At 34.1% G+C, this 144179-nt stretch overlaps 3 protein-coding genes across 4 annotated transcripts; 2 read left to right on the forward strand and 1 right to left on the reverse strand.

Moving 5' to 3' along the window:
- Positions 1–267: 267 nt before the first annotated feature.
- MS3_00002958 (uncharacterized protein) lies at positions 268–52333 on the forward strand (the record flags this gene model as incomplete). Of its 2 annotated transcripts, XM_012936973.3 has the most annotated exons (17): positions 373–448; positions 486–976; positions 1891–2356; positions 4898–5252; positions 7030–7227; positions 8257–8510; positions 11934–12352; positions 13221–13442; positions 21914–22138; positions 25209–25466; positions 39769–40044; positions 42120–42395; positions 46023–46436; positions 46747–47190; positions 49196–49375; positions 50474–50680; positions 51991–52333. In XM_012936973.3, 17 exons carry the CDS (start codon positions 373–375, stop codon positions 52078–52080), a joined length of 4851 nt encoding a protein of 1616 aa, XP_012792427.2. In that variant the 3' UTR covers positions 52081–52333. The 2 variants fall into 2 exon arrangements, with proteins under 2 accessions (XP_051070642.1, XP_012792427.2); XM_051210630.1 differs by having other exon boundaries at positions 268–448; positions 1891–5252; positions 25209–29967; positions 42120–46436.
- Positions 52334–55809: 3476 nt separating this feature from the next.
- Positions 55810–58528, reverse strand: PABPN1 (Polyadenylate-binding protein 2; the record flags this gene model as incomplete). The annotated part of the gene is made up of 5 exons (XM_051218684.1): positions 55810–56138; positions 56218–56552; positions 56586–56656; positions 58260–58356; positions 58391–58528. Coding segments are annotated over 5 exons (675 nt in total), but the record flags the coding sequence as incomplete, so codon positions are not given.
- Positions 58529–67148: 8620 nt separating this feature from the next.
- Positions 67149–87774, forward strand: PPP3CA_1 (Serine/threonine-protein phosphatase 2B catalytic subunit alpha). Its single transcript, XM_035730614.2, has 4 exons — positions 67149–67336; positions 74283–74483; positions 77109–77233; positions 85675–87774. The coding sequence occupies exons 1-4, from the start codon at positions 67282–67284 to the stop codon at positions 85768–85770; spliced, it is 477 nt and encodes a 158-aa protein (XP_035586792.2). The 5' UTR covers positions 67149–67281; the 3' UTR covers positions 85771–87774.
- The last annotated feature ends 56405 nt before the right edge of the window (positions 87775–144179 follow it).

Here is a 144179-nt window from a genome sequence, read left to right on the forward strand (position 1 = left end):
TTATAATATGATAAATGATGGTTCCAGAAATCATTTTGCCTCGAGAGAAACACACTCGCTCAAATTACGATATATGCAAACCTACAAATAACTATAAAACTGACTAGAAATTGTGCAGTGTAGTAGACAGACTGCCGTCAATTAAAGATTATCAAGGACATGGAACTGTTCTGACACAACATAAAGGAGAAACAAAAATTTAATCGATTTAGGCAAGCTCATCACAGAGATATTGACTTGTTTTACTGGATCTCTTAATTCCAAACTCTCAAGGTTGCAAAAAGCGAACACTTGATCGCCGATTTGTTTACTCGGTATTATTAAACTACGGGGCAGGGTCTGTAGTGCCACTTGATATTCCTGCTACCAAATATGAAGCAAAACGTACTTCAATATTTGTTGTATGATGGAATGAATACGGAAGGCCAGTTATTCAGGATTAAAAAAAGTGATTCTAATATTCACACTACTTTTATTTCGGATAGATGATGTGGTTCATTTCGTTTTGGACGTGTCTCTGATTGGTTGCAATGTCCGGTTTTTTATTAATTATCCTGATTCCGGAGTTCCATTCCAGCGGTTGCAATATCGAGAGCTGCCTTTGAATAACCCAACTCTTACTGGCAAACAATCGGATTGTTTTGATAATTTTTTCGAGTTAAAGAAAATAAGTGTCTGCGGATCTTTTCACTTTTACTTTTCAAAAGATGGATCTTCTCCTAGCACCCCATCAACCGCAACATGTCTGAACGGGAATATAGCTGGCTCAGGATATATTATCGTTGATCCAGATTTCACTGGTAAAAAGGTTGCCACGGAGCCCTCCAAAAATAGCTGTGGGAAAAATTGGGATTTAAGTGGCGTGGTCCTTCAGTCTTATTTGTCCAAGAATCTTGGAATATTCCCTGAATGGGAATCAAGACTTTATACAGCCAGGAATGGTGGTTATAATATGATTCATTTTACTCCTCTTCAAGTTAGTAGTTTTCCTTCTGATTGTTTGTTTTACGTTTTATCTTAATGGCGAATTTCGCTGTTTACATTTTGTTGGTCCCAGTTTTGTACTGTCATGTAAGGTAAGCTGAACGGTATCTTTCTAAGCGAGCAAACTAAACAGTTTTGAAATCAGCCGAGATGAATAAAATGGTTTATAATCATATACTAAGAACAAAATATCATCACTGTATATCTTTTATTAAGTACGTCTGAGGTTGTTTTTAATGAATTTGTTAATGAGAAGTCTTCAGTTTTAACTATTTTATTGAGAGCACAAAGTGATGCAAGTTAGGCAACTATCAAAAAATTGAATGATTAAACTGCTGCTACCTTTTGACATGGGACTCCTCAGCAATATACAGTCACAACTCTCGTCATTGGAGATCAAACCTAACATCTTCCGTCTAGTACTTAAACGCTTAACCTCCGGATTACTGGACCAATATCCAATGGTGTACAAACGTAGCTTAAATCATTCCGCAATGTCACACGACCATCTTCTATCGTCTTTCGGGGGTACCTTCCTCACGTTTGAGACAGTTAAAACAAACTAGTCGCGACTTCTCACTAGAACTCCATAAACGTCTTCCCTAAGCTAGCCACCAGTAAATAAATGACAAGTACCAGTATGGTGGGTTAGGGAGATTGTTTCTTCGGCAGAAAAGAGAGCCCCTTGGCTTGTAAACTGTCAATTTCAGAAAGCAAGTATTAATTACAGTGCCTAAAAATATTGACAAATAAAATATGTTTAATGAAAGTGGGGTGAGTTGGATCCTTTAAATTAAATCAGAAAGTCTAGATTTTGGCATGTGTATAGAGGTAATACATGAAACAAGACCTTTTGATCATTAGCTTAGTGTACGTGAATGTTCTGAATTTCTATTTACGTTACAGGAACTTGGCTATTCTCGTTCTGCTTACTCTCTCAAAGATCAACTCACAGTCAATCCTAGCTTTACTCCACCTGGGGCAACGAAGAAGGTGGACTGGACAGATATTGAATGCTTTATCAAACATTTGGAAAATAATTGGGCAGTACTTAGTATGACCGACTTAGTTTTCAATCATACTTCAAATGATAGCCCCTGGGTTCACGAACATCCTGAATGCGCTTACAACGTTGTTAATTCTCCTCATTTAGCTCCAGCGTATATTCTGGATCATATTGTCTGGCGTTTAACAGTAGAAGCCAGTACTGGATCACTTGCAAGTTATGGTATCCCAGCAATCTTAAACAATCCAGATAGTGAGCTTCCAGCTATAGAAGTTTGGTTGACCCAGAAGATAGAAGCAGCGAAGTTATATGAGTTTTTCTTAGCAGATGTTGATATAGTATCAAAAGAATTCATTTCTTGGTTAAGTAAGTTTCTAAAGTATTCTACCCACTTTGTTTCCGTCTTTCAGTACTTATAACAAATGGTTTTAGCTGAAAATCTTAATGAGAAACAAAAATAGATGACTTCCGGCAGCACCATTGACGTCAATTATTTAAAGCATAAATAATGTTTACATACCAACATATTTTGGCATTATAAATGATACTTCGAATTACATTTTCCGTAATTTCTTGCGAATAAGGCAAAAATATGTTCTTGTCTCATTATTTACCTCAAAAACGATAATTTAATCATACTGTGGATGTCAGTCAGCCATCTCATTGTCAACGTAGAGCCGGTCCAATTTGTCATACCAACGTGACACATGGTGAATAGCTTAGGAGTCACACTAATGTACTAGTAATGATAAAATGAGAAGCTACCCACCTCAATCAATGAAGACTCATAATCTTATCAATCGACTCTGGTGAATGTAAGTGAATGTGAGCAATGTAGTGTTAGATAATGATTCAATTTTTATATTTACGTGTAGCATAGATTTATTTAGATTGTATTTTGTGATAATCTAAGTCTACGGTCCATATTGTTGAGGTAGCATAACCATTTTTTGTCAAGTGAAGCGGAGTTTAATGTTACCCTAAATCTTTCCGCTATTCCTTCAGCCTTGAAGTTTGAAAACCTTTTCGGACATATAGATAAGCAAACAAGGACCTCAAACGAGTACATATTGACACAAGCTACCGTAATTTACATTAAAAAATGGATTTTATCACGTTTAGTACCATTTCACGACTACTTTAATTATTCTTAGTCTTGGATAGACCAGTTAATTTATTCTTTTTGGGTCATTATCTACACATACATTTGCTTTTGTCAAATATTCGCTTATAACATTGATTATTATTATATGAGCGCATGTGTGTGCGAAAGACAACTAGGAAGGGATCACGGAAGCAATACACCGTACCACAAAGTGCTAGACCACAAGAAGTTCCATCGTAAAAAATAGATCTCTATCGATATCCTGTGCATGACTCAAAAAAGCAAGAAGACAGTAATTAACAACAGCCGAACGAGAGCAGATAATGCCAAGGTGCAGGCCAAATACACAGAAGAAGACAAACGCGTGAAAAGACTCATTAGAGCCGACAGAGGGAAATATGGCCTAGCAACGAAAGCAGGAGGGCTGCAAGCAAAGAAAATATCAGACAATTATATAATACGACGAAGAAAGTTGCAAGGAAATATAGCAACCTAGAGCGACCGTGTAGAACACTTTGAAAAGCTCTTGAGTAGAAAAGCCCCACTGAACCCAAACAACTTTGAGGCAACACACAGACCTTCCCATAGATGTTACCACACCAACAATCAAGTAAGTATGCATTTCCATAAAACATTCAATAGTGATAAGGCAGCAGGACCAAACAGCATACCAACATAAGCACTAAAGTCAGACATGGAAGTAATTGCAATGATGCTTCACATTCTCTTCAGAAAGATTTGATAGAAAGAGCAAGTACTAACAGGGGTAACAGGCTTAAGTAAATGATTGTGGGTCTACCACTCACTCTCTTCGTCAAATAGATTTAGTCGGTTTTTCTGTCTGACTATAAATATTGAGTCACGCCTCATTAAATTGATATGCCACGTTTGCCTTCTTCGATCAGTTTCTCTCTTATCTGTCTGTCTGCGTTTACAGATGAATGAGATATATGTATTGAAAACTCATTCTCGTATTTGGCCTACTTTATTTCGTCATGCACTGACGAAAATATGTACGAGGCCAAGCGGGATGTGTATTTTATTAACGTCATCATTCAATAATAATCGAGTCAGACAACAGGCCTATAGGATTAAGTCGATAGATTGAACAGAAAAAGGAGTGGAAATGGTATACATTACAGTGAGAAATTCGATATCGGAGTGATTGTTGAAAAGAATCTAATGGGGTCGAGGAATGACAAGTATGAATAGCTTGGATATTCTTACCATTGTTATAATGATAAGTATTCGAGAAAGCATGATAACTACAGCGAATTTGATTTATGGGTTTTAAAATTCTTCAACAGTGACAGGGAGTTTCTCTTGTAGCTTACATGAGTCAGAAATATACGATAGGATTTTTCAGCGTAAAATATATTACAGGCTGATATTTACACAATTCGTTCATTTTGTTCACGGAACAGAGTCCTATCTTCCATGCCAAGTGCGGTGTTTAATAAGTTTTTAATTACGTTTGATGTCGGTTCAAAACTCTATGTATTTCGCTTATACATAAAAGTTCCTTTGTTTGGTTTTTGAAGATAGGTATCTATGTTTTAGAAGCTTTTCAATGGCTAGTGATAGGTAATTATTCAACATATATGACACTCATATTCTTTCGTTGGTTTTACTCTTCCCTGGTGAGCTTTTTTGCCTTCCTAAAAACACCTTCAACAATGATTTTGTGACTTTTTATGGGGATATTTAAGTCAATTTAAAACAAAAACAGACAAGTATATTCTGGTATTTACAAATATTGTGTTGTTGCTTTAAAGTTGCTCATTTACTTGTTCAACTTTTAGGAAAACATGCAACATTTCCTTCATTAATTTCCCCGAATGAACCTAACTTGTCGCTGAAAATTGACGGGGCCAGAAAAGGAAGACGATTTGGGGCTACTGTTGATTTTTCAATAGCATGTCATGAAATTGTCGGTAAAAATGAGAATGAACTCCCCCTTTCTGAAAGTGAGGCTGAAGCTGCTGGTGAAAAGTTACGAGTCAGGTTAATATCTCTAAATTATGACCAAGTTAATGAAACTAAGCATCATTTGCAAGCTGCCGTAGGAAATGTTTTGGCAAATGCTCGCTATCGATTTTACGATCCTCATGGACTTAAGCTTAAGCAAGTTACGTTAGATACACCTATTATGTGGGCGTAAGTACATTCAATATCTTTTTGTAATTTTGCATACATTTATTTGTGTATAAATTAAAATATATTATATGCATTTTTATATATCATAATGGTATAATATAATATAGACAGATATTGTTTGTTAATTTGCCCTATTCTTATTAATTTCTTTATTTTATCCCATTATTCAACCTTGTTATCTTTAAATGATACAATGTTACTAAATAATTACTCATAATCTGGTTACTTAATTTCCTTCAGTGTCTTATCTATTTTCATCGTATTTTATCCTAGTTTCTCGTATTCCATCAATATTTTCCGACTGCTTGGAACCAAATTTATGAAGTGTTTCTGATTTATTAGTTTTCATTAACTTGTGTGATAGAAGACTTATTTCATTCTACTAGTCGAACTTTAAGTTTGATATAAACCACTTTGTTTTACTAAAAAGTGTTTATCTAAAAGATGAAATGTTTAGTGGTGATACATTTACTGTCATAATAAAATTCACTTGAACATCAATTTGATATTTGACAAAGGATAATACTGTATAATTGTTTCATCTCCAACAATTAATTAACTGTTCCTATTAACGAAATGTCAGATTTATAGATAATTAAAGTACAGTTTCGTTAAAAAATGGTTTCTCTCTGTCGATTTCTTTACTGACAATGGTATGTGTGATAGTTGATTCTAATCCAGCGTCCATTTAAATTTCTACGTTAAATATACCTTCCGTTTGATTGCTTATTTAGTGTGCATCGAAAGTCTACCCCTCAAACATATTCATTTTGTAATCCACCCAATATGCGGTAAATTGCAATACTTTTTTTCATGTATGTTTAACAATTGTTTTTATATGAATTCTAGCCATGACTTTCGGGAGTACAATTCTTTATAAAGAACATCAGTAAACTATTTCAAGGCCTACTACATAATAGTTGGGATTTTAGTTAATTGTTTCTTCACTTCGCATACTTCTTCCACTTTCCTATATGTTACATATTTCAATACGATATTTTCAAAGCCATTCTAGTATGTATCACCATATACTTTCAGATAATTTTTCTAATCACTGTTTACATCATCTATGGATAGTTGGTGTTTTTGAAGTATTTAACAATTTCAAAGGATTGGTAGATTTTCGAGAGAAGTCTGGAGAAAACATGTCATTTTTGTCTCAGTAAAGAGGTCTCGAGAAAAGAACATTAAGTATGCATGTTACACTAAGAATATAGTCAATGTATTTCTACATGACTAGAATCTTTAGTCATAACAATTACTGAATAATCAACTAGCTTTTTGTTTTTATGTGTAAAAACAATATCGTAATGTCAAGATAAGCCATTTCAATATTGCTACAGGAACTATATATTTGATTGGTTATAAAATTTGGCAACCTATTATATGTTAACATAAAAGGCTTTCATACTTATATTGTCTTAACATTAATAATATTGTTTTCATGTCAACAAAATTTAGACCCTATAATTGCGTGTCTGAGTCATATTCCTAAAAGACTGATCCACAATTCTGACAAGTGTAGTGTTTCCCAATTATTCGGTATATGTTTAATACTTGTCGGTGAAACTGATAATGGCACGTTGATGACTTGAAGTTAAATTTATGTGGTAACGCTACACTATTTCACTGTTGAGTGGTGTTTTTTATCTGTCTGACTGCAATAAAAAGTTAATTGTTTACGAAACCCATGTATTGTTACAGTGAGTGGGATTAGATAGCACTCACAATTTTTGAATATATCGTTATCATAAGAATTTTATCGCTTTCTTAATAGATACTTTTATCATCCAGTCCCTGACGTAGAAACCATTGAAGAAGCTGAAGCAATTTTGGAAACCAAAGATGCCGCAAAAATTATGGCTTTTAATGGATGGGTGATGAATGATGATCCTTTGAAAAACTTTGCAGAACCTAGCTCATTTGTATACTTACGCCGTGAACTTATAGTCTGGGGTGACTCAGTAAAGTTACGGTAATTTTTGTCCCATTTAAATTTTCACTGCATAAATTTGTACATATATATGTTTTCAAAACTACTAGTTTTCATATGGTCTTTTTCATAATAACTAATTTGCAACCCGATTCAGTGTTTTGTGTAAATAACTATATATATTCTTGTATTAGTTAACACTTGGAGTTATTAATTCAGCTGGAATTATATGATACACTGTATATATATCGATTTGGTTGGGATGGTTTATGCTTCATCACATCTTAAGTTTCGATATTATTTTAGGCAGTTTGTTCCATTATTTAACTTTTTTTAAATCATATTCTCTGTGTTTTTTGTTTGTTACTATCATTGATACCTTTACTGCTTCGGCTGACCTGCTACTAATCTTGCCAATTTTCTTTATCTGTGTTTATAAAGTGTGGTGATTCGAACCGATGGAAATTCGTGTTAGACCCTACATTGATTAAGACTGACAACTTATCATCAACCCTCACAAAATAAAGATACTCAAAACAGATAGCTCGAAGATGTGCTTGGTTATTTATGTATTGGTGTAGGTGGGAAATTTCTGTTATATGAATGCAATAAATAGTACCGTCTTGGCGGTTGTTTGTAAATTTTACTCAGTTTTATTCACTTAACAGTATCTGTGATTCTTCAAGACCCTAGTTATGGCTTCTGATTTTTGCGACAGAAATCGATCTTAATTTTTTACATCTAAAATCCATCGTTGTGCTGATATGATCATACTAATTGTCAAGTCAACAACACGTTAAACATGAAAAATAAAGATAACTGGTTACTGTACGATAATCATATCATGGAGATATATTTCATTGATCAAAATTAACTGATCAAGATAGTTTGTCCAGTTCACTTATCTTAACGCAGTAGGTAATGTCAGAAGTGACCAGTGATTTCACAAAAATCCCATTCTAAACTATTTTACTTTAACTTGAATTTATTTATCTATTTTCGTATCTATCTGTTTAGTTTTTTGGTTACAGCAACCTAATTTTATTTTTTGGCAATTTTTAAAAACTTCAGTTATGGTGACAAACCGGAAGACAGTCCATATCTTTGGGATAGAATGACTAAATATACGGAACTAACTGCAAAAATATTTCATGCAGTACGATTGGATAACTGTCATAGTACACCTCTTCACGTAGCACAATATATGATTGATAAGGCTAGAGCTATACGACCTAATTTGTATGTGGTTGCAGAATTATTCACTGGAGGCGAATATGTTGATAACATTTTCATCAATAAATTAGGTCTTAGTTCTTTAATACGAGGTAAAGTTTGTTGGATGATAATGATAGTATTTTGTTTTATTTCGTATTTCTTTATTGTATTCGATTATATTTGTTGCATACTGAGTTACTATCACTGTATGTAATTGTCATAAAGACCATATATGCTTCTTAAAATGGCACGAATCAGTTACCAGAAATAAATAATGTGAACAATTTATTCAACACTTATCGGTTTTAATCATCAAGGAATGGAATATAATTGCCAATTCAGGTAAAAAACAGAATAGTGGATGTTTTAGATTACCCAACAAGATACATCCTAAACATTAGTTTTCTATTCGTTGGCCATCACTGTTTTCAAGTACTGACTAAATTAGCATTCTTACTGAATGTTATCAATCCTTTGTACAGAATGGTAATTAAACATATAATCACCGAACATTCTCAATTCGTAGAGGTTGGGTTTCACAGGAACAAAACGGAACTGCTCCCACCAAAACTTTTTAAACCCGACCTCTCATAGCCAGACTAACATCATGAAGGCGCCACAGATGGACCAACCTGGCATTAGCCTCTCTGGCTTCCACTAAACGTATATTAATCTCATCTGAAACGCCAACACCTATACTTTCACAACTACTCAGTTCCACAAACTGTTCGATTGTCAGCGGCTCATCACAAAGAGTGGGTGCCTGCATACGCTCCTGCCTGTCTTGCAAAAGTACTTTATATTTAGAAGGTGCAAAGTGCGTACCATACCTACGAATATTGATTGCCAACTGATTACTTGCAGGTTGCACGGCTTGAGCATCATTACACAGTAAGACAATATCATTTACATGCTGAAAACCAAAACGTTTTTTCTCAAGTGACAAACACATCACCATTTACCTTCACCAGTATTGTTTCCAGAATGTCATTGATGGCATAATTAAAGAGGAATAGTGAGATTGTGTAACCGTTCCTGGAATAGAGCAGTGGAGAGAGGTGGTTTTCTGCCAACACTCTAGTTAAGATGTTTGCATATGGAGCCCTTTAGCTGTTAATAAGCTCCTCAGGCACATCTTTAATAGAGAATCTCAGAGTACAATCCTGTCAAACGCATACAAGGCTTTACTAATATTAGGAAAAATAACATTTGGAGGAGGGTGAATGTATAGACGGTACCTTTGCGACCAAAAGGAAAACACGTCTGTTCTTCCTGAGTCGATCTTTCACGGATTTTGTACAACCTGCATAGTATAACAGAAGCCAATAGTTTGGATGCGCTCAGAAGTGGACTTATCCGTCTATAGTTGTTACATCGTCGGCGTCAGCCCTTTTTAAGGATCTGTGGGACGGTGGCTACATTTCAAGGTGTTAGGTCACTCACTAATTCTTAAAATTCCACAAACAACTCAGTCGGTTCAGTGATCAGGAGTTGGCTACCTTGGTTAAAATATCTGGAAATAATTCTTAAGGGCCTGGTGGTTGCGGGTGCTTGCAGGTTTCTTCCGTCTTGTTGGATCAATTAGTCAACATTATTCATGAAGGGCAGGACAGTCTGATCGATATTGTGGAGCAACAGACTAGGTGATCTGCTCAATTTGATTGTATTAATCCGTTTGGGACGAAAAGCCTGTTAGCCATCGAGATGTACGATAAGATTGGCGCAAATGAGGGCATGATCAAAGTTGAGACAAGTACCTAAAGATGAGCCGTAGTTTTGTACACAACAACGCCAGCGGTAGCTGATCGCGATGTATTCAGTTTGAGTTCAGAATTTGAATGTAGAGTGAGGGCGTCGGGTAGCACATTGATGATGACTACCAATAGTAAGTTTTAGCTGGAAACAAGTTGTTGTTTATACAGAGCTGTGGCAGACGTTCACCGTTATCTGACCTGCGACCAATTAGTCCCCATTGGCCATCGAAGCGACTTTCCTCTGCTTAGATTTTCGACTTGTGCATTAAAGTCTATGGCTAACATTACAATATTTATCGAACACGTTTTCTTGAGATCGATTAATGCTGCTTCTGATCTGGCTCTCAGTGTGACAACAGTGCCAGCAGAATCGGACGGAGATGCCACAGGGTCTCCAGATGAACGCACGTGAAGCAAGCTTTTCTAATCTACAGATGCGAAGCGAACGTGTGATACTTCACTAGAGTCTTGGATGTGGGCTTCTAAAAAAATAAAAATGTCGATGTCAAGAATTTCTAAAGCCAACCAAACCTGTCTGTTATCCGTTTCCCATTTGTATGCAAACGTTGATGGAGATCAGTTTAATGGTGCATGTTCTTTCAAGAAAGCTGATTCAGTTTACGTATTCGGTGGTGGCATCTTAACTTTCGACTAGTCACTGACTTGATTTCGTCTAGATTGGACAAAACTCCCCCCAAAGATGAAGTACTGTATGAGTTGGAAAAACAACAGTGATCGCGGAATGGAAATAAAAAGAAGTAGGAAGATAAAGAAGCGTTAAATGAATTTATACGTAATTAGGTAGTTGCGGATTTCCTTTATTTAAATAACGAGAGAGAATAAAAACGTTTTCTTCATTAATAATCATGTTGATAATTATTTATGGGCCAGGAAACTTCCCGGGTACTCAGTCCAAAACAGCTGGTTTCTTTGGTAGGCACTCTTCTAGCCTTTGATTCAAAGGTACAACCTACAAGGCAGTGGAGCAACGCCAGATATAATCTCATGGTAGCTGGTGACCAAGGGTAGGCTCATATGCCATCCGACTCCTCTGGATCATGGAGCCGAAGTGCAGTATTGGTTTGGAATTAGGGTTTTCCAACTTTCCCAAATATACCCTGTGTATCCACCAGCCCGATTTAATCTCTAAGCATTCTCTTTCCACCCTTTCACTTCTGTAAAGAACACCCCCGTCACGAGATGAGTCGGACTTCCCTGGCAGTGACTATAATACGTGGCCATATGAGAGGACTCTCTCTACCCTCGACCGTATCAGGAGATTTTAGAGCTCCAAGTTTGTCGGTATGCTCTTCTGTTACAGTGTTTACAAAGAGACGTTTGTTTGCTGCAAATTTCGTGAATGATATTCAAATTTGTGAAGAAATACCCACTTCCCAGTTATCTGTATGCAATAATATTTTCGGTTAACATCTGGTCCATAAGTTTTAAATAAACGTTTCATAGGTCCGTATCTCACGTACCGGAAATCTACTACAGTTGGATACATAAACTAAGTACCTATTTTATTTTCCATGTGCTCTGGTTATTTTTCCGTGTTCAAAAGGATATAATATCGTCTTCCTTAGGAACCAAACGTTTTGTAAGTGCTTTTTATTCTATCTCCATTAAAATCATTATTTTAGACCTGATTGGTTCACTCTTATACTATAACATTCTTTAGAATAAACAAGCAAATAATAAAAATTTACTTTCACTTGTTAAAGCTTTCTCTATACATTCTTACAAGATTTACTTGTTTCAAATCAATTACAATTTTAGAATCCCTATCAGCTTGTGACTGTCATGATTTAGGTCGACAAGTTCATCGATATGGTGCATCCCGACCTGCTGGAGCATTTTTTGAACGAGCCAGTGCACGTCGTCTATATCCGAGTGTATCACATGCTGTCTTCTATGATCAAACTCATGATAATCCAAGTGTATTGGAGAAACATTCTGTTTTTAATTATCTGCCTTTATCTGCAGTTGGATCGTTTGCTTGTTGTGCAATTGGTAGTACACGTGGTTATGATGAATTAGTCCCACATTATATTGATGTAGTTAAAGAGGAACGTTTCTATTCGCGATGGCCTGATCAAGTCAATTATAATATTGGTATAATTAAGCCAAAATCTATTTTAAATGAACTGCATAGTTGGTTATCATCTGAAGGATTTTCTGAAACATTTGTAGACCAAGTATGTAATTTATTATTATTATTATTATTATTACGATTTATTTCGTTTTTTTTGTTTAAAAAATGAATTATATTGAAACATCCATTGATTATACAACGTTTTCCTTATTTAATACAACTTGTAACTGATTGATTGATTGACTGACTAATATGTCGTAAACATTTACACTGTAGTAAATAGGATAATGTTGAAACATTCGAGCTTAGTGGTTATAGTACTAAACTTTCAAAGATTCACTGAATCTATTTGTTCATTTTAAGAAAACTGAATATTATCAGTACGTCCCATGCAAAAATGGGTGTGACTGAGAACTGAGTATGTGAATCGGTACTCGAAATATAAGTAGTATTATTTTTTAGTACAGGAGATTTGTGGAGCTGATTGAATTATGTAATCCACATTATGGAAGGACCTTATGTAGAATGTTATACTGCACAGTTACACAGTGTATAGTGTTAGAAATTCTCTCATACTGGAAGCTTTTTGTTTAACATAAGTTCTGATACCACAACACAGGTAACTAGACAGATGTACGAAATTATGAATTTGAAACCTTTAATTTACCATCTTATGCCTATGAAATACCACCATAAGAAATTTAATACTGTCTTGTAGTGTTATTTTTATCATAGAAATTTTTTCACTATGCAGTATAGTGTATCATTACTTTCAATATTATTTAAATGTCATCTTTCTCATAAACATTTATTGTCTTTTGTACAAATGCTTAGTCGTTAACGGCAATTGGTAAATTTGTTTAAATCAGTTAAAAATTTCATTCGATAATTTGACTTAATATGTCAATATAATAACAATGAAAACACTTGTTATCATGTTTTTTTTAATATTTGTTCATTCTTTTTTAAAGATTACACCAAATGTATTAGGTGTGACACGTTTTTGTCCAGAAACTCGTGAAGCTGTCCTATTGATAACACATACAGCTTTTCATGATCCTGGACCTAATCCACACCATTCAGATTTTCATCCAATTCGGTTGGGTGGACGAGTGAATAGATTGTTATGTGAAATACTCTCGACATTTAAAGGGGATTATCCACCACAGAAAGATTTTAAAAAGAATCCACAGGTATGAATTGTTGTTTCCGCTGTTTATCGTTTCACTTTAATAATACATAACAATGTAATTCTTTTGCCAAATCTAAATTTATGTGTTCAGGTCTGAGCTAATTTTCTGTGTAAATTTGTGCAGTAGGCTAACTTAGCTACCTAAATCGCAGTTGGTTGAGCTGATTTTGAACCTATGACCTAATGAGTTTACTGTAAACTGATTATTCTAGATGATAATTCGCTGATTATATCGAATATGCGATTAGTGGATAAACATAATATAATATTTAATTTTTACAACTTAGTTAGTGAACAGACTACTGATCGAAAAATAATTGACCCATTAAAATAAAGGTCGCTTTTGATTGCCATAATGCCGTATACTAGATGACAATAAATGTATCTAGCATTTATCGAAGCTACATTGGTCCTGCTTAGATCTAACTTTCGATTGTGACTACAACCCGAAGAGAGCACTTACAGTGCCCATTTTGTATTCAAACATTAGTTTATTATTACTAAGTCAATTAGCAGTAGGTTTCTTTGTGCTAAATGATAAAATGATAACATTATGGCATTTTATCACATAGAGATAATTTATAGAATGTATTTTTAGTTAACTATCGTATTTATTATGCCTAATTTGTATAAATATTCGACCATTTGTTACTGACATTTTCCATTGATTTCAATAAATGATTAATTATCTAGTGCATAAATTATTTAAGGTCGTCGTTGCCTCTCAAAATGTAAACATTTATTACTTAATATATTTACTAACTTGTCAAACCACTGAGTTGAAATATTGTTAGCGTACTGAATCTAGTCCATGTATTCATTTATGTTGTAATGAGTATCAGGTTTTATACGACAAAGATGTATGGAACTCTTTGAAATTCTGGTTTTAACAGGTTATAGTAATTTAAACGCAGAAAATGGACCTGCATTTGAATAATAGCACAAGTAAACAGTATGAACGAACAGATAATTTAAAATTCCAACTAGACACAAAATGTTAGCTTTTGTTGGATTGTTTCTTGTGTATCGTACGGAGAAGTTGGATTTCAGTAATATCATTAAACCGTGGTATTTCTTGTATTGTGAAGAATCGAAAAATGCAAAATAAAAGTGTTATAATGTCACCATCTGTTTACGGTTGATGATTAATGAATTCTTGACTATAGTAATTGAGTAAATGCAACTCACTTGACTAGTAAAAGTTTATATGTTGGGCTTTGAATCATATTGTTTTATGTGGAAGCTAGCGATGATAGCTTGATACCCAGACCAAAGTAGTTAGATCCAGTTTCGGACGTGTGACCTGTTTGCTGGAAATTAAATGCTTTAATCATTAAATCAATTATAATTCCTTGTGGAATCAACCCTGCAAACTAAATGTGATATAGAAGGATTATCTGACTGATGATACTCTTTTAGCGAAGTAAACCTGTCTGTTTATCTGCAAAACTTTCACCCAGGTTGGCATGAATTGCTGTCTATGTATTGAGGTAACGAATAAGTACTCAACAAGTAAATGGAAGTCATCAAAGCTGTCATTATCAATAAGAATTATCGCAAGCAATTCCCATCAAGCATATTAATGACGCTGGATACCGCCAATCAGAGAGCAGTGACTTATCGATCGGACCAATGACGCGTAAAACACGTACGAGTAGTCTAGAGTCGTTATTGGTCCTGACTGACTGACTAGCCCAGCCAGTTAAGTCCAGAACACCAATCCGAGCCTCTGCGATATGAGTCGTTTATTTCAATCATACTGGGTTTATATACCAACCAGACAGACCACATCGTACCAATAAAATATAAAACAACATTTGTAAAAGAATTAGCCACATGTGGCTGTGAATGAGGGAGGTAGTAATTAATAGACAGGGCATAACTCAAGAATAGTAGATCGTATAATAATAGTTCATAGGTCAAAATAAAGCTCATAATAAGAGGGACATGAATATGAACAGTTTAGTTATTTAACAACTATACGATAAAAATATACTCATAGCATTGGTCCATAAATGGATCTCAAAAGTTACCATTCATTATGCTTATCGGGACCTAACAACTCTTCAGCGTGTTTGTTGGTAATGTGTCCATAACACTCAGGAATCTATGTAACCTATGTTTGTGGGAACATTTTTTCTGGATTAGAATTGACCAATCTTGTTTGTTTCAAATCATCAATCACCACACAAATCAGATAATAAATAACATGCCTAATCTGGATCATCACAATTAATTGTGCTTTGAAAACCTGTTTTATTCTCTGTCCATATTGTATTCTTCATTGTCTAAACGTATATTTAGTTGTTTAAAAGAGAGGCGCTAGTGCAGTTATATTTTTATATTCATACTATTCTTTCAAATGGAAATGTAGACATATTAAAAAACTTTTTTGAATTCAAAATGTCATGATACGAGATTTTAATAGTAAAACTTTAAAGTTAACATTCTCACCGACCATAGTATCTACACATTTTTCTTAACCAAAGAATAATTCATATCAGTCCTATTGTAGTTTGATATCATGAACCTATCGATGTTAGACCACCTTTGAAAACCCGGAACCACTGGACGGCCGTTTCGTCCTAGTGTACGACTGGTTTTCAGTAATGGTCTAACTTAGATCGAATCTTGTATTAAACTGATAATAATCATGTGCTCAACTTCGTAAAGAGTCGGAGGACCTACATTAACTTGCCATTCAGGTTGACTGGAGATCGTGGGAAACCGAAGTGTGGTTGAAGGCCAGTTGAACTGATCCCTAAAGTGTTCTGCCCATCGATCCAATCTCCTGGATTGATAATGTACAATATGTCCATCTTTCTCTGAGATTGTTTCGCTAACAGTCGGGTTCCTAATACCGGTTTCCCTAACGAGTCTGAACAATTGTCTGTTATTACCTATTGCCACTGCCTTTTCCATCTCTCTTGCTTTCGCTACCCACCACTGTTCACGATCATTGCGTAGACTTCTTGTCAGCTTGCGCTTAAGCTGATTCCGCTCTTCATGTTCAGATCCAGATGGAATGAGTTTTCGAGCATCTATCAGTGCGGTAGATGCTGCTGAGATCCAGTGTTGCTCCCTAACCTTACGGTTTACCGTACTAGCAGATATCACTGCTGTTTCCCCAGCTTTCCGGATATCATTCCATGCTGCCTCGGGGTGGGCATCACATACATGGCTGCCTAACTGTTTTTCTAGTTGTTCCTGAAATATACTTTTAGTTTGGCTATCATTAAACAGGACCCTAAGAGGTTTCCTTGGAATGTCTTTCTTACGTCCAGTAAGACCCAGGCAAATACGCGCTCGCACTAGAGCATGATCTGAATCTAAGCATGTACTCCAGAATGAGCGACAGTCTTCTATCGAGCCCCTCCGTCGGTGGCTGACAGCGATGTGATCTATTTGGGTCCAACGTTCAGACGAATTAGGGGGTCGCCATGTTAAAAGATGTTTTTCCTTATGCTTAAAGTTAGTATTTGCAAGGAACAGGCGGTTATCTGAGCATAGCTGCAACAGACGGTCGCCATTATCTGTTCTTTGAGTCACGATGCTATAAGATCCACCTGGGTGTCTTTCTCTATCGCTTAGTGTACCTACTTGAGCATTAAAGTCACCGGCCACTATTACTACATCCGAGCGCTTAGCTTTTCGGAAAAGGTCCGAAAGCTTTCTGTAAAACTCATCTTTTACATCATCCGAGCTGCAGTCAGTGGGAGAATAGGCAGAGACGACGAAGAGGCAACGACGAGTGTCCCTATCTTTCCGGATTCTTACTGTTCCGTTCAGTCGGACAGCGCACAAACGACTGTCTACTTGGATCCAGTCTAAGAGAGCTAGTTCTGCCCTACGGCTCTATGCTAAACCTACGCCGGCGAGTCCACAAGAAGCAGCGTCTGGGCTTCCAGATACACGGAGTGTGAATCGAGTTGGTTCTTTATTTTGACATGGTAATGTCAAATGAATGACGCTACTCGGATCCTGTATGCGCGTTTCGGAGACGCAGCACACATCTATGGCACGAGATTCTAAAGTCCTAGCTAAGGAAGCCTGTTGTCCTATTTGGTACAGTGTTCGTATGTTAAAAGCTCCTACATGTAGTTTAGAGCGTGGTTTCAGGAGACCAGGAATAACGTTCCGCGTACTCAAATCGTTTGTCCTAGCGGTGCAAGGTGAAAAATAGTGGTGAAAAGGGTTAGTCGGGGAGGTTAGAGTGGTATTAAGAGGTGTAGGAAGGATTTGAATGTGACCAACTTGGTCTCGTGTGCTGTTACGGGTATGAGGTCTGATCTCACTTCTCGGCTGCCCACACCGTGGAAGGGTATTTCTTGAGGAACCTAAAGAGGAAGTTGGATTAATGTTAGCCTTAACGACCTGGGAGCGTGACCGCAGAGCCCAGGGGCAACTGCTTGAGGCCGGTCGCGCACGGTTTTTTCGTGGGAGGTTTTTGACGTGTTAGTTCCATTCTTCAAAGGGCCTTACCGCCGGAGACGGAAATCCGTGAGGTGAGGTGTGAGATTCTTAGTGTCAACCTTTTCTAACCCCTTCCTTCCTTGTGAGAAGGCAGCATCGCCGCAGATGCTGGTTGTCCGTTCTCCAATCGACCTGCCTGGCATGGTAGAACCTTACTTACTTACTTACACCTGACTAAAATTGTGAGAATTTGTGCGTTTTCTCACGTGACTGACAAAAAGTGGTCATGAAGACACAATCAAGCTGTCTGCCAGTCAAACAGGCGACATGCAGTGCGAGGTTAAATATGTTGTTATTACTTACTTACTTACTTACACCTGTTACTCCTCGTGAAGGAGCATAGGTCGCTCACCAGCATTCTCCATCCAACCCTGTCCTGGGCAATCCTTTCCAGCTCCTTCCAGTTGTAATTCATCCTTTTCATATCTGCTTCTATTATCCGACGTAATGTGTTCTTTGGCCTTCCTCTTTTCCGCTTCCCTTCAGGATTCCAAGTTAGAGCTTGCCTCGTGATGCAGTTTGACGATTTGCGTAATGTATGTCCTATCCATTTCCATCGTCTTTTCCTAATTTCCTCTCCAGCTGGAAGTTGGTTTGTTCTCTCCCACAGAAGGCTATTGCTGATGGTATCCGGCCAATGGATGTTGAGTATCTTGCGTAGACAGCTATTTATAAATACTTGTACTTTCTTGATTGTGGTTGTTGTAGTTCTCCAAGTTTCAGCTCCATACAGTAGAATTGCCTTGACGTTCGTATTGAAGATTCTCACTTTGATATTGGTTGAAAGTTGTTTTGAGTTCCATATGTTCTTCAATTGTAGGAATGCGGCCCTTGCTTTGCCAATCCTCGCCTTTACGTCTGCATCTGAACCTCCATGTCTATCGACGATGCTTCCCAGATATGTGAAGGATTCTACATCTTCCAGAGTTTCGCCATCAAGGGTGGTTGGATTGCTGTTCTCCGCTTTGAATTTGAGGACCTTGGTTTTCCCTTTGTGTATGCTGAGGCCTACTGATGCAGAGACTGCTGCTACATTGGCTGTCTTTATCTGAATCTGTTCACGTGTACGTGATAGGAGGGCTAGGTCATCTGCGAAGTCCAGATCGTCTAATTGGTTCTGAGCTGTCCATTGTATTCCGTGTTTTCCTTCAGATGTCGAGGTCTTCATAATCCAGTCGACCACCAGAAGAAAGAGGAAGGGAGAGAGTAAACAGCCTTGTCTGACTCCGGTCCTTACTTGGAATGCATCTGTCAGCTGTCCTCCATGCACTACTTTGCACTGTAGTCCGTCGTATGAGTTCCGGATAATATTGACAATCTTCTCAGGAACTCCGTAGTGTCGAAGAAGTTTCCATAATGTCCTCCTATCTACACTGTCGAATGCCTTTTCATAATCAATGAAGTTGATGTATAGTGACGAGTTCCACTCAACTGATTGTTCGACGATGATCCGTAGTGTTGCAATTTGGTCTGTGCACGACCGATCCTTTCGGAATCCAGCTTGTTGATCTCGAAGTTGGGCATCTACTGCATCCTTCATCCGGTTCAGCAACACCCTGTTGAAGACTTTCCCTGGTATTGACAGTAGTGTAATGCCTCTGTAGTTTTCACATTTGCTCAGATCTCCTTTCTTTGGAATCTTGATGAGGTGTCCTTCTTTCCAGTCCATTGGCACTTGTTCCTCCTCCCAAATCTTTTTGAATAGAGGGTAAAGCATGCTTGTGGTTACTTCGACGTCTGATTTCAGTGCTTCAGCTGGTATGTTGTCGGGTCCTGCTGCTTTCCCGTTCTTGATTTGTCTGACGGCCATTCTAATTTCTTCCGTCGTTGGTGGGTTGACATCTATAGGAAGATCTGTGTGTGCTGCTTCGATGTTCGGTGGATTCATTGGAGCCGGCCTATTCAGGAGTTCCTCGAAGTATTCTACCCATCTGTTTCGCTGTTGTTGAATTTCAGTGATTGGCTTGCCTTCTTTGTCTTTGACCGGCCTCTCTGGTTTACTGTATTTCCCTGATAGTTTCTTCGTTGTGTCGTAGAGCTGTTTCATATTTCCTTCTCTAGCAGCTTTTTCTGCCGTCGTTGCTAATTCTTCCACGTATTTCTTCCTGTCGGCTCTAATGCTCCTCTTCACTTGCTTGTTTGCTTCTATGTATTCAGCTTGTGCTTGGACTTTCTCTGCTCGTGTTCGGCTGTTGTTAATTGCTGTCTTCTTGTTCTTCCTTTCTTTGATCTTGTCCAGTGTTTCTATAGAGATCCATTCCTTATGATGGTGTTTCTTTAGGCCCAGAACCTCTTGACACGTTGAAGTCAATGTTTCTTTGATGCCTTTCCAGTTGTCCTCCATGGTAGTTTCTTCTTCCTTCAGTAGATCTTGAAAGGCTTGGAATCTGTTGTTGAGAGCTATCTTGAATTCATTGAGTTTGTCAGTATCTCGAAGGAAGGCTGTATTGAACCTTTGTATTGCTGTTTGTCCACTTGTCCAGTTCTTTTTTAGCTTCAGTTTTAAATTGGCTACAACTAGGTGGTGATCTGAAGCTACGTCAGCTCCTCTCCTGGTTCTCACATCTTCCATTGTCCTTCGGAATTTTTTTTTGATGCAAATATTGTCTATCTGGTTCTCTGTAGTGTGGTCCGGTGAGATCCATGTAGCCTTGTGTATACGTTTGTGTGGAAATATTGTGCCTCCTATGACTAATTTGTTGAATGCACACAAATTTGCAAATCTTTCTCCATTTTCGTTCCTCTCTCCCAGTCCATGTCGTCCCATAATATCTTCATATCCAGTGTTGTCTATTCCGACCTTGGCATTTAGATCTCCCATCAGAATGGTGAGGTCCTTTCTTGAGCATTTCTCTATGATTGACTGCAGCCGCTCGTAGAATTGATCTTTAATGTCGTCGTTGCTATCATTGGTGGGTGCATAACATTGGATAATATTCATTAAGATCCCCTCCTTCTTTGTTTTGAATGATGCTTTGATGATTCTGGATCCGTGGGATTCCCATCCTACAAGTGCATTTCGTGCTACTTTGGACAGCATTAGAGCAACTCCCTGTGTGTGTGGAGCATTTTCCTCTTCGTGACCGGAGTATAGCAGCATCTCTCCCGTAGCTAGCCTTTTCTGTCCAGCTTGGGTCCAGTGGGTTTCGCTGATTCCCAGTACTGCCAAGTTGTATCTCCTCATTTCCGTTGCTATTTGGCTGGTCTTCCCGGTTTCCCACATTGTTCTAACGTTCCATGTACCTATAAAAATTTTTGCTCTGGTTGTTAGAAGGGGCATCGGCCTCGTGGCTTCCGAAGGAATTCGGCTTTCACCATGAAGCGTCATAATTCTTCTAAATGAAGACCTTCTAACTCTCAGGGCAGAGTTAAAATGGTTTGAATTATTTTTTCTGGTAAGCGTTTTTTTAGCGAGTTAGTTTTCTACGGGATGGGGACGCTAACCCCATGCCCAACCCTCCTCCTTTACCCGGGCTTGGGACCAGCAGTAACTCTAGAAGAGCTACAGGCGGAGTTATGGTAGAACCTACTGGAACATATATTCCAGTCAATATAGCTCAGTTGGGTCATCACGACAGGCAAGCCCGGTGTTCGTCTTGTTGTGCTAATAAGGTATGGCATCTCGGACCGATGTACATATGTGCCTGGTCCTAACGTTGTAGCTGACTGACTGAGTTACCCACCGAAGACAATGAAAGGTGGTCGCGCAATATTGTGGATTGATTGCAATTAGACATTAACACCTTTAGATACCGGCCCAGTGGTCTAGATGTTATCCGTTCGCGCGTGAGACCTATGGCCCTAGGTTCGAATTCTGCTTGTGGGATCGTGAATGCACACTACTGAGTTGTTCCGTGCTAGGTCGAAACGGCCATTCAGTGCTTCCAGGTTTTCAGTGGTGGTCCAACATTGATTGGTTTATGATCTCAATTAAAACTCAACAATCTCCACAACCCTATATTGATAATTTTTTATTTCTTTTCCCCTTTCCTTTTCCAGTATATAAATGGTTTAATGTGTATGAATTACTCAATTTTACAAAATGTACCAGCCACTGAAAGTAAAACATTTCGCGTAGAAAGTTACTCAGATGAACATGGTGTTATGGTGGATAGTTTAATATTTTACAATTTCCCACCGGGATCAGTTGTAATTGTTTCAATTAAATTAGATGATAGCCAACTACAAGCCATTGCAGATTTACATAATTTCATGTCCCAACAGGTTAGTTTAGTTTTGTACATGTGGTTGTTTACTTCATTATTATTTTTATTTCTATAACACCACTGTTGATAATAAAAGTCTACACAATTTTATTCGTAAAACTTCAAAATCAATCATTTGTAAAGAGTGTTTTAAAAATTCTACTGGCCAACTGCTTGAGTACCCTCTTATATCATAGTTATTGAGCGTTCATGCATCATTTTCGAAAATAAAGCCCATTATTGAGATATGTGACCGACGCTTAGAGGACGTATTTGAATATCTTTTCAGCGAATATTAATTAAAAGTCTTATATTTGCAACACTTTGTTATAGCCATAAATCTAGTCTCTAAACATGATGAATAGGTCATTATAACAATCACCTTATTGTGATAAAAGTTTTCAGTGAAACTGATTTCTATAGGATTTTTTGAGACTTCACATATTCGATACTGATCTTGGCAATTATCATGCATTTGTTCAGAAGATTCTCTATTTTATTAATATCTTCAAATAGTCAGTCACCGTTTAAGAGGCAGTTTTATAAAAAAAAAGTGTGAGTTAAAATAATTTGACCCCACTTGATACATCTACAATTGTGTGAAAAAAATCTAATGGATGATTCTGATTGTAAGCTTTAATTTAAACTCTTTATAAACCTTCAAATGATTGGATATTTCAATAAACCGCATCATTTACTATGATATGTTTTTACCATATTGAGATCATATTTTTTAAAATCAAAATTTAATCTGTTGTAGGAGTCTTGAAAGCACTGATTTCACTTAATACTACTGGATTGCTGAATAAGTCTGTTATCCTATCCAAAGACAAGAAATCTTAACATTAAGTCAGTTATTTTACAGGGAGCGCAATGTCATCTGATATAGGCGCAAGTCGTTGTCATCAATTTTTAAGGTCTCATTTTGTTGTTCATAAACTCTTGAAGTTGATACTGTTTCGCGATGGTTAGCAGTAGTAAAAAAAAGTGAAGAAAATAATCTTGACCATGATGAATTTGTGTATTTTGATGAAGTTCTGCCGGTTACTGGAGCTTCTCAGTTGTTCACGTTACAAACCTATACAAGTACTTGAAGAAGAAATCGGATTAATTTTTACGCAGTTGCGAAACCAAAAGCTAGTAATGATGCATGACAATTGTTGATGTAATATATTTTAACAGTTTAAACCATTTCGTAAATAATTAAACGACTGACTAAATAAAACTTTGTTTGAAAGTAAAATGTTGCAGTTTTAGGACTGGTATTTTCCGAGAATTTTTATTCATATTTTGTATCCAGTATCTATCATTGGAGAGATGTTAGTTACTCAAGGAAAACCTATTATCACATGAAATTTCTTTTCAATAGTCACTATGCACTGACGTTTTAAAAGATTTTATTCGACTTCTTTCATATAAACTTTTTGGACAAACTATCTCAACCAACTAGTATTTCAACTATTGGAATTTGACTAATTCATCAAAATATGAAATCAATAATATCACAATCATTCAAGCTATGAGCAGAGGATTTATACTGGAGTCTTGTTTTTAGATTATTCTGATACCGTTGAATTTCAACTAGATTGTAATGCGTTCATGAAATATACATCTAGTTCCTAAGTCATTTTGGAAGTAAAGTTTCAGTTAATCAGACTGATACAACATAGAACCTGCGACATATGTTCACCAGCACAAGTTGCCACATCATGTCAGCACCGTAAGATGAAATTATCAAAATAAATAAGAAATTATTAGAAGTAGTAACACTATTTCTGGTTGTAACAACATTAAGCACAAAAAATATGTTTTGAGAAGAAAGAATGAATTCGTAAAATAAAAGTTATAAGTACTCCAAGATAAAGAGTGAGTAGATCCATTGTGACCAGTTCTATCGTTCAACGTCTTCAAACATTGCTTTTGTTGATCGTTTGGACCCCAACCAGTCAGTCTGCAACTATCAACATAGCTCAATCCATCTGTGCACGGCAACAACTAATCTTTTTAATTTTTTTAATTTACATAAACTTTGCTACATAATTTATCAGAAGAAAAAAATCCTAGCTTATAAGCATACAGAGGCGTTAAGAAAAGACTCATATAAGCCTAATTCATTTGCATGCATATAGCTATTAGCAAATATTGTTTTGTTTATGTAACAGTCTCTATCTTCTTAACTGGGATATTTCTTTCACAAAGGCGTACATTAAATCAGACACTATGTAGTATTAGCCTAGTTCTTAGTCTTTGTATTCTATCTATTGTGTAACAATGTGGTCATTAAACTAAATGGTTCTATTTCGCATTGGATGTTGTTTGGATGTAAGATATCTAAGAGCAATCAATAGGTTTACAAATAACTTAATAACTAATTTGTATTTAGAGGAGATTCAGGACTAATGGTGTTCCAGAATTACTCGTCAAACTAAGTAGCGAAAATTGGTATCAAAATTACAAAATATTTCATTGGAGTTTTAATGCAACGTGACGTTACATATCAACGATTATTTGTACAGATTATATTTCATACAAAATGAAATGTAATTTCGTTGTATATTTTGTCACTTTAATGGATAAAATTGACAACTGGTTTTTCTTTTCGAAATTATTTCCTGATGAAAACAAACTAATTTCATCCAAGATGCTTGTTGACACAACCAATCATTTCAAGTTATAGAAATATTTTATTTTTACTTAACAATAACCATACAGGTTCTAAATAAAGCTATTACTCCTCCTTTTCACATATGACTTTAAGACACTGAATTGCAAATTGAAATGTTCTTCGTTTCCGTTTAGAGCAATCGAGTAGTATCGTTTGATATTTTATGATATCTTTATTTCATACGCACTGGTAATTGGTTATTAAACAATGTTTTCAATATTCCTTTTAATCGACTCTCTTTAGCCAATATACTGTCTTCATAGTATATTCTATTCTGTAAATTGTTGAACTTATTTGTTTACGTATACATCGAGTAAATAAATCGTTAACACATACTTGGCAATCATTATCTCTTGTTCTTCTATATCCAGTTATAGTTTATTGCAATCGTAAATTCTCTTAATATTGATTCTTTCATTTACAGTTTGATTGTCGTTTATATGAACCTCGAACAAGTCAAGCTATGGGTAAAGGTGAAAATGCCTATATTCCTTTAAGTTTGCCATCAGGAAACAATTCGTTACTAAAGCCGAATTCGATCAGAGTTCTTTTAGGCAATATGAATTTATTGGAACTAAACAAATTACTCTTCAGATGTTCTGCTGAAGAATTAGCTGATGGATGTAACTTTAATTCGTATCAAATACCTGATTGGGGTTGGTTGGTTTATTGTGGGTTTCAAGTGAGTACTTCCATGCTTTTGTTAAACCTTTATGTGATTTAGCATTTTTTCAGCTTCCACCCATTAGGTCTCAAGTTCAAACTCTTATCTACCTACTTCTGTCCTGACTGTCATGTAGTTATCACTAGCCCTCAAACAACTAGCATGTTTAAAGTAGTTACGTAAACTACTGGATGCCGGCCCAGTAATCTAAAGGTTAGGTGTGCGCCACGATTTAGGATTGTCTATCTATACTGCTAATGAGTCTCATTCCAGGACTATACATCTGTCCAATGCTTCTTGTTTTTTTAGTGGCCGCCTAACTCAAATCATCTCGTGATATAAACTATGAGAAGCACGTTTTGAGGTTGAATTCATAAAACTATACTTGGCAAACGAATCTCATTTCTACAGTTTTGATCTAAATTGAAAAAACTAATTTATTTAGACTGTGAAACAAGTAGAGAAATCTTCGTTGGTTTTAATTAGTCTCTGGATGACATTTAAATTATTCGAAGGTAAAGTGACATATTTCAAGAATGTATGATGAACAAATGATCATCCAATTGTTCTTCTAACATCAAAATGCATTCCACTGTTAATCACTACCCAAAATTACAAAAATACGTGTAATTAATTGACAATATTGAAGCGCTCTTTTCAAGATGTGCATACTCTAAAAAGTGGCTGATCACTTCCAGTCCTTAATGCCAACAGGAAGATGCAAACACTTATAAATTCAATTGATTCTCGTTACATTATCCAGTGCTTATTTGAAATTAGTAGCGGATAGATTGGGCATATTGGAGTGAAATTTACTGGGTTCGAGTTTCATTGTGGATATCAACACTGGAATCCAGATAGAATCTAGATAGTGAGTCTCAAGCAGGACGAAACGTGCATCCTGGATTCCACATCTAGCCGCTATCCGACTTCAATAAAATTAAAATGGATAGCTATATTTTCTCAAAAGTTATATACTGGTAATTATCACCATCAACACATAACTTTAGGTTTTCAAAGCTAGTAATTGCTTTATTCTTGTGTCCGTTAAATATTTCATTTAAGTTTACTAAGTAGTCCGATAGTAGAAGTAATAATCATGATAACACAACTAATTTTGAGGATAATTTATAACACCCTATAAGGAATTGGAATCAGATCATGTCAGTGTGTTATCCTTTGACCTCTGGATTTTCGGATCCATTTCGAACATCTGTCATTTAACGATATTGCTCAGCCGTTATTTATAGTTGTTTGTTATATTTACATTAATATCGACATAGTTTAACTCCACCAGTCACGAAATTTCATGATCTCGTTTCTTCTAGTTTACATAATGAACGTGTCTTAGGCAGACAGTAATCGAAAATCAGGAAGTACTGAACAGCCGTTTCGTCCCAGTATGTGATTTTTCAGCAGTACACATTGACAGTCCCATCAAAGATTGTAACCACCACCTTCAATCTCGCTCATATGCTCTACAATCTCTACATACTGCCTAAGGTGTCGTGGTGAGCGCTTAAACTTTAGACCACAGTGGTGGAACCCACGGGTTTACATGTCTAACTTTAATCAATTCGTGTCGTTGTGCATCTATCTTGCACTGTTATTGATCGGTAACTATCTCACACTCTATATGGTTGACCTCCACCAGTCATAGCTTTTCACTTGAGTTTGAGGAGCTAACTTTCGTACTTAGTCAATAGCAAGCACGTAATTATTATTACTATGGCAGGTTTATAAAGATTTGTTTGCAAGACTTATTTTAAAATCTCCCTGTTATATTATTTGTCTGTTTTACTATATTTTTGCATGAATACCTTACGAAATTTTTAATTGTTCGATTATCTATGCTAATAATTATTTTCAGGTAGTTCTCATAAACTAACATTAGGGTTAATCGATAAATAGTAATTTTATCTTCAATGATGCTTCAATTAATATCGCTTGATACCGTAATTTGATGTGCAACATTTGTGTCATTTGAAATGCATCTGTCTTGTTCGACTCGTTTAAAGTTATGTAGTCGGACAAGGTGAAATATATTTTTATCCTGAACAATTTAGCATAGGAGTTATTGGTGAACACTAAAAAAATCCTGTTAGTAGGTTATAAACTTTCCACACCTCAATACTATATACTATGATTAGTGGCTTTAAGTTCCTTTTTGAATAAGTATGTTTTAACTAAAATACTCTATTGTGAATCCACGAGCATTCTTATTATCTGACCTAAATGAGATAACTGAAGTTCTCAGCTGACTAGCATCGTCCCCACAGAGATTTTGCAGTTCTATATTTATCCAATAAAGGAATTGTTATTATGTACTATTAAAAACCTGTAAATTAAACAGAAAAATTTGTTTTATGAATGGAAAATATGTAGCTTGTAAATAAATGTTGTCGATATCAAGTTTAAACTCATTAAAATTTTTAAACTGTGTGAGTCTTAGAAAAACTAATTAATACATTTTTATTATTCTTTAAGACTGTTCAGTCTCTTTGCTACTGAATGTAATTGTACCACGTAGTACATGTTGAACATCAATAATAATTATTTGTAATCAGAATACATTTTTTTATACTAACATCACCGAGGGTAGTACTGTTATTTTCATGTTCTGTACGTAATTTTATAGGGCTAGAAGAAGCCCTTGTATATAATAGTTAACCGTTGAAAGCGAAGGCAGCCTACTTGAATATCTGAGCTACATGTTCCTGTCATTTAAATATTTCAGCAAGTTATCTGTTTTTTAAAACTTTTTTTAACACCTCAATATGTCTATTAATCACATAACATATTCAGGCGCGTTTATGAAAGTTCTATGACCTTTCTCTGTACAAGTTACAAGAAAGTGCGATCAGTGACATCGTGGTGGTTGGCAATATGAACTGAAGAGAATGAACATTAATCATATGTCGATACCTGAACTGCTAAATTCTAACTGCCGATCCCTAATTAGCAAGATGAACTATCTTCAATTCCTACTAAGTCAAAACATGTATCGTAATTCTGGTGTCATCACAATTCAAGGATCTTGGTTAACTGATTTACAGGACGATTGCCTAATATCACTACGTGATTTCAATATCTATCGTCAGGATCTATCAAGCAATAAAAAGAGGTTTGGCGGCGTTGTAGCCACGTTTGTAAACGTGAATGGTGTCGACCTACTTTTACATGTTTCAAATTTCCAAACGACTTTATTGGCTGTTGAACTTTAAGTTGTCGTCCAAAACACTTAAATACAAACAAATATGTTTATGTTACCAACATCTACGTGACTCCAGACTGCACATCATCTGCACTATCTGCTTTCGCTGGTGAATTCACTGAATTTGCTGTTATTGTTTTCAGTGGTTCATTTTCAATTATATGTAGTGATTTCAATACATGTGACTGTAGCTTTCTTTGATCACTAGGCCACCAAAATGTAGTACATTTTCCTGCTCTTAATGATGCTCATTTAGACTTAATTTTCAATTATGGTGTGGGTACATATGTAACTCTTAAACGTGCTCTGTTGTCTAGCTTGGACCACTGTATAATTCGTGTTCAACTTAGAGTATATGGAAAGTGTGGAATGAGAACACACTTACATCAGACCAAAAAAGTCAGACACAGGAATTACCCAGAGGAAAATATCCAAAAGTTGAAAAGCATGTTTCCTGCACCTACCGGGGATTATTTATAGATGACTCATTGAAAAACACCGTTGATGTTATCACTTGTTATCTTAAGTTCTGTTTTGATTTTTGTTGTCCCATGGAAACCATTTTTGTAAGTTTCGATCAACTTACATCTCCACAACTAAAACAACTACGAAGGGTGAAAGAAAGAAAGTACAAGGAGAAAAACTCTATTGAAGTTAGTAACCTAAATGGTCTAATAGACCTAGAGATTAGACGTCTCAACTCTATGTTTACTCAAAAACTCCTATCTTGTAAATGCTCTTCATGTATGTGGAAACTCTTTAAAGAACTTACAGTTGACAGACACATTAGAAGCGATAGCCAGCTGAATGTTTGTTACTTAAATAAGTCTTTTGTACGTCAGCTGATGTAATGCTCCCTATATCCACAAGTTTGAAGAATGGTTGTGTTCCTAGTTTTACTGAAACTCGTGTCCGAAGATATCTCCAGTCACCTAATTCATCCAGATGTTTAGGACCTGATGGTATCCCAAACCTCCTTTTTAAAAAAATGTGCTGACGTCCTATGTTATCCATTCACGACTATCTTTAACAGATCCTTCTCATCTAATCTCATACCGAAAATGTGGAGAAAGATGAAGATAATCCCTGTGCCCAAGAAAGTATCTGGTGATAAGAATGTGAAATTTAGACCTGTTGCAATAACTTCACCCTTCCTCAAAACAATGGAAAAATTATTAATACTTCCACTTCAGCCTGCGATAAAACAGCTTATTGATCCGTATCACTTTGCCTACAGATGCAAAAGAAGCACCTTAGTTGCTGTGGTTGTTCTGCATCACAATATAGTGTTCAACTTAGAAATGGGTAAGTAGTATGTTCGATGCGCTTTTCTGCACCATACTTCAGCTTTTGATTCTATACCAAGACAACATTTACTTAACAAGTTAATCAGCGTCAACACTGAAAGCTGGATAACCAACTGGCTATGTTTCTACCTCTCTGGAAAAGAACAGTACATCGTGTTTGGAGGAAAGTGTTCGACGTCTCTACTGTCTCATAAAGGCGTGCCACAAGGAGCCGTTCTTTCCCGTCTTTTTTTCTCTTTTTTCGAATGATCTGCCATCTTCCACAGAAAACAATTTTGTGAAATATGCGGACAGTTTCAATGTATGTATGCCGATTTCTACCTCTTTACATCCCATAGAAATGAATTGGATTTGTCTCGTGTTGAATGGTGGCATGTTGTTAATGGTCTCATACTTAATCCGTCTAAATGTCAAACTGTTAACTTTAACCTGAGAGGTGAACAGCACCTAAACACCGTGTTGGCAGCCCATAATGCTTGTACCATTGGAGGTTCTTTGATGAACACAATGTTGATAGTCATTTATGTTGGTGTCACATTTTACTCTGTTCTTTCTTGGTCTTCTTATGTTTTACTGCTATCGAAGAAAATTTTCCGTCTGACTTACAGTATAAAGAGGTTACATGCTTTGAGGATTACTTGACATTTACGATTTGTCAATTCTTGCATATAGCCTATTATTTGTTACTGTTCTTCATTATTCTTTCTCGGGCTTTTGAGGAAAAACTTTGCCGTATTGTAGAGAGTGCTGAAGGCAGTAAGCAGGGTGTGAGGTGAATCTTTTGAGGTCATTATTAATGTGGTTGTAGATAAACATCTAAAATCTTGCAAACTCCTGGCAGATGTTATCTTATCAGATATTAGTCACCCACTCCATTTACATCTTTCTCCTTGTATGTCTTCTAGTAGAACGAGACGTCACTACATTGGAATTCATGCACGCAAGCAAAGGTATAAAAGTTCTACAATACCTTATCTAGCACATATACTCTGTGACAAACAGGTTGTTAGAGTTAATTAGTCAATAATTTGTATGCTTGAACATGTTTCTAGTTGAACTACCTCATGTTGAGAATTCTATATTGTACCAAAATATAGTATTGAATTAAGCCATTAATAATAATAATAATAATAATAATAATAATAATAATGTCCAAATATCTGAGTAGTTGTGAGTTGTTGCTACTGGTTTGGAAGACAGGATCACAAAAGCTAAACATCCAAACTGAGCCACTTATAACTGTAACTAGTTGGTTTTACAAGGGTATGATAAATACATTGCAGGTACATGCGGGTGAAATGTGGTTTCTTCCATTTGAGAGGATTCAATAGTTATGGGTTTGTTTCTCGCTGTCTTGATATAGTGTTAAAATTATTCAATTAAAAGATTGTGTGTGCGATGCTTAGATTTCGAATTTTCCCAATTTTTTCAATATATGGATATTTGGTTTTATTTTGTGTAGTGATTGTATTGATTGATTACATATTGTTTTCTATTATTTAATTGATAAATAAGGAAACGGTTTAAAGGTAGTGGAATATTTTCTATAGACAGAATTTAATACTGCGCATATATTTTCCATCATTTAATCTTTATGAATTAGTGATTAACGTATAAAATCTACTTTTTAGAATGATGACCTAATTTTTGTTTTATTTCAATAAACAAAACTCTGACCCATAATAAAAAAAAAATCAATTTCACATACGCTTAATGTAAAACTTGGAATATTGTAGTTTTTTTCGCTGTATGTAGTTTGGCATATATACTCTTTGAGTGACAGGTTTAAATATGATATTTATCCTAATTACTTGCATATATTACGATCTATTTATTCTCTGAAGAAGTGACTTACACTAAGTCACGATTGTATCATGATTGTATCAACAAATGTAAAGATTTTTATCTAACGCCTTTCTATTTTCAACGATCATCTATGAAATTATCTGATTTTTGAGATTAAGCTTAAGTTTTGCTCGAACATTCTCTCTTTATTTAGTTATCGCATAAATGTTTTATATTTAATCTATAAATTATTCATTACCCCTTGATTTACAGTAAGTAGTTCATGTCACTTCTTAGTAGAAACAACCTTCAAATGTAATCAATAACTTGAAAAAAATTGGGAATGAATTATTGAATTTCAACTGAGAATTCTTGATTTTTGTAGTTCAGTTATATTGACTATGATATGTTGTTATTCACTGACAGCACTGAACGATTACCAAGTGATATCATAAGTTGGCTGGAGTTGATAATATGAACTAAAGAAGTTGAAGAGTGAAGTCAAGTGATTGACTGTAGAGGGGTATGGCATCAGTAAGGTATCTCCCTCAAACAACTAGCATCTAAGCGATGTTGCCTTCTCACAAGGGAAGATATGGAAGGATTGGAAAAGGTGGACACCTCAACCCACTAATTTCCATCTCCAGAGGTTACGGCTTTTTGAAGTTTGGAGCCAAAACATTCCTAAACTAGTTGGCCCCTAGGCAATGCAGTCACACTACCGGGTCACTAAAACTACCACTAACCCAACTTTCTTTCAGACCCCTCAAGAAGAAATATCCTCCCACGATGTCGGCGCTTAAAAAGTGACAGTTGCCCTCATATCTCTAACACCACCCAAGATCATCTCTACTTCACCCCTTATTAATTCTCCTAACCCACGAATAACCCTTCTAAAACACTTATATTACTATGAACCACAACTTCGAATGATTCGAATTCAACAAATGTTAATCTTGGTCCCGTAAACTACATATTGGAACTTTTAATGTTCGAACCTCGTGTCAGATAAGACGATAGGCTATCTTAGCTAGAAAGCACGAATCTCACGTTGTCGATGTGTGCTGGTTCTTCGGAACGCTCACACAGAATCAAGGTACGGTTATTTATTTGACCCAAATTGTCAATATAGAAAATTGACGTGATTTAACCTCTGTGTACTCGAAGATCCCACCTTTGCTTTCCATCGCCTTACTAATATAGGTATATCATGAGGTTCAAAAGCGGAACAGGCTCTCATAGGTTGGATAGCCCATAGATAGTCTCTTGTGCTCTGCTGTCCGACTAAACAGGACATTAAGAACTCGGAAAGATTGGGAAACACACTGTTGCCTCTTCGTTGTCCCTGCCTACGTTCCCACTGACTGCAGTTCTAATTAAGTAAACATTAATTTGATAGGAAACTTCCAAAATTCCTTCAAAAAGCTACACGCTCATATGTAGTAATGGTGACGGGTGATTCTGATTGCAAAGCAGATAGGCTAAACTAAACCGAAAGACATTTGGGTTGATCATAGGGTATTGTGGCTCAGTGATCAGAAAATTGCAACAGTCTGGTGCAACTATGCTTATATAACCCTCTATTTCTAAAAATTACCAACCGTATGCATAATGAAGGACATCATCTGGCATGTCGACACGCACAATCGACTCAACGATGGATGAAAACAAACTACATTCCCATCAGCCATTGTTATTAAGGCCCTGTCAAACATTGCCACTCATTCTGGAGCACATGTTTAGACTCAGGTCATGCTCTAGCACAAGCAAGTATATGTCTGGGTTGTACTTGACGCAGAAAAACCACAGCAAGAAAACTCCTTAGAGTTCGACGTGATGATGGAAAAGTTAATAACATATTTTCTGAACAACTAGAAAAGAACAAAGAGTTGAACAGAATAACGTGAATTCACTTAATTTCGATAGGTTCTCATCAGGTGCATGCAACTTATAATATTTAAAATCAAAATGATTGTAAAGTTTACATACTTAGAACAGTAAAAATTGAATTGAAAGTTGACGATGTTATGCGGCAATAAACAGAAGATTTAAACGTGTGCTGACCAGAACATATCTTGCGGCCAAGCTGATAATCTTTTATAAAACATTATGTTCTTTGCTTCAATCAAATATCGGTAGGTACCCCCTACATGTTATCGCCGACTGAGTTACATTAGTAGAAAAGTAAAATGGGCCTACGTTCGATTCCAGGAACATATCCTAAAACGTCTCAGGTCAATGGGATTTGAGGCTTTCTACAGTTCTATTGCAAACATCTCTATGACAAAGGGGATCACGTTGACAGATTAAAGTCTTTCACCATCACCAATCGACAGTCGAATGTCGTCCTCGAATTCGCCGAAGCCACAGCCATCAAACGACTAAAGAAGGACTTATTTATCTAAAATGACACAGTTGCGAATCTATCCTTAGCATAGTGAATTTATCTTCGTTTTAGTACGTTATTTTTGTAATTTTCTCTCGTTCAATTGCACCACCTCTTTCGAATTCACAACCTTATTATTTATTTTTTAATTGACTGGTTTCAACTCACGTTATATCTTAATTGTTATTAATTTATGTTAAACTGCTTCACTATTTAATTAATTAATTACTTGTTACTATGTCTAATGTTCCAGAATCTTCTCTCATATACTATATTTATTTACAACACATTATTTGTTTTCACTCTCACTACACTATGATGATGGATATCCATTTTTGCTGTTAGAAGTATGTAAACTTTATAATAGTTTTGCTTTTCAATATTATGCGTTGTAAGTAGCTGATGAAAATTTAACGAAACAAAATGAATTCACGTTATTCTGCTTAATGCCTCTTCTTGCTCTATTGAAGACAATAAAAAGAACTAAATGTATGAAACAACTAGATTAGCAGTTAGTTAACCATGAAAGCGATATCCACACCAAGGTAGCTTAGGATGACGTTCGAATAGCTTTAGAAATAGCAGTAATTGCTACCAGTACCGTAAACCGAAATGTTGAGAAACACCAATGAATTTCAGCAGTGTATACTGAACTGATAGATACACCGAAGCTCATCTCGTCTGGCTTCCAACACGATGAGTAGACTTAGCAGCTTAAACATAGACTGATAAGAAGCCTACATAATGATCGTGTGCATTGATGGGTTGCAGGAGCAGATGAGATGGTAAAGGAAGCGGTGGGTAGTATGATATAATGACATACCCTTTTTACGATTGGATTTTTGCTACATTCCTCGCTTCTTTTTGAAACAAGCATAACATGATGAATTATTAACGTTTTATTCTTGTATAATTTCAAATTTACAGACAGAATTATATGAATTTTAATACTTTGTGTCTCTCACCTTTTTTGTTCCATTTTTCTTATTAATTCATTCAGATTCTACTTTATCTTCAATCTACATTAGATGATGAAATAACCGGTGGGGATACCAGATGTTTTAACGATTTTTAGAAATAACCTGACAATAAGTAACTTGAATCATGCCTAAAAAGTAATCTTTTACAAATTACGTGGCTTTATTCTATATTTCTTATTTAATGTGGAAGTGAATAATACAGCAATTCCACTTGAAGACTCTGTAAAGTTAGTCCCTATTCTAATCTCGGGTAAAGGAAGATGGTTGGACAGATGGTTAGTAACTTTACTTCCTAAAGCGTAACCCTGCTGCGGAAACGATATTCAGAGGGAACCTGTTACGCTCACTTATGGAGGTTGAGAAGTATTCATGTATAAGAGTTTCGACGCGTCATGGTAAAAATCTTGAGTCTCCGAAAACCATAAAGCCGATGCTCCTCTAGACAACCTGTTGTTTTAATCCGGTCATGAATAATAACCTCCCAAAATGCACAAGGAGTTTCATTAATGCTGTCCGAAGAATCAAGAAAAGCACTTATAGTATGAAAAACTCATGCCTTCCGAACCATTAGAGCATCCTTCAAAGCAAAGAAGGAAAAGATTACGATGAATGTCATCCAGTGATATACACCTATCAATGACAGCGAAGATGATAAATATCACTTTTATAAGAGGCTGCAGTTCGACATAGATAAACAGTCAGAAAAGGATCTGAATATCCTCATAGTGATCCTAAACGTCTAGGTTGGATGGACAATATCGAGTATGACTGCATTATGAGGTGACATAAAGTGGGATCAAGAAATGAGAATGGTGAGGAGCTGGTAAATCTTTAAAAAAGTCATCGAAGACAGCATTTTCTCCCATAAACTCATACACAAAAGTACATGAGTTTTTACCGAACCAGATTATAACAAGCTCATTCAGTCCAAGATAGATCTCGGCAACAAGTTACAAGCCTTACGTGATCAATCAAAAAACAAAGGAATCTACTGTAGAGGACAACTAGAAAGGAATTAACAAAGCAATAACTTCAAAATGTCAGGAGTGCTATGCCTCAAGAAACACGATGGATCTCCGTAAACAACCTGTCCATGATTCTGGGAAGCAAACAAGGAGATAGTTGTGGTTGAGAGCCGCGCAACCTTATCAACAGAGTATTTTTAAACCGAATGAAAGATTTAGTTGACGCACGAATTCGAAATGAAGAGGCTGGATTCCGAAGGAATCGGTCGTGTACAGACCAAACCACGGCACTATGGATCATTGTTAAGCAGTCATTTGAATGGAACTAGCCACTATACATCAGCTTACTTGACTACGAGGAAGCATTTGACAGCATGGATATAAGGACCTTATAGAACCGTCTTCGATAGTATGAAGTGCCTAGAAAGAATGTTATTATCATACAAAATCAGTACAGTAGACTACATTGCAAAGAAGTGCATGGAGGCCAACTCATAGACAGATGAATTCCAAGTAGAGACTGGTATCAGATAAGGTTATCTATTGTAATATTTTCTCTTTCTGCTAGCTGACGGCTGAATTACGAAGACCTCCACACTTTACAAGAAGCACGGGACATGGTGGATATCTTTAATTCAGCTGCATCATTTCGACATGGAGATCACAGCGCTCAGCTGTCGCATACAAACTAATAACATTATATGCATTTTTAACAGCTTTCGACACAAGAATTACCACATCCATTGGCAAAACATTATAAGCCATAACCACCTCAGGTAGAGGACAAATGAACTACCAATTGAAGAGGAAATTAAGATAAGACACTGGCGATAGATAGTACATACTATATATCACAGAACGAGCCCTAACTTGGAATCTTCAGTTCACAAGGATAAGATTCAGACCAAAGAACACAGCTCCGTGAATCAGATCTGGACATGATTATCAATTGAAATCAACTGAAAAGGAATGCCCAGGATACAGTTATTCGAAAATACATAGTCGGTGGTCTTTGTTCCATGATGGGTACCAGGCTCATATAATAGTAGTAAAATAATATAGCAGTCAAACATGTTTGTTATTATAATAACTGTTGTTACTGCTGTTATTTAAGTTTCAAATAAGCAGAGTGATATGATATATACATAATGCCTTCATCTGTCCCTTTTTCATCCACCAGACTAGTGACTACCTTCACTAAATTCACATACAAAGATCGTTGCGGCAAGGCAAATAATAGTAGCGATTATACAAGTAGACCGCAGACTGATTGGGATGCTAATATAAACACTCAATAATCATATGAACGTCAGTCAATTGAACCTTAGCGAAGAGCTTTCAAAATTTGTACTCCAATCGATATTTAAGGAGATATTTCATGTGGTCAACGCGCTTATGTCTTTTTAAAAGAGTTTTTACTTCTTTTGGAATACCTTTCTGAAGCTGACTCACACTGTGATGTGTTATCAGCAACCTCATTTTCTTAAGCTGATTGATGCAGTATCTTATCATGGCCTTCTTTTTAACTAAATCTTATTCCACTTTCATGGAGCCGTTTTCTGCTTTGAAAATTTTTAAAAAAAAATAAACTGATGATCATGATGAGATAATCGAAAATTGAATATTATTGTACCATTTAAATGATTGACCTAAAGTTACGGATGCTTATAGTCATTACTATGATGAAAGTTTCAAATCGATCGGGAAAATAACTGAACTTACCTTTACATTGGACCACTTGATAGTAGACACTAACAACAATTAATTAATAAAGTTCAGTGTATTTTACATTATGTCAATGCACAAATAAGCAGCACAAAATGTTGAACGCAAATTAAAATACAAACTAGCAATCAATAATACACAGTATGCATGTGAACAAAAGAACCAATGCAAACAACTAAGTTACAAAGTCATATACAGTCAAGTTGCTTACATAACAAATTTCATTTGGTTAAATTTAACAGCTGTAAACTATAAATAAAGCTAAACAACTGAGACAAGAGTTCGAAACTAGACAGTATAAAATGTGATTTGTAACACTATATATTTTCGATTATGACTGATTAGTATTAATATGTGGAAAAACTAGCCATATAAAATAAATGATTAAATGAAGTGAATAAAGTACGCTTAAATTCATTAACCAGTCAGTTTATATGAGAGGTGGAGTAGTTCCAGGCCACATCCAGTTTTATCACGTTTCTATGGTTTAGGTCATAGACATTTGATGATGATAACCTGTGCAAACCCAAGTGACTACGATAATCATTGGTTTTTTAAGATAATTATCTAAAAATAAAGGACTTTTTCCATTTTTATTCAGTTTGTTTGTGCTTATAAAAATAATATTAGTCAGTAAAAAACTTTAAGGTAAATGCTTCTTATGTTTCAGACACATCACTTGGTGATTAAATTATGTTTCGACCAGTAATCACATACCCAGCTAATCAGAAAAGGATAAATTTCCAAGGCGAAGAAACCCTTTTTTATCTGGGTTACAGATGAGTTACAGCTTACAACAATTAATTATTTAGACTATCCTATTATTGTCAGTTGACTTGGCTGCATTGACAAAGTTGGAAACTCAAGAATTTCAACTCAGTGTGAACATGATGTATAATCGACGCGATAAAAATCGTTCGAAAAGGCTTTTGTTCTTATGGCTAATAAGTGACAGCCGAAGTTGTGGGTACATGGGGGAAATCAATCTTCATGTATGATATAAACTACAAGTGGCTGTACCATGGCGATTATTGGTCACTAATTTATTATGATCCAGTACTCTTTATTCATCTAATGTTTTGTGGACAAAAGCGAACTAGATTCATTTGTTTCAGTCAGTTACCATATTTGAACATACCTTGAATAACCGATTTGCTTAGCACAGTAATAAAAATATATTTATTTTTAGGAGAACAGAATTGTGGAGTTAGTTGAATTTTATATTTTACATTACCGACTGACCTTAGTTAATTAAATTTTGAAAACCAGGAAGTATTGGACGGCTGTTTCGTCATACTATAGGACTCCTCGGCAGTGTACATTGACAACACCGAAGATTAAACCCATGAACCTTAAGTCCTCAGATAGCGCTTAGATCACACAATCGGCTTCCAGCAGTTTATGTATGTTACTTCCAGTGATTTGTGATACCACATATCCATCTTTTAACCCCATTGATGGGTCTTCAATTGTTTTTTACGGACAGTCTATAATGTAATCTAAAAAATAAGTGTATTGATTTATTCTCATTCCGTGAATGCTCGGACAAGTTTAATGTGTAGCTATAAGACAGACTAATTTATTCTTACCATTGCCTAGGGATTTTCCACATCAGACCTACATACACATTTCACACCAAATGGCATATTCACAGTAAAAATTCCATATTCATGGTTTTAACATGATTGGACAATCTTTTTTTACATAGTTGTATTCTGAAGCTTATTTATACTCGATATTTTGATTTTTTTTACTATTTCTCTGAAAGAGGTCAAATCAGTCTGTCGAGCTAAACGTTGGAGTTATTTTTAACCCAAATCGCTGAAATCTTTTATATATAGTTTTCTTTTAAAGTATTTTGTTGCAAAGATGTAAATATACATCCTACATGTCATCCAAATGTAATGTTACATTTTTTTTATTTTCGTCACCCATCTTTTTCGCCTTTTAAAAAAAAGAACATTTCAAATGTATTACAAGGAATTCGTGATCGAAACGATTTAGGTCATCCAATTTGTTCACATCTTCGTCAAGGTGATTGGTTAGCCCATTATTTAACTGAACGTTTGGGAAAACTACCACATAATTCTAATAAACTTATCACTAAAGCAATTATTCAAATGAGTGATATTTTAAAAATTATGTATAAACCTCTGTCAAACATTCCAAGATATTTAGTCCCTGCATACTTTGAAGCATTGACTGTTACATTAACAGAATTTATTAAGCTTGAGGTAAGTTCTGCTTCAGTTTCTTATGGTTTATTTTTTGCCGTTTTGGTCATCGTTTTTGTTAGATTATCATTGATTTATAGGAAGATCGTTACTTTCAAATTATGTAAGGCTAAATAGTGTGTTTTCGAGATTACCTTGTTGAAGTTAAATGATCGAATATTTTAGTCATGGTTGAATATGACTGAAAAATTAGTAGTTATTGGATGTTTAAACCACCATAATATAACCAGAAGTTACAATTTGATCCGTATTATTATTCTCTGACTATTTATCAGTCAATAGTGTTCAACACATACACCACCTTTTGTTTTGGGATGGATAAATTAGGGTATTTCTGAATTACTATTAGTCCTCGGGTTATGAAGAGTTAATATTTACTTAGGGAATTACTTCCTTGTTCAAAACTGGAGTCTCATACTTTTTCAAATTGTCTATTCATACTACAATTGAATGCCTTCTCAAAGTCTTGCTTTAAATGAATTAATCTTTTAATACAACAGTACAACTGACTTACTAGTAAAATAACTAGATTGACTCATGTGGGCGGAATCGATTCCCCAATTTCAACTCGGCTACTGGGTAAACTTTGTGTCCGGCGGTCATCTGACTCGAATACTCATGTACATATTTCCTATATACAACTCCAACCGGCTACTTGAGCGTGAAAACTAAGAATGAATAATAAACTTTTACTGACTAACCCAAATCGATATATGCACAAACCCATTCATTAATATAGATGTACCCCTAAGAAAACTAAGCTAGATTTTAAACTTGTAGTGTATATCTGTTTCCCTCGATAAATTAAATTAATTCTTGGTCAATGACGTTCACCCGTCTGCATCTTTCACTTTTTTTGACCTTGATCTGATATGTCTGACTGACCTAACCTGTCGAAATGACTGTGTATACGATATTCAACTGACATATTCTATATTATCTATATGATAGATACTGAGTTATACGAAGTTAAAAATGACCACAAAACAGCCAATGAAAATATCCTCCCATTCGCTTCATTAATGAAATTGGACAAAATTTGAAAATTTTATATCGCGAAGAGTCAATCAAAATCGTCGAAACTTTAAATATTTGTGTGGAATTTAAAAAAGGATGACTTTCATTGTATACCACGTAAAACGAACATCAGAAATATCTTTATCTGGTGCTTAGAGTGTTTAAAAATGTTTTATCATCATCGAGTAGAAATGTTAGTGTTAAGCTTATCAAATTCTCAAGTCTTTTTATATAGATTGTGTATAACTTACAAATCAATTCTAAGCCTAAATCCTAATCAGGAACAGTATGGGGACTTTGTCTCCTTATAAGGACTTTAAAGAAGGAAATTCTATAGCCATATAAAGGAATTAATATGTCGTTGGTTTTCCGATTTAAAGTTGGCAATCCTGTTGAAGATTTCATTAATTGTATTTTATATATATATATATATATATATATATATATATATATATATATCCCCTTCAAACCACTCATCTACAATAACTATTTTTTTGTTTACAACGGGCTAAAATTTGTCGTGATTGTTTTAAGAATCGCTAAAGCTCGTCACTGTACCGTGCTCCTACCTACATAAAGATCATATTCACTTACATTTTAGCCATTCATTTCAACTAACTACCTTAAATAAATTATTTCAAACTACTTTAAGTTGCAGATAGAAAAGAGTTGACTTTGTTGGATCGATTGCTTAATATTTTCCTTCATCTTATTTTATCGTTGTGAGGTGAAGTACACTTAAATCGGATTCTACGATCTAAAATATGTCTTAATAAAACAGTTCATATATTTTCATAAAATCGAAATTCTGATTGTTGTTTTCCGCTTAACCAATGTCACATACCACATTAAATGCATAGCTTTTATCCTGTTTTTCGTCCAATTTTGTTTTCCTAAATTTTCTATTGATTAATACAAACATTTACAAACTATGATCCCTTCTATTTTATACAGCTGAGAAACTAAAATAGAAATGTCAACAAAGTTGATGCATTTAGTCACTTTATTTACCAAATACTCAAATAACTAGTACTTTTTCTTCATTTTAATTTTTTTAGATTACATTACGATTTGCACCTTGGATAAGAAGTAGCTCATCACTTGCAAAAAATCTAGCAGTAGCTACTACTCAGTTTTACGGTTTTATTGGAAATAGTCGTCTTCCTGGACGTGTCATCCAATTTAATAAAGATTCTCAAAATCCAGAAATCGAAGCAATGTTTTGTAGTTTAGCTGCAGGTTTACCACATTTTGCCGAAGGGATGTGGCGTTCTTGGGGAAGGGATACTTTTATTTCACTCCGAGGTTGTCTTCTTCTAACAGGACGTTACCAAGTAAGCCAAAAATGTAGTAGTTCGTCTCCTATACGAAGTTAAAATCTTGAATATTTTTAAAATTGACATTACTGAATTCTTATAATTAAAATTCAGAGTCTCTCACTCTTGTTGTGTTTCCGTAATCACAATCCTACATTTCAAGACCACCAAAGAAACGTATATTTTTGCGTGTGCAATTAACTTGTACCTTAAATGCTAGAAGACATTGTTCGCTTGCACGTTATCCATATTTTTCTTTAAAAAATATTGGTCGCACATGATAGTTTTAACTTAGTTCAAAGTTGTAGGTGACGAATTAACAACAATTGACGTGATTTCGAACTTCGGTAGATACATGTGGCTGGTTCATCTGCTAAGCTAGTATAGCAGCTACCAATTTTCGCTTGATATAATTACGCGGTTACCTTAGTAAGACTTAACATCAGAAGATGATGCCACTGACTGTAAGTTTGTACTCAGAACGCTTCTTAATTCAGGTCCACAATACAACATGAACTGATCTTCACAGATAGCGTTGGTATTACCCAAAATCAAATGGAGAAGTGCAAATAAATTCACTTCTAACTTATACGTTCAACAATTTTTTTTGTTATACACATTTGTTATCTATCTACTTAAATTTATCTTGTTTAGTTTAATATCTTTCTTTTGGTGATTCTTGCTTTTTATAGGACTGAAGAATGTTACGAATTTACTAGATGCCTATGTATATGTATATGTGTTAACGACATTCCATTTTACACAAGTAACTTTGCTAATTCCAACAAAATAATTTGTAAAAGCTCGTAACAGTTTATTGAGGCACTCAGTGTCATTCTAAGAGTTATATGCTTTATGACTTAGGTTTTTTTAAAAAACTAGATATTTATCCGTTGGAATCTTATGATGACATGGTCCAGATGTTTCTATTCTTTATCTGGATTGTCAACACCCGGATAAATTGAACTTTACTTAGGTTGCTCAATCAGATTCTTCTCCTTCTTATGTGCATCGATTAACTACTACTATTAATGTGCACAACAGACGTTCAATTCCAGTTTAATAACACCATATATCGTCAAATCGATGGCATAGCAATTGGAAGTCCACTAGGTCCAATTCTGGCAGATATTTTTATGGGGTATCTTGAAAACATGGTGCTTAAACAGGCGATTAGCGAGACGACGGAATATTCTAGATATGTTGATGACACGTTTACTGTCTGCAACAATAAACAGCATGCAATCCGCCTGCTAGAACTCTTCAATAATGCTCATCCTAACATACAATTTACTATGGAACATGAACAGAATGACATGTTCCACTTTCTTGATGTTGCTATAAAACGTAGGAGAGACGGGACAGTCCAACGTTCGGTTTATCGAAAAAGTACTTGGAATGGCCTTTACCAGAATTTAAATAGTTTTTGTCCACTGAATTACAAGGCATTAGTTAAAACACTATTTTATAGGGCAAAAAGGATATGTACTACTGACAAACTGGAAGAAGAATTGATGAACGTGGAAAAATGCCTACGAGACAACTTTTACTCACAAAAGTTTATTGACAAATATAAAAAGCGTAAAGAAAACACTACTGAAGTAATTACGGTCAATAAAAAACCAATAACTATAAATCTTAACTTCAAAGGTGAATATGTTGTAATCACAGTCAACAGGAGACTGAATACTGCGCCAGCCAGAACTTATCCGGTGGCCAAACTTCTAATTCTGTATAAAACAACATTTGAATAACTCAATCAAAGCTTGATAGGCATCCTTTTCATGTTACCGCCAATTGTATTTATAAATTTACGTGTACCTGCCAAAGCAGCTATATTGGCCGAACAGAAAGGAGGGCATATCTTAGTTTTTTGAACATGTTCCAAAAACCCTCAGAACAAGAGACAGAAAGACTCTAAACAGTGCAATCACCAAAAATCTCCTTGATACAGGACATCAGGTCGATACCCTACAAACTCCAGATGTTTGTTGAAGCCGTTGTTATGAGACGCCAAAAACCTGATTTATGTGTTCAAAAGGAGATGGTTATTAATATTTCCTTGCCTTGGTGACTAATATTCCTTCGCTGTATCTTATTTTTTCTTTTTCTTTAAACTCTTTCTTGCATTTGTTACGTCACTGAGTTTTATTCCAACTATCCTCCAAATCATAAATAAATAGTATATTTGTAATATCCCAATGAGTAGAAAAATTAGATTTTCGGCCGTTTCGTGGCTTAGTGTAAGTCACTTCTTCAGAGAATAAATAACCAAATTAAAATTAATTCTAATTAATATTACAAATATATTAATTTATTTATAACAATCTACCCAGTGCTCAATTTATTCGAAATTATCAAATCAAACCTTGGTAATGATACCTATATCTTCCAAATTAATAATCTTATTTTATCAACTGAACTCTACTCATTTTGTTCCTATCAAGGTTTATTTGTTTCTAACCGTTTGAACTGTTGTCACAATGTTCTTTCATCACATAAGGTATATATTTACAATATTCAGTCTATTAAATTTATTTACATCCCTGCTATACTATACTAATATGTCTTCAATATAACTTCCAAATAAACCCTCTCATGTAAGTAATTTAAACCCATTTTGTAATTATGATTTTAAATATCACAGGTTGTAAGCAGCTGACGAGAACCAACGAAATAAAAATGAATTCATGCTATTCTGCTATAATGTTTGTTCTTGCTCTTTTCAAAATGTTAAAGGGAACTATGTGTATGAAAAGAGATGTATGTTGACTCAGTTAATTCAAATTAAGGTTAAAGTTGTAATAATCATAATAACAGCAAAAATGCAGGAATGAAACAAACACTAGTCTTCCAGCTTTGTATGAAAACCCGACTCAACTGTTCAAAATATTGTTCAAATGATTAACAACCAAACTTTATCATCACTTAAGTTTATTTTTCCTGTTCTTTTCGAGTTAAACTTCAATCTAATTGTAACCCTATTGAGATTGAACTATTATATATTATAACAGTTTATTCATTGAAAAAGATTTTGTGCAAACTTTCTATTACGTCCTTGATCTGTCTACCCAATAATACACACAAGATAACTTGTATCAATCTAGATTAAGTCCTTGAACTATAGGCTAACTGGTTAACCCTGAGGCTAGAAATGCGTGAGTCCGAATCGAGACTAACTGCCTTGTACAGAGAGATGGAAACTATTCCATCACTTGATTAATTGACCAGCGCGCGCGCGCGAGAGAGAGAGATGAGTCAACTGGAACACCACTCGATTTATTCCCAATCCTGATTCAGGTTAGTCTAAAAAGATATACGAGAACATAGATGACTAAAATGACCACAACGTACAAAAAATTAGAAAAATACAATTATGTTCAAATTGGGCATTAGGGTTGAAAAATTGAGTACCAAAGATTATGTTTAAATTGCAGTAACTTTGGCATGGAACTGGGAATAACTGTGAATTGTGCGTCAAGCGAAAGCTTATGCTTTATAGGATAACCTAGGGACCAAACTAAATGTTAGTATTCTACAAACTTTGAATTAAGTAGAATAATTTTTCAAAAAACGGCTGTCGTCGTTTTTCATGGCTTCTTTGTCCCTCTGTTCACATTATTTTCCTTTCTCTTCATTAAACAGGATGCTGCTAACATTATTCTCAGTTATGCTAGTTTATTAAGACATGGACTAATACCAAATCTTATAGGAGATGGTTACACTGTTAAGCCAAGATACAATTGTCGTGACGCTGTTTGGTACTGGTTATATTCTATCGTTATTTACGAACAATTTATTTCAAGTACTAAAGAATGCTGTCTGGAAGGAGATGATTCTTCTAGTATTTTAAATTGTCCAGTTTATAGATGGTTTCCAGATGATGATACAGTTGGTTGGCCGGATGAATATTTGACCAATTCATTATCTAGTCAACGTATACAACCCTTGCATGAAACAATGCAAGAAGCTTTGCAACGACATATTAATGGTATTGAGTTTATCGAAAGGAACGCTGGGCCAACTTTAGATGAACACATGAAACCGGAAGGATTTAAGGTTAGTTATCGATTGTGGCATATATAGCATCCAAATATCACTTTTGTTTTATATGCTATTGAAGGCAACGATTTAATCATTCATGAATTAATTTATGAATAGGCGATATTAGGAATTGAATTTTTATATTATTTACTAACACTATTAAATTTAAATTCACTCAGTTTAGTACGAACCAGTGGTCGGGTTACGTACCCTGAATACGGCAATGTTTATGGATTAAATGTATTCTATAAAATAGAGCAACATAAAATATATTCACTGAAAATTTAAGAATCTCGATACATTAGTTTTTATCATTTCATTATAGGTTCAGGCCAATATTGATTTAAATACAGGATTTCCTCGTGGTGGCAACGCTTTTAACTGTGGCACATGGATGGATAAAATGGGCAGTTCATCAAAAGCTGGTAACCAGGGTATACCTGCTACTCCTCGTGATGGTTCCGCAGTCGAATTAGTTGGTTTGGCGTATGCAGTTGTATCGTGGTTAGCAGAATCGCATAATCAAGGTCCAAATTACTCTGGCTATTATCCGCATGCAGGTGTTCAACTGACATCTGGTAAGGAACTTTCATGGAAAGAATGGTCAAATCTGTTGAAAAATTCCTTTGAATCGCACTTTTGGATTCCGGAAAGCACAAAGGACCCTAACTTGCTTTATAATAAAGGAATTTATAGAGATTCTTTTGGTTCGTCTGGAGGATACACAGATAATCAGCTACGCCCCAATTTCCTTATAACTATGGTTGTAGTAAGTTTTAAACTATGCAAAATATGCATTTTTACTAATATTATACTTGATTAACTCAGCTTAACACTACATAATATTATGGGTGTAATTGAATAGATCTTGATAAACGAAGAATATCTCTTACTACTATTATACGTAATGACCTTATCAATATTTTTTTCTTAAAAAGTAGTTTTTCTATACATATTTAGGTGTCGTGCTTATGTGAACAGTTAACCAAATAATATTAATTGTGACCCTTATTATCATTCCTTTATTTCACTAACATTTTGTCGTTAACTTCAGCTTGGTAAATGCAACCGCTGTTAACCCTATGATTCGGGGATCAATTGTAAAGCATATTAACTGATATTAAGTACTCATCGGTGTAGTATTCTTGAACACTTCACTTGACTGGTTCTCAAATCAAAACACGACTTTGATAGAAACGTAGATATACTACATAGCAAACGACAAGTTAAATCAGTATAGTATGGAAATATCAATGGACTCTTAAACTCTACACAGGTAATCTCATGTCTTCTCAGCTCATCCAACTGATTAGTTGAGGGTAAACTAATAAACGCTAGCCATCGTGATTTCAGAAACATGTTTAATCAAGCCCCTATCATGCTATTAATAGAAGTTGCAAGTAGCTGCTTGTTCATGAATATATGTTCACGCTAATATTTGTCGCGCTAAAATCGTGATTTAGCTTGCATTTAGCGACAAATCAGTTACTGAGATACCCTTTTTTGTAATTATTACTGTAACACGAAGGTCAGCTGGACAGTGGTATGACAAAAGTATTAGTTTTTGTAGCATAAAGACTGCGTTGTGATAGATTTGTAATGATGATCGTGTAAGGCTTTGTTATCATTAGGATATTTTTCTTGGACTGTATTAAGCAGTACTAGCTAAAAAAAGATGTATCACTTGCTTTATGAGATAACTTCTCTCTTAGTAAGGGTTTGAAAAGAACAAATAAAACTCTTTAAGAAGCTTAATTCATATTGCTTTGGTTGTTTGAATCTTTGCATTGACTTTTAGGACTGCAATTGGTCAGTCTCTTATTGGCATATGTACATCCTTTGCGGATTGTCTTGATATCATCTTAAGTCACAGGCAATATAAGCAGAAATGGATGGCGATTAGCAGTGAAATCCAGGACGCGCGTTGTTGTTCGTCATCGATTTAAATGACATACTGATGTGCATGTTCGTAACTAAAGACTGTTCCAGATGTTTTGTGACTAAATAAATATTCATTACTTCAATACTTATACAATACAAGTTCACAAATCATTTTATAATTTCATTTGTCTTTGTGTGTCTGTTGCCATTATTTCCCCTTTTTGTTGATTACAATTTGCTTTGTAATAACACCTACTGGTCGCGTCAGTGTGATGATGTAGCTGGGTGACAGATCCATTTATTGTAAATGTACCAATAACTAAACGCCTGTAGTTTTAACAAACTCTACTTTTCGTTCTTTCTCAGTCTATTGAAGAATTTTATTTCAAATTGATGAAATTTAATTGAAATTATGAACCGATCACTGTTAGACCACTGTTGAAAACCTGGAAGGCCTCCCCATCCTAATATGGACTACTCAGCAGTGTGGATCCACTACCCTGCACGTGGTAATTGAACCCACGACCTTCGGTTTCACGCGCGAACGCTTAACAGCTAGACCGCAGAGACGGCATCCTACGGTGCTAATGTCTAGCTTCAAGCAACCCACGATATTGCACGACCATCTTCCATCGTCTCCGGTGGGCAACTCTTTCACACCCGCGAGACCTAAGATTCTGGGTTCGATACCTGCATGCGGAGTCTTATGCTAGGATGAAAAGGCCTTCCAGCGCCTCCAGGTTTACTATGGTGGTCAAACATTTTTCGGCTCATGATTTCAGCTAGACTCACCAATATCCACGCCTCCATACTGTTAGCGAAATTCATTGATTCCTGCTGTTTCATCTTATTTTCTTGAGTAAACTTATCTCTAAACGAAATTATTCTAATAGGCCCCTGAATTATTTACACCCGAACGGGCATGGAATGCATTGGAAATAGCTCAACAACGATTAACTGGTCCATTTGGTATGTGCACTTTGAGTCGAGATGATTTAGCTTATCGAGGATATTATGATAACTCAAATGATAGCTGTGACTTTTCTATAGCTCGTGGTTTTAATTATCATCAAGTAAGTCTTTACTTCATTTCTTTATATGCTAAATTTCCACCTGATGAAATGTCTATCATTTCACACCTTTTTTAGTCATATTCGCATTGCAAATGATTTTTTTTATCTTTGTCAATCGTGAAGCCACAACTGTTATTACTAGGTTATAAATGGATCATCACATTTTTTGTTTTTCGTTAATTTTCTTTTTCTTTTAGAGGATATCATTACCTTGATTTCAATATTCTCATTAATCGTTCCTTAGTTATGTCATGCACACATAATACACAATTCATACTAATGTACTTCATTGAAAGTGTTGATCTTCTGGTTTCTTCAAGTATGACAGTAACATTGACTGCGTGGATCGAATAATGACATTATTCTTTGTATGTTAAACAGCTATAAACTTTCATGTCAGGAAGTTAGTAACTTTACGAATAATCTTATATTCTATCGATTTACTGTAGCTTATATGTGCACGTGCATTGAAAAATTAATTATTACCGTCATAGTATACGCACATTCACAGCTATTTCTATTATACATGTATACCAAAAGATTTCACTTTAATTCCATTTTATTCCCGGTGCTGCGGTACGATCTTCATATTAAAGTAATCGGTACGAGTAAAACAATTCGTCATTACAGAGAAATAAAATCTGAATAGTTCACTGTAATTCAAATACACAAAATCAAGGTAATTCACAAACCATATTGTTAAGTGTCAGGTGAATAACCGGGAGTTATATCTCAGTAGCTCTAATGTCGAAACAATTTCATTTTATTCTCATTAATCTCTCCACTACAATCAAGAAGGTTAAGGCACAGTTCAATGCACGATAAACATTTCAATCCTTTTCCAGTTTCTACATTTATCGACCAACTGGCGTATCCGGTGTCATACTGGTTTTCTCGACATTACGTAAATGGTTATACTACCTAGTAATGAATAAATACCGTTCCCTTATAGTCTGGATCTTAGTCCGTACTGGTCAAATCTAACAGCCAGTTAACTATAAACTTCACTCAGGTTTTATGTCATTTGGCTTTAATTTTTATGCCGATTGTGTGATAATGCATCATTAAAATACTTATTACTTACTATTTTGGATTTAGGGCCCAGAATGGTTGTGGCCAACTGGGTATTATTTACGCGCTCGTCTTAAATTCGCTCGCATGCTAGGCAAATTCGATCCTAAACAATGGGGTCATCTCACTCTCAACGTAACTACAGAGTGCCAGAAAACATTTGCCAGACTGAATCAGAGAATGGAATCAAGTCAGTGGTGTTCTCTTCCGGAACTGACAAATGCAAATGGTCAGGTAAGATTTTTGAAATCCCTATTTATATGTGAACAACATATGTATATTTCTCACTGTATTAGGTTCGATTCCTCATAGTTACGTAGCAAAGAAATAGATCGACCTCTATGTCTGACCATAGTTGTGTTAACTAGTAAGTCGTTAGCAACGTGAAACCTTGGACGTAAATGACAATTTGCCAACCACATCAGCACAACTAGATTAAACTATTCTAATAGTAGTAGTCGCAGTAGATCTCAGTTCAGTTCATGAACCTCATGGTTGTTATATATTGTGTTGCATTTTGTTTGCGAGAATGGTAATGTTATAAACTAGTGCCGATTTCTCCTGATTATTAGTAAGGTGATGTAGCATCGTAGTATATTGGGAAGATATGATACTTCACTATATATTGTGATACTGTAGAATGCACAAAACTCAAAGTATATGTGGTTTAATTTCGCAGTGTATGTTTACTAATCAATAGGGTTCGATTTAGTTTCAACTTTTCAGAAAAGTGATCATTAATCTAAATGAAGGGATTTTTTCTAATAAATTTTGAGAACTGTTATCGAAACAAGAATGACTGGCAACGTTTTTTATTCCACAATTTTTTTATATCAGTCATCGACTTGAGGTGTTTCTGATACCTGGCAAATATAACTCAGTAACAAAAAGAATTATTGAGGCCATAAGCATTTTTCAAACGATACCAGTACTTTCTACACTTCATCTTTTGATGATGTGACAGTAAAAGACTTTTTAGGTATCATTACGAAGCTTTGATTTGATAATTTCAAATAAATTGAGCATTGGGTAGATTGTTATAAACAAATTAATATATTTGGTTATTTATCCTCTGAAGAAGTGGCTTACACTGAGTCACGAAACGTCAGAAAATCTAATTTTTCTACTCATTGGGATATTACAAATATATTAATTTATTTAATAAAAGACTTTGTTCATAAAATTAACACGGTGATAAAATCAACTATAGTTTTCGCAAGTTACGGCGCACAGTTCTCTAGAGTGTTCCATGGACTATAACTGTAAAGAATGTGATGACATTGATAATTTGCGTACATCCCGGTTATTTTAATAGTTTACACTAACTATTATAACGTAGGATCAGGAATATTAGTAATACACCAAATATATATGAGACTTTAAAAATGATTACTGTGACAATTTCGTGGAATAGCGCGAACTTAGCGTAAATTCTGAAAACGACCAATAACAAATTATTTCCACATAAAATAGCATGAAATATTTTCCAATTTTTATAGACTAGTACTGCGTAGATAAATTAAAATTTTTTTTTCGATTTTCAGCTTTGTAAAGATAGTTGTGAAGCTCAAGCGTGGAGTGTGGGCTGTATTTTAGAAGCTCTGTATGAACTTATTTTCACACAGAACAAATGAGGTCCTTCAAATTTTAGAACCACGTTAGTTATCTTAATACGTTTATTTTAACACTAGTTCAGCAATCCCTTACCTATAAAATGTTATCTTTATTTTGGAATCTTTATCATAATTTGAATGACAGTGTTTAATTTTGCCTTTATATTTTAAACTTTTACAAGGTTTTCCTCATTGTAGTTACACTTAACAGTCAATTAGTACGTTATTCATCATGCAACCTAGATAAATAAATAAAAACCCTATCCTATCCTTTCTCGTAAATTCTTTTTCCAGTGTTTATTGTTGTCTGGGTGCAAATAAAGTGATATCTAAGTGAATTAAAAACTAACCCAACTGAAACACTTGATTAAGCTTCATGGATTTTGAGGTTCAAGATTACATACTTGCGACTGTTAACCCTCGTAGAACATACGAAGAGTTTTGAACCGACATCAGACGTAATTAAAAACTTATTAAACACCGCACTTGGCATGGAAGATAGGACTCTGTTCCGTGAACAAAATGAACGAATTGTGTAAATATCAGCCTGTAATATATTTTACGCTGAAAAATCCTATCGTATATTTCTGACTCATGTAAGCTACAAGAGAAACTCCCTGTCACTGTTGAAGAATTTTAAAACCCATAAATCAAATTCGCTGTAGTTATCATGCTTTCTCGAATACTTGTCATTATAACAATGGTAAGAATATCCAAGCTATTCATACTTGTCATTCCTCGACCCCATTAGATTCTTTTCAACAATCACTCCGATATCGAATTTCTCACTGTAATGTATACCATTTCCACTCCTTTTTCTGTTCAATCTATCGACTTAATCCTATAGGCCTGTTGTCTGACTCGATTATTATTGAATGATGACGTTAATAAAATACACATCCCGCTTGGTCCCGTACATATTTTCGTCAGTGCATGACGAAATAAAGTAGGCCAAATACGAGAATGAGTTTTCGATACATATATCTCATTCATCTGTAAACGCTGACTGACAGATAAGAGAGAAACTGATCGAAGAAGGCAAACGTGGCATATCAATTTAATGAGGCGTGACTCAATATTTATAGTCAGACAGAAAAACCGACTAAACCTATTTGACGAAGAGAGTGAGTGGTAGACCCACACTCATTTACTTAAGCCTGTTACCCCTGGTACAACATAGGCCCCAGTCAGGATGGTCCAACCGACTATGTTTCCATCTCTTCCAGAGCTTTTCATTCAAGCGTGATTTGGTTGATGCTCGTTGTGTTGCACTTCGGGATATTGCTTTCTCCCTTGCGTATATTGAGGCCTACTGTTGCAGACGCTGCTGCTACTCTGGCTAACTTTACCAGAATTTGTTACTGTGTACAGCATGGGAGGGATAAGGTCGCTCGCAAAGTCCAAATTGTCTAGCTGCATCCGTGCTATGCACTGCATTTCGTGCTTCCCCTGAGATGTACAGGGGCCATCAAAAGAAAGAGAAAGGACGGAAGTAAGCAGACTCGTCTGACAATAGTGCTCGCCTGGAAGACATTTGTGAGCTGGCCTACATGCACGACCTTGCAGTGTAGTATGTCGTAAGAATTCCGTATGATAATGACATGCTTCCTAGGTGCTCCATAGTATCGAGGACGGTTCTACTGGGTCCTCATATCTATGCTGTCAAATGCTTCCTCGTAGTCAAGGAAGCTGATGTATGGTGACCAGTTCCATTCAACTGACTGCTCAACAATCATGCGTAGTGCGGCGGTTCGGTCTGCACACGGCCGATCCTTACAAAACCCCGCCTCTTCATTTCGAAGTTGGGCGTCTACTGAATCTTTCATTCGGTTCAACAACACTATTGAAAAGCTTTACTCGTACTAATAGTAGTGCGATGCCTCTGTAGTTCTCACAATTGCTGAGATCTCTTTTCTTAGGTATCTCGATGAGGTGTTCATCTTTTCATTCTGTTAGTACTTGCTCTTCCTATCAAATCTTTCTGAAGAGAATGTGAAGCATCATTGCAATTACTTCCATGTCTGACTTTAGTGCTTATGTTGGTATGCTGTTTGGTCCTGCTGCCTTATCACTATTGAATGCTTTATGGAAATGCATACTTATTTGATTGTTGGTGTGGTAACATCTATGGGAAGGTCTGTGTGTTGCCTCAAAGTTGTTTGGGTTCAGTGGGGCTTTTCTACTCAAAAGCCTTTCAAAGTGTTCTACACGCATGTATCCGTTGCCGTTCAATCTGTGATTGGTATACCATCTTTATTGACTAGTCGCTCTAGGTTATTATATTTTCCTGATTGCTAGGCTGAGTACATTATTTAGTTACACTATCATGGTCAGTTTATTGACCTCACATCGTTGCGTGTTACAAAATAACATGAACATCTAGCTACCCTTATTTACATAGCCAGAAATTATTGTCTTTAATTTTGACCATCCAGGTTTCTAGCCGTCTATGATTCAATTAGCAACGATATAATGTATCTTAACCGGATCGTATGGCTTAGGTTTTATTCTACAAATACGTCGGATAATTAGAAAACGGCTTGATATGTTGATAATCCGGTATCGCATCAGCAGACTTCGGTCATTAATGGAGCATTATCTAGAATCCCGCTCAAGACCGATTATTCGAAACATAGGCATACTTTCTCGCATAATTTGACTCAGATACTGAATATATATTATATCCCTTCGTCATTTTAAAGATCTTGTACCTGAAATGTCCACTCGGTGAGTAATGAAGTTTTTTATGGAAAGGGAGTAAATGCTTGAATGAATGTGGATCACTTACAGTGCTTTACAACATTAAGCAGCTTTTTTATTTGTAATGATGGTAAAATATTATGAAGAGGCCGCTAGGCATAACTATTATGCACTCAGTAACCACAATGAAATCTTATTGTCACAATTTCACTACACAGAACTAACTCTAAAAAGGATACAGGATACATTTGACCTTTAATAATTGTATTCAGACGATTTGTCAATGTACATTACGTGAGTATAGTCGGTATCTGCTTTTATAAGCTACGAAGGCATCAACTAAGACTTGATAAGTATCTCGCTGAGGTTGGATAGAAGTCCAGAGACATATTGCATTTTCAAATGAGGAATGTTAAGTATGCTAGTACCAATAAAAATGAGTGGTGAATATTTTGTACTACTGTTGACATAATATGAAGTTGTGATGAAACATCTTATTGTCAAATGATATCTAAAGTGATATCCTGATTTACTTTTTTGGAATTAAAATAATTTATATTTTCCTGAAGGTTTCAAAAGACCTTCGGCAAATTCTAAAGAAATTGTAGTTACTCCTTTTACCAGAGTTCGAACACTTGTTTGGTTAATTCGTCTTATCTTCAAGTATTGAGCCTTAATACTACTCCACACTTTTTATAGTTTGAAGTTGTCCTTCTCGAAATGATTTCTCCAATGTTTAGTTTTCTACTTTATTATTGATGTAATCATGTCAAGTCTTTCGCTATTTATCTTGTTAAATTTAGTGTAATATGGTAATGCTTGCCCTTCACTAAGTTGTCTCCATCCATGATATGGATTTCATTTTTAAACAAATGAAATGGGTTATTGTGGTTAATTTTAATTCACCTAGTTTCTGAAAGAGCTCAGTATCAAGATTATTGGAGGTATGAGAGACAAGTACATTAGCCTAGGGTGTAATTAGTAACCTCAGACATGACCTTACGAAGTAACAACGTTGACCTGCATTTGACCATAGGTGAAAACACATAATTGAGTTTTTCGGACATACACATTGATAAACAAGCCAGATGTTACAAAAATCAAATTAGCACCAATTTACAATGGATGTTTGAATGTTAATTTTTCAACAGGTATGTTGTAGTCTTATTAGATTGCAGAACAAAATGAATGCGGCATCATACAATGGTACGAAATACCCAAAATTTGGACAACAAAGCTATTAGTTCTGCAAAATGGTTGGATAACGAAGTAGAATACAAGGACATGTTGCGGAAGTTTCTTCTGTGATCGATTTCTTTTTCCTTAACTTTTTCATTGGTCCAATTTAATAGGGGGTAAAGTAATAACTACCACGTCGCCTGAAAGCATGGAAGAGAAGACAAGCCTTAGACTCTCAAGAAAATAATGATGAATTTTACTAGTGCTTGCGATACTTACCGATATCGTGGGAATCGCATTCGACCAGCATATGCTGGACGGAAACCAATAGACATCCCTCTGCCGCGCGCGCGACCTCTCACGAAAGGGGGACGATTTGTCATGGACATTCCTGGAACATTTGTACGTTTAGGTAGGACTTTCAACTGTCGACTTCGAAAAGATGAGTCATCCAGAGCGATTGCAGCTTCAACAGCATCACGAGTATCGAATTCAATATATGCGAATCCTTTAGGGTGTCCAGTAAATTTATTGCATAATATAGTAACACGGTTTATCGGCCCGCAACCACGAAAATGTGCTTCTAGTTCATCGGCCGTAGAACCATAATCAACCTAACTGTTAATTGAGGTACCATACTGACTTACATTTCCAACATATACAGAACGCAAGTCAACTTCAGTTTTATCTTCATCTGACAAATTTGAGTTATTGGATTCTGCAGCAGAAAATAAAATTCGAAATGCTAAAATGAAGTCAAATCAGTGTGTACAATACAGAAAACTTGGGTAGCCTAAGCGCGTTAGTTTTTACACCGACTTTAGGAGGAAATAGTTTAGTAAGAACGTCACGTAAAGTATATCGAACAGCGAAAACGAATATCTTGCAGATAACTTTAGAAAGTAATTTTCAACGTGTGTGACATGAAAAACGGCTGGAAAGTATTGTTCTAGCTATTTTGTGTATATAGACTAATTATTATGTAGACATGAGACAAGTGATCATTTAAATTCATGAGAGATTAAAATGAGTCGGATTCGCTAGACCAGTGGTCAGGCGATATAGAGATAATTTTTTTAAACACATAGATATTGGTACAAGGAGGCATCATATACATATACGCCACACAAATTTCATTCGATATGTATGAGGGCTGTGATACTGCCCGGGTGCCCAAACCGAAGCAGGTGGTTTTCTTAGGGGGCCACACCCCGAGCCTTCGACCTAAAAATCTGATCCACATGGCAGTGGAGCATCGTAAGGAGATGCAGTCGCCATCCATGCTGTAAAAATTTCATATTGGTGATTTCCACGTTGTGATTATTTACCGACACTAGGTGTGGTTGACAGAAATGTGCAGGTGGTCATTATAAATCAGCCACGACATGAAAGAGCTATACAGGGTTGGAACTTTTTAGTTGACCATGACGTCTAGTTAAGGATCCCAAGAACTGTGAAAAAGTCGGTCATAATAGAAGGCAGTTGCGATCCTAGCGCAGTTTTCTACTGCATTTCATAAATGATGAGGTTCCTTGCGTGAAAGTACTTATTGACTATTTCTAATTGAGATCTGCACTTTTGCCAAATGCCATCTGTTTAATTATTTGTTGCTTTACTACCTACCTTTCTCAAATTCTTTACAATATAATCGGCTCGTTTTTGATGTTCGCATGTACCAAGATATGATGGGATATGTACTCAGAGCTTTCGGTTTGAAGCCAATGATCTTAAATCTTGTTTAAGCCGTCGCGGTTCGGAAGGCGAATCGCCACAACCAACTACGTGTGATCGGCCGGTAATCTGCATAAACCAGTCCTAGAAGAACTATGCTCAATATTACGTACCCGGTTTTCAGTTACGATATGATGACAGGCAGCAGAATCATATAGACATATGCTCAAATCTGACCAACGACGAGTGATGACACGTGAATGATGTCGTAAAGCAGGACAAATGGATTAGAATGTGGTCACTGGTAAAAACGAAACTGTTTTGATAGAACACAATGGTGTTAGTGATTGAAGAATATGTGAGATTTCAATGATACAAATATACATTGAAACAATTTATACAAGCATTGGGGGGCGAGCATGCTGGGCAAGCATGAAGCAGTACCAAATTAACAGAAACAGAAAAGATTGTTAAACAACACGCGCCTCCAAACCGTGATTCTACGACTAATAACTTCGTAACAATTGAGGTGAAAACGCTATTTGACAACAGAACTTGTACATAAACGAGGGGATGGTATGACTCAGAGCTAAGTACAGGGGTCTTTTCGCGGTACAAAATTAACAACATACAAATAGACAAAAACTTACTTGAGATTGGAGACTTGTCGATAACGCGGCGCAAGTCATGTAATTTATTTGCATCTGCTTCAATTTCTTTGAAGCGTTCTTTGATAGCCTCTAACTCCTATAGCAACATAAACTTTTGTAGTACTATTTACAGCATCGAAATGCATTTCGTCGGTCACGCTGACGTCCTCCTTCCCGTTTTCATCTCCGAACTCATCTTCATGAACATCGTGATCTCCGTCCAAGACATAATCGCTCATCCTTTTAGCCCGCTTAAGGCCACGGCCCAAAACAACTTAAACAGTATTGGGCTATTGAACTTACAGCTCTAAATCATGTACTTTCTTCATTTCACCATATGTTTAAATCCTGTCTGGGATTTTCTTTAAATTTGGGTGTTAAATAGCAATGTCATGTTATATATTATTTAAAGATTTGTATCAACTCTGAAATGTTCGTCATGGAAGAAGTAACAAGTACGTGTTCCTGAATTATACCAGGTTTTTATTTATGCGAAAAATTTCATCGATTCATCCGAAAGGCTGAACATACCAAGTTTGCTGTTTAATATCAAATCAGTAATGGATAAGCTTGTTGTTCACATTGAATTATATTTATTAAAGAGTTTCTTAATGATTCAGGTTAAAATCCACTAATACACGAAAAGTAAAGTTTGGGGTTTTCGTTTGTATGCTAAGTGTTATCGACGTCTTTCGGGATTATTATTCCACCATAGCGGGTTAAATTTAGGCTGTTTAACGTCGATGTTTGTTACATATATGCCTAGTATTCACACTTTATAGCGACTAATCCAATAGATTATTGATAGGTAGGCTAAATCTTTGGGATGTATGAGCCTAGTTTGGTCATGTTCATATAAATAATTAAAATACACTGTTAATTGAGCTTACTTGCAAGCACTGTTGAACTTTTGGTCAGATCTTTACGCCTATACACTGAACACCAACTTTGTCTGATGTATCATGCAAATGAATATGATTACCTAATAGATGTCTGCTGAATTCAAGCTAGTGATGCTTTGAAGCAAATAAATGTAGACGTCCTTATGGAACATTATTCACTCTTGACTGCCCTCTATATCTTGAAAATGACGTTTGAATTGTCATAAACTTGTAGTTTATTCTGTCGGTTCAAATAATAGCCAGTGGTGTCCATGAGAGATGCAGATAATTAATTTGGAGTTTTCAAGATCAGGGTTTTCTTATTACGTCAGTTCTTCCGAATGGCATCTAGATTCACTGATCGAATCGAAAACAAAGACTTATTAAGATGTGAGTGAGCAATTTTTTTAACTGACGTTCCTATTAATTTACCAGTTCTTGTTTAGCAATAATTGTGAATGTGGCAGCTGAATCGTCAAAATATCTATTAAAAGTTGTAGCGATAACAAGGGGTTTAAATGCTGGGTAATTGTTACAAATTAATGTGATAGAAAGATCAGACGTTTGATGATCGATTTAATCATTGCTTACACTTCGTACTATAATCCCAGATGGATAAAAGTATGAACCGTTGTTCAGAAAACCGCAGAATAAATAATATTATTTTCTACCAGTTAGTTTAGCTTGATTACTATTAGTTTCTTTGTCATTTGATTGAGTAAATACAGGAAGTGTAGGATCACCTTCTTGAAAATACTTGGAAAATATTTGTAAATATTTGGGAGAGGCAAATAACTATATTGAAATGTCTGTGAATTGTGCTGACAGTTGCTATTGCAGAATAAACTTAATGGATCCCAAACGTTCCATCAATTGAAGAAATTCTAATCAGTTAATTCAATCTTTCCAGTGTTCACATGATATCTCTAATGAGCTACTTTTCCGTTCACAGTAACGTAAATTATGTTGATGTTGGGTTTGCCATTCTACTGAGATAACTCATAACATGCTAACTCAGGCTTTAACGTTATGACCTAGTAACTGACAACAGATGAAAAAATGGGAATTACAAAAAATAACAGATATGGTCGCCAGCGTTTCTTGACAGTTTACTCTCTTTTGATGCACTTTCGAATTTAACAAACAGCTTTTCTGATTCTGACTTCGACTACCTCTCCATCATGCGAACACATTCTAACTTACCACACGTCTTTATTACTGTATTCTCCTAGCTGAAGACGCCTTGACTCAAATTTATTATAGTAACAGTGGCTAGAATGATTTTTGGCCACTAATTTGCAATACCTTGTCTGTTTCACTTCAAACTGTTGAGCACTGTTGGGTGTTCATGTCCAAATGCCTTGTTTCTCCTTTGTTTTCCTATTTAAGCGCCACGTTCCTAGTGCCCAGCTACCGAGCTTCTTACGCCTTAGGCAAACTTAACGTACGGATGTTCCAAGGCAGCAACTCATAACATCTCGCCTTATATTTTTATTTAGTAGCAACTGTAGACTTCAAAAACATCTGTATTGTGTAAATATTTAGCAGCGCCACAAAAATGCTGAATTTGGATCACCTGTGAGTTTTACAAGGCAACATCGTGAACGGGATGCCATCTTTTGAACAAATCACAAAAATTACACTCACAGCACTACACTAATGCATGAGCTTACTTGTTCACTCGGTTATAAGTCTGCACGAATTTACTCTCATTTATTTTGACTCATGTAATCCTTTTGACAACCCAACTTCAGAAGCATTTTATCCGTAAATCAATGTTATAAGTTATTGATCATGCCTGTAAAACATGTGTGCCTGCTGTCGGAAATATGTAATGTTTATCAATTTATCGCTAGACGTTCTTTGTCATAATTACCAGCCGAAATAATCGGTACCTAGACGGCACGGGCACTGGAGTAAGCCAGGGGTTTTCGCGCACATGTTGTGTATTGTCGTGGATCTTTTGTGTCGTTATTTATCAGCTATTAACAGCCTTTTTCCCATCACACGTCAATTTTCGTAATGTTTGTGCTTGTTACATAGTTTTTATTCTGATTTATTAGCAGTTTGACGTATTTGTTGCTCACCACCTAAGTGAATCTTTAGTAAGCCCGATATACAAACTCAAGCAAGTAAAGTTCACCATTTTTCAAGTTTAAAAATATATCACAAATTGAGTTTTCGGGAAATAAGCTCTAAAACCTATAACATTTGGTCCACCTCCTTGATTATGGGGATGATGAACATGGATATTGGTAGTTGTTTATAAAATGTAAGTAGAAGCAATTAAGCATTAGTCTATTTATGAATATTATATAACTTGTTAATATTTAGCCATAAGCAGTTATGTCCGTTATAAGTACCACCGTTTTGCACTGAAGTGACGTATTATTATGTAACGTATCTGAGATGAATTATGTGAGTAACAATTGGCGTATACAGGAACAGTGTATAACACCACTGGAAGTGCCACATTAAATAGTCACAAAGTCTTCATGAGTAAAACGATGAGTGTTTCTTTTGAGCATGGCGACAAAACCATGTCGTAGTTAATACTGATTTATGATGTGTCTTTTACAGGGTTCACGTACAAATTTCTGTAAACAGAATCCACAATCACTTACCAAATTATGAACAAAGTTATCATGCATATTGTCGAGTAATATCTAAATGGTGCTTACCAATTTTTTTGTTAATATCAAATGTCTAGGTGAAATACTAGAAGGGTTAGGAAATGAAGAGCGCTGTTTACATGAATTAAGAAATTTATGGGTTATTTTTAATCTGCTAGTGAAGTCATAAATACACTGAAATCAGAGTTTTAAGGCAAAATGAGCTGTGAAACCATTAACATTTCATTTACATCACAAACTTGTTATAAACAAATGTCATAAGACTGTTATGCATTCACAGTTATATGATGGGGATTTGAAGCTCCCAGTCCTTGATACAACACAACCCTAGAATCAAATAACAACTACCTGACGAAAAGTGAACGAGTGATCAAAGCTAAATCACAAATTTATAGCACTCATATCTCCTTTGTGCCACAATAATTAGTCACATTTTCCTCATAGGTTGAACGATGCCTGTATGTTGTGATCATAGTAACTACAGCAATTTGTAAATAACACTAATTTGTAATATGTCTGTTCTAAAGATTACCAATGAATCCGAAATCTCTAATGAATAGCACTGTTTACAAATAAGAGAATTATAGGTACATTCTGTTACCTGCTATTTGATTAACTTATTGAATTCGACACTGATAGCAAGTTTAATTGTTTGTCTCAAGACTGATTTGTTGTTTTCCATAACAGTATGAAGCTTGTGGAATTTATGAAAGATCGTGTGAAAAACCGGTTTACAAGTTTGCGATAACTGTTTTATATTGCCTACTGCCATGTTCATTCATCCAATGATTATTTAAATATAAATATAACAACCATACTCAGCGTTTTACATTATAAATCCTGTATGTAAAATTATAGTCTAAATAAAGCCAAAACAAATATTGATGCAGAATAATGTAACTGCATTATATTTCATGGTTTCTCGCAAGCTGCATACAACCAAATATGTATTATAATTTAAAATTGAGGTAAGACATAGTATGAAACAAGTGACATAATAGAAAGCAAAGAATTGGAATGAAATAGGTTATCAATAATAACTATATATGCTTGAACAGCTCAGAGGTTATATGGTGTTAGACTTAAGGAAACATTAAGGATCGGTGGTATAGTAGTCGAGTGGAGTTCAGAAGCAGATAAGATAAATTATGTGATAATTCTAGATGTAATGACTGAATCATTGAATTAAAAACCAAGAAGATAATTGAATACAGTTTGAAGAGTTCAAGTAATTTATGAGGATAAAGTTAGCAAGTAAGTGCGAGTGGAAGGGCGGTTTAAGGATTGCGTAACACATCTTATCAGGGAACTAACTGCATGAAATTGTCTAGTTCGGTACCAATACTTACTTGATAATAGACGTAATCCGACAACGGAATATATATCAGGCGGTTGTCTAATCTGTAAGGTTTTACGTGGAAGTCGCATTACTGTTCTGAGTGACTCGTTGATTAGTCACAACTAACAAAGATATAACGCTAAGTTCCAACGAAACTTTAAAAATAATGCAGTGGTACAAGTTCTTAACTCTCACACACAATTATTCGTTAAAACGATTAGTATACCTCTCCATGAAAGTATGAAAAAGACGAAAATAAAAATTGAGAAAACGTTTATCGATTTGCCATGACAACTAAAGTAAAAAGATAAGTTTACAAGTTGTATATATAGTGAAGTCGAAAATCCACAAATAGCTTTTTATCGTTAATGTGCTGTCTGGTTGTTGATAATTCTTAAGTAAAAATTTTAGACTTTTCTCTCCACCTGTTTCGCGATTTGATTACCATATTTCTCAATAATTTGTTGTTTGCACATTGTTTGGAGCCGTTGAATTTGTATATACTCTCCACTCCGTCTCGGTAACGAATTTGTTGTGTTGTTTTGTAAGTTGTGCTTATTGTCTAACTTCCATCTACAACGTTGCCTGAGAATATGTTGAGCTATATAGTTTATATTTCGTAAGTGATTAAACTTATCTGTAAGAGTTCGTCTTTTAACATATGCCAGTAGCAGATGTCGGCAGGGACATCGACACGTAACAAATATTCAGCAATTGCACTCACAAGTGCTTAGATCCAATTCATAATATTTCCGTTTTGTCACAGCATATGCATTACCTGCTTTCTAGTACAACCTGAAATATATTTCTATACACTTACCAGTGAAGAGTTTAGCTTCCATAGCTTTGCTACCAGCAGCGGTAACCTGCTTACCAGTTCTCTCCTTAGTACTTTCTATAACTTCACCTGTTGACTGAGAGTGCAATATTACTGGCTTCAAGTTTTCTTTTTTTTTGGATGACAATCTTCTAATGCACGGATCACGAACCATCCATGAACTACTACAAAGATGGATGTGAGACACGTTGTAAAATTTCATGACGTATTATTGACTTTCCAATTTTACATGAAACCTAGATTGGCAGTTTAAAAACTTAGACTTTAAATGTCACAGATTAGTTAAGGTCCTCACGGTTTTTTATTCACTGTCAGACCTGATGATTTGCGTTTACGACCAAACGTGCAATGAAACACCACAAACAAGTATTTATATCTCATATCCTTCAACAATTTACTTTTTGCGTGAACATAGTGCGTATGGGTAATCTAAGGAAACATAAGATTATTTTTTCATAATTTATGGAAATCCTTTAGCGCACTATCAAATTCAATCAAGCTTCCGAATAGCTTGGAATAAGCGAACCGTTAACCTTTATAAAGTGAACACCTCATAATTCATACGATCTGCTTAACGTTCAGTCTAGCCTACTATTTTGATACAAGATACGTTCTAAACAAACAATATGTATATGAATATGAACAGTGTCCAGAGAATATGTATGTGGTAATTTATTGTTATAAAATCATACAACACGAACTGACAGAAACAAATGAAGTGACTAAACCGATAGACCCTACAATTACGATCATTGAATAAATTGTAACGACGGTCATGATGAACTATAACAGTAACATTTGTGACGGTTGTTAAAAACTTCAAATTAGTTGACAGAATTATGTGGCAAAAGCACGCTGTGAAAATCAAACAAAATAAACAGATGGAAACTGGATGAGTCCATAACTGAGAGGTGCGACTCGATTCATTATCATTCATGTAATAAAAAATACATGATTAGCCATATACGTTTTCAGTGTCATAATGTACATGAATTGCAAGACTGTAATCGGCTGAGTGTAGTCGAATCGCCACCTAAATGTACTAGAGACATTTTATCAAGTTTTCTCATTATTTTTGCAAAACTCTCCAAATGTATAATTGCGCAAAACCTTGACTCAATGTTGTGTAAGATACTTGTCAACGGTCAGCAACCCTTAGTCTCAGATGAGTGTAATGACGTATCTCATCATCGTACTCGGCGGTGATGCAACTGCATAAAAGTCTGGAGATTAATTTTCTCTAAGATGTCCGTTTTATCTTTCTGGAGAAAGGGGTATGGAATTTTTTAGGCCGGGGAACTCTTAACCGTCATCACGAAATATGCTCACAGTCAGGTGAGTGACCAATCTCAGAACTTTTACGCACTGACTAATGAACGATATTCAAAGCCTGATCGCTTAAAATTCATTCAGACACTTTCTTACCCAAAAGCCAGTCAGAAGGCGATGACAGAAGGCATACGGATTATCCATTGATCCTAACTCGATCATGACTAATAGACCATACAGTGATGTGAAGCATATATCTGACCAAACACTAGATCAAATAGGTGGCCTCATTTCAAGCATAACCGTAACATGTATGACAGAGAGCGGGGAAAACTCTACGTAGTCAATCGGCAACGATCAAGAAATAGTAAAATGTATAGCAACAGAAAATAAATCAACCTGAAGCTTAGAATAAATTGGATAAATAAGTGTACCGGCGAACTGTTACATTCAGGTCTGATATAAGAATATGAAAATAACAATCCGGAAGATAGCGTTCAGAATTTTAAATTACTAATGTTTGTTCTGTTATAACAACGTTAAAACTGCACATTATTAGTCATTTATTTTTTTGCATGGATAGCTGTGAACTAAATCGTACTTTTCAATTACTAACCCATTTGGTTTCGACATGCTTTTTTGGCTAGCCTACACATTACGTCCTTTGTTCTGAAATGTTTGTACATTGGCAAGGCAATTTACACTTTACACCTTTGAGTGCTGTTTTTAGAGTTATTTTTGTATCTGAATTTACAAAGGTAAGGAAGTGATCTTTGATGTACCTTAGGATGTCGTTTTTCTACCCTGAAATTTCATTGGGTAGTGCGAGTTTGAACATGAAATTTGGACGTGAATAGAGAACCGAGTATCATAATAGACCGATAAATTCTTCACATCCATTTCTCACTACAAGATTTTGGCAAAAAGGAATGTCTTGCTGGTTATTTTCTGTGTCAGTTGTCACAAAGAAAACTAATTTCACGCCATTCGTATACATAGAAAAACTTAGAGATAAAGTCGACCACATATACTTATGATGATTAGTATTTGAATTATTGTAAAACTAGGAACCCCAGAAATGACGCAATTTAACGAAGAAGTAGTAGATGAGCACCAACGAACGTAATATATTTGGAATTCGAAATCAGGTAGATATTAGTTACAAAGGAATCACTGGTTCATACAAATACTACATTACTTCGAACATTGTGATGACCAAAAAATATTCTTAAAGATTGTTTTTTAGATGAGTTTTGGAATTTTTTCAGAATGCTTACATTTTCTGAGATGCCAAACTGGGGTTCTACTAGTCACTTTGTGTTCAGTAATGCTAACTATATTCAGCATCCGTTTTCACACGTTTTCAATCATTAAATCATTTGCCTAGGACCAATCACACATAGACTGCCCATCATATTTTTGTGCACAGGCGTCTGATAGGGTTCGATTTTCAGTTTTCTGCCTCACATAGTAGGAATATTCATGGTTTCTGTTATTTAGTTCGTAGGTCGATGACTTATACAACATTTTTAAAAGTCTCATGCATCTTAGTGGAGATAATATAGCAGAAGAAGAATCCGTGATAACTTAATCATTGTTAGGATGGTGGGAGATAACTCCCTATCTAGCTAGTGTGGTCTATTTCTATGTGAGTAAGAGTATCTCAAGGCATAAGGCAGAAAGGTACAGGAGATTAGGCTGATTCACGTCTGCACAAATCATCAGTTTTCTCATTGCGTATTTATTTAGTGGGCCTGCTAGAAAGAAGGATTGTATTTGCAGTAGATAACGATTATGCACAAAAAAATGTCGAAAAGTATAAAACTATCACCAACTATCTGGTTGTTAACAATGAAAAATCAAATAAAATTTCATTGAGTTAACGAAAATTGAATCACCTGAATTTTTTATGATCTATCAATTTATGATGGCGACCATAGTAACAGATGTAACAAGTTGACCTCGACCTTCACAGAGAACTAACAAGGCCAGACATCAGCATCCTCAGACTTTCCTGGTCAACATTTTAACTTTTAGCTTCGGAATCTTTTTTTCATTACTAATGACATCAAATGCCACAGTAACGAACAATTCAACGACTGACAGAGTTGTAAAAAGTAATTGAGTGACTCTCCTATAATGTGTATTTGTACATAATAAAATTTACTAACCCTAGCGGGTTAAGCTAGTGGCTAACAACACTACGTACATTTGAGTTTAAGATTTTTTTATATATCTAATTTTTTTGGAGTTATAACTCTGAAAATCATCGGCTGGGGATAATGGACATGTTTTCACTTCGGACCCGTTCTCGGATTGTCATGTACAATTCTTGCTCTTACGCTTCAGATATTCAAAATGAAGATTTCAAGTAATAAGTTATTAGTGTTCATCCTCTTAGTACCATGAGAAATAAGGAAAGTCTCAATCGCCACTTATGGGATTGGTCTTTAAGTATCAGAAATAAATGATAACCATTCTGAAAACAAAATTATAGGCGTTTTTTATTATGTCTATGGTCTATGAAAAACAAGGGACCGTTGTTTGCTATATTACATCCCATTAGATTATGGGTAACCACAAGAGTAATATTGAAAATCTAGTATCAGATTGTAATATTTATAGCATTAGTTACCGGGCCCATGCTTCTTTATTTAATGCCATAACGTTTGGAAAATCAAATTTAGTAAGCACAGGGGGTATTAAGCCTCTTCATTTCGAGAGGTTATAACTATTTTAATGGATAACTAGTAGATCTGGTGTTGTTTTTAAATTTGTTCTCGAAATATTTGGGTTAGATTATTTCATTTGTTTATATCTATTGTTTATAAACTCAAAGTATAACCTATTATTAGTCCAGCCACCGCATTATTTCAGTTCTTCGAAAAACTCCTCTGTTGTCTCTCTTGTTCAGACATATAGACGTATTTTATGAAACCTAATCCTTTGCCTGTAGAATTTCTGATTTACCTAAAATATTCAGATGGAAGTCTCACTAGGTCAAAATGCTAATAAAATGCTAGATCTTGACGGTGTTTGCAAAATTTTGAAAATTCGCTGTATTTGGATCCAATGTATTTCTGACATAAATTTTTTTCCAATTTATGGTATGTAGTACATGTATCTATATTCAAGGATTTGGCAAAGATTGAAAACATGTATCTCCATACACGACAGGACACCTCGCGTGTTTTCAGTATGTCGGATAAGCATGTTGCATTGTTTGAACAGCATGATGACGGTCAGTATTGTAGACAGCTGTTAGTATATTTGCACCTCAATAACTAATATTGTTCGCTCTGTTTTTGGTGTGTACGGCAAAGTTTCACTTTACTAAACACTTTTTGGTCAACCCATGCATGATCTCTATTCTGAAAAAAATGCTGATGAATAGGCAACCTGTTTAGACTCAATCTAAGACCACTGTAAACAAGATAAGTTGTGTAAAATGTAGCACAGACCGAAATAAAGACAGGTGTTTCAAAAAGCGACAATCCCGTACACGTGCAAGTTAGCTGCTTCAAATGTTATTTACTTAAAATAATGTGTGGAGAAAGGGAAATTGGATAGCGTTTTATTGAGACCGTGATGAAAGTTGGCGCTGGACAAAGTTAAGTTGCAATCTTTGTGGAGCTTCAAAGGAGAGCGAAGGAATTTTGGTAACCCTAAGTAAATCTATTTCCTACGTCGACACGCTGCCCAAATATTAATAACCACTACCACAATTTGTTGTATGGATTATGTTAAAGAGATCGTTCTGTTAGTATTAGAAATTATCCTTCGTTGATGCGTAGAGAGATATAATCCGAGTGTCGTTCTCTTAGTAAGTTATTTCTCTCCGTGGTCACAAATTATTGTTCTGAAATTGTACAAAATAAGGGTTCAGTTTATAAGTCTTGCTTTATATCCCATATGTTTAGTAAAAATCAAGAAGAATGAATACCAAAACCGGGGATAAACACATATGAAACCTACTCTTCTCAAAGATGGATGAGGTAGATGTTAGTAGTATTTCATCGGAATCTAGAATACTTTTCTGGGTACACATTGCATTAGTAGCTAGGTTTCCCAGAGAACTTGTTTTCATAACATCAGAATGAGGTCGTTAAACGTTGAAAGTTTAAACGACCTTCGGTTTTAAAATAACAGATTCAGACTTCCCCTTCAAACATAAGTTTTAAAAAGCTGTTGTTTATTGACCCTAAGCGATACAGATAGATTAAGGTTATTTACAGTGTTTGCTTGCCAAAGTAATTGTATAAATCATTTTTTTCTAGGGCCTTAAATGATTTGTTAATGACTGGTTTTAAATCAGGGGTTTAAACTTCCTGATTTCCACCTTTTATTTGTTGAACCATTTTATTCTCATAATTTCGCACCATGTTCCTAATTTTAGTGTGCATAAATCATCTTTTACAAGATAGATATAATGATAATTTCAGAATACATAACTCATAACTTTATATTTAAGATTTTATACAACCGGTTCCTGTCTACGACCTAACTAACTACTTAGAATATTCCTCAAAACCCTTTTTACTAATCCGCTATTGTGTCTACAAAATACTTCCCAATTGGTAAACTCGTAGGTTTTTGTCCAGGTGGTGTAATACTTCGATATTATTTGGCGGAAATTGATTTGTTCCCAATCGTAGCAGAAAAATCAGCTGTTCATTTCGTTTTTTAAGGTTGCTTCAAGACTGGCCTGTGTTAACACCTGAACTAAAAATGGAAAGTAAAGTAGTCGAACGCGTAGATAACTTCATTTATCTTGGAAGTCTGATCAGCCCTAATGGGTTGGTATTTGACGAAATCTCTACACCGATTCAAAAACTAGTTCGCTTTTACTACCTTACGTCACTTATGGCGAAGGCGAGATATCCATCTATCAATTAAGGGACGAGTACACTGCGTGACAGTCCGTTCTGTTTTACTTTACGGCTGCGGAACGTGGCCATTAAGAGCAGAGGATACTTGCAAGTTGCTAGTGTTTAATCACAGATGCCTTCGAAATATTGCTCACATGTGCTGGGATAACCGGGCAAGCAATAGTGAGGTTAGATGCAGGGTATTAGGGAATGGTGGTAAATCAGTTGATGAGTTGGGCCACGTATTAAGCATGCCCAACTACCGACTACCATGGTGAGCAATGCTGACTAATGTTGGAGACGGTTGAAAGAAAGTCAGGGGCGGCCAAACCGAAACGTGGCATCAATCCATAAAGTCATCAACTTCTGGTCTGAGTCATGTTGATGGATGCAGACTACTTGGTTGGGGTTCGCGCGATTATCGTAACCAATAGTTGGAGACTCTGTGTGACATGGCTCAGGATCGATTACAATGACGTAGGTGTATACACTCTTTGTCCTCCTTCAAACCGTGAGACTAAAATCGCTTCATATCTTTCTTTCTACGAACTAATTCTTCCTCCCTGTATCATACCCTTATATGAAATGTTTTTTTGCTACCATTGTGGCGACTGCTTCTATGAATTTGGTGATCATCTCGTGTTAATGAGGTATGGCAACTTGAACCGATGCATATATGTGCCTATTCCTACCTTGTAGCTGACTGAATTAAAGTTAATATATCATTTCTCAAAAGGTATGGAAACCATCCAGATTGATAGATATATACATATATATGTTTGCGTTTATCAATATGCAACTTTTACTACTTTTTCATCAAATACTTTGCATACGGGACTGATATTTTTCGTAAATAAAACGCCTAACACCTGCATTTATAATACTTTATTGTGTCATATTGTTTAGTAGGAAAATGTGGCTTATGCCAAACTCTACTGGGTGTCGAAGTTCCTTTGTTGAGCTCACAGGTTGACAGAATTACCTTGAAAGCTTTTGATTTTAAAAAAAATGACGCAATAGTTTGTAAATGCCTAAAAGCTGAATGGTGAGTTAGCTACTGTCAGTCGCATGGTAATAATTAGTTGACTAGTATTCATTTATGAAGGGTAATTTAGTTAGTGTTAGTAGATCACTCGTTCTTAAGCTCCTAATAATTAGATTTTGGGGTTTATTCTTTCAGATTTAAAAAGTAATACATACAAATCATTTTGCGATTTGACTGGGTTATCCCAAATTGCGTTCTCCAAAGCTGTCTTTTACTGTCTTCAGATTGTAGAGGAAATAAATTTTATGCCATACTCACTTACGCCTGTTACCCCTTGTAGAGGACCGTAGGCCGCCCATCAGCATTCTCCATCAAACTCTGGCCTGAGCGATCCTTTAGATTTGTTTCCAGTCTCTATTCATGTCTTTGATTTCTGATTCCAATTTTCGATGTAGTGTGTTCCTTGGTCTCCCTCTTTTCTGTTCCTCTTCAGGATTCCAAATTAGCGCTTGCCTCGTGATACAGTTGGATAATTTTCACAATGCATGTCTTATCCACTTTCAAAGTCTTCCCAATTTCCTCTTCAACTGGAAGCCGGTTTGCTCTTTCCCACAGTAGGTTGTTGCTGATGGTATCCGGCCAACGGATGTTGAGTATCTTGCGTAGACAGTTGTTTGTAAATACTTTTACCCTTTTGATGATGGTTGTGATAGTTCTACAAGTTCCAGCTCCGTACAGTAGAACTGTCTTGATGTTCGTGTTGAAGATTCTGACTTTGATATTGGTTGACACTTGTTTTGAGTTCCATATGTTCTTCAGTTGTAGAAATGCGGCTTTTGGTTTGCCAATCATCGTCTTTACGTCTGTATCGGATCCTCCTTGTTCATCTATGATACTTCTCAGGTACGTGAAAGATCCTATATCTTCCAGAGTTTCTCCATCAAGTGTGATTAAGTTGGTGTTCTCCGTGTTGAATTTGAGGACCTTACTTTATTCTTTGTGTGTGTTGAGGTCTGCTGATGCAGAGGCTGCTGTTATACTGGTTATTTTCATCTTCATTTGTTCGTGTGTATGGGATAGAAGTACTAGGTCATCTGAAAAGTCCAAATCGTGTGGTTGCATGCAAGCTGTCGATTGTATTCAGTGCTTCCTCTGAGATATCGGAGTCTTCATAATCCAGTCAACCAACAGAAGAAAAAGAAACGGAGATAGTAAGCAGCTTTGTCTGACATCAATGTTCGCCTGGAAGTTTGTGAACTGGCCTACATGCATGACTTTGCAGTGTAGTCCGTCGTATGAATTCCGTATGATGTTGATGATTTTCTCAGGTACACTATAGTATCGAAAAAGATTCCGTAAGGTGTTCCTATCCATTCTATCAAACACCTTATGGTCAAGGAAGCTGATGTATGGTAACGAGTTCCATTTGATTGATTGTTCAACAATGATGCGTAGTATCATGATTCGGTCTGTGTACGACTGATCCTTAGGGAATCTAGCCTGTTGATGTCGAAGCTGAGCGTGTGCTGAATCTTTCGTCCGGTTTAGCAACAGTCTGGCACCGGTAGTAGTGTGGTTCCTTTGTAGTTTTCACATTTGCTCGGATCTTTCTTTGGTATCTTGGTGAGATATCCTTCCTTCCAGTCCGCCAGTGGTACTTGTTCTTCCTCCCAAATCTTCTTGAATAGAATGTTGAGCATTTTTACAGTTACTTCTGTGTGACTTCAGTGCTTCAGCTGATACGTTGTCTGGTCCTGCTGTTTTCCCATACTTGGTTTGTCTAATGGCCATGCTGATTTCGATCGTTTGTGGAGTGGCATCTACAGGTAGGTCTGTAATTACTGCTTCGTTCTGCGGTGGATTCGATAGAGTTGTTCTATTCAAGAGTCCTTCAGAGTGCTTTACCCTACTGGCCTATTGTTCTTCGATTTCAGTGAATGGCTTGCCTTCTTTGTTCTTGACTGGTCTCTCTGGTTTACTATATTACCCTGCCATTTTCTTCGTCGTGCAATATAGTTTCTTATTTCCTCCTCTTGCAGCTTTTTCCTTTGTCGTTGCTAGCTCCAAGTATTTCTGCTTGCCGGTTCCAATGCTCTTCTTCACTTGTTTGTTTGCTTCTGTGTATTCAGCCTGTGCCTTGACTTTCTAAGCTCTTGTTCGACTGTTATCTAATGCTGTCTTCTTGTTCTTCCTTTCTTTAATCTTGATAGGGGTTTCAATAGAGATCAATTCCTATTGATGATGCTTCTTGCGGTCCGGCTCGTCCTGGTACGTTGAAGTTAGTAATTCTTTGATCCCTTTCCAGTTGTCCTTCATATTAATTTCTTCTTTGAGTAGATCTTATGAGGCTTGGGACCTGTAGTTGAGAGTTTTCTAGAATTCTTTGAGTTTGTTAGTATCCCGTAGGAAGGCTGTATTGAGCCTTTGTAATACTGCTTCCTCAGCTGTCTAGTGTTTCTTTAGCTTCACTTTCATCTTGGTCACAACCAGGTAATGATCTGGAGCTATGTCAGTCCCTCTTCTGGTTCTCATTTCTTCCATTGACCTTCTGAATTTTTCACTGATACGAATATGATCTGTCTGGTTCTCCGTGGTGTGTTCCGGTGAAACTCATGTAGCTCTGTGTATGCGTTTGTGTGGGAATATTGTGCCGCCTATAACCAAATTCTCAAACCTCTCCCCATTTTCATTTCTCTCTCCCAGTCCATGCCGTGCCATGATATCTTCATACCCGATCTTTATCGTCGTCGTTGCTATCCTTGGATAACATTCGTTGTGATTCCCACGTTTCTTGTTTCTGAAGATGCTGTTATGATCCTGGGTCTATGGGATTCCCATCCTACATGTGCTTTACATGCTTCTTTGGACAGCATCAGATCAATTCCCTGAGTGTGTGGAGGATTTTCTTCGTGACAAACTTCAAATTTACCATATGTGTTGCTGAACTGTTTTATGCTAGTTGATGTTCATGCTTCATTTGGTCAATGTATTTTATTCTAATGGAATGATAAACCATATCGTTTCGATCGTTATGAAGGATTCCAGGATTTGGAGTTATTGTATAAAAATAAGTGGTCTGCAACAGCTTACTGCTATTTAGCAACAGATAATTTCAAATCACCTCAATAATAATTCGAACTCAAGAACATTACTTGGGATTCCTGGAACACAGCCATAATAATTATTTTCCGATTTACTTTCTATATCTAGGTATCCCTCATCCTCCCACTCACCGTTTGACACTGGAAGAAGTCTTTGACAGTAAAGGAGAACCTCGGATTAAAGAATTAAGACAACATTTTATACTCGAAGGTCGAGTTACAGAACAAGTTGCCTTAAGGATTATTCGTTCTGGTGCAGCGTTATTACGAGACGAAAATACAGTTTTGGATATTGATGCCCCTGTCACCGGTAAGTCGACGTTTGCCTCTAATCTGTTGACAGATATATACTTTTATTCACCAGTGTACGTGCGATTTTTTTAATGGTGTTATGCTCTAGTACTATGGCTTCAAGAATTTTTAAATTTACCTTTCGACAAATTTCCATACATTTTATCATTTATCTGTAGATATTGTACAATTTACTCAAATACCTAGATATGATAAGATTTGTAATGGGTTATTACATAAAGCTTTATTACATATATTCCTTTTGTTTACAAAATTTTCATAATGTTTTGTTGAAACATTAATTGTGTTTGATTAATATGTTTGAAAACAGCCGATAAGCAACATTAAACATATTTTCAGCAGTGGAATCTAGGACGGATACTATTTCTGTTGAACTGAATAATGGTTGATTGCATTCCATAGCTTCGTGAATAACTCATTGGCGCTTGAAGTGACAGGTACTTGTAGTGAGTTCCACTGTAAACATCGACACTGGGATGGATGTATATCCAGTAGATGAAACTCAAATATGATCGAAGGCGTGTCCTAAGTATTGCTTCTGGAACTAATCCAAAATTTGAATGCGATGCTGTGGCATCCGTTCAGGATATATTTATGTCAATAGAGGCTGGTTAAACACAGTCCTGAATATTTAAAGAGAGATAGTACAAACGTACGTCTATTTGTTGCAATGAATGTATGGGGTTTGTTCTATGAGTTTTCTGAGGTTCAGATGACTAGATTACATTATTGTATACTGAGAGATAACATGTCACTAAACTGATGTAGTACTAAAATAGACGGAGTTTCGTACTGAGCATTCGGAAGCACTTAATTAATAGTTCTAAACCTAGTTTTTCTCTTTAATGGTTCCCCGACTATCATATAATTTAATGTGATGGGACTTTTCATCTCTGTGAAACTGATTCATTTTTCCAGATTTTTCATCGAAGTATGAGGAACATGAGAATAGCCTTAGTTCATGTACCTCCAACAACACAAATTATCATGATTTCATTTTCATCTACTTGGTTATCAAATTTATGTTCCCATTATGAACCTTAGATCTGCAAATTTTAGATCCAACTACTATTTCAATTTCTCGTCGATTTAAGTATAGGGAATATCTGTGAAAATCAACACTTTTCTAATTTTTATTTTTTGAAAAAAACCCCACGTGGTTCTTTATGACTATTGAGTATTCTCATGTGACCTATTTATATGGTAGCAAGAGTAATACTTATAATCCATTTCTGGGTTATTTTCATTTTACAGTAATAAATATAGTCAAGATTTATATTACTTTTTAGTGTATCTTGTTTAACCAAATTTTTTTCTTACTACTATATACACTAACTCATCAGGTAAAATATAAACACCTGTTTAATCCATATGCTCTTATTGCACATTATATCCATCCATATGATTAGGAATTTTTTGTTGTTGTTGTTGATTAATTCTAACGTTATACCATGTGCATGTGATTTAACAACCGCAATTTTACTTCCGCATAAATTCATTTTCAAAGAATTGTACTAAATAATATTAAAAATATCCTCTTACCTACTATTAATAACTTGTGTACTATACCAGTCGATAGCATTCGATCTGCACTAATAAGGACTTGACACACATGACATTGATCACCACCCAGTGATCAAACAATTGCGATTACATCTCAGTCCTACAGGTGGTCGATCGCGGCCCGGATAGCTCGGTGGTAACGTCTCCGACTGTGGAGCTGGGTGCCACGGGATCGAATCCGTCAGGGAGCACCAGTTCCTTCAAGATTACAGGTACACCTTGCTGACGAGTGCCAAGTAGCACGAAACCCGGGTCCAGGGTTTCCTGTCGACTACCTCCAACCACCATCTAATCTCAACATAGTGCACGCAGTGTCAAGTCACCTAGACTGGTGGCCACATTGCAACTTGGTCGATAGCATCCGATCTGCACTAATAAGGACTTGACACACACGACATTGATCACCACCCAGTGATCAATCAATTGTAACTATACCAGTCAGTATTCTTGCGAAATACTGGTAGTAGTAGAATTATTAGTATATAGATAGTGACAGTGATCTTCGCTTATATGCTTATATTCTTATTTATCAGTAGTTAAGTGTCTGGTGGAATAAAAATGCACTTAATCGAATTACAAGAAAAAGTTTATTAAAAAATGAATTCATAAAAATGTAAGGTAGGATTTGAAATATCAGTTTGTTTGTTTTTGGTGTCTGTGATCATTTTATTCGCTACTAAACATAAGTTACCTGCTAGTTATGTCCATAGCTCGGTGTCTTTTATGATTTTGACCACTTGAAGTTTTTTCCCTACTATAGGGATACATTTGACTCACATATTTAGCACATAATTTTATCCTGGGGTTTGTTATATTTTGAGGGGATAAAAGATAAAATACGCTTTTAGCTTTTTCGTGGATAGTAAACGAAATAGATGTCAAGTGACCCCTAGTTTTGTGGTTGTCTAACTGGGGTTAGCTCGTGACGTAAACCACATATTTTTTAGTTCAAAAACAGTTTTCAATCTGCACCAGTATAAACTTATTGCTATTGTTCCTGTTTATTACTTGAATTTGTCCTGTTATGTTATTACTATTCGCTACCATTTTTATTTTCTAGTCTGTGGAGATATTCATGGGCAATTTTTCGATTTGATGAAATTATTTGAGGTTGGGGGAGATCCTGCAACAACTAGATACCTTTTCCTTGGAGATTATGTGGATAGAGGATATTTTAGTATCGAGGTAAGATGAATTTTTCTGAAAACGAACTTTGTTATTACATTGCTCTGTCTTTCTGTTATGCTGCTATTCTTTCCTTTTTAATGAGTTTATCTATTCTGCTGCTGTATAGTCTATAGTTTATTTTCTTGCATGAACCTAGTTCATGTCTTCAATATACTTCACTCGATCGAGAGGTCTCATCAATCTTTTTAAATTGGTGTTTAAAGAAATCTCGTCACAGATTCATAAAGCTTAGTTGGCCTTTATCAACTTACATCACTTATAACATAGGCGCAGATTTATTCACTCTCTATCTTCCTCAACATCACTCCCTATATTCCTTCATACTTACCTTGTCGTTGTAACTTTGGGATCCATATTTTCGATGTTAAGTATTTCTCATCTAATTGTTCCTACATTATTTCGATTCCCTTAATATTGGTCTTTTTAAATTCATCTCATCTTACTAATGAAGTATGGGAACTTGAGTCAGCACACATTTTTGCGAACAGTTTGAATTGTTATTCGTATTTTTATGATTGTTTTAATTACCTGGTAGTGGTATTTTTATGTTTTATTTAAACAGACTAAATAAATAAACTGTGAACTTTTTCTTTGAAATTTTTTTTCACACATTTCTTCTAAAAACAGCAACTTATGTTTTCAGTAACCTTTTTTCCTATTCACATTCTGTTTGTTTGTTTTTTCAAATAACTTTGTTTACTACTAGTGATAAGCATTCAGTGATCTGGTTCATTACTTTATTTATATTTTTTTCTTTCATTATAATTACTATTTGAAGAAAATGATAAATTATATCAACATTACGATACCTTATTTAGTGATAAATATATATTCCGAAAATAATTACATGGTATCTGCAGTCATGATATAATAAGAAAAGTAACATGTATTTGAATAAAAATAAGTTTACACTATTCGAAAAGACATAAGTCATAAGTTGTTTTGATAGAACAGTTGTCACATGGATTATAGTAAAATGAAACATCAGTTGGGATCTGTTATTTTCTCAGTGGATGTATTAGGATGTTATGTTTGGGCATAAATAATATAGCGAAGAGTATTTTCAGTGCTGTTACAGAATATTTACAATCATCCGCAACTAAGGAGAAGAAAACAAAGGTAAAGTGTATGAAATAATAACAGCAAAAATTACTGTGATAAGAATGTCGTCATCTATGTGCGTGATTCATTTGTGACTCACTGGTTTCAGTAGATTTTATTTCAGTCAACCGTTTTGTATGCATCCTTGCAATAACGGTGTAAATGATACAAGGATAGTAAAATCTGTAATCAATCCGAAATAGTGTAAAGGTAATATATCTACCTGAATGGGAATTTAGTAAGTAAGTTCTCATTCAACACAATTCGAGTATTGTTGCTATTTTCCTTACAAAAAAGATAAGTGTACATATCATTGTAGGCAGGGATAGATGGTGGCTAGCAGTACAATCCAGAACGTGCGTTTCTTCCTATTTAGAACTGGTCAGATGAATGTACCTGCATCGCAAAGTTGATGTTCACTCCAGTAAAGTAATACCGAAGTAGTCCTCAGAGCATGCTCATGTGCCAATAAGAGACTGATCAATCACAGTACTAAACATCAATGGGAAGATTCGAAAAACCAATACATAAACGTAAACAAAGGTGTTCTGTATTTTGTGTACATTAAAGTGGTCTTACTACTTCTCTAATATTCAATTTAATTAGTGCACTTATCCGTTTGTGGTGATTGTCTTTTATTGTTGCTGTTATTATTATTTGTTAGCATGTCATTTATTTTCAAGGGTTTACCTTTTATGGATCAGGAGTATTCATTTGTTATTAATGGTTAATAGTGGTTTGATTAAATTGAGATGATTATATGCTGGTTTACTGATTTATCAAGTAACAAAAATTTTGGAAAAACGAACTTCCTTTGTTTGTTTGACTAAATTTTTTTTCAATAGTTGGGATCATGAGTCAATTGAAGCTAGACCACCATGGAAAACCTTGAAGTACTGGACGGTCATTTCGCCCTATTTTGGGACTCCTCAGCAGTGCGCATCCACGATCCCGCCTCGCGAGATTCGATTGACTCATGATCTCAACTATTGAAATTACGATGATATCCCCAAGAACCCCTTCTGATACTGAAATTTATTTGTTCAGGGTAATGGTTGAAAATTTTAAATGTACCAGAAGTTGTTTAATTACTAAGCACCAATTCATTTTACATTATTATGTTGTACATGTTCGAAAGACTACACTCCGTTTGCCTTGGTTTTTGGGAGTTCAACGTTATTTCTAACTTGTCCTTTAATACTAGGGTTAGTGTTAATATTTACCAACAATCGATAAGATTTACTGACCAGGTATGTGCTTTTAATAATGTCGTGTTTTGTGAGGTAGATGTTTTAATTGCAGTGCTTTCATTTTCCTTCTCTACAACATCTACAGCTCCTACTTCATGCATAATTAAACTTTTTAGTGAAACTATCTAGTTCGAAAAGTAAAACATCAAAATATTTACTGGTATTAAAATTGGTGCCTAATATGAAAAATTTAATTGATGTTAAACTGAAACAAAATACTCCATCGGCAATTTCTTGATTTTCCATTTACGTAAACATCTAAGTTTTGACGTGGATGTGTTTAGGGTTATCGGATAAAGCGTCGTATTTAAAAATCCGATGATTTTTAATGAATGTTTTTGTAAAGGTTCACCTGTCACACAATATTTAAATTGACAGGATTGTTCTATGTCATCTACTTATTCCCCCATTAGTCGGTATAATAACCATAAATATTTCGTAAAATATTCAGAACAGATGAAACATTTAAATGACTAAATTACCAGTAGATTGAAACTTTATATACACTTTGGTTTCTATACATATATTCTATCTTAACACTGTTCAGCTTATCTGATAAGTTCTTCTTATTTGACCCAGTTACCTTTATTGCTGATTATTCTTCTTCAGACACTTCAGCTCACTCGACTAGTCCTCAAAATCAGAACACCTAAAGGTTCTTAACTCTTAATTGTACCAAAAAAGTTACTGTCTATGTTTGCGCATGCATAATAGTGAGAATCTGTTTCATTCACTTGTTATTTTCCGTTTCCATACCTCGTTTTTTGTTTTTTATTACATTGGTTTTTTGGTGTGAATAAATTAGATGGTTTTTAGCACAAATTTCAAAAATGAATTCATTTGAAATTGATTAATATTCGTTTTAAATTATCTTTCATTTCACTTGTTTAACTGCTCGATTTTTAACCACCGAATTGAATGTACTCTAAACGTCACTTTACTATACAACTAGGTCGTATCATTAGTGGTAGCTTCTGTATAAAACCATTTCTCTTAAACTGGTAGCAATGGATTAGAGTGTTCGTTCTGGTCTACCTACTTCAAACTGAACACCCGATTAGTATCGCTAAATCTCACACTTAGAGTGTGACCTGAAGTCAAGTGAAAATCGTGGTATCTTTTACGTTAATAAAAAAATGTTTTAATGAGTTGAACAAATGAGTGTGTTATTATCAACACATGTTTTCTATTTATTTGTGAAGTTTAAAAAAATTGTGAAGTAAATTTAATGATAAACATGAATAAACAGCAATAATAAGTAATAATGATAGTGATAATAATAGAAAAACATTAGTAATAATAGCTTAGATATAAAATACATCCGCTCATTGTAAATTCTCTGGTACTAATCCTATTCTCTTTTCATCTGCTAACACGTACAAATGTAATTTAAATGAAAAGTTTCAGTACAGAACTGAATTGCCGGTTTTTTCTTCAGAAGATGTAAATAATTTTATTTTCTTTCTAAATTCGATTAACTATTTACCAGTTGTACTATTCAAAGGATTTTTGTTCAACGTAGGAATTTGAGATCATTGACATCGATTTCTTTTTTTTTCATTCTTTTAAAAATGGATTTATGTTAATTATTAGCCCTCAGGCATTGACTTTAACATAATAAATATTGAATTCACGAATTATCGGATACCTGTTTCATTTGAGTTCGACATTTTTTAACAGTGCTCACTTACGGATTACTACCTACGAAAAGATTGAACCAGAAGCTTTCATATCTCACGGTTAACAGTTAAGTTATTAATCTAACATTTGTCAATTATAATTTTGGTTATATGATACAATAGAAGTATTTATTCTCATTCTTTATTTGAGTGTAGGATGTTTTCTATACAATAATTTACTCTAGATTCCATTTTTGGTTGTTGGTTTTTCTTTGTTTAATTCCTTTCTTTGAAGTTTTGTCTTTTTCCAAATTAAAGAAAAACGAAATATCACCATTCAATAAATCAGTTAAATGCTACTTTTTTAAGTCTGATATTTTCTATGCTCTTGTAATTGTCTAATTGTTTATAGGTAACTGTGGTGTCTACTTTCCATATCACTATCCATATACATATATAGATATATGTATATTAATAGTAGTTTACATTTTAATCTGATATGATTATATCAGTACAATTTACTATAATTTATTGACACTTTGTATTTTCTTATTATGATAGAATATTGTTTCATGAAATTTCTCAATAAATATTTACGAAGAACAATACATTCAGCTTTTTTTGGGTTTTTTATCTTAGAAAGTGATAGATTGTACTTAAAAGAAACGCAGATAATATTATTGATTGTATTGATTCATGTGTGAAATGTGTTACGAGGTGATCTGTTTTTTGAGTACAAAAATGAGCCAGAATTTAGGAAATTTTATTCAATACTCTATGAGTTACAGGGTGTTTGAATCTCTTGAGTACATTTATAAATGCGGTCGGTTACATTTAAATAGTCCTAGAAATTCTTAAATTGTAACTTGACCGCTTAGACGGTGAATGTTAGCTGATGTAAAAGAAGGTTGAAAGAAAAGCCAAACCAAAGTATGACACTAGTCTATTAAGTCATTGGTTGTTGATCTGAGTCATGTAAATGGATGCAGACTGTGCGATAACTGCGATGAGTTGTTGGAAACTGTGGGTATCATGAGTCAACATCGGTCACAATAGCTTAGATGAATCTACACTGTACATTCCTCTAGATTTTCAGCCTTAGTGTGGAACAAGATAATGGACAGAAGGCTTACAATTGTGAGAAATCATAAAGCGTTTATATATTACATATACATAGTATTTGATCATCCATTTGGATCTTGCGGTGTGTTCTGCAATTTGAATTGTTTTCACACCTGGTCGTTAAGTGTTTTACTTACGTCGCGCTTTCCATGTACTGAAACTCTTCTCTCTTTCTGACAACTGTGACAACTTCAACGCCACGTTACGCTACATGCTGCTTACAAGCAATCTTGTGAGTAGCGTTCACCACACCTATATTCCTTCATACCTACCTTGTCGTTGTGATTTTTGGATTCATATTCTTGATGTTCAGTATTTCTCGTCTAATTCTTCCTACGTTATTTCGATCCCCTTAATATTGGTCCTTTTAAATTCATCCCATCTTACTAATGAAGTATGGGAACTTGAGCCAACACACATTTGTACCAGACTCTATACTGATCATAAATGACGCAATGAGTAAGTATGTAAGTCTGAAATACATGTCGTTCTGTATCGGCTTGTGATACTGTCCAGTTGCCGAAACTGAAGTAAACGGATTATAGATTGGAGTTTGGTCACAGTTATTGAAAATGTCAATACTTTAACTGTCCATCTATTGTTTCGTAAAAGTTGTCCACTATATCCCCACTGGTTCTAATTTATGTCAGTGTTGCCACTCTGCGCCGTATCAGCCATCTTTTGTACTGATTTTAATAATTTCATGCTATTTCTCTTTTTTTTGTGTGACAAACTTTTGTGTGTTTCTCAGTGCTTCAAAACGAATATATATTTGTTATGAATGTCTTTCTATTTGTAGTTTAATTGCTGATAGCAATAGAGTAATAATAGTAGTATGTCTTCTTCACAAAGGATAATTTTTATAGAATATATGAATTGTGGCTAGCAATGGAATGCAGAAAACCCGTATCGCCTTGTTTAGCCGCAGATGATATTACTTATTCTTTTATCTATTAAGTGCTTAGCATTGATGATTTGTTGTCTATCACTACTCTAAGCACTGAAAAAAGGTATTTTCATCGTTACACTATGCATATTCATGTATACATATGTTTATATACATTCATTCACTGTTTCTCGTAGTTATTTTGTTACATTTATTGGACTAAGTTGAGTTTTTTAAAACAAATTCCATATAACTGTTTTCGTTTAAGATAAGTAAAGAATATATATTAGATTTGGTTGCTTTTCTTAAGTTTTATTTCTATTATTCCTTTGATGATTATTATTATCATTATCAGTATTATCATTGATTTCGTTATTCTCATTATTCTATTCATGTTTATTGGATAGACATAAGCCAGTTTTCGATAGTTGCCTTTTTTCTTCAGATTTTTCATATGTCCACTTAGGTAAATCTATTGTACATCAATAGAGATAAGCTGTTATTCGGTGTTTGTTACATTGCACTTATATACTCACAGAATTCATTATAACTTTGTGTATACTATTACTAATTGATATGTACGTCAAAACACAGTGTTATTCTGGTCCAAGTTTTAATTATAGGAATAAACATTACTGTTTCTTTAGTTGTGTATCATTCTTGTCAGTGGAATGTCATCTTTCGGTTGTGATTTGAGTGTTATTTAGTTTCTATTGGTGTTCTTTCTGTAGAACTAAATGATATTATTTTTGAAGAAGCTAAGGATTTGAAAATTTAACCGTTGTGAGGGTATTTACTAGTTGAAAACTTGATCTTATGTATTTTATTTTAAATAATTTTTTATTTAGATTATTTTGTCAAGTGAAGTGGATTTTATACTTTATTTGGTTGGAAGAAGACTTGCTGTTTTGGATGAAATTAAAACAGCTTTAAATTGTGTGCTCATTACCTGTAACCCACTTGTTACTTTGAGCTAATATCTCTTTAATGAAATTTTTAGTAATTCATCATGTCACTAATGAATAATTGACTTCTAAATAGTATGATCTTTCAGGTTGATCACCTTCACTAATGCCAAATATTTCTAACTAACAAATAAACAAAGTTATAAAGAGAAGTGAACCAAAGAGTAATGGTCATGTTTGTATTAAGAAATATAATTTATTATTGTGAGTTGTGTACGGAGATTATTAAACTTCATAGCTTGTATCACAAATTAACCGTAGGGAATCATGAAACGCTGGATAGTCGTTCCATGGCACCCACGACTTCTCTGAGGTTCAAATCCACGACCTTCAGACCTCACAGACAGCAACTTCCCTAAAGACTACTGAGGTGTCATCCAATAGCTTAAACTTCCAACGTCACTCGATTCTCAATATTTCATCATCACTGCCTATTGTCATTGGAGATATTTGTTTCATGTTCACTAGTCCTGAATTATCTATAGTACTTCGAGAATCATCTATGATCGTTAGTCACTGGTAGACACATGATGATTGCTTAGTAAAAAGACAACAAAGCCTAAAAGCTCTGAGTTCTGTCCTTCAATGGTTTATTGGATGCACGTTGCTAATGTGTCTCATGCTAAGACGAATCAACAGTCTAGTACTCCTTAGTTTTTAAAATAAGGTCAGTTCGTGATGTAATCTTTAAAATATGAATTAATCAGGGATCCTTTTTCTCCTAGCTTAAGTGATTTACTATCATTTATAGTTATTACTATTATTCGTATTTTACTATTCGTCTTGTTAGTTTCCTATCGCTGTAAGGATATGAGTTAGACAATTTGAACTGACGTGTATTAGTATTCAAGCTCTATATTAGTTACAACTGACCTGGACGTATTGCGGATATGCCTGGAATATATTAATGAAACGGTTATTTTGTGTTATTTAGGTGTCATTGACTATTATCTTTGTGTTTTTTTCAAAGAAAATGGTCGTAGTACATATTTCATTATCAGTGTTCTATTCTTCTGGCAATCTGTATGATATATTTGCTTAGTTACTATCAATATTTTTTCTCATTTCGACCAAAAAATGAATCTATAACTACGTCTTTAGAATAGGAAGCATTGCTGACTATGCACATTGTACTTCTGTTGAGCCACATCTATACCTGGTCTTCTGTCGATTGTATTAATCTCACTGTTACAACAAAATCTGTAATTATTTTAATAATACTGTCATACGTTGTATCTTTTTTACAGTCATTTATGAAATATCTTATTGTAATTGAACGATGGGATTTCCTAGTATTGTATTATTCCTCGTAAACGAAATTTTGCTGTTACCATCATACCCAATACAAACGTTTATTATTTAATATTGTTTTAGTGAATCTAATCTGATAACCGTCACTTAATTTTTTGTTTACTTACCTTTGCGGTTTTGTTGTTCCTTCATAAAATCTTGTCCGCTATACTGAACTGTATTTATATCCATTCCTTTTATTCAGTTCATTGGAAATCTCAACTACAAACTCTGGTCATACGCAGTGCTTGTTTTGCAATCATTATTCTATGCAGATGTGTATGACGCAGTGAAATGTTGACAAAAACGAAAGTATATATGGTCATATTATGTAATTTGTAAAACCAAATTGATTTTTGTACTAACTGTATGGCCAAATTTGTACATCTTAAAAGTGTTATTTCATGTCATATTTAGAAGTTGTTTTCTTAAGTTATTATTTGTGACTAGGAAGTCAACTTGTCTGTAGTATGAACGAGCTGAAACCTTTTAAATTTGTATGGTACCTGCATTCTGCAACTTACTAATCGAGTTTCTGAAAATTATACTTCTGATTTTTGTAGGATTTATCGTTGAGAAAACAGTGAAATATTTTTTTTCAGGTTATCATTCAGTTCATTACTTTTTTCACCCCACTACGTAGTGAATCATATTTCCTATATTTGCCTTATTTCTTTTATTGATTTTTTTTTGCCATCCAGTATGCTATAATCCTTACAGTTGGCCGATCACTGAAGGGTGACCAGTGTCTTGCATACCTAGCCCTGTAGTGCTTGTCGAAATCTACCTGTCAAGTTACAATGTGATCACTAGTTCAAATAACTTGACTTTACATCCTTCAGTTTTGCAGGAGGCCAGACGTTACCCGGCAAGCTTATTGAGAAAATCTTGGATCTGGAAACTAGGTGACCCCTCTTCAAATTTTACAGGAGGTTTCAGTTGCCTCAAAATTTCAGCCATAATTTAACGAGTGCTAAATAGCACGAAACATAGCTTAAGCGAGGTTTCTTGTTGACTACCTTCAATCACCTAACAGTCAAACGTGTTATGTAAAACGACTACTTTCCTGTTAATCTCTTCAAGAAAGCTTACTGTATCGAAGATCATTCTTGCTCTGTAATCACATATGGTGTTGTGAAACAGTTGAACTGATATTACTTCACATCTCGTTAAGTCCTTTATTCTATCTTTTGTAACCATCTTAGTGTATATGTATGAGCTGTGTTTATCATAAGAGGTACAGAACTTAATTTTTCCTAACTGGGGTAAATTATATGTTAGCAAATAGATGTATATATATATTCAAATTCATAAGTGTTTTGACAGAGAATAATTGTAAAAAAGAAATATAAGTTTAATGGTCTAAATTGGTTTGAATACATTCACTCTTTTAATTCTTATGTAGTTGTTATATTGACATGTTGGGTAAGAATTAGGCCTAAGATTATTATCTACTGCAGAATGGGTAACGTACGGAATTAATTTTGTCCAATCGTTTATAATAACTAACCCTTATTATTCTTGTGCTCAATATTTTGGATAAATGTATGTCAATTTATTCGAAAAAATCGTGTCTTTGATCGCAAATAATGCTGGGGGCTTACATCAACAATTCGGTTTCATGAACAGCTATCATTCATTCACATCATATCATTGCATATTGTCGAATCGTTGATATTCTTTTTTCATCTTAATAATCAAAACATTCGTTCATCATATCAAGAAATCCTACTACATGACATTTATTACATAGTACGATGTTTTAGTTTCATCGTCTTGTGTTTCCCACTTTCACTTTCAAGTTTCTATACTTCTCTTGGTATCTCTATTTGTGTTTTGTCTGCTAACTCCATCTAATCCTATTTTTCACATGATTGCTTTTTCATTTATTTGTCTTTTTGAATCATTCAACTAATTTCTGTTTCTGATATTTATGTTTTAATCAATTGATCAATGAAAGAATCCGGTATCTATTGTCTGCGTAACGTGATCTCCGGAAATTTTGCACTCTAGCTTATTCAATCTAGCTTCAAAAGTTAGTGATGTCACAATAGTTTCACTGGCGTCGATCTGTCATATTACATATACGTATGTCGCGTATTTGCGAATTCCCTTTTCACTTATATGCTGATGAAAACTAATGTTTATGTATGTTCAGTAAATTATTTGTAGGTGTGTGTATATATATTTTTAGACAAAAACGGATAATGACTATCAGGATATTTGCCTTCTAGTTTAAGAAGAATAGACTAATAGAACCAGTCTTTACAATACATTTTTGTCAGAATGTTTTGGATTGCTTGAATATATATATATATATATATATATATATATATATATATATATATATATATATATATATATATATGATTTCCTAGTATCTTGGATCTTCTTTCTCTTCTCTGTCTCTTCCACTTCTGTAGTTTCTCATTCCTTACCACGAAATCCCACATACTGCGAAATCTAATGATCATCTTTTCTTTTCTGTACACAACGCTTCCTAGTGACAGGTCTAACAGAAGAACAAAAACGAAACTGTTCTCTGAATAATCCATTATTTTTCGTTCAGTTAGAAAAACAGAATTAGAAGAATAGTATCCTTGTCTTTCTTTTTTCTGTCGTTATAATTAAATTGAATGGAATCTAGGTTATTATTCTGTTGTTTTTTTCGCTCCGCCTTTTAGATTTAACTCATTTTGGCAACCGGTTACATAATTATATGAATGGTTTTTCATCGCATCGATTTTTCTTTCCCCCGTTTTTTTCTTGTTTTCTATTATTGTTTTACGTATTTCTTATCCTCCACTCCTAAAATTTCATAATTTTTCATCCTGCTTATTCTCATTTGTGTTTTTTTCTTAATATTTAGATTAGTTGTTAGTTATTTATTAATAAACGAATTTCCCATTTTTTCTCACAGTTATACTTTAGTTATGTCTTTGTTTCTTGAACGACAACGATAATAATAATTATAATAAGTAAACAAAGTCAACAAATGAATTTATCTGAATGCTTTTAAATTTCTTTTGTTGGGAAAATGAACAGAGGTTTTTTAGGGTAAATGATGTTTGTTGTTTATTTTTTTGCTTCTTTTGTATATATATATATGTATATATATATATATATATATATGTTTTGTAAAAAGGGAGGACAAAAGTAGTTTATTTTGGTTGTATATATACAATCCTTTCTTGTGCTTTGGATTATTGTTTGTGATTTTGTTTTTATTTCATCTTATTGTTATAAAATATAACATTTATATGTAATTCTTCTTGGTTGGAAAGTCACTCAGTTTATTGATCGGGTTGCATATTAGAGGAGGCAGTTGATAGTGTCAATTTCAATTGCAGGTAATGTATGATTGATTGATTGCATTTTATAATTTTAACTAAATGGAAAAAAATCAATTGAAACCTAAAATTAAGAAAAAAAAGTGGTTTAGAAAAGTGATCTTTTTCTCTGTCAAATTCATTCACAAACACGTATACCTTTTTTCCCCTAGTGATAATCGGTAATATTTAAGATATTATTAGTAATTTACTGAATATCGTGAGAATGAACAAAATGAATAAAAGAACAGAAAATATTATTATTACGAAAATGAAAATGTATTTAGAATAGATGGATTGTGTCTATCATTGAAATCAAGTACGCTCTTTTTGTCGTACTTTGGAACCCTCAGAAAAGATTGATCGAAATTCAGTCTTGACTATTAACAACGAGATAGTTCAAACTCATACTAATTACGATATGAGCATATTACCCATTGAGCAAGTTGGTAGCTATTTAGAGTCAATAGCTCCGTGACTAAGGCGTCGGGATTTTGAAGCAAAATGTACCGTATCCTAATGCGAACATCAATATCCAGGTAAATCCAGTTTTGAATTCGCAAATGTGGCGAAATGTGCCCCTTAGACTTCACTGTTGGCCCTAATTTGTCTTTTAAATAACCTGTAATGTAATAACTATGTCAAGACAATCCTCATAGGAACCATGTACGCCAACAAAGTTCGTAAGCGAAGTTGTTAAGAGGTTGAATATTCATGAAGAAACGGATTGCGTAACATGAATGTAAAGATAATAATTTAACCAGCAAGGACGTGGAAACAGAAATAAGTCGGTTAGTTATAAATGGTCAATAGTGACAATAATCGAGAGGTTAGGGAGTTTCGAAAGCTAGGCGTTGTGATTATCGTGGTAATAGATAAGATGGAATGATTGTTTTTGTATACAGGATAGTACAACTCACCCATTAAACAATCAGAACTGTGATGTTGTGCTCATATATCACATGATTCTGATGAGTTTTGTCTTCTCATTACAATATCTTAATTAAATACTTACCATTCTATAAGTTATGCTATTCCTGTTATGGATTTCTTAAAATATTTATGAAAACGAACTGATTTTTATTTATTCCATTCTATGTTATACATTATGGAGTGATACAACGCATACCGGAGTTTCCTTCCGGCTACCTCCAACCACCTAACATTTCAACATAGTGTTAATGACATCAAGTCACTTAAACTAGTGGTAGCTTGCAACCTAATCAATATAACTCATTCAGCAGTAATCAACTGATTGTGAAGTGAATTGTGTATTTAGTTCATTGAACGAATACCACAATTTATGTAAACATGTTTGCTAGTTCACTATGTATTCTTTAAACTTCATTGAAATAAAATCACTTTATTTCATTTTTTTGTCTTTAATTAATTTTACATTTACAGTGTGTTTTATATTTATGGGCATTGAAAATTCTTCATCCGACAACATTTTATCTTCTACGTGGTAATCATGAATGTCGACATTTAACGGAATACTTCACTTTTAAACAAGAATGCAAGTGAATTAAAATTCTATCATTTCATTCTATACTGATATATTTTTATTTCTATTTATTTTAATGATATAACCTTATATAATTGTAGATTGGTCGCTTATTGGTTAAAGCGTTCAGCTTTCAATCATTAGGTTGCAGATCCAAGACCCTCTTCATCTACTTCGATTTGAGCAGCTGGGTTGTGGTTCTCACATATAAGTGTGACTGAAAGCCAAGTACACCAATCTTCACCTGAGAAATTAGTTACATAATAATAATAATAATAATAATAATAATAATAATAATAATAATAATAATAATAATAATAATAATATATTCTGAAAATAATAATTACAGAATTTATGCCAGTTTACAGGCATGATCAGCTTGTTATAAATAGTAACATTGAATGTAGAGAAAAAATATATGATATAGGATTGTTACGGATATTGTAATTAGAAGTTTCTGCATATTGATTCGCTTCACTGAATGCGATATAAGATTGTTTTAAGTTTACTAACTCAAAAATTGTTTGGATAGTACATTTATGACATGTATTACAGCAATGAAATGCATCGGCCTGGAACTTTTAATTCTTCTTATGTGGACATCCTGTTGATGTATGAACGGTGCAATTAAGGTCATTTCCTGCGACATAAAGAATTTATTATAACCAACTATAAGTAAAGAAAGTGAAGCAGTAGCAGAGAGTGCGAAATAAAAATGGCAATAATTGCTACGATAGGTTTTTTAGGTCCACTATTATACATATGTCAGGTTATTTTCTAATCTACCATTCGTGTTAGATATTATTCAAATTAGTTAACTTTCAGGGACGATGTTAATGTTAAGTAACAGCAGGTAGGTGGTTTTACTTAGTGGATTCAGTAATGAAAATGGCTAAACATTTAAAGTTCTTATAATCTCACTTGTGGAATAAGATACACTTATAGTTGCTAGAACAGTAAGCATCAGTGCAGCGAACAAAGGATGGGAGTGATTTTATCTTACAGATAGATTGTGGTAGATTATTCCAGAATTTGAAAAATTTATTTGTAAAGTAATTCATATAGAAACATGATTTAGAATAGGTTTGTTTCACTAATTACAAGAAGTCACAGATGTTGTAATTAGAAGTTTCTGCATATTGAATTACTTCACTGAATGTAAAGGATAGTTTATTAAGTATTTTGAAGAAAAATGACTCTTATCATTAAATTGAACGTCATCGTTTATTTGCCTATTCATTTTGACTACATATTTTTGTGTCACCATGTTCTTATTTATTGAGTAGAAGTTATGAATTATGAGGACTGTAATAAGGCGGTGACGTTAATGAATAAAGTTTCCGAATAATTTAGTGATCACATAGTGTGATTAAAATGTATGAATGAAAGTACGTGGGAAGTAAATTTAAATTTGTTTCACTTCCCGTGTTGGTTGGTATTTATGTGCTTATTTAAGACACGTAAATCCTGGTACATTTTGGCACTGAAAAGAGCATGTGGGATAATAATATTGTGGAGAAATAAATAGAGGGAAGGGAAGTGTAACCAAAATATAAAAACAAGTGAATATAAATAGTGTATAACTTGAGATACATTGTACTTAAAAATGCTACAAGCAAAGGCTTCTTTCTATTCCTCTCACTTCTATGAAAAATATAAACGAAAATTACAGCAGAATCACTAGTGGCTTCTATTTTGTATCATGTTTAATAGATTCTTAAGTCACCTTGATGACACCAACTAGATTAGAAGATCCCAGTCGTACATAGCTTTCTTTCATAATACCTGTCATATTATAAATTGACCATTTCTGCTTTTTCTGTCTAGTTTCAGCGTCAATAAGTAATGCACGATGTGGAAGTCATTGGCGGACACTCACAAAACAAGTCCTAGCCATAGAAGCCAGTGCTACAAAATAGTAGCTTAGTTGAGTTATCCTCAATGCTCTGAAACACATTTCTGAACCTCCTTGTTGCTGACATGACTTTACCACTGAATGTCAGTAATTATCCGGAAAGTCGTCGAATATCCTCATTCTGGAGAGACCAGGTTTCACAAGCATAGAGCAAAACCTCTTTCATGGGAACGTAAATCCAACCTTTTACAACAACACTAACATTGTGACGGCATCGAAAATAGGGAAACTGGAATAAGTCTTTTTGGTCTTCGCCCTACCTAGATTTCATTAGTCACAATACCACCAACACTGACAACTATCTAGATGCACAAACCTCTCGACAATTTATGACGCTTCATTACAAAGTGTGAACACAGGTTGTAGGAGCACTTTGGATTCAGATAGTGCTAAGCACATGCTATATTAACAAACACTGGTTATCGACTAAATAAGTCTGATTTTAGTTGGGTATGTAACGTTGGACAAACGTACAGTGCCATTTGCATACTCAAAATCGAAAAGCTTTTACAGGATACATCCATACCACTACCATCACCTACTTCCATCAGAACGGTTTTCATGATATCATCAATCGCACAGTTGAACAGGAGTGTTGAGGTTGAAAAACTACCTGACTACTGGAATGGAACACTAGAGAGTATTAATTGTAAGCACTCACTTTGCCTAGGTTACTTGTGTAAAGAGCCTTCACAATGTTAGTGTGCTTCTTAGACACATCCTTTTTCAACACAGAATCCTAGAGTAAAATTCCATCCAGTGAATCGAAGATGAAACACTGATAAAAAAACACAAAGATTGTTGGCCTCCAATAGTCAGTATTTGTGATAGGCTTAATATATGATCAAGTGTAAGTGAGATTATTTCGGAAAAAGACGACACTCTCATCTGCTCCCGGTCCAGACGTTTAGAACGATGGGCGGATCATTTCAGAGAACAGTTCAACTGGCCTTCAGCTACTCTGCAACTACCCTCCATTCCCAGACAGCGTGCATGGAACATTGAAGTAGGTCCCCCAACTCTAGCAGAAGTTCAAAAGGTTATAGTTAATCTGAAACGAGGAAGGGCAGCTGGTCCAGATGGATTGGCTCCAGAGGTCTTTAAGGATGGTGGTCCAATTTTAGCGATTAGGTTGACTAATATTTTAGCTAAGATCTGGGAGTTAGACGTTATCCCATCTAACTGGTCACAATCACTTATCGTCCCAATATATAAGAAAGGGTCAAAATCATCCTGTGACAACCACAGAGGGATTAGTTTAACTAATATAATATCTAAAATACTAGCCTCGATAATTATCAAACGCCTAACTAAGACTCGTGAACTGCAAACACGAGAGAATCAAGCTGGCTTCAGACCTGGTCGTGGCTGCATCGACCACATATTCACCATTCGTCAGATTCTAGAACACAGGCATACTTATCGGCGTCCGACAATGGTGGTCTTTCTCGACTTAAAAGCAGCATTTGACTCGGTAGACCGCGAGATTCTGTGGCAGTGTCTGTCATTGAAAGGCATACCCCAGAAGCACATAAACCTTGTGAAGGCTCTTTACTCGAACACTACTGGTCGAGTCAGAGCTTATGGCGAACTGTCATCTACTTTTGCAACCTCAAGTGGTGTCCGTCAAGGCTGTCCACTTTCCCCATTTTTGTTTAACTTCATCATAGATCTACTGATGGAAATAACTTTCTCGTCGACTGAGTTCTCGGGTATTGATCTCCTACCAGGAGGTCCACTTATCGACTTAGAATACGCAGACGACATAGTTCTGTTTGGTAAAGACGCTGACAAAATGCAGAGTCTTCTGGTAGCACTGAGCAACAATGCCAGAATGTTTGGAATGCTCTTCTCTCCCTCTAAATGCAAGTTGTTGCTTCAGGACTGGTCTGCGTTAACACCTGAACTAAGGATAGGGAGTGAAGTAGTTGAACGCGTTGACAACTTCACTTATCTTGGAAGTCTGATCAGCCCTAATGGGTTGGTGTCTGACGAAATCTCAGCACGGATTCGAAAAGCTCGTTTGGCTTTTGCCAACTTACGTCACCTTTGGCGAAGGCGAGATATCCGTCTATCAATAAAAGGACGGGTATACTGCGCGGCAGTCCGTTCTGTTTTAGTTTACGGCAGCGAAACATGGCCATTAAGAGTAGAAGACACTCGTAAGCTACTAGTATTTGACCACAGATGCCTTAGAAATATTGCTGGCGTCTGCTGGGATCACCGTGTAAGTAATAGTGAGGTTAGACACAGGGTATTAGGAAATGATGGTAAATCAGTTGATGAGGTTATGAATCTTCATCGACTGAGATAGTTGGGCCACGTGTTACGTATGCCTGAATACCGATTACCACGACGTGCAATGCTATCCGGTATTGGAGATGGTTGGAAGAAAGTTAGGGGCGGCCAAACCAAAACGTTGCATCAGTGCTTGAAGTCACTAACTTCTAGTCTGAGCCATGTTGGTAGATGCAGACTACTTGGTTGGGGTCCGCGTGACTATCGTAACCAATGGTTGGAGACTCTTGGTGACATGGCTCAGAATCGATCACAATGACGTAGGTGTATACACTCTCTGTCTTCCCTTAAACTAAGAGATTAAAATCGCTTCATACCTTTCTTTCTACGAACCAATTTTTCTTCTTGTGCTATATCTCTATATGCAATCTTTCTCTTATATATTACCACCTTTGACATAACCACTGCTATGAATCCGGTGTTCATCTTGTTGTGCTGATGCGGTATGGCAACCTGGACCGATGCACATATGTGCCTGGTCCTACGTTGTAGCTGACTGACTAATATATGATCAATATACCCACGATCTGATCGAAAACTGGTCTCTTTTTAGCGAGTCAGTCTTTCTCCAATTTTGTACAATCTGTGCGGTATGGCGGAAGCCGATATTTTGGATGAAGCCAAAGTAAAAATTATCCCCCTATATTTGTTGCATGGATGACATTGGGCTTTTTTAAAGATGACGACGACCATTGCTTCATTCTAAGATGGAACACTTTTTGCTCTTTACAAACCTCCACTTCGATAGGTGGGTCGGTAATCACCGAGATGAGGGGATAGGAAAGGTTGATCGACGTTGTTGGAGAAATGGATCACCTGAACTGTGCCCCGAAAAATCGACTTATCTTTCGAAACTTTTAATTAATACTAGTTTCTATCAGTTTCACAGATTGTTATTCTGACATTAGACTTCTAGCTGCTGGTGGCTCGGATGAGTTGAAACAGCTTCAGACAGTTATCAGTTGTAGTTTCTCCTTCCAGCTCGTTAGCCCTTTCCGATTACTAGGTTCCTCCGTCTTTGTGGAATCTTTATGAAATTTCCTTACATAAAAACTACACATGTAATTGAATTAACGATTCTTCTCAGCATCCTGGACTTCTTAAAGAGTTCTAAGATATCTGTAGAAGCCCAGTTTTTATAAGCGCAGCATTTCAGGAAACCCCAAGTTACTTGACACTCCATTTTCAAATGCACCAAGTGATCATCTAGGCATTTTAGTGGACTGGCAGCTATCCTTGAACCCCATTCATCTTGAGGTTTGTGTATAACAGATTCGATTCGCCTACATCAGTCCATTTATGATAGCACGTTTTTTGGCTACCGAAGCGCAAGTTAGGTTTAAGGTAAACCAAGTAGTAATCAGAATCCAAATATCCATTCCAAAATGAGTAACGGTCTTTAACAGATTCACTCTAGCGATAGCCGGAGCAATGTGATCAGCTCGAGTTATGGTTTGAGTTGCAGAAGGAGCGTGTCAGGTGTCATATTGAGGTTGACTGTATCGGAAGTTGTTTCCGGACACAGACAGGTTATGATGTACACAAAGCTTCAGAAGATGGTCACCGTTATCTAATCTGTGATCATTATGTTCCTACTGGTCATCCTAGCGACTGGCCTCTGTACTTAGACCCCCGACTTGCACATTACAATCTCGGGCTAGCACCATCATATCTGTTGAACGCGCGTTACTAATATAAATTAATTGCTAGTAGAATTTCTCCTTGATTTTATATGGGATGCAATTTATCGGCTCTTAAAGGTAGGTTAGCTTAAACGACTTACATGGCTGTCGAGGATTCCCACACGAAAACGAAACGGCCTTCTAATGCATCCAGGTTTTTAATGGTGGTTTAGATTAAATTGACCCGTGATTTCAACTGTGGAAATTATATTTGACATAACCACACCGCATAGAATTTAGATAATTCTAACGTTTTGTCCAGCAAACTTCTCTGAATGTCTTCAGTGTAATAATCAAAGTTAAAATTATCAAAGAATATATAACATTTAGCAATCAAATCTACACTAAATACTTATTTAATCATATTCAGATAGATGTCGACTTTAGGTAGTAGGAAATTAATTTGAGTCAGTAAGATGTGAATCACGTGAAAGGTGCACAATGTGAAAATAAACGAATGAGTGATTGTGTGTGTGTGTAAGTTAATAGTAGTTGATATTTGGTGAATGACTATTAATCATTTGTTTATTCAACGGTAAAAATAAAAGTGCAAATTGAAAACGTTTCTATTAACTATCCTTGTTATTTTAAATGATTCCTTAATTATCAACAGTCTATGATTAGTGACGCACAAAATTTCAATCACTTTTTCGTACTTATTAGTTTAAAGTCGAAAAGTTGTGTGTACTATGTTTAATGACTGTGGTACCATATATAACTCAAGTACATTTTATTTATCCCATTACCTTATTTCTAAGAGTAGTTTTGTTAAAATTTTCAGTAAAATTTCCAAGTTATTAAATTTGTTTAATTCTCAAGTTTGGATTAGACTGTTCATTGTTAGTTAATCATTTACACACTTATTGTATATTTGTCATTCAAATAGAGACAATGTTCAATGCCTTTGATATTGTTGAGTTCTTTGAGCTAGGTGGTTTAATGTTGGAATTGTGCTCTATAAATCTGTATAAGTAGATGCTCTAAGTAAATATTGTAATCCTTAATTAAAAGATTTATATGCTTGTTTTCTTATCGTCAATTAACAACTTGACTATTTTTGTTTAAATTACTTCAGTATTTTCGCTGTCGTGATCTCTTCTTGCTAAATATCATCTGTAAACCACTGAATATTCAAACACCTAGGATATTTTGTTTGATATTTTTTCCTAAAATTCATGTCTTATCAATATTTTACTCCGATCTATGTATTTATATAAACATACCCAGAAAAAGCTTCCATTTCACTAATTAATCTCATGAATTCCATGCAAAATATGTCATAGACAGATGTACAGATAAAAGTACACCTCAGAAATTATTGAGAAATGAAATATATTTTCTTTAGCTGGTATCCGAACTAATATTCATATTTCTCCTTCTTTCTCTGTCTTTACAGGAATTTATCTTTTCAAATTTGTAGTTGTGTTTTATTGTAGATTGTTGTAGTAACTAATTGTTTATGGTTAGTGAGATGTGTACCAGACGAATAAATGATAATATTAACTGTATAAATGAACCATTCCATCCTTTAAGGATTCAGTTCTTAATTTCTATTTTTACGTAATACACGATTTAGATTTCCCTTTATTATGTCCATCGTACTTTTTAAACTTTCAACACTCCTGTTTTTCTTTACCAACCTGATTGTATATATTAGTGAGTGATATAATGAACTCATTTCCATCAGCATTGCAAATATATCTACAGTCAGTGAACATACTCATATCTTATCTTTCTTTGTGGTGTCAGTAGAGTTTCTTAATTATTGTTACTTGAGTACATCAAGCGGTAGTCAATAGGAAACCGTAGACCTAGTTTTTGTGCTAGTTGACATTCTTCACCAAGGCGTAATTGCAAATTCGAGGGGGATGGTATCCTTATATAATCAGAATTTATGTCACCTATCTTCACAGTATGAGATGTTACCACTGAGCTATTCGGGCATACACACTACACTTCACGTTATCTACAACATAACAGGTTAGCTCTCACCGTGCTTGTTTTAGTGAAATTAGGGGATAACGTTGTTCCAGTTTTCTAGAAAAAGAAATATCAATATATCCTATTTTTTAAATATTGACTACTGATATCTTTTCAGTTTTGACTTGCTATTAGACTAGTGTGAAAGAGTTATTTACGAACTCCTGTGATAATTTGATATACAGCATCGAGTTTGAAGTTGAAGTTTTCGTATTGGAGAAACGATTCATGGTGATTCTCTTAAGTACAATGAAAGCTTCACACCAAAATTATCCTGTTCAGAGAACATAACACATCCTCGTTCTGAGCTATAAGTATTTTCTATCGTCTAAAGTAGACAACAAAATCTAATCTAGCTGTTGGTAAACAATACAATGACTTCAGTTTACGTAGATGCTGGGGCATTTGGACAAAATATTAATATTTATCTGACAGTTAGCTTTTTTCCCACGGAGATATTTTATTTAGCTTTCTAATCGATCTAATGAGTATATTCCAGTCAAATCCTCGAAATATTATAAATATTTTATATGAAAGTCAACCAAAAGATCTACTGAACAGTTTTAGTGATGCCGTGAAATGGATCGTCACAGAAAGACCATTTAAGAGATTTCAAATGAATCCAATTAAATCTCTGTCCAAATCGTTTTTAAATAGGTAGTTTTCTGTAAATTTTCTACAGTTATTTAAACGTTCAGGATGTTTCTTAGCTAGTCTGCACTTTGAGTAAGTCCCAGGATTGTTTTTTCAACCTTGCATACACTCCACATTTAGATTACGTAAATGAATGAGTTATTACTTTTTAGACATTTTATAGAGCTTTCCATCTCTCCACGATTATATAGATACATATTAAACTTCTTTGTTTTGTATTTTATGTACTAACTTTAAAGCACAGACTTAAGTTTTATTATTAGTTTTTTTTCGTGTTCGGATTTCAAAAGATTAAGAGTACTGGATATGTCTCTTAATCAAACCATTAAAAATCATTGGCTTTCACGGATAAACAGTAACTTTATCTTCTTGATATATTTTAACCAAATTTTTAGAACGAAATTATTTGATGTTTTATGTAATTTGTCGTTTGTTTCTCCGATCGTTTACTGACGTACAGTTTTGTTGTAAAATGATTCATGCAACTTAAAAATGTAGAGTATATTTACATTGGCTTTTGAATGGGATACACCTGGAAGGACAGATATTTTCTTGCATATTGTAATCTCTACTGAACATCCCGAATAGAATGTTACAATTGTTTGAGGTATACTGAACAAATATGCAAAATGCTAAACGTTTAGTAATTTACTAACTCGTATAGTTTGAATCCCTGTACGTACATATTGTATGTGTGTGTATGTGGAAAGGTATGGTGATATTCAGTAACTGCGATGTAACGAAATTATCCATTCATACCAGATTATTGAACGTGTTCTACTTTGGTTTTACAATTATGCTTTGAATAAATCTACAATTGTTTTGAATGTTGCGTGGAATATTACTTTTCACTTTATACATGAATATCTTAAATATGCCGACGTATGTGTTCAACTACTACCGATAACATTGTTTGGTGCCAACTCAATGGTCTAGAGGTGAAGCGTTCGCGCGTGAGCTTAAGGGCTTTGAGTTTGAGTCCCACGAGTGGGGTCGTGAATGCCCACTGCTGAGGAGTCCCATACTAGGACAAATTGACCTTCCAGTGCATCCTAGTTTCCAATGGTTGTCCAGCTCATATGGGTTCGTGAATTTAAATATGAAACTAATGCGAATACCGCTATTTACATCACTGTTACGTTTAATGAATTGTGAAACAATAAATTAGTGTTCTTTTCTATCATAAATGTAATCCGTGATTTTTGATTTATAGATTACTTTATACTCTTAAACAATTCATAGTATATCTTCTAGTAGTAGTCGTATTCACATATGTGTATATGTGTTTGTGACATTTCGGTTGTTTTCCTACATTTGCTTATTTTTTACTTGTTACTGAAGGATTTCACTTATGCACACAGGCTGGATACCCGTCGTGCTATTACTGTATCGTCTAATGTGTTTGTCAACTTAGATTTTAATAGTGTAGTTTTGGGGAAAATTTAAAACAAAATTATTGTTGATATACACGTATGTTCTTGTATGTAGGTATGTTTCTGAATTTTGTACATGTTCAGCTTTTTTATTTACTTTCTTGCTTGCTTTCGTTGTTGCTTTTTCATCCGTGCGCACTGTAATTGTCTACGGGATCTTCGGTTGAATTGTAAAAAGTTCAACAATGAAAATGTAAAGTATAAAATAATTTTTAAAATCCTGAACAGAATAAAGAAGTTTGTACTGCAATTTGTTTTATTATACGCAAATGACACTGAAAGTGTACTTGCGTATATCTATACTTATATCAGAATATTAAACAGAATCACGCTTGTAAAAGTTGCCTGGAGCAATGAACATTTGATTATTTTATGAATCGAAAAGTGTAGGTGAATGTGCCTATCTCTTATGTATGATTGTAGTTAATGTAGCCCACAGGGATATTTGACGTACAAAAAAATACATAAAATATTATAGCTCGTCTTGTATATTCCTATTTTGTCGTTTTCTCTGCAAACATCTGCTTAGGTTACTTATTATCGACTAGTTTAATCGTTATATTTATATTCATCAGCGCGTTATCAGTTTTTTTCAATTTTTGGCTTATGATAATCGACAAAATCGGTCCAATATTGTAGTTTATACTATGTAAAGCTTATCCCTCGAATAATGTGTAAAAATATAGTAAACAGACTTCTAAAGTAGATTATTTTCGTCCTTATCAATATTGTATTGTAAATAAAGAATATTGTTTAATACTTACCATGTCAAAGCAAACCTTTATCCAACAAATTGAATCAAAAAGTTTATTTTTTGTTTAATTAGGAAAACACAAACTAATATTGGGTATTTATTTAAATCCACACACATATATATGTACATATTTGTAGAATAAAGACAATTACAAATCAAGTTTATATACTATGTGACCGAAAACTAACCAACCAACATTAAGGAAATTCATGGTGATTCCCTTAAGTACAACAAAAGCTTCACACCAACATTATCCTGTTCAGAGAAGATAACACATCCTCGTTCTGAGCTATAAATATTTTCTATCGTCTCAAATGAATGGTTCATTTATGTGATTGATAATTTCAATCGAGCTTTCGTTGTAACGCTTACTATACATTTTCCCATGATACTCTCAGGTTTTTCTCTGTACACTATTGTTATTAGTCGTATTTCAATGAATACCATATATTTCTTTCGGCTTGTTTAGATTTACTGTACTAAATATTAAATTATAGTTTTCAGTCTAAGATTACTATTATATTTGATAGTTATTTTCATTAGGGATGGTTTGCTGTTAGAAAATAGAAACATCAGACAATTGTTTTGTTCTTGTCCTAGACTCCTAAACATTAAACATTGACTATTAACCTATTTCCCACAGTGATTGTATTTGTGTAATTTTTTATTCGATACAGTTCAAATCAGATTTACATTAGAATCAACTATTCTCACTCGAATTGTTTTATATTGTTATTATTAATAAAAACAGGCTCATATTACAACTGTTATATATATATATATATATATATATATATATATATATATATATATATATAAAATCGTGATTTCCTTTATGGAATAAACTTGAGCATCTAAAGAACTGTTGAAAATTAAGAAAGTTGCCACGTTGCAGATATGCATCATTCTATGATTTTTAATTCATCTTTAGCTAATATCAGTTTATCGCAAAAATCATTCACTTCAAACGTAGTATTGCATTTATTCGTTTTTGTTGATATCATATTTATTGACTGACAGGTTAATAACAGTTGTATGTTTTGTGTAGATCGCTGAATTTTGTAGTTTACATTACGTACTAACCTTATTTAGGCAATCATTGAAAATTGAGAAGCTATAGGCAATATGATGGCGGCCTGTTTGTATACCTGGGCTATCTGTTTCCGTCATCTAGGTATTTCAACAAGTTATCTGTTTTTTTTGTTTAAATACATCATTGTGTTTATTAGTCGCATCACCTTTTCAGGTGCGTTTATCTTAAGTTTACGACCTTTCGCTCTACATGTCGCAAAAAAGTACTTTCAGCAGCGTAGTGACTGGAAATATGCATCGGAATGAATGGACATTATTTAGATGTTGATTCCTGAACGACTAACATCTAACTGGCGATCACTCAATATTTATCGTCAGGATCGATCAAAAAATAAAAAACGGAAACTTTTGAAAATACTTTGTGTTGAAAGTTCTATATTGCTCCTTTGGGTCTCACGGCGAATCCCTAACATTAAAATCACTGAGTTGGCAACCGATGGATTACATTCCTACCTTGGATAAATTTGTGGTGTTTCACATCCATCTCAATAGGTGATTACTTCATACGCGACGTATCTTCATAACCATTCTGTGATTTATTTACCATTGTATGATAGATTAATTCGGTCGGTTCTTACAAAAAACAAAAATGCTTTAATTATATATCGACTGACCTTTGTGTTTTTCAAACTTGCACTTCATCTTCACTTGTTCATTACGTGTGAGACAATGAAATGCTAAAAACCAATCTATGTTCCACTCCAAGTCAACTGTCGGATTTTGATTCATTTTTAATAACACAACTATCATTGTAATGAAATAATGATATATTTTTGATATTCCAATGAGTAGAAGTTTGGATTTCTAACGCTTCATGACGTGATGGAATTCACTTCTTCAGATTAAATAAGTAAATAACCGAATGAAATTAATACCAGTTTAAGCAGATTAAAGGAACAAGGTGGAATAATTGTTTCAATCAAAATGGGTCTGATTATGTCAATGTCATGTGGATCTTTTTTAGTCAAGTTGATTCTGTATGGGACACCACTATGATGGTGGGTATGAAAAATGTGAAATTTGAGATCTGAATGTATGTAGATTGTGTGGGAAGTGAACAGCTATATGTGGTTGTTTGGATAAACACTTCAAGTTAAATAAATAGCTTGGCCTTCTTTCCTATTGGGGCTAGCATCATCTGAAACGCTTCACCTACTTTCCTCTTTTCATAGTTGAAAAAACCTTTCTGAATTGTTTTCATATTTCTTAAATATCTATTTGGTGGTTATTGAAAATATTATGCACTGGTATGGGCGATTCGATTTGTAGATTTTCCAACTCTATAGGCTTATGACATCGTTTTGTGTAACTTAAATGTTCCTTGGCACGTGTCGAGATTTCATGGTAAGACTTTCCAAAATAGATTGCATTACAACCGACACAACCTAGTCTGTAGACACAATTCTATATGAATGTTGACGCAATCTTATCGTTAATTGTAACTAAAGCATTTCTAAGTGTGTTGGTTGTTTCATGGAAAGCTTTAATTTTGTATGTTTTCCAGATGTGTACCTTGCCAGTAAGGTAAAACTTGATAGCATTCCAAGATATTTCATTAGAATTATACTTTTAATAATATTCATAGAAAATTTTTTAGGTCGTATTATGTTTATTATACTATTATCCAACACTGCATTACGTTTTTATAAGCTGCTGAAAACTAACAAATCTGACATCCCACCAAGTCCCATAGTGGATTTTACAAGTACCCTCCTATCTAAATATCTAGGCGGTATACCGAGGCCACTTCAAAACAATTCACATAATGTTATTAAATATTTATATGAGTTATTTTGTTATTAACTTTCTACCCAATGCTCAATTTATTTAAAATTATCAAATCAAACTTTGGCAATGATACCAATTATTATTATACAAAATAGTTCAAATGGGAATTGAAAATGTGTTTTTAGAAAATTAAATTAACTTTTATATTGAATGTTTTCAAAGGAAATAAACGAACAAATAATTCATTAAATTTAGAATACTTCAATTGAGAAGTAAAAAAATATTTCTAACTTCATCTTAATATCCTCCACTTTTTTTCTAATGTCTCCACACTGTTTTATTCAAAACTGATCTGAACTTTAGAAATTTTGTTTTACAGGATCTTATCAATGATGTAATCTGAAAGTTGATTTTTCACAAAAATAAAAAGTCGTATTCTTCTTCTTCTTCTTCTTGTGTTTAGTTTCTTTTCTGTTTCTCTTTATTTCTCTTCATTTGACATATTCAGAAATGCGGTGCAGTAAAATTTAGGTCATAAAAATAGCAAAAACTTTGTTTTAATTAATTATGACTATTGTCGTAACTGTTCATTTCCCAAATATATTTGCCTTAACCTAACTATAAGCATGTATTGTTTGTTTTGTGTCAGGTGTTTTGAATTTTGGTTTAGAAGAAATTTTTAATTTGTCTGATTTATTGTCTCAATTGTCTTCTAAAGTGAAACTCTGTTGGTAAGTGAATAAAAGCGCGAAGTGAAAGTCAAGATTTTCTAACATATCTATAATTATTCATTATGTAAGGATATTTTAAAGTTTACATCTCGGACTGACCTTAGTTTTTTATTCATTGTAAGTCAGTAATTAATAAATAGCTGTTTTGTTTCAGTATCACACTCAACAAGAGTGCGCATCTACGACCTCACAAACGATTGAACCTAGAACCTCCAGGTTTCGTCGTATTCTCTCAATATTTAGTCACGTTTGTGACTTCAGTCATTTAGTGGTATTACTCGACCATGTAATCCTATTTATGACTATCTCTCATCCAACATTGTTAAGATCTATCTGTCACGGCTTTTCACTAAAACTCCTAGAATCGCCTCTCGAAATTAGTCACTAGCCAGTGCATGAAAAGTGTCAATGTAGCGTTTTATGGAGAACATATACATATATAATCAATAAAGTATAATTAACGCTAATAAAATCATTAAGATAACACTAGTTTTTATTTACTGAACATTTGACCCATATATTCTATAAATTCAACAACCTCCAATTTCTTATAATTATCATATTGTATTTTCACTGCCTTATATGTAATCCTAATGAATTCATTTTGAATTGCAATATACATATTTTATCTGAAAAGTTAAGATCTTTAGTTTTAGTTACAATTTCTGATGTGTGAATTGTCACCAATTAAAGTTTACAGGTACTAAATAATTAATTGTTTACCAATATGTATTGTCATTGGTTTATAATGATTTTACAATGTTAATGAGCGTATTTATTGTACAACAGTGCTTTGGTCTGCTCACATACTAAAAATAATAATTTGAAAGTCACTTTTAAAAATATTCAATATAGCAGTGGATAGTGGTTCCGGAATATTTTACCTGATTGTATTGTGTACGAAATGAAAATCGACTCTTGACAATGTTAAATATTCTTTAAACACGTTAGTTATTTGTAGAATATCATAGTTTTTACCTTAGGTTACTCGATTATATCTTACAGTATGTCTTATAATATATATGTTACGTTTTATTTAATTCTTATATATATTTTCCTAAATTATTTCTAGGTAAGATAAAATATACAGAAGAAGTTTATGAAGCCTGTATGGAAGCATTCGATTGTTTACCGTTGGCAGCTTTGATGAATCAACAGTTTTTGTGCGTTCATGGTGGTCTTTCTCCGGAAATTCATACTTTGGATGATATACGTCGTGTAAGTTTGTATTTTATTGTCAACTCTTGTTCAATATTATTATCGTATATCATTTTGGAGTTAGTAAATTTTTTAAAATATTTATGTTTGACCAACAAATTTCTGTCATGATAAAGAAACCAATAAGCTTAAAATTAAAAGAGCTCTTAGGGTAAAGATATAAATATTTTATAATTTCGCCACCGCAGATGCTTAGTCAAAATGTTAGATGGTATCATTGGCAAGTTTTATTCTATTATTTCAATTTACTGCTCAGTATATTTTAATACTTGAGGTTTTTACCTGTTTAACGTCTTGGCTTTTTCGACTGCTTAGTTTAGATTGCTTTTTAAGGGTTATCCTTTACTTTGGACTTTGAGTGGAAATTGTTTATTCATGATAATAGGTCTGTTTATAGATGCCTGACTGTCTTGTAGAATCTATAATTCTTGGAAAGAAATGAGTTCTTAGATCTCATTTTGGAGGAAACATGATGTATATTGTACTCTCTTAGGTTTAGTGGTTTTAAACCATTAATTTCATGTTATTTCAGATAAAAACGCCAACTTATGTACATTTTACGGTGAAAGTATCGTGCATTCTCAATTATTCATTTATTTTAACGCTAAATCTGCATATTCATAAATATGAACCACATTAGAAGTAACCTCCGTTTATGAGTGGAATCAGTTTCACATTGCGTTACAGGTATGCTACTCACAACTAACTGCACATTAAAATTATAAATTCATTAAATATACGAATATAATGCTACAGGTAGCTTATATGATTCACATGTTCATCGATACTTCAATATAAAGTAATATTTATATCAGAAGGGGTTTTGTGGAGATTTTAGTAATTTCAATTGTTGAGATGATGAGTCAATTAAAGCTAGACCACCATGGAAAGCCTGGAAGCACTAGACGGCCGTTTCGTTCTATTGTGGGACTCCTCAGCAGTGCGCATCCTTGACCCCGCCTCTCGGGATTCAAACCTAGGTTTTCCATGGTGGTCTAGCTTCAATTGACCCATGGTCTCAACAATTGAAATTACTAAAATCTCCACAAAACCCCTTCTGATAATAATCAACATATGATCACTAGTGACTGGCTTCAAAATGTATATCCTTAAGTTCTAGTGAGAAGCAGTGACCAATGGAGTTCAACCGGGTCAGTTGTGAGATAGTAACTCACTGATAACAATGGGGGATGTGTCGCTCAGCTTCGTGGATTGGTTGAAGTTAGACATTAACACCGTTAGATGCCGACTCAATGGTCTATTGATTAGGCGCTCGCGCGCGAGGCTGATATGTCCTGGGTTCGAATCCCGCGAGGTGAGATCGTGGGTGCGCGTTGTTGGGGAGTCCCACAACAGGACGAAACGGCCATCTAGTGCTCCCAGGTTTTCCATAGTGGTCTAGCTTTAATTGACTCGTGATCTCAGCTATTGAAACTAATATTTATATGCATGGATGAAAATTACTAAACCAATCAATGGAGTTTATGAGTCCATTATGACTTTAAACTAGATTACATAATTAAACTTAATAAGTAAAAATGTATTAATTGCTTGGTATACTAGTAGTGATCAGAATAATAGCAACCTGTATAGGCGTTCGAACAACTTCCTAGTTGGTTAGAACTTAAAAAGATAAACATTAAAGTTACAATCACTAGAAAAATACTAAAGTTACTGAGTAAAAAGGGTTTATTCATATAATGATGAGCATATACGAAAGTGGGTGACAATAAGCAATCAAAGGATGTGAAAATTCAGTAAAATTCATTTGTTATGGTTTGTTTGAATCTTTCTATTGATGTTTAGGACTGCTATTGATCAGTCTCATTGAAACATGTGCGTATTGCCTCGATATAGCCATAATTCCCAAGCACCATATGCAAAGATGGATAATGACTAGCAATGAAATCTAGGACGCGCGTCTCGTCCCATTTGAGACTCGTCAGCTGAATTTACCTGCATTTCACAGTTGATGTTCACTCTGGGACTCCAACCCAGTACTGTTCGCTTCAAACGCTATCGCGTTATCTACTTAGCTACTGAGTCCTGATAGCCACTTGCTTGTGTGATAGGGTAAAGTTTAAATTCATTTGGCATTGTTTATTTGAATTAAGACTATATCAAGGCAATACACACAGTATGTAGGAGATGAGATTTATCTTCCTTGAAAAATAATAGTTTACCGTAAATTGCGCGAAATGATTCAGTTTTATCTACTATATGACCATTGTCTACCGAGTGTAATAAAATAGAGCTACGTATTATCTTTGTTTGATCTTTTACAACATAATCTGATGAGGATCTAATTGAAGACAGTATTGTTTAATTTCATGTTTTGTTCTTATTTACATCATGGGAAATTTCAATATTTTAAGTTGTAATGTTTCCAAAAATATTTTAATCAGAATCAACCAAACGGAATTTTTTAACCCGCGCCCGCACCATTGAATCAAGCACCACAAGACTGATTTCACAACGATACACCGAAAATGTATAAACACCCAAGCATTTTTCCCTGTACCATCCTCAGTTGGAGTGGGGAATAAACCTTTTGTTTTCTTTTGTCTTCTTCTTATCTTCTTGGGTGCTGGGTCAAAAGTTATTTGGGTCATAGTGTAAGTTCATTTAAAAAAATATTTGTGTGAGTTCACTAATTGCGTTAAGCTTTGTATTACTATTGCGTTGATATTTCGAATTACTCAGCTAGCGCTGAGTCATCACACTTTTTTAGGATAAAATTTGAATTCAGTCTAATAATGTAAAAAAAGACATAAACCTCGGACTACTGGGTGATAATCATTTTTATATTGTCTCGTGATCACCTTTCGACTATTGTTACTCAGCTTAGTATCTCGACAGTATGATGTAAATTATCTGATCGTAGGTAATTGGTGCCTGAGAGCAGTATGCCTCTAAGTAACGTCCTATGTTTTTAGTTTATACGAGTATTTCCGAAGTCATTATGGCTTACTTGTCTAATTAAATGACCACAAATTAAATGATCACAAATTCTCCATTTCGAGTTCTGTAACATTAAGTTCAGTTAAAGTCGTAGGATATATATGGATATAGGCATCATGTCATCCGTCTCCAAGTAAGCTAAGTACTTGACTACAGAATTGGATAAGTTTAGTGGCTATGACATTGACTACAGGAAAGCGTCGAAAACCTTGTGTTCAGGTACTTTACTCAAATACTTTCGACAACATAACAAGATGAAGGTTGATATCACCACATAAAATTGGTTGTTTACTATGGTACTGTTTCCTAGTTTATTTATAACTTGATGGCATATATATACTTTATAATATATAGGTTTCAAGTGATTTTCTTTTCCACTTAGAAATATATGATGAAATGGATCCTGTTAAATAATTTATGAAACTTAAGCTTAATTGATACAAATCATATGTTATGAAAAGACATATTTGGATGTTAATAACATTTGGAAAATTTATTTTTTACTATACTAACTTTACGGACTTTTTGTTATTTTTTTCTAATGGAATATGTACACAGTCTGTAAGATGTAAAAACAAAAATTCTTGGTTTGATCCAAGGCAAATATTTCTTCCCATAAGATACATTTGTTGCCCGAAATGTTTTTCTCTCGAGGCATGTAGAATGAATCTTTCATCATATAACTATGATGGAATATGTTTATGTTAAATTAATCGTGTAATTATAACTGTTGAAAATCTCTGATTGTAATAGGTCTGAATTTGTTGGTATGGTTTGTTCAAGCATTATGCAACAATATTTAGAAGATGATGCACTTGAACTCTAAAGTTCTATTAACCAAATGCAGTTAATCACGAAATCTGACAAAGGACATGGGATAGTACTCATGGATAAAAATGACTACATAAACAAAATGAAAGCCCTTCTAAATGATAAAAGCAAATTTCAGAAACTGGCTGTGAAAAACGACATGGCAGACAAGATTAAAAAACAACTAACTGATTCACTGAAAGAAATTAAACAACAAGGTTTTATTTCAGAAAAGGTGTTCGAAATGTTGAAACCTACAGGAACAATTACACCAAGACTATATGGCCTACCAAAAATACACAAAAGTGGCTTGCCCCTTCGACCAGTATTAGATATGAATAACTCAGCGTATCATAATTTAGCAATATGGTTGGCGCAAATTCTTCAACCATTACACAAAGAAATTGTCGGACATAGTGCCAAAGATTCCTTTGAATTTGTTGAGAACATAAAAAAATCTATCAGTCGAGAATAAATTCATGATATCACTTGACGTATCATCATTATTCACTAATATTCCACTACTCGAAACGGTTGATTGTATTTGCAATGAACTAACAGCGAGACGCATAGAAACCCCGATTCTCGCATCCGCGATAAAACAGTTAATTCTTAGAAGCACTATGAATGTCCAATTCAGATTTGACAATGAATACTATAGACAACTAGATGGAGTCGCCATGGGATCACCATTGGGCCCTCTACTGGCTAATATTTTCCTTGCAAAACTGGAAAATGGACCACTTAAAAGTACAATTACCCATTTACCAACTTATTATCGCTATATAGATAATACCTTCATAGTATTAGAGAAAGAAAATGATAAGCACAATTTACTTAATATATTTAATAACGTTCATCCGTCAATTAACTTTACATCAGAAGATGAACAGAATAATAGCATATCTTTTCTAGACGTCCAACTAACTAGAAGAACAGACGGAACTATAAAAAGAAGGGTACACAGAAAGTCAGCAGCAGGTCAATACACTCATTTCCACAGTGCAGTTCCAATCAGATACAAAAGGAACTTGATAAAGATCTTGACACATCGTGCTAGAATGATCTGCTTTGAAGACACCATTGAAGAAGAATTGAACAATATTCGGAACCTACTCAGTCTGAATGGGTACCCCATGAAATTCATCGACAAACATATGACGGAGAAGAAAACAAGGACAAAAATACCCACCGTCCCCAAGAAGGTATTATTCATAAAACTACAATTCATAAATGACACCATTGAAGAAGTCATGACTCAGAAACTACGAAGAGCTGTACAAAAAACGTTTAATGCTGCCAAATTAAATGTCATCTTCTACAACCACCCGAAAATAAGAACATCTATTAAAGGCAGACTGCCAGAATTCACCAAATCTATGTGTATCTATCGTTTCAACTGCTCCTGTGGAGCCAGTTACATAGGGCTAACAATTCGGCAGGTCCGTCACCGCATTACAGAACATCGTCCGACATGGCTAAGCAAAGGACAGGTGAAAGTGATTTAAAGTTCTATTCTCTCTCACTTGGTTGACACAGGTCATCAAGTCGAATTGAATAAAGCTTTTAAGGTTATCTACAATATTCCATCAAACCTACCATATGGTTTACGAGTGCGGCTTTTGCACATTGCGGAAGCCATCGCGATCCATGTTCACAAACCTGACCTTTGCATCCAAAAGAAATTCGTACAACCACTTTCTCTGCCCTGGCCTTCAGTATAAAATTTCCGTCATAACAACTATTTTTCATACTTCTTCCACTTCTTCTTTTTTTAATTTTTGTAATTTTGTTTCTATTGTTTTTGAACCTTATAACTTCTCAACATTCATCTCTTTAGTTTTACGTAACTACTATCCTATTGACCATCCGTTAAAATTCTGTTCCTTCTTTGTTTCTTATATTACGCAACGTAGCAACTTCTTGATTACTTTGAATATTAATAATCCTCTTCCAATTACTCAATGTTAATTTAAATGTCATTATGTAATTATTACGTAACGTATCCACTCGATGAGTATTATATTATTATTGTAAAACATATATATATTAGTGTAGAGCCATGATGAGAAACTAATTGAAAAGAAATTTCTTCGCTCAATTCGTTCTTTCTGGCAGTTGTTTATTCTAGCTACTCATAATATAAAATGTCATTATAAGATGCTTCCTTTTTAGTTATAAGATAAGATTAGGGTTTATAGGATTCTCGTTCTTGTCAATTTAGTCTACAACCTCTATGATTTTCGAAAAAGTTGCATACATTTATAAGCTGTTGTCAAGATTTGAACAGTTTCACGGGAATTGAGGATCGAGTATTTAGAAAATAACGAACAAATCATGAAAACCCCAATGATTTGAGTTCATTAGTTTCAACATCCTGTTCAGCTCTTTTGTTTAATCGTTTTTAGGAAGATATTTAGCATCGGAATTATCAATAAATAAAACCAAAAAGAAACACTACGCTAAACAATTATCTATTTCAATAGTTGAGATCATGAGTCAATTGAGGCTAGAACACCGTGGAAAACCTGGATTCGAATCCCGCGAGGCGGGGTCAAGGATGCGCACTGCTGAGGAGTCCCACAATAGAACGAAACGGCCGTCTAGTGCTTCCAGGCTTTCCATGGTGGTCTAGCTTTAATTGACTCATCATCTCAACAATTGAAATTACTAAAATCTCCACAAAACCCCTTCCGATAATTATCTATTTAATCATATGATAACTCTTATATATATGATAATGTGAATGTGAATAAAGTCGCGAAGTACAATGGTGGTTATTTATACTTATGTTATTTATTTATTTATTTATCTGTTTATTATTATTATTATTCCTATTATTATGATTATGACTATTAATATTTTCGTATGTGACCTGAGGCTTTGAATAAGGTCACACTAGCCATTCCGGTTATTAGAAAATTAACAGTTGGTCGAGATAAAGTGAACTTTTCAAGGCATATGTCATGTATTACTTTGTTTATCGATAAAAAATGTACTCACTAGCTAAGAGTGAATTGTTTAACATGGCTGTCGATGTGTACAAATGAACATGAGGATTATATATGGTATTAAATTCTAGTACATTCCAGGCTATTTGGGTATCCATTTAAGTTTTGCTGGTCAATAATGGCTTTTCTTAACAGATAAAACATTTTTGAACGATTCTGAGTTTGCGTAACACAGTTCGATATACAGTTTCTAAAGGATACAATTCTATCTTTTAAGCCTTATATGTTCTTCCAGTAATTTGAGAATGTACTTTAACGTTAAAATCATTTATTTGAATCTTAGATGTTTTCTTAAATTTAATTTAATATTCAAGTTATTTGTGTAGTTGTGAGTAGTTTTAGTACCGTATGTACATTTCGAAGTTTTTCTTTCATATATTAAATATTACAGAAAAGAAAATGAGACAGCTTTTATCGATTCCACTATTCATGGGACTATAATCCTGGAGATAAGCGAATTCTATATAAGCACCTATTTTTCCATTAACTATGTAGTTTAAATGCTCTTCAAGGAATATGTATGTTGAAAAAGGTTTTAGTTGATTGAAGAGTAGGTGGTGTATAGGTTAAGTGTTCATGTATTCGTCCTAAGGTTCTTGGTTCAATCTTCGGTGGGATCATGGATGCTAACTGCCGAAGAATCATGCCAAGACGAAACAACTGCTCAGCGTCCCTTGATTTTCGGTGGTCTTCTAGCTAGGATCAGCTCGTTATTTTGACTACAAACATTAAATTCCTTCAATCGCTCACAGTATTTCATGATTGGTTTTCTGTAAATATTTTGTTTATAAACATGGTATTTTCATGAAATCCAATCATTTTCTGGCTAGTATTTTTGTTTTCGATCCCAATTCATTTGAATTTTAAAGTCAACAACTCGGTCTCGTATGGAGCCATCAATTTATGTCATTGTATTCATAACATATCTTCTATTGTTTAGCATACTATTCATTAATTGTGGTGGTCGAAAGTTCCTGCATGGAAACATGAGATTTTTGTCTGTAACAATTTGTGCGTAATAGTATACACTGTTGTTGTACACAAATACGTTGTTATGAATGAGAGAGCTTATACACAAGACAAACTATGAACTTGAACTATATATATATATATATATATATATATATATATATATATATATATATATATATATATATATATATATATATATATATATGATACTTCACTTCATTGTTGTTGATTTTCGATCCCTGAAAGTTATTATTATTATTAATTGGATTAGCAGTGTGTCTTAATATTATCAGGTAGAAATGTTTTACGCGCATTGTATCAATGTTATTCCAAAACTGCTTGTCTCATTCGATGTTGACATCATTCTCATGTATAAATACATGGATAAAAATGTATCCTTAACATGATTCATCGTCCACGTTTTTAAATAACTTTCCGTTCACAACATTCAAACACATACTTGAAAATAAATAGTTGATCTACTTTTTCTAGTATTTGTAACTAGAAGAGAATGGTGAGTAGCTAGATTCATTCTAATCTAGGTACAGAAGGAAGTTAACCAGTTCAAATGATTGATAAAGGAGATTTAAATTCTGTTTTTTTTTCTACATTATCTATTTATACTTAGGAAAAGAGTGAAATTATAACAGTCAGTAAAGTAAAATACATATGTTACAAATTAATTTCCAGTTTTAAATGATCTATGTAGAGTTATCTTACCAAAAATATAGCCATTTTTCTCATGTTATGAATTGATACTTACTTTTATTGTTATATTTGTTTTGTCACATTGATCAGTTATTTACTTCCTAGTGTCTATCTGTTGTCTGCTGACCTCCTCCTTTGTTAAATAAAATGGTTATTCATTCATAATTATTGTTGTTATTGGCAGCTGGTATATTTGTTTCCCCGTAAATATGTAGAGTGTCGTCATAGGAACATTAGTAAAGTACTGTTTTTCTTAAATTACTTTAGTCATTAGCTTTGGACATTAACTTGGCAACAACCTTGCGAAACTAATGAGATCATTCTACATTTTATTTTGTTCTTACTTCCTCGATCTGTCCAACAGTGCTCATTGGTACTCTAGTTAGGGATTGTGAGCTCCGAATTCCTAAAATCTCAAGGGATAAATGGTTCATTTTTTAATCCACAGATTTGATTTATCGATGGTCCATATTTATAAATCTATATTAATTCGGTACCTCGTAATTATTTATACTATTGTGTTTATTGTTTCTATGTAGTTGTAAAACAGTCAAGAAACATTGTGTGTTGTATATGTTTTTTTTAATTGTAAAGAAAGTCCATAGTTTATGTGTAAGTTTGAATTTTCTCGTTTTTTTATATTTAGGACTTCCATCGATTAGTCTGTCACTATTTGTACTACATTCTGAGCAATTCGTCTCGATTTAGCACTATGTTACAGGTTTCTCAGTATATTTGGTATGTACCTAGCAATGGGAGCTTTTAAAGCGATAGGCATTGAATTTGAGTTTAGTTGTAAATATCAACACACTGGAATCGGAGAATCCAGCTGATGAGTCATGGATTGGATGAACTATTCATCTTAGGATCCATTATTAGTCACATACCAAATTTACTAGAAGCACATTAATGTTAGAATGTCTGACTTTCAAAACTATGGATATCTATCCTTATATATATATTCAGTCTGTTAACTCAATTTTATGTGTTTGACTGAGGATGCCATGGTTCTATCACTCATCAATCTAAACTGATTGCTTTGTCTTTTCTGAGGTAATGATAATGTGATGATGCTATTAACTAACTATTTATTCGTATTTATTCCATTGTTTAGAGTTATAAAGACCTAATTGTACAAACTTGATTTTGTTTAAATTAATACACATATTTCGTCATTATATATATGGTAAATGATAAACCATATAAATAGTAAATCAAGCATGTATAATAGAAAGGGAGATTGAAAACGTCAAACCATATATGTAGCATAAAGTCAAGTGTAATACGCCATATATTTCACATAGTGATTGTTAATTGTGAACATTTTAGCATAATGCATTTGCTTTCTTGAGACTGACTGTAGTAGAAATCCACTGAATCGGTAGAGATTGATCATTTCAACGTTTTTTTTTTAGATAATATGTGAAATTTTATGCTAAAGATATCTTTCTCTACGTCTTATTTCACTGACAGATAGTTAAAAAGTTTTCTTTCGCAGTTTGTCAGTGTTTTTCCTTTGTATTTTTCATTATGACCTCTTCACTCAATTTTTTCTATTGGATTGCTAGGAACAGTCATAGATCGGAGTTACTAGTCATATGTTGGGTTAATTTTATTGTTAATAAAACACTTACGATACTCTGCATCACTAATATATATTCCAAAGTTACCGATATTTCATTTTTTTTGACAGATTGATCGATACAGAGAGCCTCCTGCGTTTGGTTCAATGTGTGACCTTTTATGGTCTGATCCGTTGGAAGATTTTGGGAGTGAAAAATCACTAGACCATTTCTCTCATAATTGTGTTAGAGGTTGTTCTTTCTTTTTCAGGTAGGTAGGCTTAACTTATTATCGTTCCTTTTGTATACTGGCTAAATTTGTTTTAAAGTTGTTTTTTTTCAATTTTAATTAAAAGTTTGACGAATGTTGTCTATTCGGTTGTATTTCTTCTCTCATTCAATTATCTTAATTATTTTGCTATTTAATCTCATGAATAAAGTTTACCTACATCGAACAGATATCTGTTTGTTATCGCTATTCAGTTTTGAAAAAGTCATCTTTGGGGTTGCCGTTGGAGTAATTCGAGTTGTATCTACAATACGTATTATGTTTAGTATACGGATTCTTTTCTTCCGATGAATCTTGAAACAAAACAAAAAAAACGAAATTCTGACCTAGTTATTCATATATGCTTGGTGTAAATAGTCAACAATATAAACAACTTGATGTTGGTCTTTTGTGTACATTTTCAATGTTAACCGTCTTGTTACGACTATGTTTTCTGTTATTCATTAATTAACGGGAGTTTATTGAACTGTCTGCATAGTTTTGCCATAAATTTATAGAACGTATTTTTAACCTAAGTCGAAATTGTCAAGAATAAAGCAACATCATATCATTGGTTATTATATGGGAATCACACCAAACACTTAGTAATGCTGTGTATATGTAGCACGTCGGATTTAACTTTGTAGTTTGTACTAGTCGTTTTCTTGATCTCGCTTGGAGTCATGGATTTATACAACTGAGACAAATGAGCTACACAATGCCCTCTAATTTTCAACATTTCTCTTATAAAGCAGTTATCTAGTGGTTATAGCCCTCTGTTTTCAATTAACAAATACCAACTTCGATCCTCTCCACCTACTTCTGTTTAAGCATCCATACGATATCAGTAATTTTCATATAAACACTATGGTTCGAAACCAAGTACAATGTTTCCTTAGTTGACTCAATTTTTTGAAAACTGCATTTAAAAAGATCTACAAAATGTCTTAACAGTGTTGTGTCAAAATATAGTTTTTTTCAGTCTATGCTCGAAAATTAAAAAAAATATTTTCTTCAGTGAATACATCTTTAATTTCTGTTCAATTACTTAATACTATCGAGTGCAAGCTGACGACTTTTCTGTGTGACTGACAATCAATTCATAATTTATTCTATTTTGTAAAGAGTTTGTCTCATTGTATGTTAAATCAAGTAATATTTATGTCTTAGAGTGGTAAAATGATAGATTGCTAAGTAAATGTTTATAAGTCAAAGTAAAATTTGGTGTTTTACACTCAGTGGGTACTTTATGACAAACTATTATGAGTTGTTTATCATGTGAGTAAAACTGTTATGACATCTCTTTTCAAATATTATATGGTAGACTCATACAAGTATTCTGAATCCTATGTTTAACCGAAATTTTTTTGTAGGTTATATATTGCTTATATGCAAGTAACTACTGCATGTCATATCATAATATCATGCAGATTAAATTTTAATTGGTCAGGTTTATTAGTAATCAGATGCTGAAATGTCACCTATACTTCAAGTCACTAAACGAATAATGTTGGTACGATATGTAATAATCATATAGACTACATCGATTATGAGACAGTCACGCGCCAATGATATCATATGATTTCTATTTTATTATCGTGAATTGACTAATAATAGAAACTAATGGATCAATTGATTCAGGCTTGTCTAAAGATAACATGCTCTCCGAAAAATTTGAATTTCTTTAGTTTGATGATTGTTAGTGTTTCATACGCACCATGCTTATTATTAACCGAAACTAGGATGGAAAAGCTGTTGTTCAGTACTCGTTCTTTTTCAGTGATTTCTCAGCTAATATCTTTTTGCGATAAAGTTATCTCCAGAATATTTTCAGGTTCTTCAACCTAACTTTTTCTAATTAAAAGTTTAATTCTCAATTCATCGATCCATGGTTTAAGCTTATCGTAATGTATTAATATATGAAGAAGTCTAATCAGTATTGACATCTGTTTTTGTGTTCGTATTTTCCCGTTGTTGATTAAAAGAGCTGCTATTGATCAGTCTCTTTCGCGTATTTCCATTGCAAGCTGGTCAGCTCGTTATTGTCGTTTAGTTAAAAATTTTTAATAAAGATGAACAAAGTTTAGCGATGGAATCCTCATCTTTAGCACAGGAGTCCGTTGTACATCCAGCCGCTATATTTCAGATGCAATTAAATAAGCATGATCTGAACCTACACATATGCTCCAGAATGAACAGCAATCTTCTGTCGATCCTTCCAAACAATGGCTGATGGGAATGTGGTTCGTTTTTATCCATCGTTGAGTCGATTGTGGGTGTCGTCATGCGAGATAATGTCCTTCATTGTGCTTAAAGTTTGTACTTGCCCGAAATAGACAGTTATATAAGCATAGTTGCACCAGACTGTTGCAATTTTCTGACCACTGAGCCGCAATACCCTATGATCCACCCAAGTGTCTTTCGGTTTAGTTTAGCCTATCTGCTTTGCAATCAGAATCACCCGTCACCATTACTACATATGAGCGTGTAGCTTTTTGAGGGAATTTTGGAAGTTTTCTATCAAATTAATGTTTTACTTAATTGAAACTGCAGTCAGTGGGAGCGTAGGCAGGGACAACGAAGAGGCAACAGTGTGTTTCCCAATCTTTCCGAGTTCTTAATGTCCCGTTTAGTCGGGCAGCAGAGCACAAGAGACTGTTTATGTAGTATCTTAGAATTAAAGTGAAAAGGGTTGGCTTGTGAAGTTCTACACCTTCCAACTAATCATTAACATTTAGCACTAACTCGCTTTTGTCCTTGTTATCACAGTTTCATTCACTAATAAATGTTTTTCTTTTTATGAGTAAAAGTTAAATTCGATTTTTTTTAAAAACCGTTTTATTCATCTGATAATTTTAGTTATTAAGAAGTTAAATCTTATTGATTAACATGTTTACCTTTCAAAACAGTTTATTTCGTTTACTTCCAAATTTTTCGTTCTTTTGGTTTCTTCAATTGTTTCAAATGGTTTCGCTCAAATCGACCTACCCTATAGTTATGATGCTTGCTGTGATTTCCTACAGACTAACAGTCTTCTCTCTATAATACGTGCACATGAAGCTCAAGATGCTGGGTTAGTCGAAATTTTCTGTCTTTATATATATACGATTCATGTATCTGTTTATCTTTAACGGAGTATATGTTTCACATTTGAACTATTCATGCCGTTTTTGTTGATTTATTTCGATATTGTTTATCTATATATATCCAGAAAAATTCATTTCACAAGTATTCAGGATTATTTTCTTGAACATTGACACTTGTATCTTTCCTATTTGATTGTAAGTTAACTAACTTCAATTTGATTTTCCTTTCCTTTTTATCTAACTTTTCTTTAATTGTAATGATAATTCGTGTATTTTAATTCTTTATCTTTAGTTTTAGTTTAATTTAATTATAGTGTGTTTATTAGTAACCTTCTTGTTGATTTCCCACTTGACCTTCATCAGTCTCCGTTGTTCTTTATTTCCCAGCTATGCGTGATTTCCCTATCGTGTGCATAGTCATTTTATAGCCTATAATAGTATTGATTCAAAGCATACTTTTTTTGCATCTTTTTATACACCTTTGTGTAGTACTGATGGATTTTTTATACTCTGTTGAAATAATTCATTAGTTAAATAAGTCATTATATGTGAGTTTGCAGTTATCATAAATCATTTGAAAAAATGAAAGTCGGTTTTTATCCTGCTTGAGGTCGATAGAAAACAGTATGACAGATTGCAGTATATATTTAATCGAACTGTTGACCTTCACAATGCCATTATTAGTAATATAACTACCATTACCACTCCGACAGTTAGTATTATTTAGTATTGCTGTTTACATGAAGAAAATGTTAAACCTATCACCCTTCCAGGCTGATAAGCCACGACCAGGAATCTTCAGTCATCTCTGTCCTGAGCTCCACCTTCCGGTTGTTGTCTAGTTTTATTCACGGTCTTGATGCCTACCTTCAACTTCCGGCCCCATTTGTTCTTTGGTCTGCTCCGTTCCCAGTTGTCTTAAAGAATTGAATTTAGAGCTTGCTTTGCAATGCATGGTATATCCTATCTGCCTCCAGTATCTTTTCCTAGTTTTTTCTTTATCTGGCAGCCAGTTTGTTCTTTATATGAGTAGGTTATGGCTTATAATAGTTGGTCAATGGACGTGGTAATTCTTGTGTCGAAAGCTGCTTAAAAATGCATGTATTGTAATTGGTTTGTATGTGATAGCTGAGCACTGTGATCTCCAAGTTGAAATGATGCAGCTGAGTTAAAGATATCCACCATATCCCGTGCTTCTTGTAAAGTGTGGAGGTCTTCGTAATTCAGCCGTCGGCTAGCAGAAAGAGGAAATGTGACAATAGGTAACCTTGTGTGATACTAGTCTCCACTTGAAATTCATCCGTCTGTGAGTTGGCCATGCACTTCTTTGCAATGTAGTCTGCCGTAATAATTTCGTATGATAATGACATTCTTTCTAGGTACTCCATAGTATCGAAGACGGTTCTATAAGGTCCTTATATCCATGCTGTCAAATGCTTCCTCGTAGTCAAGTAAGCTGATGTATAGTGGCTAGTTCTATTCAACTGACTGCTCAACAACGATCCATAGTGTCGTGGTTTGGTCTGTACACGACCGACTCCTTCGGAATTCAGCCTCTTCATTTCGAATTCGGGCGTCTACTGAATCTTTCATTCGGTTTAAAAATACACTGTTGATAAGGTTGCGTGACTCTCAACCACAACTATCTCCTTGTTTGCTTCCCAGAATCATGGACAGGTTGTTTACGGAGATCCATCGTGTTTCTTGAGGCACAGCACTCCTGACATTTTGAAGTTATTGCTTTGTTAATTCCTTTCTAGTTGTCCTCTACAGTAGATTCCTTTGTTTTTTGATTGATCACGTAAGGCTTGTAACTTGTTGCCGAGATCTATCTTGGACTGAACGAGCTTGTTATAATTTCGAAGGAAGGCTGTATTAAAGTTTTGTGATGCTAACTTTTCCATTGTCGAACTCTTCTTAAGCTTGGTCACCACCAGGTGGTGATCAGGATATGTAACTTCTGCTCCCTTCGTTACTATATTTTTCATGGACCATCTGAATATTTTACGTTTGCGTATGTGATGAGTCTGGTGTTTCGCATTGTGGTTCGGTAAAACTGACGTAGCTTTATGTATGAGTTTATGGGAGAAAATGCTGTCTTCTATGACTTTAATGACACAGATTTTCCAGTTTCTTCACCACTCTTGTTTTTGCTTCCTAGCCATCTTTTACCCTGGCTTATTACCACCAGTGGGTGGTGCTGCTTTGTATCGCAAGTGCAGTGGTTATAAGGTATAATGAAAAATGAGTTAATGAATTTTGAGGTTTTTGATAAATAGCAAAGAAGCCGAAAATTTAATGTTCAAAAGAAAGTGTAGCGAAATAGATATTACATTTAAATCACGAACCGATCTAAGTGAGGCAACCATTGAGAGCCTGCAAGTACTGGATGGTCGTTTTTTTCCTGATATTATTCTTAGCAGTGGGTACCCATTCTAAGACAAACGAACTGATCAGGTTTTTAATGTTTGTTGAACATTGATTGGTTCGTGAATGAAATAATACTCGACAATCTCCACAAGCCCATACTTCAAATTTATATTATTGTATGTAAAATTTCAGTGTTGATAACTTTGTTAGATAAAATAGTAACTAATTAATATACACAATCTGTTATGAATCTACAGATAAACGCTAATTAACTGAAACTACCAAGTAGCATGTAAATTGCAGCTTTGGCACATTGAGTAAAAAACTATACTACGTTTTCATTTGTAATTCTTGATCTTAAGCAAAACTGTATTTAATAAGATGATATGCAATTCAGGAATTGCTCAAATGAATTTCGTTGTTATTGTTGTAGTGGTTATAAAATTTTTACAGACCATTTTTCACGTTTCCTCTCTATCTAAATGATAATAACAATTTGCACAATATTTTTTTTATTTTGCATTTCCATGTGAACGTATGTTTAGTTATCGTATGTATCGAAAAAATCAAGCCACTAATTTTCCTTCACTCATCACCATATTTAGTGCTCCTAATTATCTTGATGTGTATAACAACAAAGGTGAGCTGGATTTAATTGTTTTAAATTATATTTTCCATTACTATTTCCAGTATATTGTGTATTTGTATAGAAAAAGTCTTTCGTGGAATTAATTCGGGCGTTATTAGTCATAGTTTCGTATATGCCTTAACTGACTCATCTTGTATATTTTCGCTGAATAGTCGGTTGTGAAATTATGATCGGATGAAAGAGTAAGCCAAATCTAATTTTCAGTATGGGATTGTGGATATTGTTGAGATTTTGATTGAGATCATAAATCGACCAATGTCAGGCCACCACTGGAAACCTGGAAGCACTGAACAGCCGTTATATCCTAGTATGGGACTCTTTAACAGTATGCATCCACGATTCCGCACGCGGGATTCGAACTCAGGACTTTTGTTCTCGCGCACGAACTCTTAATCTAGAGTCCCGCGTGCGGGATCGTGGATGCGCACTGTTGAGAAGTCTCATAATAGGACGAAACGGTCATCCAGCGCTTCTAGGTTTCCAATGGTGGTCTAACATTGATCGATTCGTGATCTCAATGAAATCTGTCTTCATTGTAAAATGTATATAGTTTGTCCATATCTTTTTGTCAGTTGACTAAACCTTATTTTGAAATCTAGCCTATAATTTAGACCGAAATATTGTTTTAATAAAAATGTGTTTTCAAACGTTAGTGGTTTACCGTTTCCCTGCTTTATCATGTTTACTTTTTTGCCTTAACAATAATTTTTTATTGCATTATTTCATAACTTATACTTTTTTTTACAGAAACTAGTTATTTGTTTGACAGAACGGAAAACCTATTTAGCATGCTGTTTGCAATAGAATCCAGAGTGGTTATCCCGTCCTATTTGTGGCTTGTTAGCTTCGTGCGTTTGAAGTAGGATTAATGAGTCCGAGTTTCACTGTAAAAATCAACGTTAGTGTGGAAGTATATCTATTTGGGAGTCCAAAGTAGAATGAAACTTGCATCCTGAATTCTATTGCTAGCCACTTACGGAATATACTGAGAAACCTATAACCTTCTATGTCGAGACAATTTTCTCAGCTGAACATATAGGTTATAAAGACTGATCATTTTCTGTCCGTAATACCAACAACAGAAAACTAGAAACCATTATTAAAACATAATGTAGTTTGTAAATATTAGTTCATTAATGGATTGATGTTAGCTAAAGAACTATTGTAAACTAAAGAAGGTGGTTTGTTCTTCAGAATCACGCTTTTCATCGGTTTGTACCTATAACCATCATTTCTCCGAATCGAATCTCAAATGGCAAATAAACACGACTGTTTAAAACTCGTTTGGTCTTTGATTAGTGCTCTACTTTTGGTATCAGTTCGTGATATAAGTTCTTTACAGGTTATTACCACGGTGGGATTTTTTATTCTCTTTCATATTTAAAACACTACCATAGTTTCTTTTTCGTCAGGAAGTTTCAGTTTCACAATTTAAGCAATGAACTTCCATATCTCTGTATTTAGTTGTCTCTTCATCTCATTCTTAATGAGTCCAACCTATGAGTTACCCTTTAGTTCATATAAATGACTCAGTCTATTTTTACTTTTTCTAAACTATTATTATTACTGTTTTGGGGGAGCATATTGTCATACTACTGATCAAGTTACTTGTAAACATATTTATTCACCAGAATAAATTATCATCACTATAGTTGTTGTGTTCCACTCGTAACCTGATGGTGCTGAGATACTGTGAAGACTTAGTACATATTTTTTCGGTACTGTATTTTACTTAGATTGTTGTTCTTGTAAAAAACAAAATACAAATAGCACTTTTCTCTGTTTTAACTAGCTGCCATACTTAAATATGAAAATAATACAATGAATATACGACAATTTAATTGTTCACCTCATCCTTATTGGCTTCCAAACTTTATGGATGTATTCACTTGGTCTTTACCGTTTGTCGGTGAAAAAGGTTAGGTTTTTAGTATAACATTCGAACTGTGTATATCACTGTAATTAATATAATTATCTACTGCTTTAATTATTTTGTTTTGTTAGGCTTTTTCTTCTCAACTTTCCATCTCCATTTATTTCCCCGCTATCTCGTTCTCTGCCTTCCTTCACAACAATAACTATTACTACTGAATAAAAAAGGTAGGATATAAGTTGTGAAAAGAAGGGATTACGAGTAAGTATTCAGCTGAAAATAAAGATCCAAATCAACAAACTTTGATATTGATTTCATTTACTTTTTTGTTGTTGTATATATCTACCCAAAAATGATCTCTACCATAAGATGAAGTGTTGTTAATTTCGTTCCCAAAGAGAAAGATAGATTATCGTGTGTTATTAGCTTTTATACAATCCGTTATTATTTTCATTTTCATTATGATTATTAGTATTATGATGTTTTAATTGGTTTTCATTGTTTCTACTTCATTGAATTATCTCATTTGTTGTTAGTATCAATTGATACTTGTTTATGCCCCATATGGTGGATGTTTATGTGTGCGTATGTGTGTGTCTATTCATTATATACATGTACATTGACGTATTATTAAGTTGTGTTTAACATTATTTTAATTTTTTTTCCTGCTTTTGAATAAAATATCTATCATATGCCACATTGGTTGATAGGAAACAACCAATCAGCATTTACGATATCTTAATCAATGATTTTCTTAATGATTTCAATGTTAAACAAAAATGTTTTTTTTTCTGTTCTCTCTTAATTTTGTCATAAACAGATATTATATTTTGGTTGTGTTGTTTTTTGCCAATAAATTTAATGTTTTTGTAGTTTTGTTATTAAGAGTTATGTCACGAATTATTTAAACGTGATAAATCTTGGTTGTAACACATAAGTGTTCTTTTTTGCTGAAAGAATATCTTATTTCTTTTTGCGGAGCCTCTGAATATTGAATTTAATTACCAGATTATTGTGCCTAGATCGGAATATGAAAATGTTGATAACTTTTCACCACTTTAACATTTTGTAACTTAACATGACCACTACTTGTTGGTGTATTAGTAGAGGAAAAAGATAAAATAGATTTTGGTGAAATGAACGATGTTTAATTCGTCTTATTATACTAAGTCTTTTGATTGAATATTCGTGTTCCCTATTTTTATCCTCATTCTAATAAAAATTTCTAGAAAAAGGAATACTTGAAATCAAATATTTCCTAGCGACTTTTTCGTATTTACTGTTTAACTGTGCGAATGAAGTATTGAATTTTTTCTCCAGACTACTAGATTGTTTGCAAATTTTCAAAATGTCTACACAATAATTGTGTAATTGTACTGATGCTACTGATATTATACTGTTTATAAATTTGCTGACTTTCGTTTATGATCTAAGGTTGGCGACTCCATGTCTAATCTTCTGTGGTAAGATTCCATTATTCTAGTCTGTTTATTCCATTACTCAAAACTGTATTCGATTCTTCAAATGTACTTTGATTGACATAGACCACTGGATCCTAATTGGGTATTGTGCTTCTAATGAGACCTTGTACAAATCCTTGGTGAGCTTGTAAATAGTTACCTCTCAGTAGTTATAACTTAGGACAGAGGTGTCCACTAATTTTGATCATCCTTAAACTGGAATCAGTTTATGGTAAACATTGTCTGCAACACTTACATATCAAGCTACTTGATATATATATATATATATATATATATATATATATATATATATATATATATATATATATATATCCGCTTTTTGTATTACAATTAGAATTTCTCAGTTTTCTTTAGCCTAAGTTATTAAATATTTGTGTGATATTAATTGCTGTTTATTTGTGAAATTATTATAAAACTAGTTTATCTACTTTTTCCAATCAATATCCATGAAACTAAAAATTATTTTTTTTCGAGACTTAACAGTTAACTCAACATCGTTTGACATTCTAGACCAAAACATTACTGCTGATGTATTTCTGCACTAAAGATTTAATATAGGTAATCCATTAATTAATTATAGGTTTATATGTTCGCCTTTGAGTCACAGTTTAGATGTGAAAGCTAGTGATTCTAGGTGGTTATCCAACATCAAGTTGGTAAGACAGTGTTCTAAGCTTCCATCCGATCTAGTAACTGAACCCCAATTACTTTACCCACTAAATCATTGAGGGTAATAAAAGATGCTATATTGTTGTAATATTTTCTTTCGATTACATCACAGTGATAATTCTTGTATTACTGACGAATTTCTATATGCTATCATCTTGTTTAGCCTATTACTTCTACTGTTATTGCTAGTTATATTAGTAGCTAGTAGTAAGTAGTAGTATATATTCTCCCAATCCATATACTAATTTTTGTTTTTATTAATACTGATTTGTGTTACTTTTTATTCATTTAGTCACAGAAATGCTTATGAATGTGTTAAGTATATGTTCTGATGATGAATTAATGAAGGAAGGTGATGACACATTTGAAGGTATGCATAAAGCTTTTGTTCAACGTTGTTATGTGAATGATTATATAATACTGATAAGATTAGGTATTTAGGTCAAATTTATATTATGAAAATAGTTAATTGGTGGTTTGTTACTTAGAAAAGATGTCGCGATCACAATTTTTCGCTCAATAAGTAGTCAAGGTTGACAATAGTAGTCATTAAATGGCAATATAAACTTGAAGTTTGTTGCCAACTAAGCTTTTACTTCATCTATCCATTCATAAACATAGATTATTAGTTAAATAACTCGATGTATCATCTTTGATATCAATGCGTTGAGACCATATGGGTATATATCTGGTTGAAGAAATTCCCAGGCATTTAGGCTAGAAACCTCTGGGGCTTCCATAGTGTCTATATACTCTTTACGTTGATTTCATCCGACCATCTTATGGTCGTGTATACCTGTTGCGACAGTCAACGGGAATGTGGATGCACATGAAAAAAGAACACAGTTCTTGAAAACAGCTAATCACAATCGAACTTGCCCTGTGTATTGAGATTCCAAATAACATTCAATTTTATCTGAGGTCGACTCTAATCATTTGGTTTAGAATGATAATGAACGGTTACGAAACATCAGAAATTTAATTTCTACTCATTGCGAAATTGAAAATATATAGTAGTAATATTACTTTTATCATTACTATTATCTTTATGAACAACTCATCCGTTGTTCAATTCATTTATAAAATTATAAACCATTGATGTCAAAGAACTCAATACCAACAGGAATATTTTTCTTGCAAAAATAGTTCATCGAATCTATTCATCAAAACCATTTGTTCCAAATCTGCTCATATTCTCTCTGGTTGTTTTCTACTTTTGTTCTTAGTGATATTCTGTTCTTTTGATCATTAGTTGTTTGTCAGTGGCCCTTAACAGCTCCAAATTGTTTTTTCTTGAAAATGTTTAAATAGTACTATTAAATTGCCCACCATTATTTTATGCAATAAAACAATGATTCTATCATTTGTACTTCTACATTATTTTCTTTTAAAAAATAAGGTGGCACTGTAGCTGCTCGTAAAGAAGTGATTCGTAATAAAATACGTGCAATCGGTAAAATGGCTCGTACTTTCACAGTGCTAAGGTAAGTGTGTGCAGTGTTGATTCGCTGCTACTGAGATTTCACTAATTTTTCTAAATTATATAGTGATCATAGATATCATTAGATATTCTTGTGCCGAATGTTACTTGTAAAACATTTATATTAACATTATCCAACACAACCTCAAACTGAGGTTTATTTTTGTCGTAAGAAAAAGGTTTTTAAGTAAAGCTCGATTTTTATCTTCTAAACTTCAATATATTTTCATTTCCCTCTTTTGCTGATTATTAGTACATTTTTTGCTTGATGTATTAGTTCACTCATCCTTTTTTTCAATGGTTAAAGGATTTCATTAGGTTACTAGTCTGTAATTTCTTCATATAGTATAATTTTGTTGTTGTTAAAACTTTGCATATTTTAGATTTCCCATTATTTTATTTACAAGGAAATTTTCTTCATAATGATGATCATTTTTCAAAACTACAATAATTTCTGGATGATGTATCTTTAACTAATCAATAATTTCCTCTGATAATTGTGCACATTAATTGGTCATTGAGTTGTGGCTAATGTTGTTATCTAGTTCCTAGCATTGATCGAATTCTTTCTATCCATTTGCATGTAGTTATTGATCTAAGTAGCTCGACATCGCACGCACTGTACTTTGATGTTGACCAGTTAAACGTAGTCACAAGGAAACCCTAGACCTACGTTTAGTGCTAGGTTAGAACAGCTCAATAAGAGGTACCTGCAATCTTGTGTGGGCTAATGTTCACTGTCGAAATCGAGTAAGTGTCACCCAAATTTACAGCCTGAGACGACCTTAATGTCTTAGTGCTAGTGTCTCAGACAAGGAAGGTGCGAAATGCCGTTTCAAGTTCTATAGGTAGCGTAAAGTTTTTGAAGATCTCACAAGTGAACACCTAACGAATGGCAATTATTATGAAACCTAAGTCATCTCAACTACTCCTAACGTTATTACTTCTTTACTTTTTTATTATTTGAATAGTTTCTGTTCAGTTATCATTAAGTTTTATTTTGTATACTAATCCAGCTAAAGTATAACTGTTAATTTCTTTCTAAACTGGCACAATTTTTTCTGTTTTTATTTAACAAGTAGTTTCTATATGATCAAAAATGTTATTGTGCAGTCAAAATGGCCATACGAGAGTATTGAATAAATTGATCGGTTGTTATTAAGATTTTCGCTATACCTTTCTATCGTTTCACTGTTTCTTTTCACTTCACATATTTTCTCATGACAGTTATCTATCAGGAATGAACTTTTAATTTGTTATTTTTAATCTGATTTTGGTGTATATTGTTTGTTTTTTTATCACTTTTCGGAAATTCTCGTTATTTATAATAAATATTTTTCGGTTTGATTCAAACCAAACTTATGTTAATAAAATTCAATCACATGTTAAGTGAAACTGTTGTCAGTGACGGTTATAGAATATTGACTGAATTTGAAACATTAGATCTATGAATGCTGATTCAGTGGTCTAAGAGTAATGAACTCACTGCGAGACCTTGATATTTTTGGCTTACTTTTTTAAGAGGGGTGTCGTAATTTTAAACCAGAACGAAGGGCTTTCTGCTTATCAATCCTTGTTTAATCCATAATGTAAATTATCTTTCAGAGTTTATCAATTCGAACTAACTTTCCGTCGTAATAATTGTCATGGATGATTCATTACTAGCTGAATGATTATTATCCCATCTATTTTTTGTTTAACAATATGATTGATATATTTCACAGTGAAATTTATTTGGTGTGTTTTCTTTTGCTTTATATCAATAAATTTTTTATTATCGAGTAATCATGATGTTCACACATTAAATGAAATCACCTTATAAAGCACATAAGTATTTATTTACTTAGCTTTTTTTTACTTCACTAAATAACATATGGTGTAAATAAATCACTAAATTATAAACATTCATTAACCACAATTGTCATTGTGTGTGTTGATAATATGATATATGATGAATACCATTGCTGAACTCACGGATCAGTAACTACATTGTGACGTTTTGAATGATTTGTATGTTACTCACTTTTGAGTAGTATGTGTTCATCGAAACGAAGCATTTGTTTCAGAGAATGCTTTCAGTGAGGATTGTTCAATTTCACTCGACTCTGTAGATAGTTGAAAAGAAGAAATATAGAATGTTTTATTTGTTAGCTATGCATAAAGTGTTTTACCTAGGTCGTTATTTTCTTAGCAGACAATTGTAAAACACTTATTTCTAACGAAGTAAGTGCTTTTTTTTATCTGAAGTATGAAAGCGGTTATTGGCCTGTAATACGTGACTGACGTTTCTCCATCACTTAGCCCAGTACGAAGCTGTGGTCAATATTTCAGTCTGTTCGATTAAAATATTATCCAAGCTTTAAAAATCAGCTTTTCACAATCTCAATTTATTCCGTCATATTAATCAATTTCTTTGAAATATTCTTTTAAGTGCAGCAATTATTAACTATGTCGAATGTATATAACTTGTGTTCATAAGACTATTTGTATAGTTCCATGATACATCTGTAAATATTATTAATATCTTCATTGTTTTTTACTTTTATTTCACTCCAGAGAAGAAAGTGAGTCTGTATTTGAACTGAAAGGCTTGACACCAAATGGGATGTTACCATTAGGTGCACTGTCTGGAGGAAAAGAATCATTAAATAAAGGTATGCTTATTAATTAAGTTCTCTAGCAACCAATGTACTTTAAACAATAGTCATTTGCTTATCCATCTTTACTTATGTTGTTGTGCTGGTGAATAATTTTATTTAAAATATTTTTTTTTGTTTTTACTCTAAAATTATTTAGCACTTTCTGGTGTTTCACCCAGAAATAAAATCATCTCTTTTGAGCAAGCGAAAGCATATGATCAGATTAATGAACGTATGCCTCCTAGAAGAGATAGTTCAGCATCAACTAGCACTGGTACTTCCGTTCGAACGTTTGGTTCCACATCTCGTCAAAGCGACAGAAGACCAGCACCTAACCCACCTACTGTCACTCCTAACACTGTAGATTCCACTCAAATCTCCAGCTATCGGCGTGTCAGCGCGAAAAGCAATACTAGCCGAACAACTGCGGATGAAAATGACACACATCGTTCATCAAGTTCTGGTGGTCTCCGGAATAGTAATGGTGAGACTGACATAAATTCCGTAACAAAATCGGCACATGCTACATTAAATTCGTATCCATCAATCTCACCTAATATTCGAGATACAAATCCTCGAATACCGGCTACTAGCTCTGATAATTCCACTAAAAAGTAATTGTTTTTATTTCATTCTGCTTTCAGTTCAAGTCGTATTTAAGTTTACTCCCCCCAAAACCGTTTTTCATTCAGAACATTTAAATTTCAAGTCACACACAATGTTTTTTCCATTATTTAGAACAAAATTTGACCATCTGCCTTTTAGTTTTGTCCGCTTATCGTTTTCCTGTTTTTCCTCGTCCCCTCTGAATTTCCATCACTGATTATTGTTAATTTGCCAGATTTATTTCACGTTATTTTTCTCTACAATTGTCTTTCTTTTCAAATCCCTCTGTTGTTTATCTGCTTGTATTAAAGTTAGTGTTCACAAAGTTGTCATGTTTCTTTTTAATGCTCGATTGTGTCTAAAGAAAATCTGTAAAATACGATTTGAATGTGACAGGGAATATAGTAAAGAAACTGTTATGAATTCCTTATTTCTTGTAATAATATTCAGCTTACATATATATCATCCAAAATGTAAAAACGAAGACGAAAAATATTGAATATTACACTTTACTACTGAATTTGCTCACATATATACTTGCTGTTCAATTTTTCTTGGGGTGGATGCGAAAGATTTACAATAATTTTACCCCCACTAGTGTGTATATAATGATAAACTTGAAAAGTACACTATCGCTTTTGTTGATGGACATGCTTCCCTATGTCATATTCGTTGTTGTTTCTACTTATCCAGTTCTGTTTCGTCCTCAATTTAGTCAGTTAAATGATTTATTGTGTACACATACTATGTTGATACTCGAAAGGTTGTTTTCTTGAATAACAGAAACCAGTTTAGTCAAATAATATTGGAAAGAAGTGGAGTTTAGTTCTTCTACTTCTAGTCTCTTCATCCTCCTGTGTATTTATGTTTTTTTTTAAACAATGGCTGCTGGTTCATCCTTTGTATTTTCCTCTGGTTTGTCCGCTTTTTTGTGCTTTCTGAACTGAATTTTTCTTTGTCTTTTAATGTATGTTGCACTGTGGAGAGTTTATTGTGTTTTTTAATCTTCATATATGTTCATCGGTGTAACTAGATGTGTAATGCAAACGATGTTTCTTGTTGGATATTAAATTGTTTTCTTAGTTCACACTCTGGATATATATTTTATGTGTTTGATCTTGCTTATACAATGTTAGTAATAATGATAATAGTAATATTATTATTACTAAGCGCAACGTAATGACAATTTTTTCTGTGTATTTTGATTAAATATATAGTGATGTTATTTTTCCTCCGTTTACCAAATCTTCTAATTTCTCTTTTTATTCTATTCACATTGTTGCTATCATGAAGATTATGTACGCCGATTATTTTACCTGTTAGTTTTTGTGTGCTTTTCCACTAGAATGGTCTCTCTCACTGTAGTCATCGATAAGATATTTTTCACGTTTTCTAAGGTTTGATCAATGAATAATCCCTGTGTAGGTGCATGTGTGGATTGGTTTTCTTCCTCCTTCCTTCTTCTTTAAGTTGTTCTTTGTTGATTTCACTTTATTCTCTGGTTATTATTACTTTTATTGGTTTACGTTGCGTCTCCTTCTTTAGTTAACTCATTGTCGTTTATTTTTGAAGAGCAAACGTATAAAATGCGCTTGTGAATTTTCGTTTTCCATACAAAACTGATAATCAGTTATAACGTCCTGTCGAATACAGAGAGTAAGCAACACGTCGCTTTACATGATGATGTAAAGAGTGAAGTCAATCACTGGTTTTGTTGTTCTTCATCGTATTTGTATGCTAATACGCTTTTTTTGTTTTGTTCTCTTTTGTGGTTGTTAGAACTGATGTTATTATTCATTTAATTTTCTACTTTTACAAGTTCGATTCATTAAAACAATAGAGCAACTCGTTTAGCGATAAATAGAGACTTTATTTCAAATTTCTTACTTCTCTTCCCAGAAAAAGAAAACATCAGTTAAGATTTACTTTGTGTTTGTATTTTCTATTTTTTACATTTTTTGTGTGGGCGAATTTTCCGTCTTTTTTCTTACAATACAATATAACATAAACGGATCATAAAAATTATCTAACAGACGGAGCATAGAATAACATCTTCCATCATCTTCGGTATTTACTACATGTGTTTACCCACTTTTTAGAATTTTTCGTATACTAATTCATTTCGATTCTTCCTATCGGTCTATTTAGATGCACTATCTACTCGTCTATCTCTTTTGTAGACAATAAAGTTCTTCAAGAGTATTAACTAAGTTTCAGTGTATTCCCTACTACGAAACACAGTGATTTGTTGAGTGTTATTCATCACTTCATGATATTCTAAATTTACTATGCTTCGTTTTTCCACTCTTCTCACATTTTTTTAATCACATTGTACTGTCTCAATTTTATGAACCAAGTAAATAGTTTTATTCTTAAGTGTATTTTTCCTATAAATAATCAAGAATTCTAGAAAACAGAACTTCATGTGAAGATTAAGATAAAAGAAAAATCAAACTTTCCATTTATCGATTGTTGATATTTGTTACCGAAATCGGTGATAATGCAGAGTAAAACAAATAGTATCAAACTAATCTTATACATTTTAATGTATACGTGTATTAGTTTGTTCACGTCTATTCCTTAATGAAAATGTTAATGAATTATCAAGTTTAATAACTGGAAATGTGTCATTTTCCCTTTTATTCCAATTGTTTATTTAATAATATTGTTATGTTATGATTACTCCCTCTTCCTCATTCTGTATCCATTATTCCTTTCTCTTTCGTACATCCATTAATTTATTTATGATATCGTGAATCAATATATAAGTATGATTGCGTCAAGAAAATACATTTTAATGGATGATCAATTAGATCAAGAGTGAAACAGACATTGTTTCTCATTTCACTTAACTAACAAATAGTGTTTGTGCTTATTTCCTTTCATTTGATTCATTTTAATAAATAATCAGAAAAATAAATAATAACAGCTGAAAATGAATTTAAACAGATATACTTTTATCTAAGTTGCCTTTTTTTGCTATTTTGCATTGTGAATTCCTTGTTTAATTTTTTTTAGTCTGTGTTTCCTCCTTCCATTTTTGCTTGTTTATTTTCGTCGCCTGCATATACACGTGCATGTGACCGACTTCCGACTTATGGTTTCGGTGACATTGTCTCATTATTTGACTCGTTGATCTTATTTTCAGAATTTACGATTGTACATTATTTGCTTTTCCTGATGAATGACCTAGTCTTTCTATTTTAAAGGCAACTAAAGATAAAGGAAGTTCTGACACATACTTCTTGTGTTTTGAATAAAGTTCACCATCATATATGTTTACATTATGAAAGGTTGTCTGCAATTCTTTTTCCTTAGTATTTCTGTATTTTTTTCCTATTCACAACACATACAATGATGATTCTAATCAGTTTGTTTTATTTCAATTTTTAACTTGTTTTCCTATTTTTCATAAATGTTCTCTGGTGTGTGTGTGTGTGTGTATGTTTATGACATTCTTGTAATTTTTACTGTCATTATAATTGCTACCATCATTATTAGCACTAATATGACACATTTGCTGATGACGATATGGACTGCTACTACTAATTGATACATCAGGCTCTAATTTTATTCTGCGATATGGTGTTAATAAGCTGTGGATTTGTGACTTATTTTTTACTATTTTCAATGTTACTTGAGATGGTTATATATAAATATACTTACTGGTCTTCTGCTAATGACACGCTTAATGATAAACAGACTTAATATTCAGTTTTTTGTGTTTGTGCGTTTAATTTAACTGAAACTATCTGATTTTCTCTGAGGAATAGCTTATGAAATTTATTTACAAATATATTTCATTTAGACTACCGTAATGCGTTAGTACTAGTAGTTCCCAGTTATAAATGTGCCAGATTTGTGAACCAAATATCAGTGTTTGGGTTTTCTCGCACTCTATATTTCTCATAGAATGTCATCCTGTAAATTTCTAAAATTCAGAGCTCACTGAACAAATAGTTTGTCTCTACATAAGGCGCTCAGTGGTGAACATCCATGACTCCTTCAGTGATCGAACCCAGGTTTCACAGCAAGCATGCTGCCTTGTACTGTTTATCTGAATTAAGTGGTTCGCATGTCAACTTAATTCACTAGGTGTAGCGAGACTAACACCAGTGGTTATCGCCTCACTTCCCCACATGGAAACACAATGCTTAAGCCCCTCATATTAAGATAAAATATTGTTTAATTCTTCTTAATTCCTCAACTGTTGTTTAAATGTTATTAAACAACTGGGTTAATTTGATTCGAATTGGGGGTATTATTTTTGGGTCTGATAAAAATAGTATCATGACCAAACGACATAATTTGATTATGTGATATCTAATAGTTGATACTTGTAATTGTATGAGAAAAAGGTAATTCTGGTAAGATTATAATTATGATTTTCCTGGGATTAGGGCAGAATTGCTCAACATTCAACCACACTGAACATAAAGTGAACAAAAAGAACTAACAAACACAAACTATAAATAAAATTCATGAAAAAATAACGGAGATTGTAAAATTCACATGACGGAACCAAATATTTTAATGTCATCAACTCAAATAAACAGTTTATTGTATTTATTCATTGAATGTCATGAACTGTCTGGCACTATCTTTGTCTAAAACTATTAAATTCACCAAGTTTGGGCTAAAACCGCAATATATTTATTCTGATTTTAAGAGCTTTGTTGATTCTCTTGCTCAGCTCATATAGTTATAAAATTATTCCACTTATATATTATGTAATTAAGAAACAATAGATTACGTTCAATAGACAGAACTTAGCTACTCGTTGTATAAAAGTGCGATTCATTAAAAAGTGATGTCATTTAAATAGACTAGGTAAATATTTACTGATATAAAAATGTTTGTGTAGAGTTCAGTGTTTACTGAAAAATAATGGATTCGGTTGAATAGGTTTAATAGAGGTTGGTTAATTTATTAACTATTTAGTCATCCTATACTAGTCGAAGTTAGGAATACGTATACTAGAAAGAGCTCGATAGCTGTTTTTTCCTAATATGGGACTTTAGCGATACACACTCATGGTCTCCCCAGTGATAGAAACTAGGATCTTCAAGTGATTTCTATAATCATGCTACTTACCTGTCTAAATTCTGCCTAGAGAAAATTTTCTCTGAAAACTTATTAGGAATACGTTGTTTTGCACTAGCTTTGTCGTACTTAAGATCATATATTGATTGCTTTGGAATTGTTAATTAGTCAGAATTTATTACTGTTTATTAAAAAATTATTGGCTTAAGTAAAAAATGTTTGTTGAATTGACCATATTCAGATCGGTGACAATATAATAATCTACTTTTCAACAGCTTTTGGAATATAGAAAATGCTTCTACATATTGATTATAAGCTTACAAGAGGATTTTGTGAGCATCTAGTTGATCAATATGATGTAACTTGACTAAATATGAAATATCAATATAACTTCTGCTTGTTGTATACAATGCAACTTAACAAAAATACATTCCATATTGAGTGTTAAAATCATGGTTGTCCATTTCCTGTCATTTTGACAGTGGTCCGTGGTAGTATTTACGAAACCCTGAATCTGGGTGACGTGCTAGTTAGAACTCGATAGCAAGGTGTATTTGTACTCTTGATGGAACTGACTCTTTTTTGGGGATTTAATTCCGCGCCAGCCAGCTTCACAGTTTGAGACATTACCACTAAGATGTTCACGGTTGATTGGTCAGTGATTAGTGACTGACGTCATGTTTGTTTAGTCCTTGAAGTGTAGTTTCAAATCCTACACGAAAAATCAGCTCCCTCAAGAGAATAGATATGCCTTTCTGATGAGTGCCGATTAGCGCAAAACCTAAATCCATGATTTCCTGTTGGTTATCTCCAGCCATCTGACATTTCAGCACAGTTCGCGTTATGTTGAGTTGTTTATACTGATGATATTATTTCACCTTGGTCAGTTTAATCCGATAGGCGCTACAAACAATCTGATAAACATGGCATTGATCACTAAGTGATTAACTGTTTGTATGTTTGGTATGTACTTGTTAAATTTTGACATATTTTTAAAGAAATAACTGAATAAATCCCTGTTTGTAATTCATTGACTTCTATTATTCTGCTTAACTGGAATTCAGAAGTACTAATTTTATCATGCTTTAAATTGGTATTAATTCACTAACTGGATAAATTTGCACTTAATTTTAAATTCACTTGAGTTGAATCCCTCCTATATCACTTATATTTTTCAAAAGCTTCCTTCCCTGAATACATAAGTATATATAGCTCATTCCAATCAAAGTACTGGAAATTGTTAATGCTTCTATTTGTTCTAAACGGCTGTTCTTACTTGTCAGACTTTTAAATGTTTACCTTAAGATCTTAATTATCAAGCATGTTCAATTACTAATTATTAATTATATTCTTCATGAATGCGGTTTTGGATTTGTTCAGTTCAACAAATAGTTTACTGCTCATATATAGTTCTTCAGTGTATTGTGGTAACTGTTGAATAAACATATTGAAGTTGATCATTAGTAAGAGATAGAACTGGCAACCTTGCTGCTGGTAGATTATGGTTGTATCGACAAGAAATCACATTCGTTTATTTTCCTCCATCCATTCTGTTCCGATTACACATAGTATAATAGTTAACTTTCTTAGCATAATCCCTGTCTAAGTTTTGCGCATCCATATATATCTCGTGACAGTATGTATATATAGACATAAACATGCTTTTAGTAATCATATTTATTGACATTGTCAAAATAGTATTGATTATTATTTACGTGTAAATCGGTTCTTCAAGTAAAATGTCGAAAGTACTGAATAAAAACATATTGACAATTATGAAAGGAACCTTACAGTAGATAACAAAACATTTTGTTATGATTATAACCTTTTTAACAAAAACAACCGCCAAAATAATTTGTCCATGAGTATAAGGAAAATATTGGAAAATTAATGACGTATTTACATTCAATATGTAGGATTATACGTCATATATATGTATTCTTCATTAATTAGTCACATGTTTATGTACTATTCTCATGAAGCTAATTCACATATACATGGGAAAAGCATAGTTCAAACATCAGTAATATTTGTTACTTATTTTTGGAGAAGTTTATTGAAAATGCGTAGTTGTCATCAACTGAACATGCCCAATGTGAATGCATTTAGAACGGTTACGAATTGAACTTGGAATAATTTTATTGTTATGTAACTTTTTTTTAAAAGAAAAGTCTTAACCGGTGTTTCACACTATTCTACTATTATTATTTTCAGTAAAGAAGTATAATTTTGAGAAATAGCTCCTTTAAATAGTCTTATGTCATATTAGATGATTGTAGGACGTCAGAAGAAAGCTCATGATCAAGGTTTAGTTCAGTAAAGAAATATCTGGTCTCTAAAAAGTTGGTTCTTGCCATATGATCCAAAACGACCTCGCTCAGAGTCGCAATTTAAAATTTCAGTACTAAGATATTCTGGCTGAGAGTTAACTGATGTAAGACATATTAACTAGTGAGAAGTTACGTTCGTCATGTTTGTCTAGTCCTCTAGTGCTAGTCGGATTCTATTGTTAAAGTTCCAATATGACCATTAACTAAATGACTCAAAATTTCATATCAAACATGATTTCATTTTACTTATATGATGATTTGAAGTTTAAAGGATTTTATTATTCTGTTTTCTAAACGTTCAGTGGTATGAAAATAGGATGATGAAAAGATTAAGTTTCACAGAACTACTTCACCAAATAATTATACAGACAATGAAATTTTAAGTTGTTGCATTGATAAATGCTGAATAAATTGGGTTAAAGTTAAATCTAATTGAACTAAACCGTGCTTATCACGATATGCTAGTTGGGATGGTTATTATATGTTTATTGTCTAATGCATAATTCATGATGATGTGTGAATAGAAATGTGTTGTAAACATTATAAAAAATATTTAGCTTGTCTGAGAAAAATAAGGCATAACTTATTTTGTATTTGTGAAGGCTTGGAAATGTTAAGCAAATTGTTCTTTGTCAAAAGCTGTGTTGAAATTCATAATGCGACTCCCAGTTAATCTACCTATTTATATTATACTACGGTTTAAAACAATAGTAACAGATTTCGGCTTCAAACAGTAGGGCTTTTTAATACAATTGAAACCGCTAGTGTTACATAACATGTATAATCTCTTATGATATATACTGACTGAATAACAGGTTACTAATACGAGAATCATGAAAAATAATCTGATTGTTGAAAATGTTTATCAAATGGTGAAACTGTATACTTGAAATTTAATAGAAGCTTTAAAACTTAAGTATTTTAAAATCTCTTATTAAATTTCATTCAACGCATCTGTTTTAATTCTAATGAAATTGTATTTGTGTCATCTTTTAAATAGCATGAATCCGGAAGTATGTGTAGATAGCTTTAGAAAGGTGCGATTTGTTGTTATTTATTCGGTTGAATGAGTTTACTGACACATTTTTCATGCCTACTAACATGTACAAATCATAAAACTGTTTTTAATTATATTGGCAGGTTAAATGTAGTGTAGTGAACGTGAACACAAGTGGGAACAACCAAATGTATTTGAATACACAATCACAGAATCTCTTAGTAAAATATGAGAACCATATAGTGAATACTTCATTTGTAAAATGTCAATTAATTACCTCAGACTTCACTGTTCCTTCGTTTACACACCAATCACTCTCTGTTCTCTTCTCCTCAAACTTCTTAACCTTCCGCCGCTAGGTATTTCACTATCTATTGGTGATACATAGTACTCATATCTGTCGACACCAGTAGCATACACCACAGAAGTTATTCCGCAGTTGAATATTAATTAAAAGTAGTTAAGTTATGTTAATGTAAGCAGTCAAGAAGTAATGTTAAATTAGCAAGAATAAGTATTTTGATGATAGACATCTGCTTGCTTCTTTAAACATTTGATCCTTATATATTCTAACTGTACATCTTCATTAAACCTCACTATTTTAGATTTTTTGATTGAAATCATGGGTCAATTGAAACTAGACCACCATGGAAAACCTGGAAGCACTGGGCGGCCGTTTCGTTCTAGCATGGGACTCCTGAGGTTAGGCATTAACATCACTGAATGCCGGCTCAGTGGTCTAATGGTTAAGCGTCTGTCACGAGACTGATAGGTCCTGGGTTCGAATCTCGCGGGGCGCGGGATCGTGAGTGCGCACTGCTGAGGACTCCCATACTAGAACGAAACAGCTGTCCAGTGCCCCTAGGTTTTCCATGGTGGTCTAGCTTCAATTGACTCATGATTTCAATCAAAAACTTAACAATCTCCACAACCTCTGAACTGATATTTTAGATTTGCTTGAATTAAATTATTCTGAAGCTTAGTTTTGTACATTTATACTTCGATATTATGATATATTTTCTTCTTAATCTGTCCTTTGAAAAAAAGGGATTGAACACATCGGAATTCGTTAATATAGCAATTATCCTGCAACCAATTTTGATTATGGGTAATTTTGGTTAAGCTCTTATATTAACTTACTTGGCAGACAATGTTACTAGATAATGCAATGAGAAGACGAAGTTTATCAGAATATATTTGCGCAATACATTTCGAACAATCTGATCACACATATACTTGTTAAGAACATTTATATATAAAAATTAAAAGGTCAACTAGACAGGTTAAAGGTGAACACATACCAAAATGGTTGCAGAAACAAATGGATTTCAATGGTCAAATAAGTTCACAGGATAGACAGACATCATCCTCCATTGCGAAACATTTGATTGAGACTTGTCATAAGGTTGACATCAAATCAGCATCTGTAGTGTTATACAAAAGCCTTCAAGGACGTATACTAAGGTTTATTGAAGCCTTAACTATGCGGAAATCGAAACCCCCTTTATGTGTTCAAAAACAATTTGTCTCTACACTTAACCTACCCTGGTAGTAATACTGATTTATTATCCAGAGTGGTAATCACGTTTGTTTTTGTGTACTTCAGTATTACTTTTTTTGATGTTATGGATTACCTTTAACCTGTCTAGTTGACCTTTTAATTTTTATATATAAATGATCTTAACAAGTAAATGTGTGATCAGATTGTTCGAAATGTATTGCGCAAAAATATCACATAATTTTGATAAACTTCGCCTTCTCATTGCATTAACGAAATTTATCAAAGGGACTGATTGTTTTAAATGTTATTAGAACAGTAACAATTCACATATTTCTTTGTACTGTTATGATCACTAGATCACATGACAGGTTCTAACTAAAATGTTGATTGCTTAAATATGATTTGGTGATTCATCCTCCCATATATATATATATATATATATATATATATATATATATATATATATATATATATATATATATATATATATATATATATAATTAGCTTTTGCTTTGCCTTGCTGTACCCATATTGGATTTGACTATAAATTTACCTCTCTATTTACTTACATACATATATTCGTCTCTCCGCTCTAAATTCGATTAATGTGCTCATAACTTTGTGATCTGCGCTATTCGCTAATAAACTGTAGTTGCCGCTTCTCATTGCCTTCTGATTTCAAACATCGTTGAAATTTATTTAATAACAGTTACAAGGGTGATAGATTAACCAACCAAAGCCACTGTGATACTAAATAAATTTGTAATTTCACTTGAAAACAATAAAAACGTGGCATACAACTGTGTCGCAATACAATTTTCTTCTATTGTGACTGGAGTTTCCATCGTCTAGATTAAGAACCACGTGATTCACAGTTCCGTAGATAATGCGTTTCATTAAAGTGAATAAAACTTTCTGCGGATTTTTTGTAAAGTTGATTATCACACAATAATTTTTGTAATTATTTAAATGCTACTTAAGTCCGATAATCTAGAGATTCGTCAATGTCAAAGTATTTAGTTACATGGAAAAATTAATATTAGTTTTTTTCCACGATGTATAACGTTAGAGAACGTTTATTAAAACTGTTATTTGTTTTGCATGATTTGTCCTGTCTTAATGATCGATGCGAGGCAATCACTTTCAGTTCACTGACCTAATATCTGAGCAGTGGTCTTTTGATGCTAGGCATATAAGCAATTGTTTAGGCAATTTATAACTCGTCCAAAATTCGTTTATACACCATCCATCCCTAAATGAAAGATGTTATAAATATTAAAAACAGACGAGTTAATTATAAAATCCAACATGGACATAGATGAGATAATTAAGTGATTCTTCTATAATATTCTCAACCCATCAAATAATATTCTTCATGCTGTTGATTCACACCTACTAGTTACCATAATGATTACTTGAAAGGCGTCGGTATTAGAAAATAAACAGCGTGGTATTACATAACAGAACTATGTACGTGTTCTGCATTACAAGATTATTTAAACGTAAGATCTTATTTGTAAATTTTTAGGCGTATTCAATCTATATACTAAGTTATCTCATTCGTTTACCTGACAGCTAGGCGTACTAAAGACACCACTATTATGTTTTCATTGATAATCATGTTGAACCTATATAATTGCCATAGTGAACAATTTGCTTCCAACAGAAGTGAATTTCATCCTAGTATTTGATAAGTGTCCAACTCAGTGAATACTTGGAAAATCAATAATATTTTATCCTTAAAGACAATCCTACTTGAAAGTCAGTTATGCTAAATTAACAGTATCTAAATATATAACAGTAGAACTATAAGTTAACATAGTGTGAATTTCACAAATGAAATATGATTTTTTTATCATTTGCAATCACAATAATTACTAATTCTCACTTCATATCTATTCTGTACTTAGTTAATTTCACCCTATTTTATGTTTTAAGAATTATATAACTATTATATTAACAATTCATTTATAAGCAATTCTGTTCCTACTCTTCATTTTTATTCTAGAACATTCATAGATTCAACTTATAAATATTCAAGTTTTCAAATGTTGAGATCATGAATCAATTTAAGCTAGACCACCATGGAAAACCTGGAAGCACTGGACGGCCGCTTCGTCCTATTGTGGGACTCCTTAGCAGTGGCGACGGTGGGTGTCGCCCGATTTCGTGAATTAGTTGAAGCTAGACATTAACACCGTTGGATACCTCTCAGTGATCTAGTTGTTAGGTGCTCGCGCGCAAGACCAGTAAGTCCTAGGTTCGAATCCCGCAAGGCGGGGTCGTGAATACGCACTGCTGAAAAGTCCCACAATAGGACGAAACGGTTGTCCAGTGCTTCAAGGTTTTCCATAGTGGTCTAGCTTCAATTGACTCGTGATCTCAACAACTGAAATTACTAAAATCTCCACAAAACCCCCTTTTGATATTATTCACTTTTTTTCTAAAAACATACAGAAACCTATTACAGTTTTTCTATACTTATTACTTTTTCCAATAATCTTCATTGATGGGAGCACTTTCGGTATCATGATATTGTGATAAAGATTATGTATACCGATTTTCAATGATTAATGATATTATATTAAGGTGGTAAGCAGATGAAGAGAAATTGTGAAATAAAATGAACTCATGTTATTCTACTCTATTCATTGTTTCACGTTAATTAAATCTATGATGAGAATTGCATACAATGCATCACATTTAGAAGCTACATGATCTTTTTAAGTTTTTTAAATACTGACTGCTTAAAATTTTTGTATAGAGTAGTAAGAAAAATAGGAGTTTCAGAATATTAGTAAGATTGAAATTCATTACTGATGTTGATTTTATCTTTTGGACTCTTCTGATGGCTATACCTGTGATCTAGTGTTCTTACCTAAGCCCATACCAAGCACCCATGATTTGAAACTCTGATGTGTTATCCACTGAAACTTAAGTTATCATAACTACCCACTTATTCAGCAAGTATAATATTTCATTATTTACAAATAGTATTTATTTCCTGTTGGCAGAATATTATCACCTGTAACTACTGTCAATATATAGGGAAAAAAAGGGATCATTTACAAGCAAACTCATCTGACTTATTCAAAAGTATTAACAGCGAAAAAAATACAAATGCTGTTTAATTTATATAAATAAGTACATATACGTGCAGATGACAGTCATATGTGCATCATTCTAAAGGTGATTTGATAATTTCAACAAGGTTATGATCTTGATTAAATGTTTAAATCTTGGAAGTTAAATCAGTATCATGAATTAAGCTGGAGTTCAAGGATCAACGGGACTCAACTCATTTTTCCAAAAGTAATGTTCTCGTCACAACTCTTTATAGTCTTCTAGTCAATCCCTGATGAAACCTCAGATGCTT

The sequence above is a fragment of the Schistosoma haematobium genome, chromosome ZW (assembly GCF_000699445.3).
Source record: "Schistosoma haematobium chromosome ZW, whole genome shotgun sequence".
Lineage (NCBI taxonomy): Eukaryota > Metazoa > Platyhelminthes > Trematoda > Strigeidida > Schistosomatidae > Schistosoma > Schistosoma haematobium.

Excerpts from the sequence above, each read along its gene's own strand:
- PPP3CA_1 (XM_035730614.2), top strand. The coding sequence starts at position 67,282 with ATGACATCAAATGCCACAGTAACGAACAATTCAACGACTGACAGAGTT. Across the intron at positions 67,337-74,282 it reads GACTGACAGAGTTGTAAAAA|GTATCCCTCATCCTCCCACT; the intron begins GTAATTGAGTGA and ends TTCTATATCTAG. Across the intron at positions 77,234-85,674 it reads GAGGATATTTTAGTATCGAG|TTCATTGGAAATCTCAACTA; the intron begins GTAAGATGAATT and ends CCTTTTATTCAG.